Source organism: Prionailurus bengalensis, chromosome B2 (genome assembly GCF_016509475.1).
Source record: "Prionailurus bengalensis isolate Pbe53 chromosome B2, Fcat_Pben_1.1_paternal_pri, whole genome shotgun sequence".
Classification (NCBI taxonomy): domain Eukaryota; kingdom Metazoa; phylum Chordata; class Mammalia; order Carnivora; family Felidae; genus Prionailurus; species Prionailurus bengalensis.
In genome coordinates, this window is record NC_057349.1 from 152,082,176 (window position 1) to 152,225,138 (window position 142,963).

Sequence of the window (142,963 nt, forward strand, 5' to 3'; positions counted from 1 at the left end):
AAACTGCTTTCAAACTGTAAGCTGCTCACTGCTGGTAGGTATGTAGGGGCATGGTTGTGAGTCTGGATTTTTTTAGGAACAGTCACAAACCTATGCTTTCTTTTATTTTTTTTTTAATTTTTTTATGTTTATTTATTTTTGAGAGAGAGAGAGACAGACAGAGCATGAACAGGGGAGGGGCAGAGAGAGGGAAGGAGACACAGAATCCGAAGTAGGCTCCAGGCTCCAGGCTCCGAGCTGTCAGCACAGAGCCCGATGCGGGGCTCGAACCCACAGACCTCGAGATCATGACCTGAGCCGAAGTCGGATGCTCAACCGACTGAGCCACCCAGGCACCCCTGCTTTCTTTTAATGGTAGTTGGAACTGTTCCTATTTACATTAGTAGGTGCATTAAGGCAAGAAATACAGTTGTTTTTAGGTTGTTAGGGGCCCAGTAGGAGTGAGTTAGGAATGAGCCACCGCCACCACCTTCACTTCTCGGTGGTTGGAACTAAGTCACAGGACACCACTGAACCGACCATAGTCAAGGCAAATGGGAAAACCATGATGGGCTTATGGAAGTCACTGTTCACAGCTGGGGCTACAGGCGGATTTATTTGCCCAAAGCACATGGCAGTGAGAAGGCCACTTCAGTCACTCACTCATGCGTTCATCCACTCACCCGTCTTGGAGGCTGGAGGTGCAAAGGAAAGTTAGGTCTTCTCTCTGCCGCTACATGCAGTATACAATGAGTAGAGAAGGCTTTTATTTTCAGAAAGAGTTTGTATAGGATTACTTTGCCTTCCTTAAATGTTTGATGGAATTCACCAGTGAGGCTACGTGGGTCTGGAGTTTTCTTTGTTGGAAGGTTTTTACTTAGAAATTCAACTTAACAAATAAATGTATGGTTTTATTTTTTTTTTAATATTTTTTTCTTATGTTTATTTATTTCTGAGACAGAGAGAGACAGAGCATGAGTGGGGGAGGGGCAGAAAGAGAGGGAGACACAGAATCAGAAGCAGGCTCCAGGCTCTGAGCTGTCAGCACAGAGCTCGATGCGGGGCTCGAACTCACACACCGTGAGATCATGACCTGAGCTGAAGTCGGTGGCTCAACCAACTGAGCCACCCAGGCGCCCCATAAATGTATGGTTTAATGAATATAGGCTTACTCAGATTTTCTATTTCTTCTCAGGTTTGGTAGTTTTTATGGCTCAAGAAATTAAAAAACAATTTTTTTTTAATGTTTGTTTATTTTTGAGAGACAGAGACAGAGCACGAGTGGGGACGGAGCAGCGAGAGAGGGAGACATGGAATCTGAAGCAGGCTCCGGGCCCTGAGCTGTCAGCACAGAGCCCAACTCGGGGCTCGGACTCATAAACTGTGAAATCATGACCTGAGCCGGAGCTGACTCTTTACTGCTTAACCGACAGAGCCACCTAGGAGCCCCAGGCTCAAGGGATTATTTTCCTCTTACCTGAAGCTGTTCAAATAGTCTTCTTTTAACCTTTCGGTCTAAGTAAACTCTGTGGTTCCATCTTCCATCATTAATATGGGTGATCTCTGTCTTCTTTTTTTGTTGTGATCAATATAGCTACAGGTTTATCAGTTTCATTGCTCTCATCAAAGAACCAGTCTTGTTTCACTGAGCACCTTTGCTGATCAAGGCTAGATCTAGCCCAAGCCACTGGGCTTGCCTTCCTTCGGGAATCTCCACCCTCCACTTCCTGTTTCTACTCCCTGAAAATAATCATTTCATATATTTTGTCTAGATTTCTAGTTGTTTAAAGTGGAAGGACAAGTTCTGTAGGAATTATTCCTTCATGGGCAGAAGCTGAAACAGGATACTTTCGGGGGCAAGTAACAGAAAATCCTAATTCAACACACTTAACTATAAGGAAGAGACACCATCAAATAGAATTCGGAGGTGGTCTTTGTGTGAGTTAATCTTTGGCTTAACCGCATCATCCAGGCACAAGGCACTCTCCATGTTTCTGCTCCACTGGCTTTGGATTGACTTCAAATGTTGCTTAACTCCCTCCCATGACTGCATGATGGCTGCAGGGGCCCAGAAGTCACAAGCAGACATAACAATGACCAGAGGAAGAGGCTCATTTTCTTTCTGTGTGACACTTTGTAACAGCCATAAAACACTTCAGTAATATTCAAGGTGGACTAACCATGTAGAAGTCAGTGTATTGTTATGGTTATGGCTTTTTTTCTTTCCCAGTTTTTGGATGGTGAACTATTGCTCAAATGAAACCACATCAACCCATGTGGTTGTGTTCAAAGAAATTCAGTTCAGCATTCAAATAAAATTAAAACTAACTCCAAATACATTTCAAAGGCTGTTTGTTACCAAGAGAAACCCGCCCTGATCCCACCCTTCCCAAGCTCATTTCATGCTCCATGTTTCTTCTGTTTCTCAGTGGATGTGAAGGCTTTCCCTTCACCATTATACTCTCCCTTAACTCCCTTCTCCCTACTTTCAACCTAGTTTTTCTTTCTTCTTTTCTTTCCTTCCCTATTTTTCTCTTTTATGTAAATCTGCCATCCTGTTTTTAGGTTCTCCTCACAATTCATGTCTGATGTGCACGATAGGGCATAGGAAACATCTATGTATGGTGTCAAGCAGGAGGTGGGGAAAGGACCTGAATAATCACATGTAACTTTTTTGCTTCTGTTATGCTGATTTCCATGTACAACTTTTCTTCTAGTGTCCTGGGAAAGGGGCCTGCAAAAGAATCTCTGGCTTCTCCCTTCCTTCACTATTGTGCACTGGAGTTGTAAAAAAAATTTTAAAGCCTCTAGAATTTAGACAGATTTGAGTTTGAGTAACAATTGTGCCACTTACTACCACTTGTACTAGTTACTTAACAACTCTTTAAAACTTAAATTTTTTTTCTTTTACCAAAGTAATACAGTTACAGATTTTAAAATTCAAGTAGTATTTCCAGATTTGTAACAAAAAATAGCAATCACCTACATCAAGCATTCCCACTTTCAATTCCTCCCTCTAACTTAACTCTTCGCTATTGTTTTTTAAAATTTACTCTCATATTTCTTTTTTAATGTTTACTTTTGAGAGAGAGAAAGAGAGAACGAGCAGGGGAGGGGCAGAGAGAGAGAGAGGGAGATACAGAATCCGAAGCAGGCTCCAGGCTCTGAGTTGTCAGCACAGAACCCAACGCGGGGCACAAAGTGTGAGATCCCGACCCGAGCTGAAGCCAGAGGCTTAATGGACTGAGCCACCCAGGCGACCCCTCCCCCCACCCCCGGGCCTTTTTTTAATGTTTACTCTCCTATTTCTTATGAAAGAGTCTCTAATGCTATGTCTGTCTTATTCCCTTGCACGTATTGTCTATGGACTTCCCAGCTTTAGCAGATGAAGATTTAACTCTTCCACCGGACTTTCCACATGCATTTATGAACACGTATAAGATTGCCTCCCATTTTTTAAAAAAAATTATAGCATCCTTTTGTATTAAATTACCATTCTGTATTTATTTTTTTTAATGTTTATTTTTGAAAGAGGGGGAGAGAGACAGAGTGTGAGCGGGGGAGGGGCAGAGGGGGAGAGAGACACAGAATCGGAAGCAGGCTCCAGGCTCCAAGCTGTCAGCACAGAGCCCGATGCAGGCATCGAACTCACAAACTAGGAGATCATGACCTGAGCTGAAATCAAGAGTTGGTGCTTAACTGACTGAGCCACTCGGGCGCCCCTCAATTTTTTTTTTTAACAGATGTAATTTAAGGAATGTTTTCCATTCAAATAGAATTTTCTTAAAAAAATTTTTTTTAAGATTTGTTATTTTTGGGAGACAGAGACAGAGTGTGAGCAGGGGAAGGGCAAAGAGAGAGAAAGAGAGAGAGAGAGACAGAATCTAAAATAGACTCCAGGTTCTGAGCTGTCAGCACAGAGCCCGACATGGGGCTCAAACCCACAAGCCATGAGAACATGACCTGAGCTGAAGTCAGACGCTTAACCAACTGAGCCACATAGGTGCCCCGTGTATTTGCCTTACTAAAGCTAGGTAATTATTCACAGCTGAGGCATATGCGGTGATTACATTTTATTTTTTGTGCAGTTTTTTGTCTTTACTGGATTCAACAATTGCCTAATATATTTGCTTGACGTTTCTGTGTACCCCTTACTTATCATCACCAAACTCCAAAGATCTTCCTTTAAAGTATTCAGACACATCAGGTGTTCATGGGTGTCACTGTCCTGGATGAGGACGGTATCTCTGGGAGGCACCTGCCCTAGTTTAAATGGTCTCTGTCTAGGACTTACTTTCCTCCTCTGTCTTCACTTGGATTCCCTGCTACCCAGGTCCTAAATATCCCTCTTTCCTGACTACTTAATTTTGGAGAGTATCCCTCTGCAGGTTTCTGAATGGATTTGGTAGATCATATTTTTGAGCTGCGTATCTCAATATATCTTTATTCTCCTCTCACGCTTAACTAATATTTTGATTGAGAGTAGAATTTAGTGTTAGAATTATTTTCTTCAGAATTTTAAAGTTAAGTCTCCACTGAATTTCAGCTTCCTGGGGTTCAATTGAGAATTTCCATGCCCTTCTGATTTCCAATCCTTTAAATGTGACCTTTTTCTTTTTTCCTATGGAAACTTTTTTTTTTTTTTAGGAAGGGGCAAGTCTGAATATTTATTACCCTTTTTAAAAATATGATTATTTACATAACTTGGTTTTTAATAATTGGCTCTCCTGAGTCAGTACAAGCCAGCTCCAGCACACCACTGCCCCTAAGCCTCTAGGAGGCCTTAGGATTGTACTGTCCACCAGGAGACAGCCTGACTACATTTTCTTATGGAACAAGCAGGGAAAGAATCTTTAGGCAGAATGCCACCAAGGTTCACTTAAATTCAGTTATCTCCTGGTCTCTCTTCTTCCTGATCTGCATGGAGGCTCAGAAGTAGAAGGATTTGCTCAAAGGAACGGAAAAGAACAAAAAGAACCAGGAAAGACTTCAATGCGAAAGGAACAGAGCCAAAGCTCTGGAGGGGGACAGGTCAGGGAAGAGCTGAGGTTGAAAGCCTCTGGCCCTTGGTTCTCAAGAAAGGCAGACTTGGGGGGGGGGAGATGCCTTTTATTGGTCTAACCAGCATAACTAGTAGTAGGTTTGGGCAGAGCTCCCCTATCTGTCCTGGCCCCCATCTTTCCTGGGTGTTCCTGACTCACCCCAGGGGAGGAGAGTGTTGGGCAGGGGTGGCAGGCAGAGCCAGGATCGAAAAGGGGATCAGGGTGAAGTAGAAAGCACGGGGTTACCAGATCACTCAAATAAAAAGCCCATCAGGGCAGAAGAGAGGATGTTTCCCCAAACAGGCCCCTCTGCCCTTGCCAGGAGTGGAAGGGGGCAGGAAGCTTTCACTAGAGGTTTCCTACTGTGCCCTTTGTGCTATCAGCATCTCCCGGATGTGTTCCTCAGCTTCCTTCACACTCTGCTCCAGGTAGGATTTTTTGTTCCAATTCTTTAATTTTTTCTTCTGCTATTTTCTGTTTCTCTGAGTTGATTGTGAATTACCTCCTTGGACTGAAGAATAAACATTCTTCCTACACCTTCATACATGTTAGTCTCATCTACCAAAGTCATAATCTCTGTATCTGTAAGATGTGCATGCTTTTTTGTCTGTTTAGCTGTTCAATCGTATGTCTGCAACTTCACCTTCTGTTGAAGGTCAATAACTTTGGCTTGAAGCTCTGTGAAGGCCCTCTTCAATTCCAGATCCACGGGAGTGGCCATCTTGGTTCACTCAGTGTGCCTCTCCTTATGGAAACTTTTAAAGATCTTTTCTTTATCGCTGGTGTCCTGAAATTTCATGATGTACCTTAGTGTGGATCATTTTAGATTTGTTGTGCTGGGCATTTGGCAATCCTTTTCAATATAAGAACGTGTCTTTTGCATCTGGGAAGTTTTCTTGAATTATTTCTTGAGTATTTCCTCCTCTTCATTTTCTCTCTTTCTTGTAATTCCTATTTTTCACATGTCAAACTTTAATCTTCTAATTTTCTTATGTTTTGTCTTTCTCCATATTTTTCTCTTTGTTCCAATATCTGTGAGATACCATCAGATTTATCTTCTAACTTTAAACACTTTTTAAATTTAGGGTGCCTGAGTGGCTCAGTCGGTTGAGCGTCCGACTTCCGCTCAGGTCATGATCTCATGGCTCCTAGTTCGAACGCTGTGTCGGGCTCTGTGCTGACAGCTCAGAGCCTGGAGCCTGCTTCTGATTCTGTGTCTCCCTCTCTCTCTGCCCCTAACCCACTCGCATTGTCTCTGTCTCTCTCAAAAATAAATAAACATTAAAAAAAATTTTAAACACTTTTTAAATTTATCATGGCTTTTATAATTTTCAAGAGCTCTTATTTTTGGAATGTTCTTTTACATATTCCCTCTCTGTTTCTCTCATGGATAATCTTCAGAGATTGCAAAGAACAATGTTTTTTTACAGTATTTTTCTTCTTTCTTCTAGTTTTTTGTTTTTTCCTTTTCTTCTGTCTTCCTCACATGTCTGTCAATCCTCGGTCACAGGTGTCTATTTTGGAGGGAGGCAGACATGCTTATCGGAAGCTCTGTGGGATAGATGAAGACCGCCAAGTGGTGGGACTCACCTAAGGCAGTTTGAGGAGCTTTGGCTGGCCTGTCACCCTCCGCCTCCACCGTCTGGGTCCCCACAGGCTGCAGCTGGTGTCTCTGCTTGCCCCTTGCTCCTTCCGAACTCCTTTTGTTTCCTAGGTTTTCTTTTTCTGACCTTCCTCTTCTGAGATTCCACTTCCTTCCAGGCTCAAGTCACACTTTATCTTCTTGCTGCCTTCTTCATCCGCATGTTATAAACTTGACACTATGTTTCACTTGTTTCCCAATATTTAATGTATGTTCATTTGTCTTCCCAACCGCAACGTGTGTCCCTTAAGATGAGAGACCACTTCACATCCTTCTTGGTGTGGCACCCAACCAGTAGTAGCTGCTAAGCACTGTTGATTTTACCGAAAGAAATTTTTAAAGTCAGGCAGAAAGGAAAGCCTTGTATGCCGGGTGCAGAGATTCCTTCTCAGATGTAATACATACATGTGGTGTCGCTGCAGTTTGGTAATGCTTTCTGAGCGCTTGATCTGTCAAGTGCTTTGCAAGAGACTCTGAAGAGAGCAGCATTTGATCATTTTACTTCAGCGGAAGCCTCTCGTTCCCTGGGGTTCACAGCAGCACTACCAGATATGTTGTGTGTACAGACAGGTTTTGAGATGCGGCCTAAATAATTAGGTATTACTACCAATTTAACTTCCTCCGTAATTTACCTAAAAATAAATTAGATTGGTTTAAAGGCTAATCTGCTATCACACTTGGCCAGTGAAACATTCTTTTGGTTGTAGAGAAAAGGGTGGCATTGCAGCTAGAGGAACGGACATTGGGTATAGTCTGGACTGCCTGATATCTGAGCTTTAAGGGAGCATGTCCTGACTGTGAACTTGACTGATCTTAAAGCGGTTTTCAAAATAAGGTGGATATGGTGGCTTACAAGCAGAGTCCAAACTCCTTAACATGAGATGGAGACGCTGCATGACCAGGTGATCCTGTTCACCATCCAGTTTTATCTGCCACCACTCTCTCATGTATAGGTTACAGTCCGTGAAATTCCTCTAAAACGTCCTGCTTCTGCACCTGTCCTTGCTTCTCCCCAGAAACCTCACTCCATTCAGACCAGAAAACCTGCCCAGCAAATAAATTCGGCTTCAAGGGTAATTATGATCATCATCATCACAGACAGCAATACCAACAAGTGGCTAAAATGTACGTACTTACCAAGGGCTGAGTGCTCTGCCATATTCTTTGTTTTTTGGTTTGTTTTTGCTTTTTAAAATTTATTTATTTTGAGAGAGCGAGAGCAGCAGAGAGGCAGAGAGAGAGGGAGAGAGAATCTCAAGAACTGTGACACCAAGACCTGAGCAGAAACCAAGGTTTGGTCGCTTAACCTCCTGAGCCGCCAGGCGCCCCTCTGCTATATTCCTCGTAAGCACTGCCTGGGAAGTACCATTACCGTCCCAACTAAAGAGTCGAGGAAGCTGTGCCCAGGATCACGCACCCGATTCCGTATTCCCCACTCCCACTCCCCATACCTCACGCGTAAATGGGCACATTCAGAGTTGGTTAACACAGGTTTGCCCCGGTTTCCCAAAGTTTGTCACCCCACTTGGTCAGCGCGTTTCCGCTAACTCAAAGAAATCCGAAGAGGACTTCCGCTTGCATGAAAAAAGCCACCGGGGCACCAGTGCAGGTCTTTCCTAAAAGCGAAGTGGTGTACTCTTCGCTTTGCACCGTTTGGACTTAGAAAAGGTTTCAGAGAGCGCTCTGCTTTCCGACGGAGCGGCAACCTCCAAGAGCCTTTCGGGACAGCCGGGCTTCAGGCAAGCCTGACCTTCTCCCGAGCCGGCCGCGGCGGTCACCTGGGTCCCCGAAAAACTGGCGCCAGGGGCTCCGGGTAGCGTCGGCCCCCACAGGCCAGCAGGGCGAACGAGCCCAGGCGGCCAGCCTCAATCCACCCGCGGCCCGCAGCGCAGCACCGGCAGAAAGAAGAGGAAAGAGGCGGCGCCCCGCCGACGCCCACGGGAGGCGCAGGAACCCTGTGACCCCGACCGAGGAAGCAACGCGCGGTTTCCAAGGACACGGGCGTGGCGCCTGCGCAGCTCGCTTCCCCGGAGCCGGGAGAACCGGCCGGGCAGGCCCCGCCTCCCGTGCAGGGAGGTTCCCGCGAGCGGAAGCGCTTGGGGCGGAAGCGGAAGTGCGCAGACGGCTGCTGCTGGGCCGAGGGCGGTGCGGGCGCGTCTCTGGCTGTGCTGGCGTATCTCTAGGTAGGGCCGCGTCTGCGGGGCCAGCGCCGTCCCGACCGCTCCCCGCCTGCCGGGCTCGGCTCGCTGCGCTCGCGTTTCTGCGCCGTTGCGGCTGCCCCGGCCGTGAACCCCGTCGCGGGTCCCTGGGCCCGGGTCCGAGCCCTCCGCGGCCTTGCCCGCCCTCAGCCCCGCCGCCCCGCTCCGGGTACCTGGGAATCGCCGCCCACCGCCTTTCCCCTCCTGGGCCTCTCCGTCCCTGTCACCTCATTCCCTGACCTTCCGTCCCCCCCCCCCCTTCCCCCGGCTGCGACCTTCGCTTCCTCCTCTTTGGTGTCATCCTGACCCGACCCTCAAGAGACGTGTGCCAATTCCGGGTCCTGACCTGACGGTCCCCTCAAGAGACGTGTGCCAATGCCGGCTCCGCTCTTCTCGGCTACCCGGCCGCACGACTGTGTGATCGCCCCCAGAGAGGCGTCCTTTGATGTCTGCACTCGCGTCTCAAAACTTGTGTGCCTTTCCCCCCCCCCCAGGCATGTCTGGGCTGTCCTCAGCCGGGGCTCCAGCCCCTTGCAAGTGCTAAGTCCTTGCAGAAAGGAAGATGAAAAGACGGCAGACCAGTGTATGGATAGCCGAGAGGACGACTTGTCTACGGTGGCCAAGCAGGGGCAGGAAAGTGTCTTTGCAGGAGCGGGGATTTGAGCTGAGGTTTAAAGAAGTAGGGTTAGATAATAGAAGTAGAAGATAATAGCCTAGCGATGGGGAATGGCAGGAAGTTACAGAGAATTTGGGGCGAGGAAGTGAAGTGATCAGATGTCATTATTAAGAGTTAGCCTGGCAGGTGTAGGATGATGGCGTGGGGTGATGGTACATCATGACAAGAGGGCTTTTGCGGTTGTGCAGGAGAGAAGCTTTGAAACCTAAACCCGGAAATGGTAGTGGAGAGAACTTGGAGGTGAGTTGGATGCGAAAGGCACGAGGTGTTGGTATTTCTAATGACTTGTAGGTTTTTGGCTTGACGTTTGAGATGATTCAGAGAGTGAGAAATGGCTTGGGGAGCAAGTCTGGAGCATCAGGCTGCTGACTGCTCACCTCCCAAGCGTATTAAGTTGTTTGGCCTGGAGCTGTATTTCACGGTTCCTCTAGTCACCTCGCCCTTTATTTTTGTCCTTGGTCTCTGTCATTTGTGAGTCATGGCCTCACGTCTGCATGTGCTCAGTGACCTGCCCGTGTTTGGGCCTTGCTCGTAGGAGCTAGCCTCTCTGCACCGGCACAGCCTTCACACATTGTCTGTGTTCGGATTTCCTCGTCACCCTGTCTCCTGCCATCCCTGAGCTCTGCGAAGTGGTTCTCGCCGACCGTGTGGTCACGCTGGTCTCAGAGCTGCACTTGTCCTTCCTCACCAGCTGTGCTCAGGAAAAGCGCTGACAGCATCCCAGCTGTGCCAGACCCCTCACTGCCCATGTCTGTACGCACACTGTCTCTGAACCACCTTCCCTCTTACCTACCTTGTATAATTTCTAAACCCCTAATCTCTCCGACACGTGGCGCCCTCTCCTCTGGTCACTTCTGGCCCGCTGTTTTCTTGCCTGCAAACTGAGAAGACAAGGAGGTGGCATCTGAGGTCCTACCCCATCCCTGAGCCTTAACCTGGGTGCCGTTTATGGGGTAGATTTACTGTGAAGCTAATGAAGACCAGGTTTCAGGGTCCCTCACTTTCATGAGCCCCTTCCAAGACACTGGGAAAGACCTCAGTGGTCTTGTGTTTATAATTTTGTAGTTTTTATTTTAAAAAAAAATTTTTTTTCAACGTTTTTTATTTATTTTTGGGACAGAGCGAGACAGAGCATGAACGGGGAAGGGGCAGAGAGAGAGGGAGACACAGAATCGGAAACAGGCTCCGGGCTCTGGGCCATCAGCCCAGAGCCCGACGCGGGGCTCGCACCCACGGACCGCGAGATCGTGACCTGGCTGAAGTCGGACGCTTAACCGACTGCGCCACCCAGGCGCCCCAATTTTGTAGTTTTTAAAAAGAAGGACCCCAACCGTGTAGGCTTCAGGCCCTGCACAACTTGGATCCCTGTGAAACTGGCCATTTGTCACATCCTGCTGTCTTGCTGTTTGCATTCTTGTCCTTCAGACTTTCCCCTTCATGTGTGTGCTAATCATCGGGGCTTGGAGACAGAACAGGAGTGAATGGAGCCCAGTTCCTGCTGGAACCCTCAGCCGGGGAGGGCATGCATTTGGCAGAACCTTTGCAGCGATGCCTGTATTGATTTCACTGCTGCGTTGCCACCTTTTTCAAGAAAAGGTTAATGGTGAGAAGGAAAGTCTGTTTAATTGAGGTCATAAAAGCAGTTCTTATCTCTGGAAGAAGCTACAGCAATACATGGAAAATCCTTCAGGGGAATTATTACATCCTTTCAGTAGTTTGAAAGTGAGGTAACCCTTATGCTGTAAGTTAGTTTCATAAGGCTTCATAATAAGTATGAATCACTTTTTATTTTGATTCGCTTTTACATATGTTTCTTTGTAAAGTGCCATTGGTAAGATCTTCACAGACTAAAAACGTGTTGTTTAAGGCTTAAATTTCTTACATAAAATAAGATATTTTTAAAGCATTTTGTAGCAGTAGGTTAAAATCTACCAAATTGAGAGGTAAATCATTATTTAATTTGTACAAAAAAGGGAATCGATGATCTACAAAGAGATTAAATGTTTTGTCTCCGGTCAGACATTGCCAACCAAAAACCCAGCTCCTGAGCATCCTTACAAGAAGGAACCCACTGCTTTTGCTGTAGAACATTTGCTATAACGTGGACCAAACCAGTAGGTCCTTCAGTATGCCTCTCTAGCTGTAGAGTCCTGCCGGGACGCGTGAGGTTCCATGAAGCTGTGCAGCTGAACTACTGTTCCCATTAGCGCTGTAGCCCAGAGTGTTGCGTTATTGTAAAGTCATTTATATTCAAACCATCGCCACCCAGGACAAGAGGAAGGTAATTCTCTTTGAAACAGTGGAGTTTTCTGGATAGGTTAATTCTGGGTTTTTTCCCAGTAAACACTAAGATCTCCCATTTCACGGTGGCAGTCTTTGTAAAATATAACATTTCCCTGCTTTGTTAATAGAATGCATTGGATGTAGTATACACTTTCTTTAATGATCTCAAACACTTTAAACATAATTTGTTAGTTGTGATGTAAACACTGTTAGAACTTGTTGAGGCACGGGAAGCTATTCCACTGTTACTTGTAAGGAGTTTTTGTGTCTCTCGGGTTTTTTTAGTTTTTCTGTTCTTCTGCTTTCTCCTTGTCAGCCCTCAGCAGTTCCTGCTGCCGTTGGTGTACATATGCCTGCTTCAGATGCCCTTTCCATATTTTTCTCTTCTGTGGACATGGAAGCTTCTTGTTAGAACTAAAGAAATAGTCTGTAGATATAAATAAGAGCTTGAAGAAGTCTCTTACGAATAAATTGTTTTAGCCTAAACTCATGAGTTTATATTGATTCTTACCCTGAATTCTGAATAAATGAAGCATAAATTTGTGCATGCATACGTGCGTCTTCACCTGTGTTCAGCGACAGTGATTTTCACATTATGTGTCATTGTCCTTTAAGGGGTTAGGTAGAGCTGCAGTGGGTTAGGGAAAGGCCCAGTGTTCTGGTTGCTCCTTCAGTCCTGATTATTCTGTTAATGCCCTTATGACTGGGAGAACCTTCGGGAAGGAGAGCTCTCTGGCTGAGGACACCCACAGGGTAATTCCCAGCACTGGAGCCGGCAGCAACCAGACCACTCCGATGTGACAGTTAGGTGGGGGTGTGGCTTAGTAAAAGGTGCATAGGCTTTGGAGGCCGATGGGTTCAAATCTCACCTCTCCTATTGTCTGTGGCCTCCGGCAGGTGCCCTGATGTGGCACACACACTGCCGCCCAGCACCAGCTCTTTTTCCTTCCTGGCTGGTACAGCATGCCTGTCGCAAGTCTGAAAAACGGATCATGGGCCCGTGGGACTAGAGATGTCTGCTGCGGGGCTTTTAGAGTAAGTGTGCAATATGGTGCATTGTGACACACGTGTGCACACTGCCAGGCTTTCTTCTCTGATGGACCCTGAGCCTTTCACTCCCTCTCTCAGGGCTCATATCTTAGTGACTTTGCCTTGCCTGCTGCTGTGTCCACAGCCGCTAGCACAGGGCCTGGAGTACAGTAAACACTAGATGGACATTTATGGAGCAAATACGGGAACTTAGAACTCTTGCCTTTGGTACGTGTGTGGGGGCCAAAAGAGAGTCTCTTCCTCTGTTGTCTTGCAATGGGAGTTAGGACTCTGCACCCCACCAGTGTCAGGGTTCTTCCAGAGTCGGTGTCTGGATGTTGGGCAGCGAGAGCAACCAGTGCCTCCCAGAGCCCCGTCGTTTATCTCCAGTCTTGCCTGTCTCCATCCTTTCTCCACCGCGTCAGGTGAGTGTTTCTAAAATGTTCTTGTTTAGGAGCCTTGACCAGTACCTGGTCTCCCTTGGGAAGAAGTGCAGGTGCCTGTGTGTCCTTTGGGAGCCCTGTGCTATCTGGCCCTGTCTGCAGCATCATCGCCTCACTCTTCCTCCTTTAAATCAGAGTTCTGGCCACACAGAGGTTGTTTTTTGTTTTGTTTTTTTCCATTTTCCATGTTCGAGGAACACATAAGTAGCGTTGCAGGTAAAACTGCCGAATAGAACACATGTCTTAAGCACCTTAGAAACACCCATTTACTGATTAAAAAAAAAAGATATCTTACAAACTTTAAAACATTTTCACTCCTTATTTCTCCTGTGCCTCCCGCCTGCCTGCTGTCTCATCTCCATCTGGCGCACCCGTCTTTCCTGCCTTTCGTCAAGGCTCACTTCTAGTGCCCTGGCTCAGGACAGCCATTATGGATCCTTGATCTGGGATGGGTCCTCCTGCTGAGTATTCCCCAGCTCTGTGCCATTTCTCTGGCCTGTAGCTATGCTCAAGTGACTGTTGTTGGTTGAATGTTTTCCTGATGAAGCATAACCCTCTGGAGGGCAGGGCCCCTGTGTCTTGTTGGTAGAGAGGGTCTGCCGTAGTCGGTGACCTAAGGTGCTTGCTGAAGGAGTAAACCAGATGTATGTTCGGACAAGATCCCTTGGTATTGTTGAGGAGAACTGAGTGCTAATGAGTGGCAGCTACAAAAGATATCTTGTCGAAAAAAGGACCAGTATGTGCTTTTACTTGACTCAGCAGTTTCATATCCAAGATTTGTCCCAAGGAAGTGCTCAGAGATGGGCTCAAAGATTTATATACACAGAAGGGATTCGCTTTCTTATCTCTGGCGTTGTGCATCCATTAAAAGTAACACTGCAGGAGAAGTTTAACACAATGATTTGGAAATCTATTCATGATCAATTAAGACAAAAAAGATTACAGAAAAGTATCGCTATTTTTAAAAACAGTGAGTAATAATAAAAAAGGCTAGAAATATGTACTGTAAAATTGTTGTAGTCATTGTCTTTGGAAGATGAGATTATGAGTAGTCTTTTTTTTCCTCCCCCTTTGTGCTATCTCTGACTTTTCTGCAAAGGACATGACTACTTGTTAAATTAGGAACATTTTTGTGAATACATTTCCGATAGTGAAAAGTAAACCAACTTGTAAAAATCATAAATACAGTAAAACCTCAGTAAAACTTATAAAGCTTTGTTTTAAATTTTGAGATAACTTAAGAATTTTGACGGGTTCTGTGATGATTTTACTAACTTGAGGCGATGATGGTATGCTTTATGAATAAATTTGTAATACAAGTGAAATTGCGTCACAGTATATGAGGCAGGTCTTATACACCTCATTTGGCAGATAAGAAAAATGAAGCTTATAGAATAAAGTAACTTGCTCAGTATTTTACTGCTGTTGAGTGGAAGTTAGAATCTGAATTCACTAGAGCCTTCCCTTTTATTGACAGTATTATACTGCCTAGCGGTCTGTCACTTCTCCCTAGGGCACTGCTTGGGGGGGACTGACCTATTGAGCTAGCAGCTGCTGAGTGCCTACATCAGCCATGCGCCAGTCTTCTGGATCTTGGCACCAGTGGTCATGGCCTGACTGTGTCCTGGAGGGCCCCCCAGGACACCCTGCATGTATGATGTATGTACGGTGTACATCAGAATAGCTATAGGCTTTCCATTTCTCATGTGAAGAGCTTCATAGAGATGTGGTGCGGGAGCAAAAATGTTCTGACACTTGCTGAAACAGTGCGGAAGGTTTTACTCAAGGTTATGGCAATGGGGGTGTTCCACTAAGGGAGAGAGATGGGGCTCAGCTTTGAACACGGCAAAGATGCCTGGGGATTTGTAGCCTGCCAGCAGTAAGAACCAAGGGGATGACGCGTTTGATCGGATCTTGAGGGTGATTGATCATCTACTGAGGGCAGGGATCTTCTCCAGACAGACTCAGCAGGACTCTTGCTGAGACTGGTCTCAGCCAGGACGCACGCAGATGCCCAAGGTTGAGGCCTTGTTGAGAGGAGGGCCCAGAGGAGTCTGACGGAAATCTGCCGCGGTAGGGCATCTTTTCGGTCGTTAATGAGTCCTGGGTGGAGGGGCTCCGAAGCATGGCCACCAGCGCGGTGGCGGCCGCCTGCAGCTTGCTTGTTCACCTGGTTTGTGCATTCATGAATATTCAGTAAACACTGAGCTAACCCTGTCCTGTGTGCTGCTGTGGCATAGGTATTCATGTCACGGAGTTTTCAGTCCTCTTTCTTGCCTTGCTGTGCTGAAGGGGGTCCCTGTCGGTTTCCCTTTGTAGGTGAGGTTGGTGGGGAGCCAGGGAAAGAAGCCCCACATCCAGCGACAAGGTGACTTTCCTGAGGCGCAGGCCCAGCCAGCATGTGACCGGGGAAGGAAACACCTGACTTGGAAATGAAGCAAAGAAAAAGGACCGTGTGTTTTGTCCCCATCGTGCGGGCCGTTATTTAACAGATTCGCCCAAGATTGTTTAGTTTTCTAACCCGATGTGCCTCTCTGACTTTGCCACTTACTCTTGATTAGAGCCCGGATGCTGATGCTCCATGTGTCAATTTATAGGTTTTTGTCTTGTACAGATACAAATTATTTCTGTCTGATAAACGTAAACCCCAAAGTTTTGATTTCATTGCTTTGTAGGTCTTCAGCTGAATTTGTCTCCGGCTGAAAATAGCTCATTTCAGTGAACTCCAGCTCTTTGGTGCCCTCTGAACCAGCGTCCCCTGTACAGACTTCCTCGTTAACTTGCATGCCCATTGGAAAAGTATGCTCTGACATTGTTGCATGCTGGTGCTTTAGGGTGGCCAGAGCTGCTGCTACCGATTGTCCTTCTGCAAACACTGATCTCTGGGTAGGAGGTGTCCCTCCCGCCCCCCCGTCTGTGGGTTGTCCACGAGTCCATTTGTCCCTGTGTCCAGAGGGACTCGGCCCCTTCTGTCAGTGGCGGTATAGAGATGTGTCCGTGCTGAGGCACTCACTGCACCTTTCATTTCTCTAAGTGTTCATCGTCGAAGGTCGTGAATAAAGAGACTTCGGGATTTCTCTTTCATCTTCTGCGTCCTCACTTCCCGGTAACCAGTATGTTGGGACGGGTCCAGCTGTATAGAGGGACGCCGTTCCTAGGAGGAGGCCCCTTCCCGTGTGACACGCTCTGTACTTGTGCGCCTGCTTCTCCTTCATCAACTTCCTGCCTTGAGGCTTTGTTTCCCAAATCAGTGTCAGCTCCTTGAGGGCAGGGTCTCTGCTTCCTACTCTTTATTTGCCTGCAAACGGAGTCCATAAACTTCAATGCCTTTTCATTCATTTATTCGCAAGTACTTACTGGGCGCCTGGCATGTCGGACACAGTGCTGGGTGTTGGGGATGTGACACAGTGACATCATCTGCCCTGAGGAGGCCTGCATTAATGGAAGTGATTCCCAGATTGTACTTTGGGCAAGAAACTCCTCTAATGGGACATCTGTTTTCTTTCTGAACGATATCTAGATAATGAAAATTGTGTATATGTAGGTATATGTACATGTATATTTATAGTCACCTTTAAAACCACCTTTAAAGAATGAAAACCTCAGTACAGTTGGCCCCTTCGCACAGTCAAAAATCTGCAAATAAACTTCTGACCCCCACCCAAGAACTTACCTCCTAATAGTGTGTTGACGGAGCTGTACTGGTAACACTCAACTAACACAGTTTGTGTGCCATTTGTATTGTCTACCGTATTCTTAGAGTAAACTAGAGAAAAGAAAACGTTATTAAGAAAATCCTAAGGAAAAGATAATACTGTACTATATATATATGTGTGTATGTATATATAAAATCCACGTACAAGTGGACCCATGCAGTTCAAACTTGTGTTCAAGGGTCAGCCGTACATGCTCTTCGCAGCAAAAGGCTTCACCAAAAAAAAGGAAACCTACAGTTATTTAAAACGGTAGTGTCCACAGAATTTATTTTCTTAGCCGTTTCATTTCATGTGAACTTAGGCGTCTCATTGAGGGGCGGGTGGCGTGAGCCTCAGAGCTGGAAGGACCGGAAGACGTCGTCCAGAGTCACCAGTCCCAGGTCTTCGCCTGCCCGGGGTTTTCTTTGTAAATACTGTAGAAGAGCACGTCGTAGCGGAACGTTCCTGAGGTAATTTGCGATTCAGAATGTGAGAAATTGGCAGTGCGAAAGAGGAAAAACCCGTACATGTTTAATTACAATGGTGAGCTTTTCACTGCTGGGTGGGAAAGGACGAAAACATTTGAATAAAATCAAAGCAGAGGCTGAGCCTGACTTCTCCCAAAATAAAGAGGAGAGTGTTTGGAGCAGCTCAGTGTTGTCACTTGCAGTTTTAGTAGAAAAATGCTTGAAACAAAAATCCCTTTTTATCGGTGAGGGAAGGCAGCCAACCCGAATGTGGCGGAGCCGCCGCACAAATGGGAGCCCACGTCTGTGTGGGAGCGGGCACTGATCTCTTTTGCTCCAGCTTGATCTCCACGTGCGTCTTGAGCGAGCCGGTGGCCGACCGGGGGGTCCCACCGGCGCCGGTGGGCTGGATGGGAGGGGATCCTCCTGCGCCGGCGGTGGGCCCTGTCGGATGCTGGGCACCCCCCAGGGAACCTGGTGGAAGCGGGGGAGTCTCAGGTCATCGTACAGACAGAGTCGGAATCCGGAAGACCGCCTTCAGTAAAGCGCGCAAGTCTGCTGTTTTCAAAGCTGGGCACCGAATAATGGCCTGCAGTGTATGCGCTCTAAGCATCGTTTCTTTAATCCATCCTGACCACCCTTATGTGTGTTCCTTGGTTCTCTTTCCAAACCTGGGCCAGACTGCTGTGTTGGGACACCAGGAGAAAAACCATCTGTCCTCAGAAACACAGCGGAACCTTCGTAAACAGAGGGTCCGCACCCAGAGGCCCAAACCGTAGAACTTCCTTGTAGCTGAAATAACCGTGAAGTCCAGCTTGGGCTTCAGACACTCCTACCTCGGTCATGTTCCCGAGGTAAATGCTATGAGGGTTCTTTCCGCAGTGGATTGGGGGGTATATTCAGTAACTTAATGGGCAAGATTTTCTAAGTTTCAACCTAAATGTGTGAGATTTATATCCACTCCATGTTTATATATTTTCAATATTCGTGGCCATTAAACAGATACGCAACTTCGGATCCTCCTAGGGGCCAGTGTCCATTAACAGGTAATAAATTCTTAAAAGACAGTCCTGTGTGAGGGTACCTTTTCTCAACATAGTGGTTTATTTGCGGTTTCTTCACTTGTAAAGTAGAGCTTATAGTGTTTTGCCTGTCAGAGATGTTTTAAAGACTGGAGATTTTGTGTGTTGAGTGCCCAGTGCCGTCTAGTAGGAGGCGAGCGCGCCGTGAGGCTGGACGTCACCGATGTGTGTTGGCAGCTGATGGCTGCCGCCCTCAGTCCCAAGCCTGGAGAGGCGTTGTTTGTCCTCCCATAGCTATTTGTGTAATAAGGACTTTTTGTTTGTTCTGTCAGTGGACGTGAAGCCATGATGAGTCTTAAAAGAAAACCAAAGTGAAAATTATAGGCCGTTAAGATCAAAGGTGTCATCATGGAATTTTTTCTGACCGGTGACAGATGTTATTACCTACTTGAAGAATGTCATGGGGCGCCTGGGTGGCTTCAGCGTCCGACTTCAGCTCAGGTCATGATCTCACGGTTCGTGAGTTTGAGCCCCACGTCAGACTCTGTGCTGATAGCTCCGAGCCCGGAGCCGGCTTTGGATTCTGTGTCTCCCTCTTTCTCTCTGGCCTGCCTCTGCTTGTGCTCTGTCTCCATAAATGAATAAACTTAAAAAAATAAAAAAGAATGTCATATGTTACATCCTTTATTATACATAGGACACCTTGCTTTTTATACAAAGTACTCTGCTTAGGATTTTGCCAGATTTTCAGTTTGAAGTCTTTTTACTACTTTGTCAGTGTTTGCATTTTTTTTTAAGTTTATATATTTATTTTGAGAGAGAGCGAGTGAGTGACCGTGGGGGTGGGGCAGAGAGAGAGGGAAAGGGTGAGTCCCAAGTAGGCTCCATGCTGTCGGTGCAGTGCCCAGTGTGGGGCTCAATCCCACAAACTGTGAGATCATGACCTAAGCCAAAATCAAGAGTCATATGCTTAACTGACTTGAGGCACCCAGGTGCCCCTGTTTTTGCATTTTAGAGTAGGCAGTTTTCCACTGAAAGCCAGTCACCAACTCAGATGTTACATTTGACAGGGTGAAGTTTTATGTGTTTTTCTTTTTGATGCCTTTATTCAGGTATACTTGATAAATAGTAAACCACTTACAGTTTACAGTTTGACGAGGGTTAGCCTGTGTTTACCCGTGAAACTATCACCACAATTAAGGTAGTGAGCATATCCGTCACTCCAAGAGTTTCCATTATGTAAATCCCTCCCTCCCAGCTGCCCTACCCCAGACCACCACCGCCTGCTCTCTGGTGCCACAGATCAGCCCCACTCTCGGTGAAGTAGAATTTCATACAAATGGGTCACATGGTGTGTATTCCCGTTTGGTCTACGTTCTTTCACTCAGCAAGATGGTTTTGAGAAGCATCCGTGTTACGTGCATCTGTCTGTGTTTTGGGCTTTCAAAATTAACTTCTGCTTGAGTTCCTAGATGGGAAATGATGACTTTTTGAAAACTGTTACCCTTCATTAATAGTTTTAATACAAATCTTAGAGGACTGCTGCGCTGTGTTGTCCTTATGAAGGCCGACTCTGGTGACTCATGCTTAGGTTAAGGTTCCTCTTTGTCTTCAGTGAAAACTCTTTAGGCTTCTAACCGGTATGCCATGTTACATACCTTGTTAGTGCCTAGAGTGTTTTGAAAATAGAGTGCGAATATTAAGCATTGTCTTCTGTTTATTTACTTTAAAAGGTATCCTATGTCTAGTGATAATGTCATAATAACTCATTTATTTTCCTTTCCAGATCCTTTCCAGGAGGTCAGTTATGGGTGTGAGAGGTTTGCAGGGATTCGTGGGCAGTACCTGCCCACATATATGTACAGTAGTGAATTTCAAAGAACTGGCGGAACACCACCGAAGCAAGCATCCTGGATGTACTCCTACCATTGTGGTTGATGCCATGTGTTGTCTCAGATACTGGTACACTCCTGAATCTTGGATCTGCGGTGGCCAGTGGCGGGAATACTTCTCTGCTTTGCGGGACTTTGTTAAGACTTTTACAGCTGTTGGCATCAGGTTGATATTCTTCTTTGATGGCACGGTGGAGCAGGATAAGAGAGATGAGTGGGTGAAACGAAGACTAAAGAACAACAGGGAGATCTCCAGGATTTTCCATTATATCAAGTCACATAAGGAGCAGCCTGGCAGAAACATGTTCTTCATCCCCTCAGGGCTGGCCATATTTACACGATTTGCTTTGAAGAGCCTGGGTCAGGAAACTCTGTGTTCGTTGCAAGAGGCCGACTATGAGGTGGCATCTTATGGCCTCCAGAATAACTGTCTTGGTATTCTTGGAGAAGACACGGACTACTTAATCTATGATACCTGTCCCTACTTTTCAATTAGTGAGCTCTGTCTGGACAGTCTCGATACTGTCATGCTCTGTAGAGAGAAGCTCTGTGAGAGTCTAGATATCAGCCTGGCAGACCTTCCTCTTCTGGCCTGCCTGCTTGGCAACGATATTATTCCAGAAGGCATGTTTGAAAGCTTTCGGTACAAGTGCTTGTCTTCCTATACCTCTGTAAAGGAGAACTTTGACAAAAAAGGGAACATCATCTTAGCTGTAGCAGACCATATATCTAAAGTTCTTCGCTTGCATCAAGGTGAAAAAAAGCTAGAAGAGATGTTACCTTTGGGACCAAACAAAGCTCTTTTTTATAAGGGTGTGGCATCATATCTTTTGCCAGGACAGAAATCTCCATGGTTTTTCCAAAAACCTAAGGGTTTAATAACTTTGGACAAGGAGGTGGGATCCATGAGTTCAGCCCCTGAATCCAAGCAAGAAGTTCCCATGTGTACCGACCCCGAATCCAAGCAAGGAGTTCCCCTGTGTACAGACCCTGATTCCAAGCAAGGAATTCCCATGTGTACCGACGCTGAATCCAAACAAGGAGTTCCCATGTGTACAGATCCTGAATCCAAGCAAGGAGTTCCCATGTGGACAAATCCTGAATCCAAGCAAGGAGTTCCTGTGTGTACAGATCCTGAGTCCCAACAAGGAGTTCCTGTTTCTACAGACCCTGATTCCAAGCAAGCAGTTCCCGTGTGTATAGATCCTGGCACCAAGGAAGGATTCTTCCTGTGTACACATCCTGAATCCAAGCAAGGAGTTCCCATGTGTACACATCCTGAATTCAAGCAAGGAGATCCTGTGTGTCCACACCCTGAATCCACGCAAGGAGATCCTGTGTGTACATACCCTGAATCCAAGCAAGGAGTTCCCATGTATGCATACTCTGAATACAGGCAAGGAGTTCCCATGTGTACACACACTGAATTCAAGCAAAAATCACCTCTGGGTGCAGACCCTGAATTTAAGCTAGAAGCACCTATATGTACAAACCCTGGAATTAAACAAGAAGACCTTGTGAATATGGAGCCTGAAATCAAACAACAAGGAACCATGGTTTCAGACCCTGAAATCTTAAAGGTATGTAGATGTGCCCACCCAAATCTGACATGTCATGATTGAAAGTATATCCATTAATGGATTTGTCATGAATCTTTATTGACTGCTTGCAGCGGTTAGGGCACTGTGGGGGACACAGAACAGGGCAATGTAGTTAGGAAGTATGACATAATGCATATGGAAACTCACATTATAAAGTATGCTGGATATTGTTACATTCCTGTTCTAGAAGAGAGCTCTAGAAATTTGAAGGAGAGGTCACTGTGGGTTAAGTACAGAGAGAAGTTACTGAAGAGGTAGAGTGGAACCAGACCTTCATGAGAGCCGATATTTGTTCTGAATAAGCAGATCTTTGTTGCTTTGGGGCACGTGGTAGAACAGTAGGCTGGAGGACAGGGTCTGAGGGGAGCCATGGGGAGAGAGGTTGGAAAGGGTAGAATGTAACCAGATTGGGAAGATTATTACCTGCCCCACTAGGAGTTTGGACTTAATTCTGAAAGTGACATAGAGCCCTTCAGAGGTTTTACGGAGGACTGCTATTGATTAACCACGTGTTACGTGTGAGGCCAGGGGGGTTACACGTGTTGTGTCTTACCCACAAACCTTCCGTTGTTCCTGACAAAGTGTCACCATCTTCCATTCCAGGTGCGCAAGTTACAAACCTAGCAATTACCACTCCTGGTAACTGTTCTCTCCCTGTCTTGTTACTTGTACCTAGTCAGTTAGTCTCATCACCCTAGCATATGTGGTCTCTGGCCTGAATTACTCAGGAATGGCTGACAACTCTTCCGTGTAGACTTTTGCCCCTTCTAGTCCATTGGCCATGCTGCATGCAGAAATGAAGCCTTATTCTGTAACTCTTAGGGTAGAAACAGTAGCCTTAAGCAGGCCACGGCCTGCCATCACCTCACCACCGCCACTTCTCTAGCCTGGTCAGTCCCTTGTCTGTCATGGCCCGGCATGTGCTCCTCTGCCTCTTGGGAACCTCCCCTGCCCCTTTGCTGCTTCATGGCTACTAGTCTTCTGTCCCATCTGGGCGGTCACTCACTCAGAGAAGCCCTGACCAGCCACCCACCTGCGGTAGCGCATGCCTCACTGGAGTGTCATGCTCGGGACGGTGCCGCGAGGGCAGGGTCTCGTTTGTTTCTCCCACTGCTGAGCCCCTTGTGCCCGCCACACTGTGTCTCACTGAATCTTGAAGGCAGTATTCCTTTTCTCTCGTACCTTTAGGGCCTTTCCCTTAGTGGCTCCTTCCCTCCGTCCTGTACAACTACATGGGTTCTCCTGTCTTGAGAAGTCCTTCACCTCTTCCTCCATTACATACATTGTAGCAGATAAGTTCCTTTAGTAACATAAAAAATTACGGTAAAAAGTAGAAGGCAATATGTACTTTAAGAGAATTACAGGTGAAAAAGTATTAGGGAGTTAAAATTATCCTACCTGGAAGCATCCTTAAAAGGTGCTTCATGGAAGGAAAAGAACGTGGGTTAGAAATTGGAGGGAGGGCAGAATCTGCACCCCAGGTGGAAGTGTGCTTGGACAGTAGAGAAGGAGAGGTACGCATGGGGAAAGGCCTGCTCTCAACACAGACTTGGACACCATCCGAGCAGACTCCACTCGAAGTGAGGGAAGTGGACAGAGAAATCCTAAATCTAATTCTGCTTGTTTATTTGGTTTGGTTTTATCATGAGGCTGGATGTGAGAATGCTAGTTTAATACGGACCACGCAGAGATGATTCTCCACTGACGTATCTTTGTACGGCTGTTTGTAGTTACTGGAGGCTGTGCCTCACATCGCCGGCCTTAATTGTCACGCAGCTCTCGGTAGACACGCTTGCCTCCCTCCTCACATGAGAACATGTTGCGAAAGGGCTAAATGACATTGCCTGCAGTCACACAGCCAGTACTTGGCAGACCCTAGCTTTGAACTCAAGCCTCTAACTGCAAGTTTGACCCTTTACAAGATCACATCTGTGCTCCGTCTCGCATGGGGAGAGGCGGGTTGGTCGTGGTCAGTAGTCTAGAAGTGCGAGCTCGGAAGAATTGGTCAGCTCCTGCTCAGGCCTGGCTTCAGAGAGAGAACTTGGAGCCACCGTAGCAGTTTGCCTGAAGGACAGGACAGGGAAAGGCACGCGGGCAAAGGACGGCAGTGCAGAAGTGGAGCCTGCAGGGTACCTCAGTGCCTAGAGGAGGGCAAGGTCTGCCTTTCAGCCCGCCCGGGACTCGTGTCGAGTACGAGGCGGCATCACCCTGGGCTCTCTGCCTTTCCCGTCTTGACCCGGCCCCTGCTGGTTCCCGACCCACGCTCATTTCCCAGTTGTGTATGGCCTGAAGCACCCTTAGGCAAGGGAAGGTGGGTTCTAGTTGGGAGCAGAAGACAGGGTGCCACTTGAGGTGAACCGTCACGGGAGAGGGGCTTGTGAGGTGGGGGGTGGGGAGGCCCAGAAGGGGTGCATTTCCGGGAGCCCAAGTGAGGCTGGGGAAGGCTTGACTATGCCTGAGGAACAATGGAGCTGTTCCACTGTGACCGCATGGCAGTGGTCTCTAGCGGGTGTGTTGGTGGACTGGAAAGAGGACGCCGGGGCCTTGAATGTTAGGGTGAAGGTTTGTGGTAGCCATTCAGACGCTCTGGGGAGGGCAGTGGCCGGACCTTCTTCTAAGAACACAGGCTGTGGGTGCTGTGGAGGGTGGACTGGAGAGGGGAGGAATGGGCCGAAGTCAGTCGCACGTTTTCATAGTAATGCCTGTCATCGGGCAGACAACACGCTGTGTGCTAAGTCTGCTGGTGATTGGGAGGCTGGAGGTGGAGGAGGAATGAGACGATTTCGAGCCCAGATGCCCCGAGGAGGGAAAACAGAGACGCCAGCTTGATGTCATGAGCTTGAGGGACGGTTGCTCCATTTCCGAGAGCCTAAAAACACTGGCATGTGATACGGGGGTGTTGATCTTTTCTCTTTAGAGGTTACGGTTTTGTTTTCAAGGAGAAACCAGTCATATCTGAATTTTGAACAGATTGCTAGAGCACATCACGTCCAGGCAGAGAGCTACCTGGTGTACAACATCATGAGCAGCGGGGAGATCGAATGCAGCAACACCTTGGAGGACGCGCTGGACCAGGCTCTGCCCAGCCAGGCTTTCGTCTACCGCCCCGTGCGCCAGCGCGTTTACTCCCTCCTGCTGGGGGGCGGCGAAGGTGAGTGGGGCGGTCCGCTTAGCAGCAGTGCTCTCTGGAGTTGGAGTCTGAGAAACGGGCCAAATGAGGTGGAATGCATTCTTTCAGGACGCGGATACGATTGGAAAGGGGTTTGTTTGTCTTTAAAATCTGTCCTTGAGAATACCAGTCACATCTGTACGGCATTAAGGGAAAACGCCAGGGGGCATCTCTCTCTAGTTAGTAAACGGTTGATCAGTACTCATTAAAAGAAGAGTGCATCGTTGTTATAAAATCTTATGTTTTATCTATTTATATTTAATTTATTAATTCATAATTTATAATAATAATTCATATAATAATAATCTATTTATATTTAGTTTTGTATTTTTCTTCCTTAGAAGGTTTGGTGGTTTTTAAAAATGTGAAAACCCTTTTCTCCTGCAGGAGTGTGGGGTATGTTTATTATTAGAAGACAGTGCCTACTTACTCCCCCGTCAAAATGTGATTTTCATAAAATAATTTCATAAAATCTAGTACATCATATTTTAAAGTACAAACAAAATTTTCCTTTAGAGTAGTTGTCGTGTCCTATCAATATTTTCATGGTGCTGTAACAACAATTGTGTAGGGGGAGGACTGTCAGTGACCAGAACAGAAAACCTGGGGGCCTTCAACGCCAGGTATAAAATTAATTAGACCCTATCGCTCTCTTTTCGGAGCAGTTTGGGGGGGCATCATGAGTGGAGAAGAACACTTCATAGTAGAGACTAGGGACACGTGACACATGGGTCACCTCCTGCGTAAGGCCCTGCTCCCCCGAGACAGGCCTCCTGGGACACTGCTGTCTGACTCGAGAGTGCTTTGATGAGAAACGGGGCCTCTCACACTGTGACCAAGACTGGAGATAGAAGCAGCAGGGTCCTAATAAAAGCGTGTCTTTGGTTCTTCTGCCTAAACTCCCATTATTTCCAAACATACCAATACAGTATTGGTGTTAGTATTATTCTGTTATTCCGGAAAGTAAACATTTACCTGACCTAAAGGTGGTGACAGAATTGTCAGATTAAAATGCTGTAATCATTCTTTTCTTTGGTGGGAGATGGAGTGGCAGAGTTCTTTGAATCCAGTTTTATTAGATTCCTGGCACTGCCCAGGACATACTGCCTTTTCCCATGTGTGCTGTCAGGCTTCAGAGGCTTATGGGTCCTAAGAAAGACACAAGAAAGATGCTTATGCTAATTTAAAACAGAAACAAAAGAACCTAACGGGATAAACTTAGGGACCAGGTATTGTTTAAGTAATTTTTTCTGTTTCTTTTCTTATGTGATTCTCTCTCCATATTCACTCTTCACATGAGTGATTTCACATTGATTCCCATGATAAAAAAAAATATCTTAACCATGAAAGAATTTTTACATTACAGAACATTTCAGTTCCAGTATATAAAGTTTACTAAAATTTCAGACTTTGTTAGTGTGATTTATTTGCAGCCATATTGATGACTTTATTACATAACCAGAATAACAGGAAAAATTTCTGTGAAGATAGGAACTCGTCCTCACAATTGATCTTTACTTTTTTCCTTTTCAACTTTGTGGCTTTCTACATGAAGTTAAGATCATTAGGACGTTATGTGGATGGAACTAAGAGGGTATTATGCGAAATTAGAGAAAGACAAATGTCCTGTGACTTCACTCATATGAGGACTTTAAGACACAGAACAGATGAACGCAAGGGAAGGGAAGCAAAAATAAGATAGAAACAGGGAGGGGACAAAACAGAAGAGACTGTTAAATATGGAGAACAAACTGAGGGTTGCTGGACGGGTGAGGATGGCCTAAATGGGTAAGGGTTTAAGGAATCTACTCCTGGAATCATTGTTGCACCATATGCAAACTAACCTGGATGTAAATTTTTAAAATAAATAAATTACTAAAAAAAAGGTTATTAGGACGTGAACATACAGGGTTGCTACCGCCAGTTTACTTCCGGTGATGAGAATGGAGCGTGTTCTGTGTCGTTGGCTTAGCTGTTATCCCACGTGTGTTGGAAACCACGTCTGTTCTGCAGCTGCTGCTCCAGGAGTATCAGTGGTGTTAACAGGGCTGTTCTCCCAGTTTTCTTTTGACTTGTGCTTAGTTCTTGAGAGAAGAGTGTTGGAATCTGCAGATGTTACTGTGGATGTTTTTATTTATTCCCTCAGTTCTGTTAGTTTTTGCTTCAGATATCTTTTTTAACTTTTTAAAAGTTTTATTTTTTATTTACTATTTGAAGGAGAGAGTGCACGTGTGCACACGAGCAGGGCACGGTGGGGGCAGAAAGAGAGAGAGAGAGAGAGAGAGAGAGAATGAGAATCCCAAGCAGGCTCTGTGCTGTCAGCGTGGAGCCCAACCCGGGGCTCTGTCTCATGGCTGTGAGATCATGACCTGAGCCAAAATCAAGAGGCAGGTGTTTGACCAACTGGGCCACCCAGGCGCCCCTGCTCCAGATATTTTTGAACTTCTGTTGTTAGGTGCGTATACGTCGAGGATTGTTATGTTTAGTGGTGAATTGACCCTTTTAACATTATGGGATTTCCCTTAAAAAAAATCTGGTAATACTCCTTGTCTTAAAGTTGGCTTTGCCTGATACTGCTGTATACACCTTTAAGTTACCACAGTTTGCCTTCAGATAGTACGATACTGCATTGTGTGTGATGTGGAAACCTCATAGCAGTGAACTTTAATTCTCCCCATCATTTTCGCTGTTATTGTTTTATGTCTTCTGTACATCTTTAAACTTTTTGTAGGGCATAGACTTTCATGTACCCTTACCCCAATTCCCCCCCCAAAGATGACTGTAGTAAAGTATATGTTAATTCATTAGTATGTTTTGTTTTGTTTTTTTTTTTTTAGAGAGCATGAGTAGAGGAGGGGCAGAGGGGGAGAGAGAGCGAGAGTGAGCGAGAGCGAGAGAGGCTCTAAAGCAAACTCCACACTCAGCACAGAGCCTGCCGCAGGGCTCAATCCCATGACCCTGGCATCATGACCTGAGCTGAAACCAAGAGTTGGACGCTCAACCAACTGAGTCACCCGGGTGCCCCACGTTAATACAATTTTTATCACTTTTACCATTTTTTTACATTCACTCATTTGTTTGTATGTGTGTATAGTTTTATGCAGTTCTGTTCTGTCGAGATACAGAATTGGTCCATCTTCACAGAGGAACTCTCTCATGCCATCACTTTGTACCCTGCCCTCTGGCTCTGTCCCCTGTTGGCCGCTTGTCTGTCCTCTGTCTCTGCATTTTGGTTTTTTTGAGAGTGTCACAGGAATGGTTGGTCATGTCAAGAATATTACCTATAATGTATAATCTTTTGAGATTATGCATAGGTTTTAAATCTCATAATATGTGATTCTTATTTTTACTTTAAACCAGGGGGTGGCAAAGTTTTTTGCGAAGGGCCTGATGACGGTAAATACTTTGGGCTTTGAGGGCCCTTGTAGTCTCTGTCACACAGCCCTGCTGCTGTCACGCACACGTGACAGGGTGGAGCTCCGCGAGTTAGCTGTGTTTCAGTAACGTTTAATCTCCTTATCTGATGCCACAGAGTTTGAATTTTATATTATCTTCCTGTGCCACAGAATATACTTTGTTTGATAATTTTCTGGTCATTTGAAGTAATGTGAAAAGATTTTAAGCTTTCGAACTGTATAAAAACAAGCCAGATTTGGCCCATCAGCTGTAATTTTCCAACCATTATCTTCAATAGTAAGTTGCTTTTGAGAGGAGTTTTCAAATGAGAAGTCTTATGTCTACCATTTCTGGTGTAGATCCAAATTTCCTTTAGTATCATCTTTCTTCCTTTAGAGAACTTGGCTTTTACATTTCTTATCATGCTCATTTCAATTTCCTGATTTTTTTCCCTGAAAATATCTATATTTCAGGAGTGTAATTTTGCTGTACATAGAATTTTAGGCATTTTTGTTGTTCAGCACTGTAAAGACGTTATGTTGTCTCTGGCTTGTGTTGGCTGTCATGTGGTGACCGTGGCCCTTCTTACTGTGGTTCCCCATCTGTAATGAGTGTTTTTCTCTCTGGCCGTTTGTAAGATTTTCTCTTGAGCACTGGTTTCAGCAGTTTGTTTAACTGAGCTTTGGAGTGGTACCCTCAGTGTTTATTCTGCTTGGGGTTCTCACGCTTCTTGGAGCAGTGAGTTTATATTTCCTATCAAATTTGAAACAAAGTGAGCATTACATCAACAAACATTGTTCTCTGTCTCCGTTGCTTTCACCTCTCACACCGGGCCTCCAGCTTACGTGCGTGATTTATGGCTCATGTGCTCCTTGCATACCAAGGAGCACTTGCTTTTTAAGCCTCTTACCTCTGCTTTGATTTGGGTATCTCCTGTTGGCTTGGTTTTCAAGTTCTGTGAGCCTTTCTTCTGTAACATCTAATCTGCTATAACCCATCCAGTGAAATCTTTATTTCAGTTATTGTGTTTTTCAGCTGCTGTTAAAAAAATCTTCCATTTCTTTTTTTTTTTTTTTTTCCTGTCTTCACGTTTGCCTTTAAAACCTTAAATTTATTCATAGGAGCTGTTTCCAAGTCCTTGTCCACTAACTAACTCCCATCAGCCCCATCATTTGTGGTCCTGGGTCTGTTTACTGAGTTTCCTCCTTGTAAGAGGGCCACAGGGTTCTGCTTATTCTCATGTATTTCTGCTTTTCTCATATCCATTGTGTTTAGATTGTAAGCTAGAAGATTTTGGATCACTGAAGGGTATTGTCTTGTGGTCCGTCAGGCAGTTAATTTACCTGATCCTTTAAATTTTACGCTTTATTAGGATGGGTCTGTGGGAACTTCACTCTAGAGCTGGAGTGGCCCGGCTCCTGACTGTTGGCCTTCCTGGGCTGTCACCTGAGTGCTAGGTGCCTGATGAAGTAAGTCTCTGCACATTGGCTGGTAGGACTCTGATGTCACGGAGCTCTGTGCAGGCTCTGGTGGTTGCTCAGTGGGGCTGGTCAGTAGTTGTCTTGTCCAGCCTCCCTGAGTTTTGCTCTAAACACAGAGCTCAGTTCTCAACGAGGACCTCCGTGCAGAGTTTGGGAGCCCCTTTCTGCATAGGGCCAAGTCTTTGCTGTTCTGTGTTGCGTTCCCAGCTGTCCTAGCAGTCTTGATCTACCGGCTCTGTCTCCTCATCTCAGAGACTTTCTTGCTCTGCTCGGGCTCTCCCTCCCGAGGCCGCAGTCTGCACAGGCCTCTGTCCAACTCGAGAATGCAGTGGCTTCAGAAATTTGTCCAGGGGCGTCTGGGTGGTGCAGTCAGTTAAGCGTCCGACTCTTGATTTCGGCTCAGGTCATGATCTCGTTTGTGGGTTCGAGCCCCACGTAGGGCTGTACTCTGATGATGCGGAGCCTACTTGGGACTCTCTCTCCCCTTCTCTCTGCCCCTCCCCTGCTTTCGTGAGCACACAAAATAAATGAATATTTTTCTCTCTCAAAATAAATAAATAAACTAAAAAAAAAAGAAATTTGTCCAGATATAGAGGTGTCGGTGGGAACACTGGCCAAGCAGCTCTGCCCCCTCCTTGGCCACCTCCCACCCTGCTCTAGTATCGGGGGCGCTGATGAAGTCAGCGCCAGTGTGATGCCAGTGTGATTCTAGTTCCTTTTTTGGTGCCTCTCTTTTCTCTGCAAAGTTTTAATGATAGCTTCTTTATCCTTTATGTTTACAAATTTTTCTCCTCTCTGTTATCTCTGTTTCTGTTGTTAGAACTGCTAAGAAATGGATGTTCTACTTCCTAGGATGATATTCTGTGTTTCTTAATCTTCTAATTCCTGGTTTGTTTTTCCTACACTGTGGAAACATTTCACCACTTCATTGTCAACATATGGAAAAGTTTCCGTCTCTACTTCCTTTCTCCATCAAGGCCTGGTGCCCCAGTGAGTCCTCCGCCTGTCTGCTCTCTGCAGACACTGTCTGTCCGCCAGCTCCTCCCTGGCGGTGAGCTTTCTGCTGGGACCCCACGTCGATGGCCCATGTCCCTCCCGGCCTTCCTCCCCCAGCCCCTGCTCTCTGCCGACCCCCATATGTGGGAGGTCCTCACACTGCGTTTGGCCCCTTTACACCCAAGTGGTCCCATCTACTTGCATTGCTCTAGAAACTATCCATGTTGACAGATACAACTTTTACTTTTTTCTAGCTCAGGCCATTCTGATCAATTCTGTTTGTTCCTTATGCCCTTAAAAACTACCTCCCCCAAATTCCTCCCTTATTCCTTTATCAAAAAAGGACCGTGTATGTTTGTTCTGATCTCGTCACAGTTTGTTTATGGGCTTGTTTGTCTGATGTCCCTTGTCCCCGTTTGCTGTCAGCTGAGCTAGCAGAGACTGTTCAGGTGGCATTTTACTGTGCCCTGCAGATTCTTGATATAAATTCGGTGATTCGTGATCTCATTTTTGAGTATATGTTTAAAATATGACCATTTCAGGAGTATTTCCACTTAGCAAAGCTTTCCTTAGAAGAGGACTGTAACGGTGGAATTTCGGACACAGGAGAAAGAGTGATGGGCTTTCAAGTCCCACAGGCGAGCAGCCTTCTCTGAGTCCAGTCTGACTGGCAGGTGGGAGCCACTTGACTGAAGTGAGATTTAGAACCAAAGGCGCCTCTCACCCCACAGGTGTAGACCCTGAGCCTTAAACTCACGCAGCCGCCGAAACCGGAGGCCTGAGCCAAAAAGCGCGGGCACTGGACTGACAGGCGGGCGCTTCAGAGTCCCCAGTTTTGGGTACAGCTCGGATGGCTGGTCTGTTGGGTACTCCACCTCCTCTGATTATATTGGGGTGCTTGGCTGGCAGCTCTCCTCCGTGTATTCTGTCTGGCCAACTGTGTGCTGTTTAGACGGCCAGGTGGTGTCATGGCCCCAGACCGGCTGCCGTCATTCCCGCCTCCTCCCATCCTGCCTTCATGCCCGTTCTCACTTTACTTCAGGTTCTGTCTGTCTCCTAATGAAAAGCTTAGCTTACATCACTGTGAAGCCTTCTACATTTTAGGAAATGGAAAAAACTCAGGAAGGTGCCGAAGCAAAGGCAAAGTGTGTCCTCCTTTACCGCTCCGCCGACGGAGAGGCCGGCCAGAGCCGTGCACGCAGGCAGCCGTCTGCAGTTGGGGGGGGGTCACACTCTTCCCTTGCCATTCTGCCCTCCTTCTCCCCCAGCACCCTTCTAGGGACCCCCACACAGCTGGAGGAGGCTGGTGCTCTCCTGATGGGGCAGCCAGCCCCGTGGGTAAATAGTCACTGTCCAGGCCACCGGCTCATTAAAATCCTAGATACGTGTACACAAGAGAGTATGTTTGGGGAACTTTTTTAACTTTTTCAGGACTAAGGCCACATATAAGCGTAGATCAAACCAGCAGTATAAAAATATTACAGAACCCTAAGGACAGATCTCTTTCTTTAAAAGCCGGAGGGATGTTATCAAACTTGGAAGTCCCAGTAATTGAGAGGTTGTGATCAACATTGCTTCTCCTCACTGTCTCGCCCCTTGCCCGCCGCTGCCCCAGCGCACGCCTGCGGAGGAGCGGTGGGCATAAGCGAGGCAGAGTTTTCCTGGGGAGGGGCTGCCAGTGTGGACACTTCCACAACTTTGCTCCGAGAAGAGGTGTCTTCGTTACGTACAGAAGATCGTACGCGGTGGAGCCGTGTGTCCGTCCTTTGGGAGTAGCAGAAGACCGAGTTTGATTAGGTCTTTTTTTCCTTTTTCCATATAAAATGTTACAGCTTCAAGGGAGTTAAACTAGCAGAGAACTTTTCTCCAGTTCTTCACTCCTTTGCACGCGCAGCCTGGCAAGTCGAAAGTCTGAGAAATCAGCCTTTTCTTTTAGGAATTACCAAACTTAATTTCCTCTTCTCTTTTTCTTGATTTTTAGGCATTTAAGAAGATTATCTCATTTCTATTCAGACACACCGAATTGTTGCCCATGTTTCTGCTGTAGTTGCAAAGTGCATGCCAGATTAACACCTCTGAAATTTTGTTTTTCCTGTTAAACAGAGTTTTATTTTTTTAATTTTTAACATTTTTAATTGAAGTGTAGTTGACATACAATATTCATTTTAGGTGTACAACACAGTGATTCGACATTTATATAAATTAAAAAACGCTCAGCATGATAAGTATGGTTACCATCTGTCACCATACAAGCTTATTCCCACATTATTGACTACATGACCTACGCTGTACTTTCGTCTTCGTGCCTTATTTATCTTGTAACTGGAAGTCTTCTCCTTAATCCCCTTCCGCTGTTTCATCCAGCCTTCCCACCCCCCACCTCGTCTCTGGCAACCTCCGCTTTCTCGGTATTTATGAGTCTCTTTTCTGTTTGTACATCTGTTTTGGTTTTTTTTAGATTCCACGTACCAGTGGAAATTATATGGTACTTGTCTTTCTCCATCTGGCTTGTTTCACTTAGCATAAGACCCTCTACACCCATCTTTGTTGTTGCAGCATTTCATTCTTTTTTATGGCTGGCTGATAATTCCTCTGTGTTTGCGTGTGTACCTTTATCCATTGGTCTATCGGTGGACAACTTGGGCTGCTTCCGTATCTTGGCTATTGTAAATAACGCTGCCACAAACATAGAGTTGCACGTATCTTTTCAAATGAGTGTTTTCTTTTTATCAGGGTAAATACCCAGAAATGAAATCACTGTATCACGTGGTATTTCTATTTTTAGTTTTGTGAGGAGCCTCCATACTGTTTTCCGTAGCGGTGGCAGCAGTTTCCACTTCCACCGACAGTGAGTAAGGGTTCCCTTTTCTCCACGTGCTCCCCAACGCTCGTTGTTTTTGTCTTTTTGATTCTAGCCATTCTGACAAGTGTGAGGTGGCATCTCATTGTGGTCTTGATTTGTGTTTCCCTGATGATGGGTGACACTGAGCGTCTTTTCATGTGTCTGTTGGCCATCTTTGGAAAGATGTCTGTTGGACGTCTTTGGAAAATATCTGTTCTGGACCTCTCTCCCATTTCTTAATCAGATTGTTTGATTCTTTAGTGTTGAGTTGTAGGAGTTCTTTATATACTCTGTATACTAACCCCATATTGGATATGTTGTTCGTAAATATCTTCTTCCATTCAGTAGGTTGCCTTTTGGTTTTGTTGATGGTTTCCTTCACTGTGCAGAAGTTTTTTAATTTGATGAAGTCCCAATAGTTTATTTTTGCCTTTGTTGCCCTTGCCTCAAGAGACAGATCCAAAACAGTATCGCTCGCACCAATGTCCAAGAGTTTATTGCCTCTGTTTTCTTCAAGGAGTTTTATAGAAAAATCTCTGAAATTATGTGGCACCCCAGATAACAGGCTAACCCCTAGGATTTTTCAGCAGTATCTGTTTCTTTTAAGAGGATCTCAGGTAACACTTTACATCTAGCTCTGGGTTTTGGAAGGATTGCGGAGTTTAACCGCGTCTGTGAGAGGGATAATTTGAATAAAAGTGAAAATGCTGCCATCTGAATATTTAGGTTTGGAAAAGTCATTAACCAGACTATAAAACTTAATTCTTGTAAATGTTGACATTTTCTAGCTACCGTGCGCTGCCCTTGTGGCCTCTCATGATAGAGGAAGGAAGTGAGGACGCACCTTGGGTGTCCCTGTTGCCCAGCAGCTCACGCGGGGAGGGGCAGAACCCACAAAGTGATTTAATGCTCCTTTACTTGCCCTGCACCTCAGAAAAATACTCATGTTAATATCTCTGTCACTTCCTGTATCCTGGCCCACAGCTTCAGATAAAAGTTCATTTAGGGAGTGAAAGTTCAGATCAGCAGGGCGGCTTTAACTTTAATCCTCTGGCTAGCTAATTTGTTATGTGATAGAAATTGTGGGTTTTCATATTCAAGCCTCTGTGTGGTCAGTAGCTGACAGGTACTGCGTTTTCAGCAGCGTGGTTCACTCTTGTTCCGTGACTGTATTGTGTGGTCAGTGAAACTCATTGGGTTTAAGTCAATCACCTTAAAAGCAAAAGCTTTTGTTCTTTTGTTAATTAAGAGAAACTTTGTTAAGGGTTAATGTGGACTTAACCCTACTGGCCTAAATCGTGGAGAAAAGAAGGAATTTGCTGTCTGTGCTGATGAGAATTCTGGAGAAGAGGGGGAAGCCGGGGTCTCTGCTGGTCTTTGGCCCAGTGCATGCCTTGCACAGAAGCAGGGTGTATGGATCCTATTGAGCTGGTCTCACTGGGCTGGGCAGCTCTTCCTGGATGGTAGCTGAGTAAGTGACTGCTGTGTGGCATTTCTCTTGGAATATGTGTCCAAAAACTGACTTCTCTAGGTCTTAACAGGAGAGGAAATAAAAGAAAATGTACCTGGTGTTGTTTAATAAAGGATACCAGTGCCTATCATGAAACTGCTTTCTTCTCATGTTATGTGGAATTAAAACTCTGAGAAGTCAACCCCAAACCCTTATATTTAGAGATTTGGAGCAGTTGTAGGTGAAAGACGACATAAAATGTGGTTTTGTAAATGTTTCAGTCTTGCCAAGGAGACAGTCGGCAGACTAGGCGCGTGACGGTGGTTGAGTGTCCTCATCCAGCGAGACGCCGAAAGCCGGTGAGGTTTGTCTTGGGTGTGAGAGAATGCTCTCCTTTTGGAAATAGTGGCTTAGAACACCATGCGCTCAGCTGACTGTTTTTTAGGGTGGTGAATACCTTGGCCAAGAGGATTACGTAGAAAGTGGGTTGGGTGTTTTTGTTTGTTTTTTTAGCAGCCGTAAGAATACTATTCAGAGTTCCTTTTTTTCTTTTTCTTTTTGTATGTGTGGGATTTAGGCTAAGTCGAATGTGTTCATTAAAGTTAGTAAGCATCTGCCCTGGGACCATGACGGCGACTCTCTCCTGGTACCAGGAGCTCGGTCGGGTGGGCAGTGAGGGGAGAAAGCAGGCACGTGCAGTGTCGGCCAGAGAGCTGTGGTGGGGAAGCACACAGGTCTTGAGTGGAGGAAGGGGCGAGGGGAGGGGTGTGGACCACATCCACATGTGGAGATGAGAAAGGGCATGGTGGGGTGGAGGGTGGGAGGTGCTGTAGCGGGGGAGCAGGATGCGAGCCAGAGCTGGGGTCCTCAGGGGCCCAGCCGAGCAGCACACAACCCCCTGCACCGGTGAGCCAGAGACCTAGGGGTGCTGCAGGCCCGCTGTGTGCAGATCTAGGTGAGGACGCCAGGGCACACGGCGTGCGGTGGGGCGGGGGCTGCGGGGCTCTACGTGCTCCCAGGTCTACATTCTTATGCTGGCACCTTGGGCTTTATTGTGCGATTTCCATTTAGGGTGTGCAGCCTGGTCTAACTTTCATTGTAAAAAAGCAAAAGCCAAAAAGCCTGCATTTACATGGACAGTGGCTTGGATGGGGTGAGTCTGAAGACAGTCTAAGCAGGGCTGGGCCGTGTGGGGAAGGAAACCAGACCTCAAAGGGTCAGGGGGTGGTCAAGAGGGCCCTGGGGATGGGGAGGCAGGCGTGGAGGCAGGAGGTTTGGGTGCTGAAGAGACAGCAGCCCGGAGACCCCAAGCTAGGCGAGTGTGTGCAGTAAGAGAGCCACCTTCCACCTTTGCTTACGGAGTAAGGTAGAACAGAAGACAAACGGAATTTTTTTCTAATTTCTTTTTCAAACGTTTATTTATTTTTGAGAGAGGTAGATGTGAGCAGGGGAAGGGGCAGGGAGAGAGGGAGACACAGAATCTGAAGCAGGCTCCAGGCTCCGAGCTGTCAGCACAGAGTCTGAGTGTGGTTCGAATTTGCAAAGGTCGAGATCATGACCTGAGCCAAAATCAGACGCTTAACTGACTGAGCCCCCCACGTGCCCCATAAACTGAATTTTTAATAGCAGTTAATAATCCAGCATACAGAAATGCCTGCTTTATTTTTTACTTTATTTATTTATTGAGAGAGAGAGAGAGTGAGCAAGCGAGCACACACGTGAACAGGGGAGGGGGGAGAGATAGAGAGAGAGAATCTTAAGCAGGCTCCACTGTCAGCGCAGAGCCCCACATGGGTCTGGATCCCATGACCCTGGGATCGTGACCTGAGCCAAAATCAAGAGTCGCATTCTAAACCAACTGAGCCACCCAGGCGTCCCAGAAATGCCTTCATTCTATATTATTCCTAGCAGCTTTTTGAATTGTCTAATGTTATAGTAGTCTTGATAGTTGCATTAAATAGTAGATTGAAGACCAGAAAGGACTGTCCTCCCAGTTTTCACTAAATGCTATGTGGAGCAGTGTGAGGGCCCAAAACGAAGGACATTATAGGAACCATCTAGGTGGTTACCTCTGCCCTCCATCATTGCTTACTTACCCAAGTTATCCTGCCGGCTCTCCCACCCCAGAGGTTCTTGTTCTTGTTGAAATGGGATCGGAGGGTAGGGAACTAATTGTTGGATGCCTGAGGTCCCTCTCAGTGACCTTGGATGTAAGGACTCCCTGTACTCACCAGCTTGAAATCGGTCCCCAGGGGAGCTGGGTCTGTCTCACTGTTAGCCTGGTGACGCGTGTCGGTACTCATGCGTATCTATTGATCCGGCTGTCTCTACTCAGATGGCGCCAGCACCTGCCCCACTGTCAAGGAGTGGTTTGTGTACTCTGGGAACCCACTGAGGCACCCGGACCTCGTCAGGCCTCTGCAGATGAACATTCCAGGTACAGACAGCTTTGGTTTCAATAAATCAAATTTGTTCACCGTTTGATACAAATCCAGTAATGGATCCATTGTGGAAACATATTTTTCTAGAACTGCGCTTAAGCCAATTTTCATTTTAACCCTGGGCCCAAGAGGAGTGTATCTGTCTAACAACATTCAAACATAGCAGAGGAAAGGGCGTTCGACAGCTGGGAACAGTCTGAGCCAGTCTGCTGCCTGACTGCCTCACCCCACCTGTGCTCTGTTCAAGGCCCACACTAGGGGAGAGCGAGCCACTCCGAGAGGAGCATGGCTGCGGGTCTGAGCCCATTGCTGCCAGATCCCCAGGCCTCGTGCCTGGTCATCGCTCAGTAAATGTCCACCAAATTCACAGGGTTGGGTTCTTGATATTCTGATTAAATTAACTCTTGTCTCCTCCCTACCCCTGGAAGTGTGTTTTGATGAACTGAAAAGGGAAGAGAAAGGGAAGTTATTTCAGCTGGAAAAGTAGATTTTCCTTCCACGAGCATTATCTTAAAACCCTTAATGGGAGGGAAGGAAAAACAAAGTCACCTAGAAATTAGCTGAAGTCCTTTCTTCCTGTGAGTTCTTGGTACCTACACAAGAGCACGGATTTATGACTCACGTGGTGTTCTACACAGAGGCAGGTCCAAGGGGGAGGGGGGTGGGGGTTTATTTTTAGTGTCCCTTGTCATTGTTTCAGAGAACAAATATTTTCTAAAATTTTGATAATCCGTTTTTGTATGCATTAAATTCTCTCATGCCACTATTATTTTTAATCACATGGGCCTCTAGTTTACCAAATAAGGATGTGAGCACTGCAAAGTATTTTTCTTCTAAATAGAATTGTACTGGGGGAGAAGGTGAGGAAAGTTATTATAGAGAATATTTCCTTATTCTCTCAGTCAGTGATAGACGCACACCTAAAAAGGTACTTATCAAAAAAACAAATGAAGATGAATTGACATTTGTGTTTACAGCAAGAAATATTTTGAAAGGATAACCAAAATAATTTTTCAGAAATGTTTTATTTTTTCCATCTTAGTGTGTCTTTCCAAAAATAATATGAAAAGGGATTATTATAGTTTTCTAAATGGTTTGAGTTAAAGAGAATGTTTGGCTATTCGTCATTATATTATGAGTTAGTTTTAAAGGCCACCCCCTAAAATGTTTTAATAAACTCTGGAAGTCATAAAATTATCACAGAGACTCCTTCTGGGGCTTATGCAAAAAGTCTCCTTGGCATGACTGGCCCCACAAGGTTCTGCCTGTGATGCAGACCCACGCAGGGCAGCGTGCCGGGCTCTGCTCTAGGAAGAGCTCGTGCAGAGGGCCGGGTCTGAAAGGCTCCTTTGTCCCCCATTGCCAGTGACCTGGATGTGGTCCTGAGCTTCCGTTGCTGATAATGTACATGAGTCGCTCTGCTTGTTTATGCTTGTGTTAATGATACAAAAATGACAAAATTTTAAATTTATTTTTTGAGTGAGAGAGCATGTGCAAGTGGGGGGGGGGGGAGAGAGAGAGAGAGAGAGAGAGAGAGAGAGAGAGAACAAGCGGGGGAGGGGCAGAGGAGGGGAGAGGGGGGAGAGAATCCCAAGCAGGCTCCACTGTCAGCCCGGAACCCGCTGCTGGGCTCCATCCCATGACCCTGGGATCGTGATCTGAGCTGAAATCGAGTCGGACACTTAACCGACTGAGCCACCCAGGCGTTCCCCTCCCCCGCCCCCCGCCGCCGCTTTTTTAACAAGATTTTTTTTTTAACATTAAATACTTTTCTGTATCCATGAGGAAACATGCCAAATGGTTTTTAAACTAAAATGGAGGAACAGACTGTCCATGCTTCTGTGACAGGCGTTTTTTCGAGGCTGAGACTACATGTGGTTAAAAACCATGGAATCCTCTGACCGGTGCTTTCCTTACACCTACATCAGAAGACTTGACACCTGTAGGTGCCTCTCCTGTGGGTGTGACATGCCCCTGAGGTCTGATCAGAGCCCTTGTTCCCAAGTGAGGCCAGTAGTGCTGTCGGTGGAAGGAGTGTCACCTCAGGACACACGTCTGATTTTTCTTGTTCTCCTGAGACAGCTTCAATCAGGTTGATTCCATAAATGTTACATTTTCAGTGAATCTCCTGGTAGAGAGACCAGAGTGTTTTTCTCTTAAAGGCTTTCTTCTAACAGCACATTTGATTTAGCTTGCTTTCTTAAATAGTAGAAATAAAACAGAAATCATATTTTTCAACAAAATGGAAAGGAAACAGGGGAGCAGAAAAATTGCAGAGGTTACCTAAAAAGGAGAAAGAATTAAAATTGACCAGTCAGGGAGCAGAAAAGTAAATGTCATCACTGGCATATTTTATTCAGGTTGCTCACTGATCTTCCTGTGTTCCCCTGTGTGTGCAGGTTGTAGACAGATGTCCCCCGTGTGTGTGTGTACAGGTTGTAGACCGATGTCCCCTGTGTGTGTATGTAGGTTTTAGACAGTCAGATGTCCCGTGTGTGTGTGTGTGTGTGTGTGTGTGTGCGCGTGTGTGTGTGTGCAGGTTGTAGACAGTCAGATGTATGTGCGAGTGCCTAATCTGTGTTACAGGGATCACGTGTTGCTACGTGTTACAGCTCTCATTTATCTCACCACATATCGTGAGACATGCTGTTTCCAATGATGCAAGAAGGGTGTACCTTGAAATCTAGCTTCCTTTCCCCAGACACAGCTCTTGAAGAGTCTGGGGACATGCAACCCGCTTTCTTTCTTCTTCCTCACTTACCAGTGTTCCGCATTTCGTGGACTGAGTCTTGGAGCAAACAACAGGCAGGCATTAGAAATAGCATTTTTATCTCCAGAATTGGAGATTTTTTTTCTTTAGACAAAGTAGTAGTGATTTTCTCCCCCCCTCATTGTCATTTTTCAGTCCCCAGAAGCGTACCCTTATTTTAGAAACCTGGGACAGCTGATTATAGACTTCTAATTGGCAATTTGTCTACCTGCAGTTTTTTTCAAGTGTTGTTCAAGAATCAGTAAATAAACTTAGTATTTCTGGCTATATAAGGACATTTTACTCACCAAAATCTTTCAGGTCCTCTTAGATGACTTTTACAAAGTGAAATGACATGAAATGGTACATTTCTTGAAAGAAGGGCTGTGTTTAACTCATGTCTCATTTGCTGGGAAGTGGTAGTGAAGCTTTCTGATTTCAGCCTCTCTTCTATATACTGTTGATGCTTTTCATCTTGACACCTGATGGGTGCAGATCAAGAAAGTTGTCAAATGTTGGCAGCTTCTATGGGTGGTGAGTAGAAATCCCCAGCTGCCATCGGGTGCACACCAGGTGAGGAGGTGATGACAGGACGGCCCACTTCTGGAACTGCCTACCTGAGATCTTGGATCAAGAGAAATGGGTTTGGGGGGCCGTGGTGGTTCAAGTCAGTGAGGTGTCTTGATACAAGCGTGGGTCATGATCTCGCATTTGTGGGATTGAGCCTCGTGCTGGGCTTCTTGGGATTCTCTCTCTCCCTCACTCTGCTCCTCCCCCGCTGTGTGCACATGCTTTTCTCTCCCTAAATAAATAAATAAATAAATAAATAAATAAACATTTTTTAAAAAGAGAGAAATGGGTTTAAAACCTCAGTTGTGGTTTTCTTTCCATTTGTAAAAACAGTTTGAAGATTTGTCGGATAATGTGTTACAAATACACATTTGAGTCATAAGCCAACAGTTGAATTTCACACTGCTTTTTATAGCCACATTCACTGTATTTTGAGTGCATTAGGTAGATGTGGTATAACAGTGTCGTTTCGCAAGTGTGAAATTAGACATTTCATCCATGTACGTTTAGAGCTGAATATGTTATTAATGCATTCTACTCTGTTTATAGCTGAATGAATTTTTTTTCCTCATTATAAATAGGCTCTTGAAGTTTACCCAGCCATAGTGAAGATTCAGTTCACATATAAGTCCTCAGGGATTTTAATTTTGTTTTATTTTGGCCAGGAATGCTCTATTAAACAAATATCCATGTAAATCAAACTCATGAACTAATAAATAATAAAGTCTTCCCAGGTAAACATGAGACATAAGATGTATTTAACTTTGAGAACCCTCATCAGTCACATCCTGACAGTGGGCACAAATCAGATGGGTGTGTGGTTTTTATCACCCTAGTGATGGGCAAGGGAGATAGCCATAAGATAAGTCTTAAGACACAGCTATTGAAGTACATATTTCCATATAAAAAGTGTACACAATGGCCATGGCTTAGAGTCTCAAGAGTGTCTTTACTCAGTCGTGTTCACTGCTGTAAAAACACAAACAGAACCATTGCTCTATTGCTTTGTTACTCAAGAGGTGCAGCCAGCAGCCCTTTGCCAGCAGTGGGTCGTCCAGGTATCTCTCGAGAAGGTCTTCACCCTTGCCATTCACAGAAGTGACTTCCTTCCCTAGCCCTCTGCCCCACCTCTGTGGACTCGGGTCCCCTGGAGGGCTCCTAGGCTTTCCTGACCATCTGTTCACACAAAATCTTTTACCAAGTTACATAAACAGGTTTTTGAAGCTGATGTGTTTTAGATGTGACGCTAGTTGATGACCTAAAGATAAGATTGATTTTTTAGGTCTGTGGCTCTTTGAAACATCTCAGCTGCCCATGGAGCTCTGGGGGAAGTATAGGGGCCACCCTTGATCTTTTCTGGCACAATCTTGTCTGTCCCCAGGAGTGAGGGTGTGTGTGTGTGTGTGTGTGTGTGTGTGTGTGTGTGTGTAGCTGTGGTGGAAAGAGAGGAGCTCTGAGCTGATCAGAATTGAAAATTCTGATCAAAATAGGTTTCGTGGGGTTTTTTTTAATAATTTTTTTAAGTTTATTTACTTTGAGAGAGAGCATGTGTACATGAGTGGGGGGAAGGGCAAAGAAAGAGGGAGAGAGAGAATCCCAACCAGGCTCCAAGCCATCAGCATGGTATCTGACATGAGGCTCGATCCCATGAACCATGAGATCATGACCTGAGCTGAAAGCAAGAGTTGGACACTTAACCAACTGAGCCACCCAAGTGCCCCCAAATTAGGTTTCTTTTAATTTTGGTTTTCATTTTATTTATTTCAGAGAGGGAGCACACAAGTTGGGGGGAGGGAGAGAGAGAATCCCAAACATGCCCCTTGCTCAGCACAGAGCCCAACGCAGGGCTCAATCCCACAACCCTGGGATCATGACCTGAACCGAAATCAAGAGTCAGGTGCTCAACCCGCTGAGCCACTTGGGCGCACCTTAAACTGAAATTACTAACAGTATCTTTTGTGTTAGGTAGGCCCAACCTCTTGGGTTATCATACCAAGGTTAAAAACCACTTTGACTAGAATCCGTTTACTAGTAGAAGAGAACTAATGTAAATGATCCTTCAAAGAAATTCACCCTTTATGGCTTAAGATGATGAAATGTATCAACTGAGGAGTAAATCTGTGGATAGTACTTAGGAAGAGAACCAACCTTATAATTACAGCTGTTACATGGGGTCATCAGAGGGTCCCCTTACAGCCCAGCGAGTACTGCTTGTGGCATGAAATGATGACAGCTCCAGAATATGCGGTCTTGTATTAAAGACAAAGACCCTCACGTTCTGGAGAAGGCTGTGGTGGTGTCTTACCTCCTACATTAACATGCAGATGGGTGTTCAGTGCCTATTTCTTGACTGAATAATTGATTGAATTTAGGATTAAAATTCTCTAATTTCTGAGGACATGATTTTTCAAACTGGTAGTTTTCTATAATCTATTTTATCATTAGACCTCAAGAACCAATTTAATTATTGGCAAGTTATTCTTGTTTATGTAATTGATTTTTTAGCTTTTTTTTTTTAAGTTATTTTGTCTGTGTAAATTATTTCTTAGCTGTTTCGTGGTATTCAATCTTTGCCTGCACCAGAATCACCTGGAGAGCATGTTACAACAGATTGCTGCCCCCTGCCCCGTGGAATTAGATTTAGGAGGCCTAGGGCAGGGCCCCAAGAATTGGTAATTTAAAAAATATACATATTTATTTTTTGAGAGAGAGAGAGAGAGAGAGAGAGAGAGAGAGAGGCAGGCAGGCGGGAGGGGCAGAGAGAGGAGGAGACCCAGAATCCGAAGCAGGCTCCAGGCTCCAAGCTGCCAGCACAGAGCCCAGCGTGGGGCTCGAGCTCACGAACCGTGAGATCATGACCTGAGCCGAAGTCGGACACTTAACCGACTGAGCCCCCCAGGCACCCCAAGAATTGGCAGTTTTAACAAATTCCCAGATGACGCTAAGGGTGGGAGTAACTGCCATCAGCATGTCCCACTGTTCAGAACATCTCATGTTCATTACTGCCACAATACTTGGCTCTAAATATATCTCATGAAGCTCATTCTTCCTGTATTAAACTCTTATGTGTAAGCAAATGAAACACAAGTAAAATCTTTCATTGTCCATCCCCTTGCACTGTAATGGGGACTTGGCCTCTTAGCTGGGTGGGTAAATGCTTTACATGCACTGAAAAAAGGACCAGAAGCTATGTTTTAAAATATGGCTATATCTGAGTGACAGGGTTGTCGATGGTTTTTATTTTTATTTTATTTTATTTATGCTATTTTTTCTTAAGTTTTTTACAATGCATGACTTGGGAAGGGTAGAGTCAGAAAAAATGTTTTTCAACTACTTTAGTATATTTGAAATAACTGATCATGGGATATTCATCCCTTACCTTAGATCAGGGCTTGGCAAACTTTTTCTGCAAAGAGTTAGAGGTAAATATTTTAGACCTTGGGGGCAATGTGGTCTCTGTGCTGCTACCCAGCTCTGCATTCAGACTGCGCAGGGAGCCACAGGCAGCACAAGAATGAATGAGTGTGGTACTGTTTCCATTAAATTTTATTTAGGGACATTGAAATTGGCACTTCATGTAATTTTCTCACATTGAGAAATATTTTTCTTTTGATTTTTTTCGGTCATTTAAACCCCCGAGAACCATTCTTAGTTTATGGGCCTACAGAAACAGGATGAAGTGCATTTGGCCCATGGGCTACGGTTTGCTGTCACTGCAAGGTGATTATTTCCCTGAAAAGCGTGTTTCTGGGAAGTCATGACTGACCATTGTGATCACCTTGGAGTAGTATCTCTGTCTTATTAACTAGTGCGGGAGATTGGGTCTGGGGTTTTTTTTGCCAGTTATCTTTAGTATTTTCAGTCTTGAAAGAGAAAAATGATTTTTTTTTCTCCCCAGAATAATGATAAATGTTTTTGGATAGAGGAAACACTTCAGCCATTTCAGAAATGCAAGTGACTTTGCTCGGTTGTTTCACTTTTGATGGTGGGAGATACACAACTGAGAATGTTAAATAATACTGTGAGCAATATAAGGAAAAAAGAGCTTCCTTTTTGAGTCATTTAATTCTGATGCCATTTGGTTACTGGGTTTTAGACCCCAGCTGTCCTGGCTTTTCAGGCATGACCCTACAGAAATGCCCAGCAGCTGCCCGTACAGGGACCTGGCTCGGCCCGGAATCTGTAGCTCTGTCTGCCAGCACCAGCGAGGCCTCTGTCCTTCCTGCAGACTCACACTGTCATTTGTTGTGGTTTAAGGAAACGAGTAATGGCTGTCTCTTTGTTTTATTTTACTTTAATAATTTAAATGTATATGTAAAACAGAAATGAAACACTAAAAATTATGTTAGGAATTTCTGCTTACTAGTTTTAGGGACATGCTTTGGAAAGCATGGGGTCCCCAGATGCCCTGCACCCAAGCCTGCAGGTTGTTCAGTGCACACTCCAGGTACTCTCATAGCTGGTGGAGCGGGCTTTCTGCGTGCAGGACCCAGGAAAACGTGGTTTTTACATTTATATCTGTCTCTACAGCGGGTTCTTTTTACGCTCAAGTTTGGAAACTGCTGGTTAGGGGAATAAGAGAACACGCTAACAGGGTCAGTTGGTGGCCTTCCCAGCAGCGTTTCATGTGGCTGTGTTGTTTCTCACACCCTGAGACAGGGCCTTTGACACATACTCTGAAAAGCACTCCTCACAATGCAGGATGCAGCGCAGGTAGGAAAAAAGCCCTCATTTCCCTCAAAACACAGCCTTTAAGAAAAGAAGAATGTTCTCAATGAAGTACATATGTGTTGGCCTTTTAGGGTTTGTTTCTTTTAACCAGGTAGGTCTGTCCATGTTTACTTTCTAGCTCTTTAAGCCCTAAAGCCCAAGGATGTCAGGAAGAGAGGAGGTTTGCGTCTTTTATTCTTTTATTGTATTTCTACAAGAAGCATGTGATAACTTGGTGGTGCAAAGGATAATGATAAGTGGAGTTTGTGCTTTTACCTAGGGGGAACCCCTAACTTGAAATTACTGTGGCTGAACCAAGACGCAGGGATACAAGCCCGGCGCTTGGACGCGCTGCTAGGCTGCTTCGACCTCTCCTCCTCAAGAGAAGAGCTGCAGGCGGTGGAGAATCCCTTCAAAGCGCTGTGCTGCCTCCTGACCTACCTCTTCGTGCAGGTAACCTGAGCTCCTCACCCTGGGTGCTGCAGTGGCTCCTCACTCCTGCCCTTGCCTTGTGGGAGGGTGGTGGCCTGGGGTGTGGCTACGGACTCTTTCCCGTGCCATTTTCCAGCATCTACCCCGTGAGCACTAGCCCCCCGCGGTTCTCTAACTAAAACACGGGTTCCGTGTTGGCACACACGTCAGAGGCCTGTCTGCTGTCGGACCTGGAGGCTTGCAATGCACGTAAGTTTAGTGGAGGCTGGGGAGACCTCGCAGGTGAGGGAACCTGCTTTCACTTTGCTTATGCTTTCCAAGCATTTTGACTCATGTGGTCCCTCCCCTGTGGCCGTCACTGTCTGCGAGGTGGCTCGCGTCCTGGGGTCCAGGGTTGTGGTGAGAAGGCCCAGGGCTTCTAGCAGCTTACTTCCACTGTCCAAGTTGCAGTCGCTCACTCGTCTCCAGATGTTTACTAAGCACTTCCCTGTGCCAGTCTGGGACGAGGTATGGTTACTCCCTGGGGTTACTGGGGCATTGCACTGTGGGACAGTGAAATGTGTTTTGTAGAAGGGCCCAATAAAGTGTCCACTAGGATCACTGTCGCCACAGTGTGTGTCCTCCTTGCCCAGATAAACCCGGGGTTGGAGGCCTCGAGTTAGGGTGCAGTGCTAGGTCTTGATTGGTGTTCCTCAACAAGTTGGACAGTTTGTTTCTTTAGTTTTACACTTAATGTGCGAGAATTATAAAGGCGCATGAAGGTATTTGCCTGTTTAAAAAAATTTTTTTTAAGGTTTATTTTTGAGACAAAGAGACATACAGCACAAGCGGAAGAGGAGCAGAGAGCAAGGGAGAGACAGAATCCAAAGCAGCTCCAGGCTCCTGAGCTGTCAGCACAGAGCCCGACACGGGGCTTGATCTCACAGACTGCAAGATCATGACCTGAACCGAAGTCGGGTGCTTCACGACTGAGCCACCCATGTGCCCCAGTGTTTGCCTTTTTAATAGTTGCCCAAGTGCAGGGTAATGTTTAGACACCTCAGTGAAGGAAGGACCGGATCACTCCCTCTCCCACTTCCCTTCCTTGTCTGTATTATTTTTAAATGACTTTTGTCTCACTTTTGTCACAGCAACAATAAAAAAAGGCCTTTGCAATCACTTCTCTATTTCTTTAGCCCACTTAGACCTCCCGTATTCTCAACCCCTTTGAGCCATCTTACCTTCTACTCTGGGCTCCGATGTGACAGATCTTGGGTCTCTTTCTTTGGCATAACCATCAGATTTTTACTTGGCTGGAGTAGAAAGTTACATGACTATTTCTCAAACCTGAATTCACTTTATGAATTATTGATTATCATTAAGAAACGTATTCTTGGGGCGCCTAGGTGGCTCAGTCGGTTGAGCGTCCGACTTCGGCTCAGGTCATGATCTCACAGTTCATGAGTTCGACCCCGTGTCAGGCTCTGTGCTGACGGCTTGGAGCCTGGAGCCTGCTTTGCATTCTGTGTCTCCTTCTCTCTCTGCTCCTTCCCTGCCTCACACGTTGTCTCTCTCTCAAAAATAAATAAAGATTAAAAAAATTAAAAAAAAAAAAAAAAACCTTCCTCTTATCGTGGAATTACATTTCAAGGGCACGTTACACTGATTTTTCTTTTTCTTTTCTAAATTTTTCTTTTGTCTCTGCCAGTCTATAGCTAGTTCTGCATTTTGCATTTTGTAAAAATGTGGTATGGCTAAATAACTCACAGAGATTTTATTGCTTCATTACTGGGTTCACATGTACCAGTGTAAACTTTAGTTTTTGCATTACTGGTTTTTTTAAAGCTTTTTTTTTTAATGTGTATTTATTCATTTTGAGAGAAAGAGTGTGGGGATGACAAGCAGAGACAGAAGAAGAGAGGGAATCCCAAGCGGCTCTGCACTGTCAGTGCAGAACCCAACATGGGACTTGATCTCACAAACTGTGAGATCGTGACCTTGAGCCAAAATCAAAGAGTCGGACCCTCAACCGACTGAGCCACCCAGGCACCCTGCATTACTGTTTTGAGTAGGAAGTTCCGTTATTTGTACCAGACTTAGAAATATAAATGGCAGAAGATAGATTTTTAAGTGTAAAACTGCTTTTCTTTTGATAGTATTTATTACATACACATGCATTATCAGCTCACATTTTTGGCTGCAAGGGGGCCATAGTGGGGACTGGGAATGGTGGATAACCAAGAGCTATAGCTTCGCATCCAGAAACATTCGTGTGTTTTCTTCCTAATAACCGTGTGCATATGGACAGTAACTTGTGGGACACACAGTTTGAATGACTTTTTCAGCACAAGAGACGGGCTGTTGGACCCATTGACGGTCACTCATACAGCTCTGTGCTTGTCACTTGTGCAGGTGACTGTCAGTTATGAAAATCCATTTCCAGCAGAAAAAAGTCCAAATCACACAACAGTAGCTCTACATCTCATATATTTATATAAACCTGAAGCAAATAAGCATCAGGAGGAAAATTTCCACTTTTATCTTTCTGGTGATACTAATAATTACCTTTAAATAAGAATACTTCTAGTGGGAGTCAGCGCGAGGTAGACATGTTGGCCTGACTTAAAGGGCACATTTAAATGAGGACTTTTTAAAACTGAAAAACAATGAATCAACACATCAGTGGCATCTCTGAGATGAAGGTACTAAAATGTATTCACAGGTTCATTATTTTCTTAGGTTTCATAAGGCTAAAAATATAAATTTATAAAAATACTGTATTTTTATACGGTCAAGCTTAAGTTAAATGTTTTGATGTACGGTGGGTGGTAGAGAACCTATGGAGAAGCTAAGTGGTCTCATAACCTCCAAGTTAGCAACAACACTTCCTATTAAAAGTTTATCTGAGAAAATTCCCTGGAAGAGTAAGTTTACATCAGAGCAAGTGTACGTATTTTTTATAATTTATAGTAGAGCCAATGTTTTATAATAATAATGTCTGTTACGTGAAATTCTAAAAAAAACTTCGGTGTTACTAAGAATTTGGCACTCTCTGCTGTGGTTTAAGATTGGTTAACTACGAAGATGGTGGCAGAATATGAAATTAGCTAAGCGTGAAAACCGTGACATATGAGATAGTTATTCTTTTCTCATAAGTAGGCATTTTACTCAAAACTTGCTAATGGCAAGAAGTAGAATTACATGCGAACAAACCCAGTCTAAACAGAAGAGAGGTGGGCGCTTATGGAATAGAAAAACGGTGTGTTCTTTGCTTGGTCTGGCTTCTGTAGATTGGAGCCTTTCTTCTTGGTCATGAGTACCACACATCTGTAGACTTTTGTGTTTTTCCTGAAATCATTATAGCTGTCATTTATACAAAGGCAACAACTTCTTCAGAATAAAAATGGAACAGGGCAGGGTAGTGACAGGGTTGCCGCCTTGCGTGGGGCAGAGGTGACGGATGCCAGAAGTATTTGCTTCTCCAGGAGAGCAGGGGGGAGCAGGAGTCCCCAGGGAACAGTCGTTCTGGTTTATGATGGGGTCATTTTTATTGGGAGTAAACATATTAGCCATTTTTATCATTGAGAAAGAATCGAAATTCTTATCCATGAGTTTGTGGTTGTTTCCCTGATTTTTTCCCCTTCAAGCGTTTACTTGCCACAGAATGCATTCCCTTCCAGAAAGAAGGTCTTGTGTTCCTACGATGGCAGTGAGAACGCTGAGCAAGGCTTCGTGTAGTGCTTTTGTCTGGCTGGCAGAATTTGGTGGCTGAGCTGGCAAAGTCACTGCCCGTAACCCTGAGAGGAGATGGTGTCCAAGAGTAGCCTGCTGTCGTCATTCCCATCATTCACTTGAGATCCAGAATTTCCACATCCACTCTTTCTCCACACCCCTGCCCCCCTGTTTTCACTCACACTTTGGTTAGCCCCGATTCCACGCAAGACTGGAGGGGCTCAGATGTGGGGGTTGGGGTTTCCGTCAGACTGGGATCTGAGTACACAGGTTTCACCGGGGCTGGCAGGGGCGGAAGTTTATCCCAGCCTTGATCTCGCCGGCTCACACTACAGACCCCTGAACTGCCAGCCCTGGGAATTGGTGCCCAAAACAATCACCTGTGTTGCTCTAAGAGTCCAGCTTGGTTGTGGCTCATGCCCCTCCTGGGCGTCCCAGAGATTTCTGCCTTGCTAGAGAGTGACCAGGCCTGGTCCATCTTGGCCCTGGACGTCATGGAGAGCTTTACACCAGGACTGTGGACTCCTGCTCACCTCTGCCTCTTCTGCTGCCCTGTGCAAGTGCCTGCATTTAGCCATTGAGCCCATGGCAGGGTCAGGTTTTTCCCAGAGCTGATGCTGGTTCTCTTTCTCTGTCCCTTTCAGGTGGACACGCTTTGCCTGGAGGATCTGCATGCTTTCATTGCTCAGGCCTTGTGCCTCCAAGGAAAACCAACTGTGCAGCTCGTAGACTTACAGGTACTGCATGACTGACTGATCGTCACAGTTCTGAAGACACCCTGCCTCACCACCCCTTTGTTCTGTTTAGTTTTGGTTGGTGTTTCACAGAAAAGATAAAAAGGCATATTTAGCCAAGATGTTTTCCTGGTGCAGTGGTGTGGTTCGTCTGTCCACAGCGGAGCCCTGAGTCCTGCTGGGTTAGTGAACTTAAAGCAGATCTCTGTACAAATGGCGTCCCGCATTTCTTGGAAGTGGCCATCCAGACCTGTGTCACAGCTGGGTCATGTGCTCACAAGTGCTGCCTCTTTCCAGTGCTGAGAAATTGACAGTTCTTAATCCTGTCTCAGTGTTGTAGTAATATGAAGACAGCAGTCTGATCCCTTATAAGTCTTGCTAACTTTAGGAGAACAGGATGCCTTTTTCTGGTATTAGTGACTTTGGTGCATACACACCTTGTCTCCCATACTTGGTGTCTGCTCTCTGGGGCTGGGCTACATCCCACCTGCCTTGTGTCCTCTCCCGGTGCCTTGCTTGTGAAGTGTTTAGTAAACAGTGTTGGTCACTGGAGGTTATTCAGACGCTGCCATTCACGAGTGTTTACTCCTTTAATTTCACGAACTAGTCCGTTTGCAGCTAACCCCGGCTACTCTCCTTTGTGGCCACACCCTCTTACATCTGATGGTTATTTCTTAGAAGAAGCCCCAAGGTCAGGCCAGTTGTTTGTGGAAACTTAAGACTGTGCTTTGTAAATGCCATTGGATAATGATAATGAGTTTTATCCATAGTTTCTAGTTAATTGAATTAGTTTTCACTTGTCTTTCTAGTGAAAAAAAAAAAGCCTGATAAATTTCATTTATAAACAGTATTTAATCTAATCTCAGAACTCTTATGTACTAGGTTTACTTCATAAACTAATTCTCATGGTGGTCCAATTAAATGAACAGGGCCGGGTTTTTTCTTTTGTATTTTCACTTTTACATCCATCATATTCAAGAAAGTTCATTTTAAAAGTGGACTTTTTTTCCTCCTTTGGCCAGACGCCATTTTAAATAATGGGTTTGGGGTTATTAGTAGGTTAGTGCTAATTCTTTTTTTATTGAGGTATCATCGACATTATAGAAGTTTCAGGTGCTCAACATGATGATTGAATATTTGTGTATATTGTGGAATGATCGCCACAGTAAGTTTGGCTAGTATCTGTCACCACACATAGTTACAGAACATTTTTCTAGTGATAAGAACTTTCACGGTTTCCTCTCTTAGCAGCTCTCAGATCTGCGGCACAGCAGTATTAACTATGTACATCCTATGGCTTATTTATGTTACCACTGGAAGTCTTACCTTTTGGCCCCCTTCACCTATTTTGGTCACCCCAGGGTCACAGATATGAGTGAAATCATATGGTATTTGTCTTTCTCTGACTTACTGCACTTGGCATGGTGCCCTCAGGGTCCATCCATGTTACCACAAATGGCAAGATTTCTTTTTTTTTCCCTTTATGGTTGAATAATACAGTATTGCATTGTGTATATATACCATGTCTCTCTTTTTTTTAATCTGTTCATCAGTTGATAGACACTTAGGTTGTTTCCATATCTTGGCTGTTGTGAGTGAGAATGCTGTAGTGAACGTGGGGTGCACATATCTCTTCAAGATAGTGACTTGACTTCCTTCAGATATTTCCACAGAAGTTGGATCGCTGGGTTGTGTGGTAGCTCTATTTTTAACTTCTGGAGGAACCTCCACACTGTTTTTGACAGTGGCTGCACCAGTTTGTGTTCCCACCAGCAGTGCACAAGGGCTCCCGTTTCTCTACATGCTCGCCGACACTCATCTTTTGTCTTTTTGATGATGGCACTTCCAAACCAGTGTGGCAAATTAATTGACCATACATGCTTGGATTTACTTTTGAGCTTTCTATTCTGTTCCATTGATTGTTGTGTCTGTTTTCATGCTGATGCCATACTGTTTTGTTTCACGATAGCTTTGTGATATAGTTGGAAATCAGGGAGCGTGATGCCTTCGGCTTTGTTGTTTCTCAAGATTGCTTTGGCTATTTGTGGTTCCATACACATTTTAGGATTGTTTGCTATATTTCTGTGAAAAATGCCACTGGAATGTTTTTGAGGTTGCACTGAATCTGTAGATTGCTTTGGATAATATGGGCATTTTAACAACACTTGTTTTCCCATCCACGAGCAGGGGTGGTCTTTCCTATTCTTTGTGCCGTCTGCAGTTTCTTTCGTCAGTGTGTTACAGCTCTCAGAGTACAGGTCTTTCACCTTCCTGGTTAAATTTATACCCAAGTATTTCATTCTTTTTGGTGCAGTTATAAATGGGACTATTCTCTTAATTTCTCTTGCTGCTATTTCATTCTTAGTATATAGAAATGCAACATATTTTGTGTATTGATATTGTGTCCTACAGCCTTATTAATTCATGTATTAGTTCCAACCATTTGTTGGTAGAGTTTTAAGGGTTTTCTCCCTGTAGTATCATGTCATCTGAAAATAGTGACAGTTTTACTTCTTCCTCCTAGCTTGGATGTCTTATTTCTTTTCCTTGCTCGATTGCTCTGGCTGGGACTTCCAGTACTGTGTTGAATAAAGGTGGTGAGAGTGTACATCTTTTTGTTGTTCCTGATCTTAGAGGAAAAGCTCTCAGCTTTTCACCATTAAGCATGATGTTAGCTCTTCGCGTTGAGTATGAACACCTGATCGCTGTTCCTCCTTTTGGCAAAACACAATTTTAAAAAGTGGATTTTCAGTTATTAGTAGGTTCATACAGTTCTTAATACCAAATTGGGGCCTTCCTCCCAGACTGCTGTCCTGCTACCACTGGCCTGTCTGTTCCTTGACCCTCATCTGCTTTCCTCTCCCCTCCCAGTGAAACTAAACAGGCAGGCAGAAAGAGAAAGGAACTTGGAGGTCATGCTCTCTCCTGCCTTGTTACGTGGATGGGGAAACTGAGGCAGTGTGGGCAGCAGAGTGAGCTGGAGTCTGGGGTCATGCTGATAAGGGTAGGTTTGGGTTCTATCACTAACCAGCCGTGGGAACTCTAACGAGTTCTTATGAACATTCCACAGAATACAATTCCTCTCTTGTGAACTGGAGGGGATGTCTTAACGCCGGCACCATGTGGGACGTTCTTTGACTTTGTCCACATCAAGTGCATCATCCTACACTTACCTTGTCATTGGCGGAGCCAAAGTGGAATCGGCTCTTGACAACCAACCGGTGGTCTTTTCTGAAAGAAAGGCGCTATCACCGGGAGGGAGGGACCGGAGGGAATGTGCGCCTTAGAGTTAGAGTGACTCCAGCAGGAGCTCACCTTGCTGTGCCCTCTCTCTCTGGCTCAGCACTTACTCTGCACTCAAGATTTGTGGCCTGTCCAGTCAGACCAGGTACCTTCCCCGTTGTCAGAGCTTCTCCAGCAAAAATGGGATCTGTGCCAGCTGTTATTGGCGTCGGTTCCCTGTTAGGACCGTAACCGGGTGGTGTGTATTCTCCTCACGCGAAGGGCCGCTCCCAGGGGCCACTAGAGCCCCTGTGGGAAGTGTCCCAAGGAGGATGGAGGTTTTTAACCAGCGGTGGGGACTGAAAACAGATGCAGTTTCAGTGGCCTACCTTCTCATCAGCCCAGGGTCGTTCCCTCTTGGCTGTCTCGGTTGATTGGGTTGGTTGTGAGGGTGGGCAGGGCAGGCCCCCCCAGGGCCTCACTCCGCTCCCACTGCCGAGGAGCGCCTTGTCTGGGTGGTCCAAATGTCTGTCTTCACCATGAACAGTGGACCCACGTGGCTGCAGGGCTGGGCATCCCTGCTCGCTGGTACTCATGGGCAATTTAAAAAGTGCCCTGTTAGGTTTGCACCCAGCAATATTTCTCTTGTCCCAACAGCTTGACTCTAGCTTTAAGGTGGTATATGGCTTTACATATTTATTAAAAATCCAGGGAGGTAGATTATATATGTGAAGGTTATATCCCATATTATACATACATTCATTTACAGACGCAGAAGTCTGCGATCTATGACAAGGAGTCATCTGCAACAGTTACATAAAAAAAAGAAAAAGAAAGGGCTGCAGTGTTACTTCTAGTGAAGAAAAACGCAAAGACAGCTTGCCTTCCTCACGCACAAAGGGCAGTCACACAGCTAACAGGAGACGCTGTCCTCGGTGCTGAGAACACATGCAGGAGCTGGGCTTCCCAGCTGTAGCTGCGTCCTTTCTGAAAGCTGGCTGTGTGCTTGCTGCTCTTCCTGTCCGTGTTGATGACTGTGCATGCATGTGTTCACCTTACCGTTCTAGAGGACATGGTCGTCGTTGTACTTTGAATAGCTCAGGGGGGCCTTTGGCGCTTGGCTCGTACAGCCCATGTGAGAGCACACACAAAGGTGGGGTATGTATGGGATTAAGTTGGGATCTCTGCATACTTAGGAGGGAAAGTCAGCGAAGCAATGGACTGAATTACACAGTGATCAGATAACTTGTGAGGCCCCACTTTAAGGAGCTGTAGGTGGGGGGGCGGGTTGTTGGGGTTTTGCATCTGTGCAATTGAAGACGAGGTTGCCAAGGTAGAGGAGATAGTCGCGTGTCTTGAGGTATCCTGCAGACACTTCTGTCGATGCCTCGCCACCCTTGCCTGGCTCTGATAGCTCGGCCCCTGGCGTGTGACGGGGAGTTCTGGGCCTCCGGGAGCCCTGGTTCCTGATCCATCCTGTGCACACTGGCTTCTGATGTGGGCATGCATGTACTTGTCCAGAAATGTAGAAGGGCTAGAAGTAGCTATCTCACTCATTCTGTGGTATTTTGTCAGACACGGGTGCCTGCCCAGAGCATTTTGTGAAGTCCTCTAGAGAAGATGGGGTGTCCCCCTGCCACTGCTGAGCCAGGTAGAATGCAGCAAGCAGACGTGGTGCCTGCTCTCAGAAGCCTTCTGCTCTCCCCTTCCCAGAGCACAGTGGTGCTTTTCAGTTACCTCTTGCTGCTCTGTTGGGGAAGAGCCAACAGGATGCTTAGGACATTCCAGATGCCTCTCTGGTGTACCAGGGACCTGGGGAGCACTGTCTGAGTGCCCCAGCGGCTTCTTCAGAGCTTACAGGAGGCGGCAGCCACCTTTTCTGCTCATCACCACTCATCAGAAAGTGCCCAGTCATCTTTGATTGGGGAATAAAAGGAAAGAAATACGAATAAATGGAAGGAAAGACCTGTTATAAAATCCGAGCCATACCACATCAGAAGCAGCGCACTTCAGTGCCGCTGTAAGACTTTTCAAGACTTAGTGGATGCACGGCCCTTGGGGCACACGCGCCTCGGTGGTGTCACCGTGAGCCGTACCGACACCAGCAGCACCATGCACGTGCAGGGAGCATGGTTTGGCCCACAGTGGACAGGGAGTCTCATACGGGTGAGCTGTGTGCACAGCCCTGCAGTGAAGGTCAGCTAACGTCCATGCAGCATTAGCTTCTGGTTGGACTGGCCTCCACATGCCTCAGGCAAAGCCTGACTGTATTACGGTCCTCTTTACCCTGGCGCTCGGCGACCCGGCCCTGTTCATTCCGGGCACTCGGCGGGCAACTTGAGTGACAGCATTACTGAACGTGCCACTCTCGGTGAGGTTCCATCATCGTGTTTATCACACATAACACTCTTCACGCCTTTCCTGCGGGCGTCTCTGTTATGTGAGGCAAAACAGCCACCTTTGAACTCTTAAGACTCTAATAGTCTTTGAGTCTTCACGAACTCCTTGTGTAGTATGTAGGTTTTAAACTTCCATAGTTTAATAATTTATGTTGTAATATTGCAGAAATAATCTGGAAGAGTACTTAAAATGGGTCAGCCCCGGGGCGCCTGGGTGGCGCAATCGGTTAAGCGTCCGACTTCAGCCAGGTCACGATCTCGCGGTCCGTGAGTTCGAGCCCCGCGTCGGGCTCTGGGCTGATGGCTCGGAGCCTGGAGCCTGTTTCCGATTCTGTGTCTCCCTCTCTCTCTGTCCCTCTCCCATTCATGCTCTGTCTCTCTCTGTCCCAAAAATAAATAAAAAACGTTGAAAAAAAAATTAAAAAAAAAAAATGGGTCAGCCTTACTGTTCACTGCAAGTGTGGGCACTGCCCTTCGCCCTGAGGCTTCTCCACCTGGGCCTGGAGCCCGCCCCTCGCCCTCCCTGGGGGCTGCTGTGCAGATGGGCCCCGCTCCCTGTCTTTGCTTCCGCTTCATCCTCCGTCTTTAACTTGGTTTCTCTGACTGGCTCTGTCCTTTGGTGGATAAAGCAAAAAGCTTCTGCAGTAAACATTCGCAGCCAGTCACTTGCCTGCCTCGTTCTTCAGAGGACGCCGCAGGATGGGGCTGCATGTTTGCTGGTCTTCTCTGCCCCCTGTCCTCCAGCCCTGCAGGAGCATCATGCCTCCGTTGCACAAGGGCACTGAAGCAAAGGTTAGGAAGCGCTCTGCTGACACCGGGTCTCGTGCTGCCTTCTCTCTGCTTTTGAGCCTGTGGCGCACCTTTTATTTATTTTTGTTAGGTAGTACCTTTCACGTTCTAGACATCTTCCATTAGATACGTTCGCTGAGCCTCACTCTGGAGCACCAGTGTTGGTAGCTTGGGAGTAGAGCGAGGGCGGGCTGTTGTGGTGGGGACCTCGGTGGGGAGGCTGCGTGTCCCGAGTGGGATCTTCACGATGTCCTTCCTCTGCTAGACAAAGGCCTCCTTGGAGGGAGGGTCAGTGCTTTCCCTCCCATTCGCTTTCCAGTGCCTGGTACCCTGCTGCTATGGCCAGAGCCAGTTTGACTCCACAGACTGCTTGTGCAGGTGCAGCCCTTGTGAGGAAGCCCCCTCTGCAAAGCCCCTCTGCTTCTGACATGTCTCCACGAGGTTCCCAGCAGGACTGAAGAGATGGCTGTGGCTGGGGTCTGCCCTGGGGCCCGGGGGGCCGGCAGGGCAGAGCGGGAGGTGCAGGAGGCCCTTCCTCCTCCCAGCTATTCTCTTCGGGCAACTGCCGACATAGAATTTTACCACTGTGTTTGCTGTGGCTCGTGGTGGGAGGACCAGAGCCCTGGAAGCCACGTGTGGGCATGGGCGGCTGTGCAGTGGTTTCAGTCAGTTGGCTCCTGGCTTGAAAAGCAGAGTGAGGACCGTACAGCTCACAGCATGAAAGCGGGGAAGGAGGAGAGGGTGGGGCAAAAGTGGCAGAGAAGGAGGGTGCAGGAGAGAGGCCCATCCCATTTCTGCCTCATCCACTGGGAAGGCAAACCCCACATGGTTTCCTATCCCACAGCTCCCACCTGGTGCCCTGCTCGTGTGGAATTGAATGCATATATTCCTTTTTGTGAAACTGCTCACGCTTTTCAGACATTTGGATTTTCTGAGACCAAAATGTGATACGCCAAAGCTTATGGGAGACTTCCATCATGGTTACGTCTGAACATAGAGATAGGGATTCACATCGAACTTCAGAACTTGCCAAGAGTCGCAGGCAGAAGAGACGTCTGCACTCAGCTCCTGGACTTCTAGACTGTGTTCTTGCTGTATCAGGTCTATGTCATTCATTCTTGGATTTTTAAAACTATTGTATTTGGTACTTTCCTTTGACAGTATTTTATAATTATCTTGCATCTGAGAGATGTGTTTCTGCAGCTAAATTGTATGGTCCCAAGGGCAGGGACTGTATCTCATTCTTGTTTATAATCCTCCGGCATCTGGCATAAAACAGTGCCCAGTGAATGCTTGGCGAAGTGCCTCATAGCAGCGATGAATGATTTCTATGGAGCGGATCCACAACATGCAGTTTTATCTGTTTCCTGTGCTTTAACGTGGGGTCCGTATCACCTTGCTAGAGCACTGTTGGACGTTTAGCTGCTAGAGTAGAAATAAAGAAACAAGGCATTTTGATGTTTCTGTGGGCAATTTTCTGGTTCTGCGTTGGATCTGGGACTTCACCCTTTGATCATGTTCCTCGTTCTCAAATAATCTCCATCTGAAAAGAGGTTGCCAGCAGTGTTATAAATGACAGCAAGTGCTAGACCACGAACCCACAGAGGAAAGAATCACCAATCAGGACCAATCAAATCATCAAGACAAGGGCCTTGATGTCTCCATTCGGGAAACGTAGGCCTCCTGGGAGAACCTAGGTCAGAGCTCTTAGCAGAGCTGGGAGCAAGAGCAGGGCGGGCCAGGGCTTGGGGGAAACACGTGCACTCACCCACCCATCAGGGCCGCAGAGGGCCTCACCATGGAGTTCCTGAAGATGTTCTATTGCCACTGTTGGATGGAGCGACTTGTAACAGGCTTGGCATTTTTTGCTAAAACTGCATGCCTAGAAGTGGAATGTTTGATGAATCAAAGGATCTGTTTCTCTCGAAGGACCAGGAAATTCCTTGCTTTGGTGATGGGGATGATCCATCTCTGGGAGGAATATTTGTAACGTAAATCAGTTAAGGAAAAATAAGTAAAATATAGGTTCAGTGAGGTGCCACCATTTGGTGAGACGTCAGATGCCCAGATTTTTAAGCTAAAATGAAGCCTCTCTGCAACTAACTGTTAGGAAGTGGCACTAAATTGCTTTTACTGGGAAAGAGTGTCTTACCGGCTGAAGGTAAAACAGACTTACGGGATGAGACCCGCGGTCTGATGGGTGCGGTGTGGGTGGTGGGAACTGGTTGTGTTCTCACAGGAAGGGGCCGCCGTCCTTGGGGGGGCTGAGGAGCCGCCACTCGCCAGGTTTCTTACCAGAGTCTCCACTTGCCTTACAGTAGAGGGTGTTTGCGGACTTGGAAAGGGAAGGTTAGGTGATGTCTGCCTGGTCATGACCTGTGCACCGAGTGACAGGTGGTACAGGGTGTGGGGGACAGAGGTGCACACACCTGCCCGCCTGTGCCCCTGACGGCCCGCACCTGTCAGGAAGCCCATTGTTCTCCTGACGGGAGTGCGGGTGCCAGGGTGAAGCTCTGAGAGCCGGGGTGCTCGGGGCCTCCACACAGAGCACCTCGGCCTGGAGCCACAGCCATAGAGCTTGCTGAAAAGTAAACGACCAGGGTAAGGAGCGTCCTTGAATTGCAGGCTTTGGAAAAAAACATTTTGCACACACGGGAAACTCACTGACAACTCATTGAACCGAGTCTGTAAAATGGACAGTATTCATGGGCCTCTCCTCTTGGGATGTGGTTTCCGTGGACACGTGTCAGAGCACAGAGCTCACGGGGTCGCTCGGCGTCCTCCGACCACGGGTGGGTGCACAGCTCTGACGGAAGAGCACGCTGCCTCAGCTGTCTTCTCACCTCAGAAGAGTATCGAAAAACTGCTCTATAAGCCACTTTGAAGTTTGGGAGAAGACTCAAAGAAGGGTCATGTCTCATGACGTGCGGAAATTAGGTGAAATTCAGATCTCAGCGTCTAAGGTTAAGTTCACACCGCGACAGCAGAGTTGAGAGCTATGACAGAGACCGTAAGGCCCACAGCACCAGAAATACTGATCTCTGGCCCTTGGTAGACTTACCTGCTGGCCCCTGGCTTAAACCAGCAGGCAAGTCTGCAGGCTCTTCAGGGAGCAGAAAGGTCACTGGACAGTGTGTTTCCTAAGGACAGAGTCCGTCCCACTGGTCATTGTGCTGGGCCTGGCGTACATTCCTCAGGAACAGGAAAAATTAGAGCATTTTGGGGGGAAATTAGGAGGGCTTCGTAAACATCACACAGTTAATTTTTATATCATTCCTTTGAGGGAAATAACGTCCTTGTTATGTTGGTAGGGAAATGAAGACAAAGATTGGTGTCTTGGCTGAGGTCCCTTGAAGGGTCTGGTGAGGGTGCACGTTCTGTGCTCCGGAGTCCAGCCTGCCCATGACGAAGCCTGGATTTGGGGTCCAGGGGGTGGGTCCGGGACGGTGGCTGGTTCTTGTTGGATCCTCTGTGTTGCTCGATGCCGTACAATGTCTGATGCTCAGTAAGCTTCAATACTGAAGATGATGTTGTCTGCTGGAGCCAGATGAACGGGACCTTGGTGGTGGTGCAGGCAGGCTCTCCTGTCAGGCTCTCGTCACAGAGTGATTTGCCCAAGGTCAGGGCACCAGTGTGTGTCACAGCCACGTTAAGAAGTCAGGGCTGCGAGGTGCACCAGACATCATCATTGCTTCCCACCATCTCCCCGAACAGCCTCTAAAGTGAAGAGCAAACATGGCGTGTGTAACAGCAAGTGTAGAAATCTTCATTACAAGATCTTGAGTCAGTATTGCCCTGCTGGCGAACCGTCACTTTCCAAATCAAACACTTCAAATTCTAGTGATAAAATCAAAATGCTTCAAGGAGATCACATTTTTAAAGCACATCAGAATAAAATCTATGAAATGGTGCTTTACTGATTAAACTACTAAAACAGCCAGAGAAATACAGGATAGTGTAAATGTATATTAAAAGAGATATTTAGAAAAAATGCTTTTACTGTTAGGCGCTCAAAAAGTTGGTGAATGAATGAATGAATGAATAGTAGAAATAGAACCTATTGGGAGCGCCTAGGTGTCTCAGTGGGTTAGGTGTCCGACTCTTGATTTCAGCTAAGGTCATGATCTCATGGTTTGTGGGATCAAGTCCCGTGTCAGGCTCAGCGCTGACAGCACAGAGCTTTCTTGGAGTTCTCTCTCCCTCCTGTCCCCTGCTTGCACTTGCTCTCTCAGAATGGGAAAAAAAAAAAAAAAGAAGAAAGAAAGAATCTGTTGAAACTTTTAGTAGGCTTTTAAAGTTGATATGTAAGCACAGAAGATGACTCCCCAGATGGGTTAAATTAAATATGTCAAAGAAAACGTCTCCTGCTCTCGTGACGCTGGCGAGCTACAAGCACTGGGGCTGCGGGCCGCTGCCTGGCCCTGGTGCTACCCTGGTGCCTTTCCTGTGCTTCCGTCCCTAGAACTAAGGGGAGCTGTTTCTCTCTGTCCGGAGAGCCCGAAGGAAAGCAGATGTCCTCAGTGCCCACAGCCACCCTTCCAGGTTGTTCCGGAGGAGAGCTGGTGGCCGCCCATAGTTTAGTGAGGACAGGTTGGGCTGGCTCGGGACAGCAGGTGGGACACCTCATGGAAGTTCTCAGGGGAGATCTCTGCTGCCCGGATCTCCAGCACATAAGGGTCCAGGATGATCCAGATGCCCCACAGCTGACTTGCCTTTTCGGAAGAGAGACACGAGTCAGAATAGAGGTGTAGAGCAAGGCAGGCCACACCCGGGCCACCGCCTCCGAGCTCAGTGAAGCTGCTTGCTACACAGCCTCGCCTGTCCTGCCATGTGGCGTCTGTGGATGCTGGCAGGCCACAACAGCAAAATTGAGCAGCCTCAGCATGGAGCCTGGGAGCCGGCCATACGTCCGCACAGACACTCAGGCTGGCGGTACCCGGAAGAAGCTCCTGTCTGTTCTGGGTGCCATTCACACCTGCAGAGAAGCTGTTTGCAGATTGGGGCCTCAGCCCCTCTCGATTTGTCCTCTGCTGTCCTGCACTTCTCACTGTGAACCCTCCCTGGGACTTTGAATCTGGCCTCTGGCCTCCCCTCTGTTCGCTGCTTGCATCTGGGCAGAGATGAAGGACTGGTGCTTAGAGCTTTCACGCTGGGCCCTGGCCTGGCCTTTCAGGCATCCACAGTCTGATTCTGTGTCCCCAGTCCCATCCAAAGCCCCCCACCCCTCCCCTGCCCTGGAGGCAGGCCCTGCCCAGACCCCGGCCTCACTGCCTCCTGCATACACCTGCTGCAGAGGGGCCCCTTCCTCTGCTGGGTACCCACACATGGCGGTTGCTGATATGCTCCGTGACGCCTCGCCAGTGATGCCACATCTGCTTCAGGGCCTGTCCCCTTCCTCTCTCAGCGAGTAACCCTCTCTCCTGCTCAAGGATACCTGTCCCCTCTCCTGGGGTTTCCCTGGGCCACGGCTCTTCAGGACTGGACACTCGGCCTCATTCACCCCTGTGTCTTCCCTTGTACCCGCACTTTCTGGCAATTTAGCAGGTACTCAGCTAGTTTTGTTTAAATGGATTGAAATACATCCTCAGTTACTTGGGGTGGAAACTGAGTCCTCTGTGACTTTTATGGGATCTCTGTGCCTTGTCAGCACTCTGATGTTGATTTGCTTAATACTGTCATCAGTATTGTGTGCTTATGTTCGCGCCGGATGCTAGCAGACGCATTCTGTCCTTGTGAGTAAGAATATTCACGGGCGCCCGGGGGGCCCAGTTGGTTGAGTGTCCCGACTCTTGGCTTCAGCTGAGGTCATGATCTCAGGGTGGTGCAGTCAGGTCCCACGTGGGGCTCCGCCCTCACCTGGAGCCTTTAAGACTCTCCCTCTGTGCCAACTCTGCTTGCACGTGGGCGCTTTCCCTCTCTTTAATTAAAAAAAAAAAATTAAAAATAAGGAATCTTCAAATAAAATTTTTTTCTATAGAAGAAACAAATCTCAGGATGGAATTTTCATTTTAGCTTTCTGTTTCAAACCCCATTCCACGGATTGGCAGAAATGTACCCTGGCTTGAGGGGGGTAGGTGTCCCTGAGATGTCCTTGTCCCTCTCTCTATGCCTGTGGTCCCTGTGCTGCTCCCACACTGCCAGCCCATAGAACGTGGGTACCCCATGTAGCATGTCTCCCCTGGGCTTCAGCGGACCCACGGGTGGTGGCAGGGCCGGTGCCCTCTTCTTCCTGTCTCTGTGCCATTGCTCCAACATTTCACGCCTGTGGCAGATCAGAGCCTCTAAAGTTCTCCCAGGAGCTAGACATTGGAAAGTAAGAAGCCAGAACTTCATGACTTGTAGCCTCATTGCTCCTGTGTATTGGTTATAGGATGTCTTTGGTGACCACGATCCAGGCAGTAAGGGGGAAATGGTGGAATCACGGCTAACAGTTTAAATATTATCTCACTCTGTTTCTTGTAAAGGTTAGCCTTTTGTCATTCTCTTAAACTTTTCTGTGATTGTACATTCGTGAGTAGAGCTGTAGACCTCGTGGCGGTCGTGGGTCTGACGGCGGAGGTGGCAGTTTGGGTCTGACGGCGAAGGTGGGCGTGTGGCCATGATGTGCGAGGATGTAGGAGGGCAGAGAGGTGGAGGTTTCACCGAGCCCGTCTTTGGTGCCATAGGATGGTGTGGGATCTCCTGCGTGCTCAGCCACTCGGCCTAGAGAGGGTCCCGGGTAGGGGGATGGCCAGTGGTATGCTGGCCCACAGCAGCAGGCGCACACATACTGTGCCGCTCCCTCCGTGGTGTCCTCAGGCACCCCGAGGTCTTCAGGTCGACATGCCTTACACCCAGCTCTGCTTTCTCTTCTTTGCCCTGTTCTTTCGTCTTTCGTCTTTCCTGTAAGCCATCCAAAGAATACATAGAAATTGTTTTGTTTGTTTGTTGTGCGTGGTCATCCATTCTGGACCTTAAGAGCGTGTCAGGAGGGCTGCAGAGGAGAATGGTTGGTGCCCTGCCAGCTGGCACCTCGAGGCTCCCGTCCTGCTGACACTCGCTGCTGGGACAGTGTGCTGACCCAGCCAGGCAGAGAGTGTTCTCTCCACATGCTGCTCCCAGGGTGCCGCCGCCAGCCAGTCCCTGGGGCTCCGGGCTCCCGTGTCCTGCTCTTCTGGGCAAGTGTCCACCCATGCTCCAAGGGCATCTCTTGCACAGCACGCTCCTGCCTGGATTAAAGATGTGACACGAAGTGGCATTGGGTGGGAAGGGTGTGGGAGAAATGGCTCTCTTGTGTGGCTTCTCAAGACAGGCCGTGGAAGGGCCAGCCCTGCTGTTGTCACTGGCCCGGCACTGCCCCTCCCCTGCCCCTGTGCCTTAGGAGAAAGGGGAGCCCATTTGTATTTCCCTGCAAGGCGGCCTTGATGGATCTTCATGTATTTTCATGTAAGGTTTTGAATAAAAACAACAAGAAAATTTTAATTTTCTTATTGAAATATAACTGATATACAATGTTATATTAGTTTCAAGTATATAGTAAACGGCTATTTCTAAATGTTTATTTATTTTTGAGAGAGAGAGAGCATGAGCAGGGGAGGAGCAGAGAAAGGGGAAGACAGAGAATTTGAAGCAGGCTCCAAGCTAAGAGCAGAGAGCCGGACACGGGGCTCAAACTCAAAAACCATGAGATCATAACCTGAGCCGAAGTTGGACGCTTAACCAACCGAGCCACCCAGGCACCCCACTCAACAGCTATTTTTTTTTTTAATGTTTATTTATTTTTGAGAGAGAGAATGAGAGAGAGAGACCCAGAGTGTGAGCAGGAGAGGGGCAAAGAGAGAGGGAGACAGAGAATCTGAAGCAGGCTCCAGGCTCTGAGCTGTCAGCACAGAGCCTGACACGGGGCTCAAACCCACGAACCTTGAGATCGTGACCTGAGCTGAAGTGGGACACCGCCGACTGAGCCACCCAGGTACCCTTCCAATTTTTCTTTTTAAACATGTTTCTATGAAAGGAGGCTCGTGAGTTATCTGGCTGGCTCAGTTGGTAGAGCATCCGACTCTTGATCTCGGGGCTGTGAGTTCAAGCCCTACGTTAGGTGTAGAGGTTATTTACAAAAAAAATTTTTTTAACACTTTATTTTAGTTTTGAGAGACAGAGTGCAAGCAGGGGAGGGGCAGAGAGAAAGGGAGACACAGAATCAGAAGCAGGCTCCAGGCTCCGAGCTGTCTGCACAGAGCCCGATGTGGGGCTTGAACCCGTGAACTGCAAGATCATGACCTGAGCCGAAGTCGGACGCCCGCCGACCGAGCCACCCAGGCGCCCCTCAACAGCTATTTTTAAATTACCTGCTATGTGCAAGGTGAGGGGCCTTGCTGATAGGACGGCCCCACACACTCGCCTAATGCGTTTAACCTGAGAATGGTGTTCTCAGAGGCTCGCGTGTTTATCAGGCACATCTGGCCATGTCGTTCCTGCACTTACAAATAAATGGCTTTTCCAGGGCCTACCAACTATCCTGACTCCGGAGGGTGGAGTAACAGCGGGATGTGAACAAAGTCCAGACCAGCATCCTCCGCTGGTCCTGCCCCTGCCTATCGAGTCTCAGGCAGTACCCTTGGGGGTTACTTTGTACCGTTGTGCCTCACTGCAGGCAGGGGACCCTAAAGGTGAGCGGGAACTTCAGGCAGAACCTCTAAAATCTAATCAGCCTTTCAGACCAGAGGAGCTCCCAGGTTTGTTTTTGGTGTTTGGTTTGTTAGTGTTCTCACCCCGTGTGGGTTTCCAGTTGCTCACGGGACAATCCCGCTGGTGAAGCACTGTCTGAAACTGAGTTTAGGTTGGCTCGGGGGCTGCAGCTGGCCAAGAATGGTAGTTTTGTTCCATAGGATCATCGTTTTACATAACTGCCAATAAGCCCTAGTTAATGAGCCTTCCTTGGCATGTGAACCCACGCCACACCGTTGACTGTTTACTGTTAAATATTTCCTGTGAAGCTTTGGGACATCAGAACTGGTTTCTCCAGTTTCTGGGTCCCCACCAAATGCCCCATCACCTGGGCAGGAAACGTGCAGGGCTTAGCTTTTCCTCGTGTTTATTCCAAAGCACCTTAAACCCTATTTCTAAAACACGGGCCGCTCATCTTTATTGATTTTATTTATCTGTAAGGCCATACCTTTTAGCCACATGGAGCTGGTCCGTGCTTACTGGTGACTGAGCCTGGGCCAGGCCCAGCCTCCTGCCCTGACTTGGGCTCCCAGGGCCCTCAGCGCCAGTTGTTTGGGGAAGAAGAACGATGGCTCTGGGGTCCCTCTGGTGGGAAGGTGGCCTCAGAGTTTCGGGTGTCAATCCTGCAGCCTGTGAACACGGTCTGCCCTCCTCTTACCCCAGTTAGTGTAAGTCCGGGGCTTCCTCTGCTCACCGAGGAACCGGGGAGTTGTTGGTGGTCAGCAGGCTTCCCCCGTCTCTTCACTCTGTTTCCCATGTAACTTCAGCCAGTTTGGGACAGTCCTCTCCCTGAATAGACTTGTGGAGGAGAGGGGGCGGGTGTAGATTGTCTTCCAGCCCTCACGTTATAATCAGAAAAGGAAAATCACAAGGCAAATGTGGCTGAGAAATGCTTTTTATTTTTAAGTTTGTTTTATTTATCTTGAGACAGCACACGAGCTGAGGCGGGGCAGAGAGAGGGAGGAGAGAGTGAGAAGCCAGGCAGCTCCACACTGTCAGTGCAGAGCCCGGCAAGGGGCTCAGTCCCTCGGACCGTGAGACCATGCATGACCTGAGCCGAACGCCAAGAGTTGGCCGCTCAACCGACTGAGCCCCAGGCGCCCCTGGCTGAGAAATACCTTAACATGTTCTGGGAAGTAGAACTTTCACAACCTGACGCTTACAACGGTACCTTCTGCTTCCCAGATGTGGAGGCACAGGAGAGCCCCACCGGTGTGCCAGCTGATCCCGACACTAACGCAGTGCTAGCAAGCAGTTGTACGTGGCAGTGGCTCAACCTGGGTGAGCCAGCTGCGGGTCTGAGGCCCCGGCACCAGCCCTGCCTGTGCTGTCTGTCCCCTGGTCTCCCTGGGTTTTCCACGCTTGCTTGCTTCGAGCAGGAGGAAGAAAGCCATGTTTAGGAAACTGAATTAATGGCCGTACAGCTTCTTGAATTAAAAGTGTCCCTAAAGTGCCGGTGATGTCACCGCCCATCCTGTGACCCCAGGGCAGTGTCACGGCTTGAGACCAAAGTCCCGCATTAGTTGTCTCACCTGCTTTGACGTGGTTACGGGCTCACTTCTCTTACAGAAGTCATTTGTAGGCTGTGAGATGGGGCACAGCATGTCCAGTGCAGCTCAGTGAGCCTAGAGGAAGTGCAGTGAACGGTGGGCCCTCGGGGGCTCTGTTTCAGCTGCCCACTCCGCCCACACGAAGAACATGTCCTTGGTGCTGCCCTGTGCTCACCGGTGCCCAGGACCTGGCAAGTCCCGACTGTACCCGACAGGGTCGCCGGGGATGGTGTTTGATGCTGAGGCTTTGTTTTCACTTAAAAAAGTGACTGAGCATGAACATTGTCTTTTACGGTTATTTTCCAAGAGCAGACTTTACAGTCCTGAGTGACGCGCACGGTTGGTTGGGTGTTTACAAGATAAACTCTGCGGATCGCATCACTTGACCTTCCATCACTCGCGCCTTGCTGTAGCACATGACGACTTCGTATTTCTGGCAGTGGGGGAAAACTGCATTTGAAGGGCTTTTGGAGGACCTCAGTAGGTCGGGTTTGGGTGTAAATCTGTCTTCATTCCGTTGCACTTTGGTTCTTCAAGGACCTACACGTTTGCAGCGCACGTGGCACTCATCAGTACCGATGATGCGCTGGGACCAGGTGAGACCACGGAAACCCACACGAGGTATGTGACTCGCTCGCAGTTGCTCAGCTGGGACGGGGACGCCCAGCCTGGCTCTTCTTGTGGCAGCCTTGGCACTTGGGCCGCTCCTGAGCTGCGGTTAAAGTGAGCGTGTGGAGCCTGTCCACTGTGCGACCATGGCTGTGACCCGTGTTCCGGCCTGGAGTTTGCTAGTTCAGCACCCCGCTGAACGAGGACTCACAGAGGAGTGCTCACGGTGTGCACACGTGTGGACAGCAGGGCCTCCTAGAGCGGAAGCTGGCACAGCACAGCTCTTAGGGCCGTGTGCTATCCTCAGCGGCACACGGCCGGGCACACCGTGCCTGCCTGTGCTACAGAGAGAGGCCCCCGGCTTGTGCAGAGTCACGACCTGCCCCGTGTCACGTGGCACATGTACAGGAAGGCAGCGGTTGTATCCTTGTACACAAGCATCATGTTATGAACTGGAGCCGATGTACTTCCTAACAGAGACGCTCTGCCTGCCATTTGTAGGGTCTTAATAGAGAAGTAAATCTCATATGTCATGTTGATACTTAAGCAGCAAGTTCACTCTTTCAGTAGAAACTGAATGCTGGCCCAGTGCCAGACCTGTACTGGGGGCGCAGGGCCAGGAAGGTGGTCGTCCCGGGAGGGTGGCTCAGCGGGAGTGCCGCCATGGTGACCTCCTCCTGGGGCGCGGGGGCAGGGAGGGCATTCCTGTCCCCCCAGCTCCTCCAGGCATCTACCCCTGCACTGGGATTTGATGAGTCAGAGGTGAGAATAGAGTAAGGACAGGAGGGCCTCAGAAGGGAACAAAGAAATTCGTTGGGTTCATTGAGCAGCTTAGAGCCTCTAGAGGTGGTCACAGCTGGGACTCCCCTGGCTGTTGAGGAATCCAGGGGGCTTCGGACAGCAGAGTGACATGAAGCCCAGCCCTTCATGGGGGGACCACGTGTGCCAGTGCAAGCGGGGCCTAGAGTGGGGACAGAGTGGGTTCAGCGAGGGGCCTGGCGTGGTGGAACTGAAGGTCGAGGTGAAGAGAAAAGTGGTGCAAAGTGTGCAGGAGGCAGGAGGAGCCTGGCGTGGGATCCTGTTTTCCTGGATCAGCTGTCCGAGGCGGGAGGTGAAGAGCTCCGTTTGGGGAGGGTCACATGTGAGATGTATGTCTGCACAGCGGGACTTACAAGTCTGGAGCTTGGGGAGAGTTGGCGTTGGAGGTGGACTTGGGAAGCATGAGCGCATGCGGGTTTATCAACACAGGGAGAAGAAAGAGGTGTGGCCTGAGGACGTCCGCCGGGGGTCTTGAGAGCAAGCACCCTCATTAGGGATGGCAGAAAGAGCGTGGCAGAAGACGGGCACCTAGTAGGCCGGGCGCCCGTGTGTGGGTGCGGTCAGGAGAAAGGATGAGGAAATGAACGTTGGACTTAGACCTGGAACAGCTTCTGGAGAGCAGTGGGGTGGAGGCCGGTGGGGGGTGAGGGTGCTGAGACAGGTGAGGGTGAGACCCCCTCCCCTCCATAGGGCCTGGAGGGGGGAGCGTGGAGAGGGAGAGGATCGGGGGCCAGGTCAAGGGTGACTGAGTGCAGGCACAGGGGCGTGGGCACCCTAAAAAGGAGAAGGAAGTTTCCTGCTTCAGTACAGCCTGTTGTGTGAGCCACTCGTGAGTGGCTCATATGGTGTTTCCTGACCCCGCGTGTCCAAGAGAGAGCGTGGCCCATTCTTGGTAGCCCGGAAGCCCTGAGAAAGCTGGGATCAAAAGGGAAATGATTATGTTTGAGAAACAAAACTATCAACACATCCAGCCCTTTAACACTGTGACCTTATGCCCAGTTTAATGTGCTTTTCTTGGTTTAGACTTTATTTTTAGTGTTTGATAATTAAATGGGTAATAGAGGCTCCAAAACTGCCCGTGTCTTTTGGTGGAATTTCCTCTGTTAACACACTTTGCAAACCCTCCAGCAAAGATTACGTCAATCTAAGGAAAGCAATTGCTGGTCCCAGGGTTACGGCCGTCTATTTCAAGTACTCACCTGCCACGGTGTGTGTTTATTTTTGTCAGACCCTGAATTGTTGTTGTACGTATGGTATAATTTTGAGGATTCTTTAAATGGGAGTCTACGAACTGGAACAGGAAAAAAATACATCTTTATTTTCACCAACTTGTAACTGAAATTCATCATTTCCCTTATGTAGTCAACAAATCCTAATAATAATGGCAGCACCTGTGGCTTTGTCACCAGGAGAAATCACAGAGGATCCCACGTTACGTTACAGTTGGAGAAATTCATACATGTTATCTCCTGTCCTCATTTTCTCAAAATTATGGTTATTACGGCCACTGTTTTCTTGTTATCTTTTAAGGTACATATGGAGAAGTTACTGTAAATTACTGCATTGTAAATTTATGTTATTTTGAAAACTATACTGTAACTAATTCTTTTATAAACCTATGTATTTTATTGTATATATTTAATGTTATTCTGAGAAAGAACCCATAGGTTTCACCAGGTTGCCAACAGTATTTTTGGTACGAAAACATCGAGAACCCAGCTGTGGAGACCAAGTGTGTGGGAGATACATCCTGAGGGTGTCTGGGTGGGTTTTCCTGTTGAAGACAAATAGAAAAGCTAACAAAATATTTTTAAAAATAATAAATCAAAGTATCAGATGGCTAAAAGGGCCATAACGAATTACTGAGTCGCGACTGTAGGAAACAGAAGTCCAGGAAGGTCAGCCCAGCATTTGGGAACCACTTTTGCTCCAGAGTATTTGCCTGGTGAGAAAGGAGAAAATATAATTTGCCACCGTCAGGAGTAGACGAGGTATCGCCACAGACCTGCCGAGAGCAGAAGGGTTAAGGGAATGCTTCGGGCAGCTTTACACGTACACAAATGCAGCAGCTTAGATGTAATAGACCAGATACCCCTAAAACACACATGACTGCAGTCTACTCATTACTAACAGATAGTTTAGACGGCCACATAACTGTTAAGGAAACTGCATTCACAGTTTTCAAAACTCTCTCCAAAATACATCTATAACCTAGTTGGTTTCACCGGGTCATTTATCAGTGTTCAAAGAATTAATGCCACTTCTACCCATTACCTTCCAGAAAATACAAGGAGATGGAATACTTCCCAACAAGACCAATATTACCCTGATACCAAACCCAGATAAATGAATTACAAAAAGGGAATACGTCAGACCGATGTCCCTTGTGAACATAGACACAGAAATCCTTAACGAAATGTTAGCAGATCAAATCAAGCAATGTGTAAAAAGAAGCACACGGACCAAGTGGGATTGTTTATTGCAGGGATGAATGGCTGATTCAGAATTCAAAAATCTGTCTCTGCAATTCTCTAAAATGCTAATGAAGAAAAATCACATGACCACGTCAGGTATTCAGAAGAATAGGCATAGAGGGGACCTTCTTCACCTCAATAGAGAATATCTACAAAATCCCCTGCAGCTGGTATCATGCATACCATGGAAGGACTGCATGTGTCCCCCTGCGGTGGTGAATAAGGCCAGGAGGTCTGCTCACATCGCCCCTCTGGAGCTCAGGGCTGGCACTTGTGGCCTGTGCACCGAGGCTGGGAAAGGAAGTAAATGACATGCAGATCACTGAGTGAGAAAAAACTATCCCACTTTGCACATGACAAGATTCTCTACATAGAGAATCCCAAGGAATCTACCAAAAAACTCCTAGAGCTGGTGAGAGTTCAGCAAGACCTCAGGCTGAAGATCAACATAAAAGAGTCTGTGTGCTGAGAATTATAAAATGCTGGTGGAAGAAGTCAAAGGAAATCCAGGTTCGTGGAGAGAGACATACCATGCTCATGGACTGCAAAGCTCTGCACAGTGGAGAGCTCAGTTCTCCAAATTGATGGACTGTTTCCAGCAAAATCCCAGCAAAGGTGTTTTTGTTGTTATTAATATGACAAGATTATTTTCAAATTTATATGGAAGAGCAAAGAAACTAAAATATAGCCAAAACCATTTTGAAAAAGAACAAAGCGGGAGGAATATAGCTTGTTAACATAGCTTGTTATGTAACCACACTGATCGAGACAGCGTGGATGGGCTGAAGGATGGACACGTGGGTCAGTGGAACCGAGCAGAGAACCAAGAAGCAGAACCACAAAGGTACTGCCAGCAGATTTGGGCAAAGTGCAAAGGTCTTGTCGACAACACGTGGTGCTGGAGCATTTGGACAACCACAGACAGTGGAGTCGTGACCTTAACCTTACTGTTCATTCGTGGAAAGTTGAACTCAAGTGGAGCACTGAGCTAAGTGCGAAGTATAGCACTATAAAACTTTCAGGGAAACAGGAAACCTTCGGGATCTAGGGCTCGGTAGAGAGTTCTTAGGTTTCACATCAGAAGCATGATCCACAAAAGAAAATTAATGAATTGCACATCATCAGAATTAAAAACTTTTATTCTGTAAAAATGAGGAGACACCAAGCTACTGACTGGGAGAAAAATATTTGCCAACATGTCTGACAAAGGTCTTGTAAGTAGGAAATTAAAGGAGTTTCAAAACTTAGCAGTCAAAAACAAACAGCCCACTTAGAAAGCAGACAAAAGACACAAATAGACATTTCACTAAAAAAGATATTTGGGTGTGAAATATCAAGCAGTTAAAAGTCTTTCAACATCTTTGAAGCCACAGTGAGGGGCCACTGCATATATATCAGAGCAGCCAAAACTACGCACGGTGAAGGTGGCAAAGGCTGGCAAGCATGGGGGTGCTTGGAGGCCAGCTGCACAGTGAGGGGAGCGCTGGGAAAAGTTCGTCGGTTCTCTAAAAAGCTAAGCGTGCACTTACCGCGTGCCTCAGCGGTTCCCCTCCTGGGCACTGGTCCCACAGAAAGGAAGACTTCTGCTCACACGGAACCTGGATGTGAGCATTCACAGCAGCTGCGTGTGTGGCAGCGAGAGCTGGAAACGAGAAATGTCTTTAAATAGGCGAGCGCTCAAACCCCTGGCCCATCCACACTGTGGGGTGGGACCAGCCGTAAAAGGGAGGGCCTCACACACACAACAGCGTGAGCGGAACTCAGTGCGTCGTGCTGAGCGAGGAAGCCAGCCCCGCACAGCCACACTCTTGGAACGAGACAGGGAAACGGAGAGTGGGGCAGGGCCCCGCCGAGGCTGTGCGCGAAGGGGGTCTTTGTGGTGCTGGAGCAGCTGTGTCATGGCGGTGGTGGTGGCACAGGTTGCTCCTGTGATGGAAACTGCGTAGCACACACGCGCACACATGTACGCGCGTGTGGAGGGGCCCATCTCCTGGTCTTGATGCTGCACCATGGAGTGTAGAACGTTAGCACTACGGGGAACGGGGTGCGTCCATGGGACTCTCCATGCAACCCTTGCAGCTTCCTGTGAATCTGTCAGCACGGCAAAATAAAAGTCCCAAAGTAGCCACGCGCTGCCTACAGACACACACCTGGGGTGGAGGAACACCAAGAGTCTGGGAAATAAGGACAGAAGTGAGCCACGTTCTCGCCTTGAGAAACTGGTGTGGCCATGTTGCAGGAAGTGGACTTCAGGCGGGGATCGCCGGAGACGAGGGCTGTGTCCTGATGACGTCACAACTGGCTGACAGCGAAAATTAGCGTGAGCAGCTTCAACGGTATTTCCAACGAAGAGTGGCAGACTTGAGAAGAGAGCTCAGCAAACCGTGGCCCTGTGGGCTGGATCCAGCCCATAGCCTGTTTTTGTACCATCCTGCGAGCTAAGAATGGTTTTTACGGGTTTTTTTTAATGTTTATTATTTGAGAAAGAAACAGAGAGCAAGCAGGGAAGGGGCAGAGAGAGAGGGAGGGAGACAGAATCCGAAGCAGGCTCCAGGCTCTGAGCTGCCAGCACAGAGCCCGACGCAGGGCTCGAGCCCACAAGCCGTGAGATCACGACCTGAGCCGAAGTCGGACGCTTAACCGACTGAGCCCACCAGGCGCCCCGGTTTTTACATTTTTTTTTTTAATTTTTTTTTTCAACGTTTATTTATTTTTGGGACAGAGAGAGGCAGAGCATGAACGGGGGAGGGGCAGAGAGAGAGGGAGACACAGAATTGGAAACAGGCTCCAGGCTCTGAGCCATCAGCCCAGAGCCCGATGTGGGGCTCGAACTCACGGACTGTGAGATCGTGACCTGGCTGAAGTCGGACGCTTAACCGACTACGCCACCCAGGCGCCCCAGCGGTTTTTACATTTTTAAAGTGTTGTGTCTAAAAAAGAATGTTCAACAGAGACCGCACAGGGCCAGCAAAGCCTGGCATCTTTACTGTCTTGACTCTTCACAGAAAAAGTTGATTGATTGAGCCCTGCTGTAACACATCCCTCTCCAGAGCTGATGGAGCGAGCAGAGGGAGAGTCACTAAGGGTCAGAGCACGAGAACACAGTGCACACACTTGACCTCCTCAGCATATAGATGTGCACCCCAGCGTTGCAGGACAGAGTGGACATGGGGACCGCTGGCATCGACCGTGTGGTGGTCCTAGTGCCAGCCAGTCTCAGACCGTGGAGGCTGTCAGTCTGCTTTCTGACCACAGCAGAAGTGAGCTGGAAACCAACAGTAACACAAAAATTGAAACTCCCAATTATTTGCAAATTAAATAGCATAGCGCTGACTAACTCATGGGTGGAAGTAGAACTCACAGTAGATATGAAATAATCTGAATGACAGTGAAAATGGTAATATTGAAGTTTGCACATGAAGCTAAAAGCTGTTCTTAGCCGGAAATATACAGCATCGAATGAATATGTTGGGAAAGAAGGAAGGCTGAGAGCCCGTGGTGTGAGTTGACGTCTCTGTAAATTAGAAATGAGCAGGGGTGCCTGGCGGGCTCAGTTGGTTGAGTGTCTGGCTGTTGATTTCAGTTCAGGTCATGATCTCCCGGTTTGTGGGATCGGGCCTCTCATTGGGCTCTGCGCTGACTGCTTGGGATTCTCTCTCTCCCTCTCTCTCTCTCTCTCAAAATAAATAAATGTTAAAAAAAGAGAAATGAGCAGATCAAACCCAAAGAGTGTGACAGGAAGATCAGAAGAGCAACTATCAATAGGAAATCATAGGAAAGGAGAAAGCATAAACGGCCCATTGGAGCGGCATCCTTGCAGGTCATGTGGGCACTAAGGAGATAATGAGAGGGTATTATGAACAGCATTACACCAATGAATTTGGAAGGTTAGGTAAAATGAACGTACTCCTCAAAAAATAGTCTATTTAGTAAGACTGAAACAGGAAGAAATAGAGAATCCAAATGGTTCTAAATCGGTTGAAGACATTGACCCTGAATCAGGAAACCACAAATCCCGATGGCTCCTAGCAAACATCCCTAATACCTAAGGAGGAAGCAGCATTGCTAGTCCAACTTCTCTTAATCCAGCAAAACCTTGGTACCAGAGACAAAAACAAATGAAAATTATAGGCCACTCTCTTTCATGAAATTAAATTCAAGACTTCCAGATAAAATACTAGCAAATTAAATCTGGCAATATGTAAAACTGATACAGAGTTGATTTAACATTTGAAACCAGTATGATTCGCTGTAGCACAATAAATAAGAAAAAGCATATGGTTTTGTTAATGGATGCAGTAACAGTATGTGATTCAATTCAGTACCTGTTCATGATAAAACCCTCAGTCCACTAGGGTTAGAAGGGCACTTCCTTAATCGAGTCAAGATTAAAATCCACGGCAGAAATCACACTTAATGGTTAAATATTGAAAGATTTTCCTCTCTAGTGGACGTGAGTGTGGGGTACCTTCCTTCACCATGTCTGTCGAATCGGAAGCCATGGCCAGAAAAGTCAGAAGAAAGAAATACAAGGTGTAGGGTTTGGAAGAAATAAATAAAACTTGTCATCATTGACAGATGACATGATTACGTGAATGGAAAATCACATCTACAGAACCATCATTAGAAGTAATAGGCGGATTTTACAGGTGCTAGATTCAAAGCATATACAACGCAACTGTACTCTGTAAAACAATACCAGGTAAAAATAACACCCCAGTTTTATGTTTATACTGACCTCAAAGAAAAAACAAGGATAGGAAAAAACAAAAGTTGTATAAAATCTCTACATGGACAGGCACAAAACATTTCTGAAAAAACCTAGCTTCAAGAAGACTCACCATTTAAAGGTGTCTGTGGTCCCCAAAGTCATGTTAGAATCTGTGCGTTTCCTGCACAAAGTCCGTGCAGTGGCACACGGGAGGGCAGTGAGGACAGCCTTCACGCTCACAGCATGAGACAGCTTCACAAGCGGTGTCACCATAAGCCAGAACCTATGCTGCCTGATTCATTTCTGTAAATTCACAAGCAAGTAAAACCAGTGACAACTTGAGAGGCTGGTGGGTGCTTACCATTTGGGGGCAGTAGGGGTGACAGGGAGGCCACCAGGGCTTCCTTATGCTGGCAGCATGTGCTTTGTCGCCTAGGTGTTGGTTACATGGTTTGTGAAAATCCAGCTGGCACACGTAGGATCTGTGCTTTGGGGCTGGCATAGCTCATGTATAATTGGGATGTATGATCAAGTACACAAGGGATGAGCACAAGACATGAACAAGAATTGATTCCATTACAGAAAAATCTGCCCAATTAGAGAATTTCTCCCGGCGCCTGGAGAAAATACGTAACATCTGTGTTAGGCACGTTGCCCATTGGTCTGCCATTGAGTAGGCGCTGTGGTCTGAGCATTGGGGTGAGGCCCACAGTGCTGGGGCCAGGGTGAGGAAGCTGAGGAATGCTCACAGTCTGCAAGGTCGAGGCAGAGAAGAGGGGGTGTTTTAGACCGAAGTGGTCCCGTGGCACACTGTCCAGTTGGGAGGGCTTAGCTGCATGTGGCCCTGAGCACTCGAAGTGGGGACAGTGCATCTGAGAAGCTGACCGAGTTTGGTTTGTGGTTCATTTAAATTCAAATATCACACATGGCTCCTGGTGGCCAGCTCTGGTGGTGCAGTTCTATAGATGGACAGCTACAGCGTGTGCATAGATGAGGAGGTGCAAGGGCTTGATGCACTGAACACGCAGTGATGATGGAGGGTTCCTGAAGGGCAGTGAGGTAGGTCGTGTGTCGGGGAATGGCCGGCCAGCACAGGCCTCAGCTGGAGAAGCCTGTAGAGCAGGGAACGAGGACCCCCACCTTGAATTAATCAGCGTCCCCGCAGCCCCACAAACCTCTTCTGTGGTGGCTCGTTTTAGGACAACTTAAAAAGCAGTGCTATACAACAAATACATTTTCTTTTTTTAAAACATTTATTTATTATGAGAGAGCGTATGTGTGCACACGTAAGCCAGGGGGAGGAAGAGGAGGAGAGAGAGAATTCGACTCCACGCTCAGCAGTGAGCCCAACGCAAAGCTCCGTATTACAACTGTGAGATCATGACCTGAGCTGAAGTCAAGAGTTGGATGCTTAACTGACTGAGCCACCCAGGCGCCCCAACAAATACACTTTCCTTAAACCTTAGATTAACTCTAGGGTAATCACAGTTGGTGATAACTTTCTTAAAATGATGATCTTAAAATGATCGATAACTGAAGTGAACCCTTAAAAAGGAGTTAAAATGTCTTTGATTTATTTTGTGGTTGATTTTGGTTTTATGAACTCTATTAGAGATGCAGTGACATTTAAAATAGCCACCATTGGGGGCGCCTCGGTGGCTCAGTCAGTTGAGTGGCCGACTTCAGCTCAGGTCATGATCTCGCAGTTTGTGGTTTTGAGCCCTGTGTCGGGCTCTGTGCGGACAGCTTGGAGCCTGCAGCTTGCTTCGGATTCTGTGTCTCCTTCTCTTTCTCTCTCTCTGCCCCTTCCCCACTCATGCTCTGTCTCTCTCTCTCTCTTTAAATTTGAATAAACTTGGGGCACCTGCATGGCTTAGTCTGTTAAGCATCCGACTTTGGCTCAGGTCATGATCTCGCAGTTCGTGGGTTCGAGCCCCGCGTTGGGCTCTGTGCTGACAGCTCAGAGCCTGGAGCCTGCTGCGGATTCTGTGTCTCCCTCTCTCTCTGCCCCTCCCCCACTCACGCTTTCTCTCTCTCTCTCAAAAATAAATAAAACATTAAAAAAAAAAAATTTAGGGGCGCCTGGGTGGCGCAGTCGGTTAAGCGTCCGACTTCAGCCAGGTCACGATCTCACGGTCCGTGAGTTCGAGCCCCGCGTCAGGCTCTGGGCTGATGGCTCAGAGCCTGGAGCCTGTTTCCGATTCTGTGTCTCCCTCTCTCTCTGCCCCTCCCCCGTTCATGCTCTATCTCTCTCTGTCCCCAAAATAAATAAATGTTGAAAAAAAAAATAAAAAAAAAAAAATTTAAATAGCCACTGTCGAATTGGAGCAGCCTAGGTCAACCAGACACCTACAGATTTAGTGGAGCTAACCTTGACCAAACCATGTGGACATGTGCTTAGGTGTCAGTTCACCTGTGTGCGTTCAGCACAAGCCAAGAATGCCAGAACCGTGAGCGGCGGCAAGCTCTCACCGAACGCAAGAGCCCGCCTGTAGCACAGCCACAGCCAAGCACAGTGAGCGTGTGTGATGTCAGGGTAGATCTGGCAACGAAAAGAGAAATTTAGATTCGTATGACCTTAGTTTGTGAAAAGTTACTCACCAGCCCTGTGCGATAATACCTATAATTGGAACAACTGAGTGTGATTTTTTAAGAATGCGGTGAATTCATCGGTATCTCAAATGATGCTCTCTTGGCTTCTCTTCCTTTGCCTTCGCTTTTAAAGAAACTCAGAGGCGAGTACCCCTGAAGGAGACGACCTTGCAGGGTTTCCTGGTGAACCGCAGCTCTGACACGTGAAGGAGCCGTTCCGAGTCGTAGCCCGGTGGGCGATGTATGCACAGGCCCGGGCAGATGCCTGAGGTGTGCACGGTGGGTGTGCGAGTGAGCACGCACACTCACGGGTGCCGCTCCCTGTCACGTCCCCTGAGCAGCAGAGTGAGCGCACGGCGCTGAGGGGCAGCGTCCGCTTCCCCACACGCGTGACCCCTTCTTTACGTTCTCCGTGTGCCCCCACAGCTTGACTACATCGACGCCCGAGCCGTGCAGCTTGGCTCCCTGCTGGTCCGCGGCCTTACCACTTTGGTCTTGGTCAACAGCGCGTGCGGCTTCCCCTGGAGGATGAGTGACTTCATGCCCTGGAACGTGTTTGACGGGAAGCTCTTCCATCAGAAGTACCTGCAGTCGGAGAAGGGGTGCACCGTGGAGGCTCTGGTGGAACAAAACGTGAGTCCGTGGTGGTCTCCCATTCAGAAATAACGAACAGGCTTGGTCAGGTCTCAGAGGCGTCATCAGGCTCAGAGTCCTTGGCCAGACGTCCGTTCTGTCTGTCCCAGCGGCCACCTCAGTGAGGAAGGCACACACGCGTCCCGGAAACGTCCCACTGGAGGGGGCTCGCATTCCCACCTGGGATCTTACACCGTTAGCACAGATGCCGCTTACCTTGTGCAAACCACTGCTCTTCTGACCCAGAAAGCCAGAAGCGCGGGATGGGAGGCCTGAGGCCTCAGGGCCAGCGTACGTCCTAGCTTCCCCTGAAATGCCACCGTGGGGCTTGAGTCCCCCAGACTCCCGCCGAGGGAGAGTGCGGAGCACCCCGCCCAGTCCAGCACAGCCCGTTTTCAAGTGCTTTCTCTCCTTTGCCCTTTTTGAGTGAAGAAGGAAGGTTTGTCCAGAGGTGACCAACCTGATGTGTATCACCTGAAAATGTTCCCTGAAGGCTGTGGTTTAGTCAGGGACATGGGCTGCTGTCCTGCTACATGAGTGCAAGTGCTCCGTGGTTCCTGGGAGGTCTCCACACGAGGCCCCTGCCAGGCTCACGTGGAGTGTGCATGGATAGCCGCACGTGTGCGTGAGAGCGCGGGGTCCCAGGAGGACTCCCCAGCTGTGAGGATGACGAACGCTGAGCTTCGCATCAGATAGGAAACGTTTGCAGAGGTGCTCCCACCTCCGTCCCTCACGCGAACAAAACCAGGGCACCCTAGGGGTTCAGGGGTTCAGGACTGAGAAGCAGTCTGGAAATGTTATGTGCAGCAGCGGTGGGGGAGCAGGGAAGGGCATTGCTCAGATCTGACTTGTCACCGTGTGTGGAACTGATGCAGGAGCAGAGCAGAGCCGACTGCAGCCACCACCCGTGAGCCCCCAGTCGTGGCCCCATGTCTGATGTGGTCGCACACCAGGTGATCGCACTTGTGGTTTAAAACAAGTCGGGGCAGATGGGGCCGCGTGTCAGCAGTAAATGAGGCAGCACGGAGGGGTGAGTCTGCCCGAGAGCGGTCACCAGTCAGGTGACGGGCCCAGGTTTGTTAGGACCACCCGGTGGCGGCCCAGATTCACCACAGAGCTCGACCTTTTGGCAGTGACCATCGAACCCGTCAGACCAGAGGGGGTGTAGCGCTACCTCAGGAGAGTGTCGGTTTTCTGAGAAGCTCTCGTTAAGTTTCAGCCGTGAAGGGAGTACTCGCCCAGTGTTCTCGGACACCGTGGTCACTGTTGTTGTTTCCAGAGGGCACGCACGGGCCTGACGCTGCTCACGCTGTCTGCTCTGTCCGCAGAGGTCCCGGCTGACCAAGTTCCACGCGCTGAAGTCGGTCGTGTGCAAGGCCTGCGTGAGGGAGAACCGGCGCATCGTCAGCAGGCAGCACTGGCACTCCCCCCAGCCAGGTGGGCACCGGGCCAGGCCGCGCCGTGCAGCCTGCCACCCGCTGGCTGCTGAGATCGGGAGAAAGCGCACACTTAACGCCACAGGGTGCCACCCAGCCTTTTAAATCCTGGTCCCTTGAGGAAAGGCATCTCAGATGCGTTCTGCGTATCCCGTGACCGAGAGCTCCACTGTGGGCCCGTACTCTCTCCTCTCCTCTCCTCGGCTCCCTGCAGCCAGACGCTGCTTGCGTGGCATTTGCCTGACCAAAGTTGTTTCTCTTCCCAGTAAAAGTATGTTAGGAACATTCAGCATATAAAGAAAACAGATTTTAAAAAGGAAGCGTAAATAACGTGTATTCCGTCCCCTAAAGATAGCAGATGTTGGCAGATGATTTTTTGCAGTATTTTTCTGTGCTTCTACCGCATTGTGATGATCTTCTGTGTGGCTGTGCGTCCTCTGTGTGTCCAGACCCCTCGCACCCGGTTCGCCGCTGTGCCTGGTGGGAGAGCTCTGAAGTGGCTTCCGTTTTATGTACGTGATTTTCTTCAAACAAAGCAGCAGAGCGTACAAATTATGGAACGAAATGCAATCGAATTTTAGATAAATCTTGCCAGCTTGTCTTCTAAAAGCCTTTTATCACTTTATACCTTCACCAGCAGTGATGAAGAGTTTGTTTCGTGGCCCCTTGTCAGCATTGGCCGGGTGTTGGTTTTTTTTTAAACTAACTTCATAGATTAAACAGTGTATCTCACTGACTGGATGATTCTTTAGCACTGAAGTTGACGTCTTCTAGATTAGCTGCTCGACGAGTTTTTATTACTTCACGTCCTCCGTTGGTGAGGGTCTGTGCCTGTGCCTCTAGCAGCCCCATTGCTTTCTTTGGTGGAATCTGAGAACTCACCCCTGTTCCGACCCAGCAGACTGTCTTCAGGGCCTCTGCTTGGTGTCTGCCTTGCTGGTCTCACTCAGAGAGGCTTTATGTCGTGAGGTCCGTAAGCCCCCGTTGGGTGCTGTGTGTGGGACCCCGCGGCCCACAGGAGAGCCTGGGGGGTAGGAGCGGGGCCTCCAGCAAGTGAGGAGGGCACTTCCTCCCCCGAGTCCTGGGAGCGACAGACTCCCGCCTTGTCCTGTCCTTTTGTCTCCGTTTGGCCTCCTCCTGCCAACTGTGGATAGGCAGGATTTGACCCCAAAGCGAGAGCTTGTTCCTTGCAAAATACACGTGTGGCATTCTGCCTCTGTCGCCTGTGCCCGAACCGGTCTGCGTCCTGTCCTGCACGCACAGTGCCTGGGTTCCCGAGCGGTGGCCGGAGGCTGCAGATGGCAGAACGCAGGCTGCTTGAAGTTGGCAGGAGACTCTGAGTCAGACTTTCTCATGAAGAAGGTGTCAGAGCTTAGGAATTTATGAGAGGAAAACGCCAGAGCAGTTGAGTGCGTGGAGGACTGGGAGGGGCACGCACACCTTGGTCTGGTTCTCGGGGTCCCAGGCCCCCTGCTTACCCAGAACCCAAGTGCTGGGGGTCCAGAAGCTGTGCTGGCAGCCTGCAGAGCTCAGCCCCCAGGCCTGGGAGGCAGGGGCCCTGCTTGGTTGGAGCCCTGACAAGGCACCCCTGCTCTGCCTCGGCGCCTGCCGGTCTGCTCCTCTGTCACCTGCACGGGGTCTCCCGGGGAATGTGTTTAAATGTGGACGTCCGACTCCCACCCCCCTCGGCCCAGCTGTGGCCCCTCAGTCTGCATTTCTCACGGGCTTTCCCTGTGATTTAAGGGTACCAGAAGTTTGGGAACTACAGACCTGGTGCCACCCTGCTGCCCTCGTAGACAAAATGTGTCATTTGGGGTTAGGCATGTGGTGGCCTCCTAACGTGCTGATCACGTGTCCCTACAGGCAGGTGGGGGAGGCAGGGATCCGGCTCCCACAGGACGAGCTCCGGGTACAGCCGGGCAGGCCAAGGACAGCACTGGAGGGATCAGGGTCCAGGTAAGAGGCCGGCGGCCATGGGCTGCTCGCGATGGTGCTGTTTCAGCTTCGTGCTTCTGCTGAAGGCTGGCCACCCGACGTCTGTTTGGGCGTCGGTTGGTGTTTCCAGGTAAACAGGTCATTATACTGATGATGTCTGATTTCATTGCTGAGTGAAGTAGAGACCAGTAATTTCCAAGCTCGGCGCTAGTCGGTCTCTGCTCCTTGCCACTTTGTTTCTTCTCTGTCAATTCGTTTCATCTGTTTGAGACCCAATTTTTTTTTTTAAGTTAGTCAAAGAAAGGTTCTTGTAAAGGTTTCATGCACAGGGATCCTTCTGATGAAAAAATAGCACAGAAAGTAGCATTTTACCAGTAGCAGCATTTTGATATTTTCTGTGATCTGGCTTGTATACAGAAGAGCCTTTTGGGTGATCCAGGAAATAAAATGAATCCTTTACTTCTTGGGTGTGTAATACAGATGTCTGATTTTGTGCGTAAAACTGAATTTAATATGTAGTAGTTTACGTTTTAAATACAAAGAAAACCTCATCAGTATTTAAACTCAAAATTCCTTACAGTTTTGAAAACCTAACTGTACAGATCTTATATTAGCTAAGGTTTACAATTTTATCCTTGCAAATACAAACATGCCTTTAATTTAATTTAGTTTTTTGCAAACTCTAAAATGTGTAGACATTTCACACATTACTCACATTGTCCCCCTAGAGCACAGCCAGTCCGTGTCATTAAGCAAAGCCGCCTTTCTCGGTTTGTCTATGTGGGCGTCCACGGTGTCTGCTCACTTGGGATGTTGCTGAGGGGAATGCGAGCCTCGTTCTGGCAGAAACATCAAGGGTCTGCCGTACGGTTCAGCGCTGACCGGAGTTCATGGTGACTGGTTTTGAAATGCCCACCCTTGGGGACAGAGGGCAGGCAGCTCTGTCAGATTCGTAGCTGTTTCAGGTGGCCCTTTTAGCTGGCGAGCCTGCACAGTCCACCTGGCCGGTCCTGTCCACCGTCGCCTGCAGCTTCTGGATGGCTGGCCAAATGCGTGTAGCGGTGTCCCGCCCTGCCCCCGCCTCGTCCAGCGTAGGCACACGGTGCCTCCACCTAAACCACCTGAGGGTTGGTGCTGGTGCAGCACGACTGGGATTAAGCCAAATTCCTTCTTTCCGTTGTTTCAAGTGTATTTGAGATTGCTTTTAATTTAGAAGGTAGTGCAGTTTATTGAGCTGAACCACAAAGAGAGAACCCAGAAGACGAAGGAGGGTTTGTAAACTTACCTAAAGTCAGACTCTGACACCCGGAGCTGTGGGCTCGCGTCTGCGAAGGTGGCACTCCAGGTGCCCTCTGTTGGACCCGTTGTGTGTGCACGACGTCAGCGCTTACTCAGCCTGTCGAGCTGAGCTGCCCTAAGGGTGCATACATGCAGCAGGTGGCCCCCCCCCAGCCTGGAGGCTCCACAGTGTGTGGCCTTGCCCCGTCGGGCTGTCTGCCTCTCCTTGGGGCTCCTAACTCGTTAAGAACGACACGTCTTCCAGCAGCCAGGCGGAGCTGGACAAATGCACATGGAGTGTGCATCTCCCCCGTCTTCACTGGGGTCCGAGAAAACCCCTCTGAGAGGTGGTGTTTAAGCAGAGACCCGGTGAGAGGGAGCAGCCACCAGACGCCTACGGGAGGGGTGTGCGCAGAAGGCGGGGCCGTCGGGACCCTGTGTGGCTGGAAGGGGAGCAGGAGGCAGGCAGCAGAGGAGCTGACCTTTCAGAGCCTCACGACACTGGTCAGAGCCCTGGAAGTTCACTTCAGATGAGATGCTCCATGTGTCCGTTCTGGAGAGATGTTCCCTTAGTCACCAGACCGCCACCCACAGATCTCAGAGCCTGTGGACCTTCAGTACAAAGCTGGTGACGAACCTCTTCTGTAATGCTAGCAGGGTGTGTGACCTGTAGGCCCCCATCCTGTGTTTGAAATACGTGTGTGATGGGCTTGGAGCGGAGAGCGGGTCCAGCCCTGTCTGTCTGCGTATCCTGTCCCACGTATGTTTAAGTAGCAGGACTCTGGGTCCCTGTCACCCTTAAAGCTACGGTGCTGTCAAGCTCGCAAGGCCCTGGCCCCTCCAGGTGAGGATCAGAGTGCACCCACCGAGCTCAGGCAAGCAGGATGAGGGCAGGCGTGCTGCACGCCTTCCAGGCAGACCGGCGTGACGGGGTGTACGTGGTCCTCCCGGAGTTCCTCTGAGCAGATGACAGAGGCTCCCCGGCAGCCGCTCTCCCCGACATCACTGCTCCCCACGTATGGCCTGGTGTGGGAAATGGAAACCTTCCTCTTAATCCCCTTTGGCTTAGGCTTGTCTCCTTTTCTTCCTGCTGGTGTCGCAAGTCAGGAAAGATGAGATAGTACGAAGTCAGGGAGAGGAGGGCTGCAAGGGAAGCCCGGGCACGGTAGAGGGGAGGAGGTGACGAGTTCTGCGGGGAGGTGAGCACAGTCACCTGGGGTGGGACAGACGACCACCACGTGCGCATTTCCGCTTCCAGGCCGCCCGCTCACGTGCTACATGCCCTCAGTCACGGCCTGGCAGCCTTGGTGTCCTCCTGGCCCTGAGCCCTGTGGTTCCGCCGGGGAGTAGCGACACCCGAGTGATGATGGTGGCGCCGCTCTCAGACATGCCATCGAGGACGTGCCTCACCTTGGCCCAAGCCTGGTGCCCTTGAATTCGAGCTTTTCGGAAAAAGAGAAGGCTCTGCAGGATTTCTTAATAACTCATCTCATCTTTCCCCGAGGAGGCCTGCTGCAGTGGGTTCTCACAGGCAAGCACAGCCTCAGATCCTGGACTCAGCACTCGCCCGTGGACCTGACCCTAGCAGGTCGCAGGGCCTCTAGGTCTGTCTGCCGTGAAGGCACACAGAAAGCTTCGGGTGTGATTCCCCCACCCACAGGACCAGCCCGGATTTCCGGGAACATTGGGAACTCTCGGGGATGTTTGTCAGGCTGGGTGCTAGACCACGGAGAATCAAGGAAACGCTGATGGCCTCAACGGCCCAAGCCTGCAGCTGCTTCAGAAGCGCCCTGGTTTGAACCCAATCCCTCCTCAGGGGACGGGACCGCGGTGGTAACATAAGAGTCCGGGAGTGGTGGTGCCTGAGGGTTTGGGGCTGAAAAATGTGCCCGGGAGACCTCGGTCAAAGGCAAACGAGGTGGCTTGCGTTAGGGTCAGATGTCAGAATTTGGGGATGGGGATGCGGGCCTCCAGAGCACAGTCCCTGGCAGTGGACGCAGCAGCACGTGCAGATTTGCCGAGCGGGACATCGTGTGTCAGCTGCACTCAAATTAAAAGCAAAAAGAATGTGGGCGTGGGGGCGTGAGGAATTGAAAGGCTCCTGCAGGACAGTGGTTAAGCACGGACACCGTTTCATTTGCATTTTGCCTCACGTGGAAAAATGTTCACAAAAATTTTGTTGGTGGTACTAGTATGTTTTCCAATTTCAGATGTGTCTGCATAAAATACATGTTCACACGCGTATGTCACGCCTTTTATTTGTTAGGACTGGAGCATTGTTTGAGGTCACGTCATCCCCTTGTTCAGCTTTAGTTGCTGTAAAAGAATTACATCGTCTTTACTTGGCCCCCACACATTTTGCTGGGTTTTATCTATCCTCGAACTCCTATTTTAGCATTTTTTAGAGGTATCTAAGTAGTCTAAGTAGAAAGTTGTCAGTACTGCCTGGACAGAGTTAATGGGAAAAATTCTTTGTTTTAAGTGAAAAACTAAAAACGCCTCGGAATGAACATATTGAGTTACTGAGACAGTTGGGAAGTTTCCGGGGCCGGTGCCTGCCTGGCCCGATGGAGGAGCGGGGAGCCTGCCCACTCTGCCGGGCAGGGAGACTCAGACACAGAGCTGCAGGGCCCTTCAGCGGCACCAGCCTCCCTGTGAAGCATTTGCTTCCAGACCTGTGAAGTGCAGTGGGGAACATCAAAGCCGCTAAAGTGAGAACATTTGAACATCTTCCTTTCTGTTGGTGAGAAATGTGTTAAATTCCACAGTCAGTAGCAAAGCACATTTGCCTGTGATTTCTTGAGCTTCTCACTTATCGGTGGTAAGGTGGTAATTCTGTAGGCGGCCTGGGCTGTTGTAAAACCACCTCTGGTCATCTGTGATAACAAGGTGGGGCCTGGAAACCTCATTCTGGCCTTGCTGTGACCTTCTCCTGCCACCCAGCCCTCTGCCAGAGCCCCTGCCAGCCTCACACTCCTGGGAGGGACAAAGGCCGCCCTCAGTGGGAGAGGCATGGGCGTCATCAGTCAAGCAGAAGCATGGAAAGCTTTGTAGGAAAAGTGTCATTTTCTGAATGTGAAAACAACCACCTTTTTTGATGGCAGGCTGGCTGTCTTCTGGTTCTCGCCTGCCACTCCCTGTATAGCGGGGGACAAAAAGTGGCCGGCTGCACTGGGAAGGGAACCTCCGCACTCAGCTGTAGGGCCACACGTTGCTTTTTCCGTCCTTGGCAAAGTGTCCTCCGTGAGCCATCTGCTTACGAAGTTCCTTTCCCAATATCATTGGCAGCAGAGGCCGTCTAGATTCAGTGCAGGTGGTTGGACACTGCTCCGTCTAACAGCAGAACCGCCTCTTAATTAATTGCTTCCTACTCTAATGGAAAGTGTGTGGAACAAACTTTTAATCACAGTGGCAACATCAGAGAAGAGAGTAATAAGTTATGTCCTCCAAGTACAACTCAGCATGTTTTTATGCATACTTAGAAATGTGCGGTTTTCGCAGTTTGAATTTAGAGAAATGTAATTAACTTAGTTTTGGTTTGCATGTCTGTTTGGTGCAGGAAATAGACAGTATGAGCCTGACCATTGGAGAAGATACTCCTCTTCCGGGTAAGTGCACCTCTTACAGCCTCAGATAAATCCATCTTATCAAAGATGGAAGTCAAGTATCTGCCTTTGTAACCTAAATCTTTCATATCAGTTGCTAAACTTTAAAATAATTTAGACGTTAAATTCTGACGTGGGGCTAAGTGAACACGGTTTTCAGATAGATGAGTTTGCTTCTAGAAAGAGTGTGGACAGAAAGAGACCCCAAGTCTGGACTTAGAGTCCTGGGGATACGCCCTTCTTGAACGTGAGGCGCTCAGAACAGCATAACAGTTGTGTCCTTGGGGAGAAACAGTCTGAGGTCTAGGCCTAGCTTTTCATGAAAAGGAAAAAACATCCTTTTCAGTGACTTCTCCCTTGTATCATACAAAAAAGCTCTCTGTTGACTTATTTTCAGAGGTTGTGCCTGAGTCCGTGGCCCCAAACACTTGTTAACAACCATAAGTTCTTCATCTGTGTCTGTGGGGAACGGTCGGTTTTTCTTTTCTTTAATGAGTTGGAATCTTACTGTGTCTTGCTTTTTTTAACTTAACAGCAGATTGTAACGATTGGAGACATGATGCCCTGTGGTTGTAGAATATTCCAAGAATTGCTTTCTAATTATAAATACAGAGAAAGAAGTCACAACCTCCTTCTCGCCTTCCTGGCGGGAGACCCTGCTCTGCGTGGAGGGCCCAGCCCTGCCTGGGAAGCATAACAGTGTGTGGCCCGTGGGTCTGTTCCGGTAGTGGCGTCCTTTCCATTTTACTTTTGCCGGGCCCCAGCTCAGAGTTCTGACAGCAGTTGTGTGGGGCAGGCCTGGGTCCATCAGACAGGAGGCCTGGGGGGGGGGGGGTGGGAGGAGGTAGTAGTTGAGTGTCAGCAGCCTACTTTATGACGCCACTAATGAATGGTTCATTTGTTGCTCTGGTCTGAACATTGAAGGGGTTTTGTTTTTAAAAAATCATCCTAGACACATCCAAGTTTCATGGGAGAATTTTCAGGTAATTCAAGAATTGAAATTGTAAGGCCAAAATTGTACTGAGCTCAACCCCTGGGGTATTGACAATGGAAAGAAATCTAGATTAGAGGTTAGGAGACAAAGGCCGTCCTGCACCACACGCCGTGGCTCTGGAGGTTCCCAGAAACTCTCAGAAATGTGCGTGCGTGTTGCCCAGAGGACACGTCCAGCTGCTGCTGTCTGGAAAAACCAAAGAAGCCCTGAGCATAGTCACAGTCCGGTCTGTATATTGCGCTGGATGAATTCCCCCAACAGCTCAAGTATGCAGAGCTCCTGGCTTTGTCTTGCCTGAAAATCCCAGCTATCATTTACCAAAACAGGGATAGAGTCTCCAGATATTTTTATGTTTGAAGCATCCTCACCACTTCCTGCAATTCCTTATGAAGGACATTTCCATATCTAATTACTTTTCATGCAAGTCTTGTAGGACCTACAACCTAATTTCCCATCTTTACAAATAAATTTTTTTCATTCTACTTCTGGTGTTTCCTATCTAAGTATTAATATTCTTTCATTTCTGCTCATTGGAGACCACTGCTGCTTCTAGAAGTTTCACTTCTTTGCTGCTATTTTTATAACTTTGAGATAAATTCTCATCCCTTAGACTGAAAGAGTAGACCTCCATGAAAATTATTTCCCCCTTTTATAATATCTGAATTCTAACTTGAGAATAAAATATTTGAGGTCCGTTAGCAAGCTTAAGTAAGCCATTGAGTTTGTATAATCTTTCTTGGGTTTGAAAAGCCAGTACAGTAAGTGTCTGTGATCTTGTTATTGTTCCGGAGGTTAATTACCTCTGTAGCCTAGTCTTTTGACAAAATGTCCATATATCAATTTAAAGGTGAAAATAAAACAATATATCACTCATAAGTAAATATAGTTTCAGGGATGCCTGGCCAGCTCGGTTGGGCGTCCGACTTCAGCTCAGATCATGATCTCATGGTCAGTGAGATCAAGCCCCACATCGGGCTCTGTGCTGACGGCTCAGAGCCTAGGGCCTGCTTCCGATTCTGTGTCTCCCTCTCTCTCTCTTCCTCCCCGACTTGTGCTCTCTCAAAAATGAATAAATGTTAAAAAAATTTTTTTAATAATACAATAAATATATTTCACATTTCTTTCATTATTTGGACATTTCACCATCCAATATGTTGGGATCTTGGTGAAGGAAAGGATGTTGAATTTTGTCAAATGCTATTTCTGTATCAATTGAGATGACCATATAATTTTTTTATTCTTCATTTCTCAATGTGGTGTATCATGTTGATTGTTCTGCATATGTTGAACATTTCTTGCGTCCAAGGGATAAATATCACTGATCAAGGTATATGATCCTTTAAATATGCTGTTGAATTTGGTTTGCTGGTATTTTGTTGAGGATTTCTGCATCCTTGTTTATCAGGGCTATTGGCCTATAGTTTTCTTATAGTGTCCTTGTCTGGTTTTGATATCAGGGTATCATGGCTTCGTAAAATGAGTTTGGAAGTTTTCCTTCTCTTTCAGTTTTTTGGAAGAGTTTGAGAAAAATTGACATTAATTCTTCTTTCAATGTTTGGTAGAATTCACCGGGAAAGCCTGGTCCTGGACTTTCCTTTGTTGGGAGCTTTTTAATTACTGATTCAGTCTCCTTTCTCGCTGATTAGTCTGTTCAGATTATCTGTCTGATCATGATTCAGTCTTTATAGGTTGTATGTTTCTAGGACTTGATTTGTTTCTTCCAGGTTGTCTAGCTGTTGGCATATAATTGTTCATAGTAGTCACATCTGTAGTATCAGTTGTCATTTCTCCTTGAGTGATCTTTTTCTCTTGTCAGTCTAGCTAAAGGTTTGTCAGTTTTGTTTATCTTTTCAAAAAACCAATTTAGTTATATTTATCTTTTTCATTGTCTTTCTTGTCCCATTTATTATTTTTCTTTTAATCTTTGTTCTTTCTGCTGTCTTTGGGCTTAGTATTTTTTTTTCTAGTTTCTTGAGGTGTAAAGTCAGGTTGTTGAATTGAGGTGTTTCTTTTTTCTAATGTAGTAGGCATTCATTACTATAAATATCCCTCTCAGAACTGCTTTGGTTGCATCCTATTAGTTTTGTTTCCCACTAGTTTTTGTATGTTGGATTTCTGTTTTTGTTTGTCTCAAGATACCTTTTGATTTCTTCTTGACCTACCTGTTGGTTGTTCAAGAATGTGTTGTTTAATTTCCACAGATCTGTGAATTTTCCAGTTTTCCTCCTCTTATTGGTTTCTAGTTTCACACCATTGTGATCAGAAAATATACTTAATATAATTTCGATCTTGTTAAGTTTTTAAGACTTGTTTCATGGCCTAATCTATGATCTATCCTGAGGAATATTCTGTGTGTGCTTGAGAATAGTGTGTATTCTTCTGTCTTGTAGATGTCTGTCAGGGTCATCTGGTCTAAAGTGTCGTTCAAGTCCAATGTTTCTTTATTGATTTGCTGTTTAGGTGACATACTCACTGTTGAAAGTGGGATATTAGAGTCCCCTCTTGTTATTATATTGCTATCTATTTTTCCCTTCAGTTGTGTTAATATTTTCTTCATATGTTTGCAAAATGTATCATCCTTTCATGGTAAAAGCTCTCAACAAAGTAGGTATAGAAGGAACGTACCTCAACTTAATAAAGGCCAACCAACCCATAGCTAGCATCATATTCAATAGTGACATCTTTCTCTAAGATCAGGAATAAGAGCAGGATGTCCACTCTCACCACTTCTCTGCAGCATAGTACTAAAAATTCTAGCCAGAGCAATTAGGCAAGAAAAAGAAATAAAGGAAGTAAGATCTGCTTGATGACATGATTGCATATGTAGAACACCCTAAAGACTTCATCCAAAAACTGTTAGAACTTTGAATGAATCCAGTAAAGTTGCAGGACACAAGATCAATATAACATTTCTATATGCTAACAATAGATTATTCAAAAGGGAAATTAAGAAAATCTAATAACGGTGGCATCAAAAAGAATGAAATACTTAGAAATAAATTTAACCAAGGAGGTGAAAGATCTGTATAATATAAAGTACAAAACACTGATGAAAAAAATTGAAGACACAAATAAATGCAAAGATATCTTGGGTTCATGGATCAGAAGAATTAATATTGTTAAAATGTCTACACTACCCAAAACAATCCACAGGTTCAGTGTAATCCCTATTAAAATTTCAATGGCAGTTTCCCAAAAATAAAACAATCCTAAAATTTGTATGGAACCACAAAATACCCCAGATACCTAAAGCAATCTTGAGAAAGAATAACCAAGCTAGAGGTGTCACATTTCTTGATGTCAAACTATATTACAAAGCCAAACTAATCAAAATAGTGTGGTATTTACATAAAAATAGGCTCAGAGCTCAATGGAACAGAATAGAGAGCCTCACATGTATGGTCAACTAATCTTCAAAGTGGCTCCGAGAACACACAATGGAAAAAGGACAGTGTCTTTAATAATTTATATTAGGAAAACTGAATATCCACATGTGTAAGAATGAAATTAGAGCCTTACCTTACATAAAAATGGATTAAAGACTTAAACATAAGATCTAAAATTGGAAAACTCCCGGAAGAAAATATAGGGAATAACCTCCTTGACATTGGTCTTGTAAATATTTTGGATATGACACCAAAGCACAGAAAACAAAAGCAAAATAAACAAGTGGTACTGCATCAAACTAAAAAGCTCCTGCACAGCAAAGGAAACATTGTGATCAAAGTGAAGAGGCAACCTATAGAATGGGAGAAAATATTTGTGAACCATATATCTGATAAGAGGTTAACATCTAAATATATAAAGAACTATTATAACTCAAGAGTAAAAACAAAACCAAAAACAAGCCCCCCCCCCAAAAAAAAACCCAGATAACCCAATTGAAAAAGGGACAAAGGAAATGAATAGACATTTCTCCAAAGAAGACATACAGGTGGCCAACAGGTACATGAAAAGATGCTCAACATTTCTAATCATCAGGGAAATGCAAATCAAAACCACAGTGAGCTATTACCTCATACCTGTTAGAATGGCCATCATCAAAAAGACAAGAGACAAGTGTTGGTGAGGATGTGGAGAAAAAGAAACACTTGTGCACCATTGATGGAATGTCAAAAATTGATACAGCCACTGCGGAACACAGTATGGCAGTTGCTCAAAAATTAAAAATGGAGGGGCACCTGGTGGCTCAGCCAATTAAGTGTCCAACTCGATTTCAGTTCAAGTCATGATCTCACAGTCTGTGAGTTCGAGCCCTGCGTTGGGCTCCATGCTGACAGCACAGAGCTTTCTTGGGATTCTCTATCTTTCACTCTGTTCCGGCCCTGATCACACTTGCGCGCGCTCTCTCTCTTTCTCTGTCTCAAAATAAAGAAACAAATAAATAACTGACACCATGGGGGACGCCTGGGTGACTCAATGGGTTAAGCATCTGACTTCAGCTTAGGTCATGATCTCATGGTTTGTGAGTTTGAGCCCCACATCAGGCTCTGTGCTGACAGGTCAGAGCCTGGAGCCTGTTTCAGATTCTGTCTCCTTCTCTGTCTGCTGCTCTCCACTCAGGCTCTGTCTTTCTCTCTCAAATAAAGATTAAAAAAAAATAACCAACACCATAGAAATAAAAAGAATTATAAGAGAATCCTACAAAAAATCACATCCCAACAAATTGGACAACCCAGAAGAAATGGATAAATTCCTAGAAACATAGAGTCTTCCACATTGAATCAGGAAGAAATAGAAAATCTGAACAGACCAATTACTAGTAATGAGATTGGTAATCAAATAACTTCCATTAAGCAATAGTCCAGGACCAGATGAATTCTACCAGTCACTTTTTTAAAGTATATTTACTTATTTTGGGAGAGAGAGAGAGCATGTGTGTGAGGGAGAGGAGCATAGAGAGAGGAGGAGAGAGAGAATCCCAAGCAGGCTCCACACTGTCAGTTCAGAGCCCAACACAGGACTTGAACTCACAAACTGTGAGATTATGACCTAAGCCGAAATCAAGAGTCAGACACTTAACTGACCAAGCCACCTAGGTATCCCTCTATCAGTCATTTAACGAGGAGTTAATACATATTCTTCTCAAACTATTCAAAATAGAAGAGAGAGAAAAGCTTCCAGATACATTCTGTGAGTCCAGCATTGCCCTTATATAGAAACCAAAAATATTATAATAGGAGAAAATCATAGTCCAGTATCCCTGATGAACATAGATGCAAAAATTCTCAACAAGATAGTAGCAAACTGAATTCAACAATATATTAAAGGATCATTCACTCCAATCTAGTGAGATTTATTCTGGGGATGGAAGGATGGTTCAATATCTGCAAACCAGTAAACACAATGCACAACATTAACAAAATAAAAAACAAAAATTACATGATCTTCTCACTAGGTGCAGAAAAAGCATTTGACAAAATTCAGCATCTGTTCATGATAAAAACTCAACAAAGTGGGTTTAGAGGGAACATCAACATAATAAAGGTCATATGTGACAAACCCATTGCTAACATCATACTCAGTGGTGAAAGAGCTTTTCTGCTAAGATCAAGAACAAGACAAGGATGTACACACTTGCAACTTTTATTCAACAAAGTACTGGAAGTCCTAGCCACAGCAATCAGACAACAAAAAGAAATAAAAGGCATCCACTTTGATAAGGAAGAAGTAAAACTGCCATTATTTGCAAATCACGTATTATACACACAGAACCCCAAAGACTCCACCAAAAAACTATTAGAACTAACAAATGCAGTAAGTTGCAGGATACAAAATTAATACACAAAATTCTGTTGCATTTCTATACACTAATAATGAAATAGAAATTAAAAAAAAAATTCCATTTACAATTGCACCAAAAAGAATAAAATATCTAGGAATAAATGGTTTTAATGAAGGGGATGAAAGACCTATACTCTGAAAACTATAAAACATTGATGAAAGAAATTGAAGAAGATACAATGGATCAAGTGTACAATGTACATGTACAATGTACAAATGTACAATGTACAAAAGATACAGTGTACAAAAACAAATGGAACAATACATCATGCTCAGGGATTGGAAGAATTAATATTGTTAAAATGTCCATACTATCCAAAGCAGTCCACAGATTCAGTGCAATCCCTATCAAAATACCAATAGCATTTTTTACATATTTAGCATGAATAGTACTAAAATTTATATGGAACCACAAAAGACCCTGGATAGCCAAAGCAATCCTGAGAAAGAACAGTGTTGGGTTTCACAATCCCAGATTTCCAGATATACTACAAAGCTATAATCAGAACAGTATGGTACTGACACATATGTGTCAAATATGTGTATGTGACAAACAGACATGGATCAGTGGATCAAAATAGCCCAAATGCACACTTACATGGTCAGTTAAGCTATGACAAAAGAGGCAAAAATGTACAATGGGAATAAGTCTCTTCCATAAATGGTGTTGGGAAAACTGGACAGCCACTTGCAAGAGAATGAAACTGGACTGCTGTCTTACACCACACACAAAAATAAACTGAAAATAGATTAAAGACACCAGTGTGAGACCTGAAACCATAAACCTTGTAGAAGAAAACCAAGACAGTAATAGATAGGTCTCCTCAGGCAAGGGAAATAAAAGCAAAAATAAACAATTGGGACTACACCAAAATAAAAAGTTTTTTATACAGTGAAGGAAGCCATCAACAAAACAAAAGACAACCTACCGAGTAGAAGATATTTGCAAATGATATATCTGATAAAGTGTTAATATCCAAAATATATAAAGAACTTCTATAACTCAACACCAAAAAAACAAATAATAAAATTTAGAAATGGGCAGAGGACTTGAACAGACATTTTCCCAAAGACATGCAGATGGCCAGCAGACACATGAAAAGATGCTCAACATCACTAATCATCTGGAAAATGCAGTCAGAACCATAATGAGGTATCACCTTACTACCTCTGTTAGAATGGGTAAAATCAAAGGAAATAATGTGTTGACAAAGATGGATTCAAAAGAACCCTTGTGCACCATTGGTGGGAATGTAAATTGGTGCAACCACTGTGGAAAATACTATAGAGGTTCCTCAAAGAAATTAGAAATATCATATGATCCAGTAATTCTATTACTGGCTATTTACCCAAAGAAAACAAAACACTGTTTGAAAAAGATATATGCATCCCCTTGTTCATTGCAGTATTTACAATAGCTAAATTATGGAAGCAACCCAAGCGTCCCTCTATAGATGATTGGATAAAGAAGATATAGTACATATACACAATGGAATATTACTCAGCCATAAAAAATGAGTTCTTTCCATTTGCAACAACATGGATGGACCTATAGGGTATTATGGTAACTGAAATTAAGTCACACAGAAAAAGACAAATAGCGTAAGATCTCACTCATAAGTGAAATCTAAAAGACAAACGAACAACAAGAAAAAAAAAACAGAAACAGACCCATAAGCAAAGAACAAACTGGTGGTTGCCAGAAGGGCAAGGGATAGGGGGATGAGCAAAGTGGGTGAAGGGGAGTGGACGTTACAGACTGCCAGTTATGGCATGAATAAGTCACGGGATGAAAGGCACAGTAACGGGAATATAGTCAGTGGTATTGTAATAGTGTATGTGGTGACAGATGGAAGCAACATTTGTAGTATAATATATAAACTTGTCAAATTACTATGTTGTACACCTGAAACTAATGTGTTGTTGTGTGTCAACTATAGTTCAAAAAAAGTTTCAATACACCAGGAAGATAAAACAATTACAAATGTTTGCTTACCAAATTACAGACGCTCGAAATGTATGAAACAAAAATTGACAGAATTGAAAGAAATAATTCAATAATAATAGAGACTTTAATACTCCACTTTTAATAATAGAACAGCAGACAGAAAGTAAGGGAGGAAATAAAGGTATTAGACGACATGATAAACCAACTGGACCTAACTGACATCTGGAACACTCTTCAGGTTAGGCCTTATATTAGCCACAAAGCATGTCTCTTTGATACACAGTGAGAGGAAGTTAGAAATCAACAACAGAAGGAAAACTGGAAAATTCATAAAATTGAAAATTAAACAGCATACTACTAAACAACCAATGGGTCATAGAAGAAATCACAAGGAAAAGCAGAAAATACTTAGACGCAAATGAAAATGAAAACACAAAATACTAAACTCATGGGGTTCACCAAGAGCAGTGCTTGGAGAGAAATGTGTAGCTATGAACACCTACATTTTAAAAGGAAAAAGGATCTCAAATCAGTAGACTGTATTTCATCTTGAGGAACTATAAAAAGAAAAAGCAAACTAAACCCAAGGCTGCCAAAAGGAAAGAAATAATAAAGATTAAAGTGGAGATATACAAAATGCAGAATAGAAAAACAATAGAGAAAAATCAGTGAAATCTAGAATTGATTCTTTAAAAAGGTAGGGAAATTGAGAAATCTTTAGATGAAAACGGAAGATAGAAATAAAATCAGAAATGGAAGTGAGGACACTGCAACTGACATGACAAAGATAAAAATGATTTTAAGAGCATGGTATGAAAAATTATATGCCAGTCTAGGAAAAATGGGCACATTCCTTAAAACTTAATAAATCACCTAAACGGACTGAAGAAAAAATAGAAAATCTCAATAGACTTTAATAAGTAACACGATTGAATTAGTAATTAGAAATCTCCAACAAAGAAAAGTCCTGGACCGGATTGCTTCTCTGTGAGTTCTACCAAGCATTTAAAAAAGAATTGACACCAATCCTTCTCAAACTGTCCAAAAAAAAATTTTTTTAAAGACCAAATACTTAGTGAGACCAAAATTTCCCTGATACCTAAGCCAGATAAGAACTTTACAAGAAAAGAAAATTATAAACCAATATAGTTTGTGAATATAAATGCAAAAATCTTCAACAAAATATTAATAAGTTGAATCTGATAGAATATTAAAAAGATTATTCACAGTGACCAAGTGGGATTTATTCCAGGAATGAAAGGGTTATTCAATATAAAATAGGTGTAATATACCACATTATTAAAATGAAGACGGCAGTCACATTCGATGCATTCAAAAAGACATTTGACAAAATCCAACATCCTTTCATAATAAAAACCCTCATAGGTGCCTGGATGGCTCAGTTGGTTGAGCATCTGACTTCAGTTCAGCTCATGATCTCATGGTTCATGAGTTCAAGCCCCACATCAGGCTTTGCACTGACAGCACAGGTCCTGCTTCGGATTCTCTGCCCCTCTCCCTGTTTCTCTACCCCTCCCCCATGTGCACACTCTCTCTTTCTCAAAAATAAACATTTAAAAATTTTTTAATTAAAATAAAGTTGATAAATATCAAAAACTCTCAGAAGACTAGGAATAGAGGTAAAATACCTCACCATGATAAAAGGTATTTATGAAAAACCCATAGTTAATATCATATTCAATGGTGGAAGGTGAGAAGCTTCCCCCTTAAGGTCAGGAACAAGGTGCCCACTTTCACCACTACTGTTCAGCCTTGTACTGGCATTCTAGCTAGAGCAGTTAGATAAGAAAAAAATAAAAGCATCCAAAATGAAAAGGAAGATGTAAAGCTGTCTCTAGCCATACATGTCATGAACTTATGTATAGAAGATCCAAACATTCCACAGGAAAGCTACCAAAGCTAATAAATTCACCAAAGCTGCAGAATTTAATAAGTCAACAGACAAAAATCCATTGTGTTTCTAACACCAGCAGTGAGTAATCAGGAAAGGAAATTAAGAAAGCAGTTTATTTATTCATTCATTCAAAGTATTTAATAGTGTGGGAAAATTGGATATCCCATGCAAAAGAATGAAATTAGACCCCTTACCTCACACCATATACCAAAATTAACTCAAACTGGGTCGAAGACCTAGACTCAAGGGCTGTAATATAAAACTCTATTTTTTTATAATGTTTATTAATTTGGAGAGAGAGAGCACCAGGGAGGGGCAGAGAGAGGGAGAGAGAGAAACCCCCAAGTCTCTGTACTGTCAGGAGCAGAGCCCAGTGTGGGGCTGATCCTATAAACCGTGAGATCATGACCTAAGCCACCCAGGTGCCCCTAAAACTCTTTAAATAAAGCATTGAGAAAATTTTCATGGGATTGGCTTTGGCAAGGACCTCACGGGTATGACACCAAAAGCATAGGCAACAAAAGAAAAAATAAATTAGATTTTATCAGAATTTAAAAATTCGGTACAATAAAAAATAATATTAAAAAAGTGAGGGGTGCCTGGGTGGTTCAGTCAGTTGGGCATCCAACTTCAGCTCAGGTTATGATCTCACAGTCCGTGAGTTCAAGCCCCATGTCGGGCTCTGCTGACAGCTCGGAGCCTGGAGCCTGCTTCAGATTCTGTGTCTCCCCCTCTCTCTGCCCCTCCCCTGCTCACACTCGGTCTCTATCAAAAAATGAATAAAAGTTAAAAAAAAAAAAAAAAGTAAAGGGGCACCCGGGTGGCTCAGTTGGTTGAGCGACCAACTTCGGCTCAGGTCATGACCTCATAGTTCATGGGTTCAAGCCCCGCGTTGGGCTCTGTGCTGGCAGCTTGGAGCCTGGAACCTGCTTCAGATTCTGTGTCTCTCCCTCTCTTTCTGTCTGTCTCTCTCTCTCTCTCTCAAAAATAAATACTAAAGAAGTGAAAAGACAATGTACTGAAAGAGAAAATGCTATGTTTCTGATAAGGGATTAATATCCAAAATATGTATATGTATAAAACCTCCATAACTTGACAACGAAAAGGTAACAGGGCTTGAATAGATTTTTCTTTTTTAAAAAGAAAATTTATTTTCTGAGAGAGAGCACATGTGAGCAGGGGAACGGCAGAGAGCAAGGGACAGAGGATCCCAAGCAGGCTGTGTACTGACAGCAGCAAGCCGCTGTGGGGCTTGAACCCCCAAACCGTGACACCGTGACCTGAGCTGAAGTCACATGCTTAACCAACTGAGCCACCCAGGTGTGAATAGACTTTTCTGTGAAGAAGATGTGTAAATGGCCAGGAAGCTCATCAAAGGATGCTCTGCATCGTTTGTCACAGGAAATACAAGTCAAAACTGCAAGGTACCGCTTCACACCTACTAGGATGATACTACTACTACTAAACAGAAAATACTAAGTATTGACAAGCATGTGGAGAAACCTGACCCCCATGCGCTGCTGGAGGGAATGTGAAATGGTGCAGCCATGATGTTCATAACATCATTATCCACATCAGTCAACAGATGGGAACAACCCCAGTGTCCATCGGCAGAGAAGTGGCTCCTTACTTGGCAGCTCTGCGGACAGGCTGCACCCCCGAGAAGTCGGTGGGGCAAGTCCTAGGAGCAGCCTCAGGCTTGGCTCCTGTCCCCACGGCCCAGCCTCTGGACACCTGGACTCCAGGAGAGCCCCCGCGTGGAGTGCGATGGGGAATGCCACGGAAGGCAGCCCAAGCCAGCAGCCTTCCTGTCTCCAACACACCCGGCCAGCCGCCTCGCAGATGGCAGTGAGAAGCTGGTCAGCGTCTTTCAGATCTGGAACCTTCTTCCAATGATTTCTCTCGTGATGTCCTTCCTTCCATTCTCTCTGCTCTCTGTTACTTGTCTCAGAGGTTAGACACTATATTCCAGCCCTGTAATTGTCCTGTATTTTCTCTCCTTGTATCTTGGTCTTTTGCTCTGCTTTGTGGGAGATTACATTACATTTGTCTCCCATTCTTTCTGATCTTTAATTGTGCTGTTTGTAAATTCTGAGAGCTCGGAATGTCTCTTTTTCATAGCATATTCTTCTGTTTCGTGGCTGCAACGTTTCTTTTGCATCTGAGTAAATTACACCAATAGTTGTGTTTTATTTTGTTTTTTCCTTCTTCCTTCATAGAATCTTCTTCTGTTTCTCTTTCTATATGTTTCTTTTGGTCTTTGTTTTTATTTTAGAATAAAAAAAATTTTTTTTAATGTTTATTTATTTTTGAGAGAGACAGAGACAGAGCGCAAGCTGGGGAGGGGCAAGAGAAAGGGAGACAGAGAATCTGAAGCAGGCTCCAGGCTCCAGGCTCTGAGCTGTCAGCACAGGGCCCGATATGGGGCTGGAACCAATGGACCAGGATATCGTGACCTGAGCCGAAGCTGGACGCTCAACCAACTGAACCACCCAGGCGCTCCTACTTTAGATTTTTGTTCTCACATGGCTGGTAATTCTTCAGGGCAGATTGTGTTGCAGAGTCAGGCATTGTAAAAGTGATGGGAAGCCAGTACCCCAGGTGAGGCTTTCAGCCACGGGATCCTTGGGGGGGTCCTGATGCTGAAATTCTTGACTCTTACCTCAGGTCATAGGAAGAGCCTTCCTGCTCTTCCTGGAGACACCAAGGGAATGACGTAATTACAAAAATCTGAGGAAGTCCTGGGGGACCATTTGTAACTGGGGTGAGGGGAAACAGTAGAGAAGGGCCCTAGAATGATCCTCAGGTCCCTGACTTGCATTGAGTTCAGATTTCAGTGCTATTAACTTGGGTAGGAAATACAAGGGAAGGAGAGTGAGTGTAGACAAGCTTTAACTTTTGGGTCCATTGTGATTGCGGTGTCCCTGCTGGCTGTGGTTGACTTTGGAGCAGAGAAGACCGGTTCAGTTTCTGCTCTGTGGCCTGCTGTGTGTATGGCCTTGGACGGCACACCTGGCCTCTCCACTCCTCGCTTCCTAGTGAGGGTGATGTCACCCCTGCCCCCAGGATTCAGTGGGAGGGTGCATATGCTCACATGCATCTTGCAATGTGCAAACCCGCAGTGAGCATGTCCTCTGTTGCATCCGCAGCGGTGAGCTCCTGTCGGAGGAGGCATCCGGGGGGTGACCGGAGAGGGATTCGGCAGGGCCAGCATTACTCAGCACATCATAGAGACCCAGGCATTACATTTGTCTCCCAAGTCCTGGGCACCAGCACCTGCAGACCTGTGGGAAAGTGGGGGAGGCCTATGCAAGTGCCTCTCTAGGGGTCTGGAAAGACCAAGTAACACGGTGCCCTGGGACCTGGGGGGGACGGCATTTCAGAAGAGTGGTGGGCAGTTTCCAGTGTTGTAGAGGTAGGAATGATCTCCAGAATACGGAGGGTGCCAGCACTGAGGGCTACATGGGTCAGCACTCAGGAAGCACTCAATAGGTGACATCAGGACTAAGTATCTGGTTGAAACGGTGACCTTTGGTATTAACAATTAGGAAGTCAACAGTGATGGCCACCATTCTCCATTCAGTAAGGGTGTGCCCTCAACTCATTCTGGAATCGGGCAGGACATGCTTACGTGAAACATTGTCTCCTCTCCCAGACCCAGGGATACACCACAGACACGCACACCCCCGTGGATATGCCGCACACACGCACAGACACGCACACCCCGGTGCATACGCCCCGCACACGCGCAGACGCACACCCCGGTGCATAAGCCCCACACATGTGCAGACACGCACACCCTGGTGCATACGCTGTGCACACGCACAGACACGCACACCCCAGTGGATATGCCACACACGTGTGGACATGCGCACCCCAGTGGATATCCCGTGCATACATGCAGGCACGCAACCCCAGTGCATGTGCTGTGCACACGTGCAAACATGCACACCCCGGTGCATACGCCCCACACACATGCAGACATGCACACTCCAGTGGATACACCACACACATGTGCAGACACGCATACCCCGGTGCATATGCCCCACACACGTGCGGACACACACACCCCAGTGGATATGCCGTGCACACGCGCAGACACAGACACCCCGGTGCACACGCTGTGCACACGCGCAGACACGCTCACTCCAGTGGATACACCACACGCGTGTAGACATGCATACCCCGGTGCACATGCCCCACACGTGCGGACACACACACCCCAGTGGATATGCCGTGCACACACGCAGACATGCACACCCGCTGGCTCCGGCCAGGCCTGCCAGTTGTGGTCCCTGGGCACCTCCTCCCTGTGGCCAGCTTGCAGGATGCACTCATCAGGGAAGCTCATGCAGTCACTTGTGTTGCAGGTGGTCCAACTGACGCCCACCAGCTGGAAGAGGACAGACCCGCTCGCAGGTGAAGAAGGAATCATTGTAAACGTAGACACTGAGCATAAAGCCAGTACAGTACATCTTGCTTACCTACAGCCAAGACCTAGAACGAGATTGCTGTATTTCACCCATTATGGGCACACAGTACAGACATGTTGAGTGAGGTGACCTGAACGTGGTATGTGTTTTTAACTCCACTCTACTGTGCCGTTTACGTGGCACCAGGCAGCCAGGCGGAGCTGAGGGCGTGTGAAGAACTGCCTGCTGCCTCCCAGAAGCTTTGCTGTGGCTCCACCCCAAGTGTGGAGATTCCCCGTAGTCTCTGACAGCTTGTAAATGTACAGACCTTCGTGGGGAGAACGGAGAAACGATGAACGCCTGTGTCATCGAGGCCCTGCTCTGCGTGAATCTGCACAGCATGGGCCACAGTATCTCCCAAGACCGGGAAGCCAACCCAGAAAGGACCGCGTAGCTTCGGGCAGCCGCCCTTGAGTCCCTTGTGCTTGGGTTACACGTGCAGTCGCAAGTTTCTTCCTGAGTGGTTGGCCCGGGCCTGGGATGTGCAGGCCCTTGTGAAAGTTCACTGTGGTCCTCCCGGCACAGCTGAGGTCTCTGTGGTCACTTCAAGAGTGCTCAGTTGGTGAGTGGGAAAGACTGTTTTGTGGTTACCATTGTGTTCCAGGGAATATGGCCGGACCACCCTCGTGTGAAGGACACATCTGAGAACAGGCAGCACAGGGAGCCCAGCGGCTCCCACGGGACTGGGACATGGGGCCCCGTCTCACGTGCTTGGTTCAGCAGCGGTAGGGATGGTGTGGTTGGTTGGGCTCATCCGCTCTCCTTTGTGTTGTGACGCTGATCTGTAATACGCATTTCGCTCTACCAGTTACCAGTGGTTAGTCTGCTGTTACAACAAGTGAAGACCCACTTCTTTGTCCCGGTTCTCATTTGGCCCTGTTGTCGAAGTTCTATAGCTGGAAAGGCCTTGGGCACCGGACGTAGTCTGGCCAGGTCTCCTATGGGCTCTGTACCGCCCCCTTCTCAAATGTAAGTCTGTACACCTGTGAGAGGAAAAAGAAAGTGGTGATTCCTGAGTCAATCTATTAATTGTTATTCTCATGTTGTTTAAATATGTGCAGACATGCATCAGGGTCCTTAATGCTCAGAGCTCTTTCTTAATGCAGCTTTCATTCCAACACGTCATTTAAATAAACTGAGACTAGATTCTGAGTCAAGTAGCGTTGTTACCACAGTCCCCCAGCCGCTCCCCGGGGGGCCGGCCAGAGCCCTCATCTCTGGAGCTGCCGTGCTAGTGTCCACGGGAGGCATAGACGCCAGCGGAAGGCAGAGGCAGGGGACTGAGGTTGCCCATGACGGGAACCCTGTGAGTGCGCCCCTTCGTTGAACGGGCAGGGGTGCCTGGTGTGGCTGAGCCCACAGTGGCGTCTGGTGCGCTCGCCTGCACACGGGACTAGGTTTCAAGAGGGACGTCTGCCATATCCGTGAATTTTTGCCACAAGAATGACTTTGTGTGTTGTGTAGTTGAAAATAAAGGGAAAGAAATAATCATGGCCGGTGACCACTTTGGTATCTCCGGTAAAGTGGGTTTTTATTTCTAAAGTACTGACCAGTTGGATTTAATGAGTTCAGCACCCAGAGGATTGGACACGTTCACTTTTTTCCCATCCTTTGAACTTTGTGTTTAAAATTTCGAGCTGTTTCAGGCATTGCCACAACTTAGGATGAAAAATAAGTTGGTAGCGGCGGCATCTTCTGACTGTCACAAAAAGGAAAAAAAACCCTGGGGCTCCTGGGTGGCTCAGTCGATGGAGCGTCCGACTTCAGCTCAGGTCACGATCTCACAGTCTGTAAGTTCGAGCCCCGCGTCGAGCTCTGTGCTGACAGCTCAGAGCCTGGAGCCTGCTTCCGATTCCGTGTCTCCCTCTCTCTCTGCCTCTCCCCTGCTCATGCTCTGTCTCTCTCTGTCAAAAATAAACATTAAAAAAGTTTTTTTTAATAAAAAGTTTTTTTAAAAATGCAAAAAAGCCCCTTTGCTTGGAGAGCTGCAGCTCCGTGTGGGGAGAGGGGACCCTGGCTTGTTCCCCTCCTAGAGGCCAGGGACCCTGGTGTTTGTAATCCCTTCTCGTTTGATGCCAAGTGGACCATCCTGGGGCCTGAAGCCCGTCCATACCAGCAGCCTCCGTTACTCTACTGAAAGCTGACACGTGCCTCTTCCTCGTCGGCTTCCTGCCCCCAGTTGTCCAGGGGCTCTTGGTAGAGCTTCAGGAAGGGCCCCAGCACTGGGGGCCAGCTTCTGCAATTTGACCCTGGGGTGCGGTGGTGCGGTGATGAGAGCCGCCAGCGACTGACAGACCTCGCAGTTTGAGCCAAGTGCGCAGGGAGGTCCTACATCGTCAGAGAACTGCGCCTCCACATCCCTTTCCGTCTCTGGCCACGGCTGAGGCCTTGTAGCCTGTGCCCCTGTTGTCCCCTCTCGAGGCCAGGGGTCTAGGCACATCACATCCCCCACCTGCAGACAGCCCTTACTCACAAGCTCTTTGTGGTTCTGAGAGAGAAGATTGCACGGGGAAAGCCAGTGCAGGCATCCGATTTCTCTCATTATGGCCAGCTCTGCCAAGTGTTAGATGAAAAGTAGAAAGTTAACTGTAACCTGTATTTGACCAGCCACCTGAACTAAAAAAGCCAAGGAGCAGCCATTCAAAAACAGATCAACTTCACTTGATTGTGGTTTCCCCAGAAGCCTCTTTCAAAGGCCTGGGGAGGCCGAGGTCAGGAGACCCCATGGGACACCTAATGAGTCATGGCGATCCCTCATGGTGCCAGCAGCCAGGCTGGGTGGGCCTGGTATTTCCCCAGGAGACCGAAGCTGAGGGCAAGTGTGACCCAGCCCCGCGGGCCCTCCAAGGGCATGTTGGCCCATTAAGGCACATACGTCCATATATCCTTAATCTTCAGATGGCATGTCCTTCTTAGGTGCCATTGAATTGATAGTTTTCAGTCAAACTGAACAGTCATCCAGGGAAGGAACGTCTTCCAGGAAGGTTTGGTCGACAACAGGTTTTCTCACAGGCTGCCTGTGCACTTTGTCTTTTCATCCCATTTTGTAGGAGACACGTTTTACCAGGTGCAGAACTGGCTGAGCTCTGTTCTTTTTTTTTTTTTTTTTAATTTTTATCTTTATTTTTGAGACAGAGACAGAGCATGAGCGGGGGAGGGGCGGAGAGAGAGGGAGACACAGAATCCGAAGCAGCTCCAGGCTCCGAGCTGTCAGCACAGAGCCCGACGCGGGGCCCAAACTCCCAAACTGCGAGATCATGACCTGAGCCGAACTCGGACGCTCAACCGACTGAGCCACCCAGGCACCCCATGCCGAGCTCTGTTCTTGATGGTCTCTCAGCCTCTGGGCATGTCAGCCCACCGTGGTCCGTTTAGCCTTCAACCTGTGAGTTCCTGTAAGATGGTGTGAGACACATGCTCCCTTGTCGTGGGTCCTGTGGCTTTCAACTACGGCAAAGTCTGTTAGAGGAAGCCACCGATCTGTTTACTGAATGCTTCAAGCCACAGCCTTTAATGTACGATCCAAACAAAATGAAAGCCTGTCCCATGTGAGGGGACAGTAGGAGAGTAGGAGCCGCAGAAATAAGCTTGGAGCCCTCTTGAGCTGGTTCCGTGCTCGTGTCCCGGACAGCAGAGCAGGGCACCGGCCACTGTGTGATTGGGGACATGCAAGTCCGCTGGGAAGGGGGAAGCGGCCCCAAAGAAGCTGTTCCCAGGAGACAGATTTGTGGCAGCCGAGTGGTGACCAGAAAGAGTGGCGCCAGTTGGGGTTACAGTTTTATTTTGTTCTGAAAAGGTTTTCCAAAGAGTCAAGACCCTGTTATCCTCAGAAACCTTTATCCTTCGCTCTTTTTTTGCACATTTCCTTCCAACAGTTTGACCTTTCTGAGTCTGGACGCTGACTTGAGAGAGCTTACCTCGGCTCCAGAGATGCAGCCGGCCGACTGTGAGGCCCGGCAGCAGGTAGGGGTGAGCTTGGGCCCGGATCCCGAGCTCGTGGGTGTGGACGTCACAGCAGTGACTCCTTGTTTGGGTCCTGAAGGGTTTCCCCTCTCAGAGAAACACGGATCATTATACCACAAACCTCAGTCATGTGGATGGTGACAGGTGTGTAGGGCAGAAGTTAGATGGTTGTGGAAACTGGCTTTTTATCCAGAACCCACATTATTCAGCAGTTCACTCTTTCTGGCTTTAGTACCGAGGACGCCCTTTTTACTGTATTGAAAATTTTAAATGACAGAAGTTTTAAATATGTATTTATTTAAAAATAACAGTGCACCGATTATATGCCAACATTTTTGTATCTCCTCCCCGCCCCAGGAAAAAGCTGGAGGAATGCCTTGTTTTACACTTTGGCAAATGGGTTTAATGTCTGGTTTTATTACAGGCAGAGCCTCAGGCCTCTGCAGTCATCTGTGGTCACGTATCGTTTTGGCTAAAGTACAGTTGAAGACCCCTCCTCACAGGCCTTCAGATGAAAGGGGAGGAGGCCCTTCGGCCCTTCCCAGAGGTTTCTAGATGCTCTCCTTGCACGCACCTCTCGACTCAGCAGGCACAGGAAGGGTCTCAAAGCGCATCGGATGTGGGCGGCTGCCTGCTTGCTGCTTGCCGTCCGTCCGTCGGTCTGTCTTGCTCTCTGAATGGATTTTTCTCTGCACAGTTTTGTGACATGCTTCGGTCACTGGGACAGTGCTGGTTATACAGATGAGCCATGCAGGTCTTGTAAATGCTCCTCACGGGAGATCAGAGATGTTTTTGCTAAACCACGCCAGTTTCATCAGCGGACCTTCAGTATTGAGAAGCCCCAGACCTTCTGTGGCTCATACAAGTATTCCAAGTTCTAATTCTTGCTTGAAATCTTGGATCTCATCACTGGCAACAAAGCTGTCCAGTGTTTTCCTTGAAGTGACAACGTCAGACCCCCTGGAAAGGGGACGAGGGGCAGAGACTTGGGCAGGGTGGTTAGCTGTGGTTCATGCTTTTTAAAAAGGCATCAGAAAAACACAGCAGAAAGCTAGTGCCTGTTGAGTCTAGACAACCAGCACAGAGACGTCCCAGGCATTTTGTGTATGTTTGCAATATTTTGTAATAAAAATTTACAAAGTAGTGAATAGGCCTGGAAACGCTGCAGCCCTAAGGCCTGTCCTACTCCCAGGGGAAGGGGACACAGGCAGGCACCTTTTACACTCTGAGGTGGAGGCCGAAACGCCTGATCTCAGGAACACCTTAGGGAACCAGAAGGAAGGAGGGGAGTGGGCAGAGGTGACCAGGAGCTTCAGGACAGAGGAGGGCGGGGTCCCCACGTTTGCCGACAACTCTATGGCTGCGTTCCTGACGTGGCGTTTGCGCTAGGGACTGCAGTGGCCGGGCCCGGGGTGGCTGTACCCGATCCTGCCACCCAGAGCGTGCTGGGAGGCACCCCACACCCACCTCAATGGCAGGGCGGGATGTGTTCGGCCCTAACTGAACAGAGAGAAGGTAGCCTGTGCTGTGACCTGGCAGGTGGACGGCGCTCATGGGAGCCTGTCTGTGTGGAGTGCAGCACTCCAGGAAGAACCCAAGCAGGGGGCAGTGTCCGCAGAGGCTCCTGGGTCCTGCTCCCAGAGCCCCTGATGCCCAGAGAGACTGGGTTTGACTGTGCGTTACTGGAGTTTGGAAGAGGCTGTCATGGCGACAGGAGGGGCCAAGTTGGAAGTGAAGAGGCTAGTGGTCGTCACGAACATGGTCCCGTGGGTTCCTGACCTCGCTCAGAAACCTGGCGCATGTGCTGGAAAGACAGGGCCCTTTGGAGACACCTGCCTGTGAGAGCCTGGGGTAGGGAAGACAGGTGTCTGCACGCACCCATGCATGGCCCCGCATCTGCTAGGTCATTCCAGATCTTGTCTACTTAGAACACAATGTTTGGAGTTGTGACATCAACTGGCAATTTGGATTTGAGTCTGCAAGGCGTCTGGGAGTCTCCTCTCCGTGCAGACTGCCTCTGGCGGAGAGCCCCCTTCTGCAGGATGTGGTTGGAGTGGCCCAGAGCCCCAGCTTCTGAGTGAGTGAGAAAGCACCAGAATGGAGCACAAGGAGGGGAGAGAGCAGACACCAAGTAGCAACAGGAAGGGGCCTTTGCGGTAAAAGAGAAATAAAAAATAAAATGAACTTTAATTTTTTCCAAAAAGGTAGCCATCCGGTGATGTTTCCTTTACTTCTTTTTTTCTCTTCGTCCACTGCACAAACTCAGACCTTTGATGCACTGTGGAAAGGGTCAAGTTAAATACCTAAAATATGAGGGATTCGGGGGCAGGTGATTCAAAACCGTAGCCAGCTTCAGACATTTATGCAGATAAAAAAAATTCATCGTTAAAGCGGCAGATCAGCTCTGATGCCCTCCCCCCGGTCCAGCGGTTTCTGCCCTGTTCACCGCACATTCTGACCCATCCCCTTGGGAGCACTCACCCCCGGGCAGGGTTGTTTGGCAGCTGTGCGGCTGGAAGGTGGTTAGAGAGTGAAGGTGGGTACCGAGAGCCTGGAGCCCAGACGGGTGATGGAGCCGCGGCCGCCCCCTGGGGTTCAGGTGCCGCCAGCCCAGGGGCCGGCACCCAGGACCAGCCTGTGTGACCACTACAGGTCACTGAGGGATGCTTGCAGCCGTCTGGACAAGGGGCCCACGCTGTGCCCCTGCCGTGCGCTCAGCCTCAGCCTGGGACCACGTGTGCACACGCGTGTGCGGGCCAGACCCGCAGTAGGTGTGTGGGCTTAGCCTTTCAGAGTTCAGGGACACACTCCAGCACCTGGTGCAGTGAGCCGGGCACCCTCCTGGCTCACGGAGACGTCTTCTCGCCCCGTGAACTGCTGCCCTTGAGCATTCTTTGTAAATCACTTTTACTAGGAATTGATACCAGTAAACTGGCCATTTTTCCCCAAAGTCTAATCACTGTTGGAAAGAAACCAATAAAAAAAGAACAAGAATATGCTTTTAAATTCAGGTGTTACTAAATGTCATGTAGCTTAACGAAATCGGTGGGGCTTTGAGATCTGGAAGTCTGCTCGAGGCCCCTGGTTGCCTAACCCCGTTTTGAGTTCACTTGCACTCCTTTTGTCTCTGTCTCTGTCTCCCCAGGGACCATAGATTGCCTTGTCCTTACCTAAAATAAACTTTTGTTTCCTAGCCAGTTGCCCCCCAGGCCCTCCAGCGGCTGCCATTTCTCTTACCTCTGGTCTAAGCAGAGTTTACGTCTGCCAGGTGCCCAGGGGTGGCCTGGAGGAGCTGGGGTGCAGGCTGGCCCTTGCTGTCCAAGTGAACCCCTCACATATGTAGCCCAGCATTGAGCAGGGGCAGGTGTCCTCAGGTGCCTGCCCTGTCACTGTGGGGCACCAGGCCCCCACACACCAGTGTTGGTGTGAGTGGGCCTGTCCGGGCCCAGAGGCCTGTGCAGACCCCGTCATGGTGCAGGTCCTGGCCCTGAGGCCTGTGCAGACCCCTTCTGCAGTGCAGGCCACGGGCCCACCACAGGCAGTTGACAGAGCAACGTGGATCTGCCTCCTGCCACTTGGCCAGCCAGACCTAAGAGGTCATCCCCTTCCTCTGTGGCCCAGCTAATAGCCTTGATGCTCTTGGGGCCCACAGAAATATGTCCAGGATCCATGATTGCCTTTGAAATCCTCTTGGGCCCTGAAGCTTAACCCTTCCTATGACCACTTGTGCATCTCGGTTTGGTTCAGGCAGAGGTGGACAGGAGGCCAAGGCCATGGCACTTTGTGTCCCCAGGGTCCCTCCCCTTCAGCCTGTGAGTGGAAGATATAGGGTGGGGTGCTCTGGCCCCCGGGGATCCTGTGCAACTCACCCTACAGCCGCACCCCCGGACTGCTTGGCGTGCTCGGCTCTGCCTGTACCCGCTGGCATTTGCTCAGGAAAAGGGAGCTAACTTTAAAGCTAGCTGAGAAAACACACAATTGCGGAATTAATCGTGTGCCAAGTACCCATGAGACGTTCCAAAGCCTGATACGGGTTACGGATGGAAAGGCAGCCTCCTGGGACTGCTCGCCGTAGAGCATGAAGGGAGTCGGTCGGACACAGACCCCGCTGCTCTGCAGGTGATTTCCGCCCCCCACCCCCCGCCCCGTCCCACGGCACCTGAGGATGGCACCACCCCACAGCTCAGGCTCTCCCCCTCCCTGGCACATCCCTGCACATCCTGGTCATTTGGAAAGAGCACGAATGACAGTCCACTGAAACTGTAGTGTGACTTTGGGAGGACAGTGAGCTGCAGGCCACACAACAGCCCATCAGAAGCAGGCCTCGCCAGGAGCCCTCCACCCCACCTCCACCCCTACCCCACCCCTAAACGGGGCCGGGAGGCGTGCGTCCCAACTGCCAGAATGGCCTGTCTTCATTTAGTCTCCCAATGGAAAACATGTTCGTGAAAACCGTCGGCAAAAGGCATCCAGGAAGAACGTTTCACAGGAAAGAGATAAATGCACCAACCCGCGTACCTGTGTCTCAGGCGCCAGCCGTCACATGAATGCATCTGAAACGAAGTGAAGCCCACTGGGAGTCACATCTGCTTTCCGTAAACTTCCCGAAGCCGCGAAACCTCTCTAGATGCCAGCCGTCTTCCCGTCAGTGTCATTATTCATTCATTTGTCTACAGAAAGCTGTCTCTTTCAACTCAACCTGAAGCTTGGTTTTTAAAACAGAACAGTCCTCAGCAGACGCAGGGTGACATCTTCTCTGGGGCTCCCGGGGCCCCATTCAGTCACCTGTTCCTTCACATGTATTGAGCAACGACTGTGGGCCTGGTGCCGGGGCTGCAGGGCAGGAGACGGTGCCCCTTCCTGGGGTCCCCAGCCAGCCGGAGAAAGCCAGGGGCATGCCGCAGCATGTGGCCGGGTCAGGAGGGCGTCCCACAGGTAGGACTCTGGGGAGTTGTGGCTCATCACGGGGATGCGGCCGTACTCTCGGGCTGTGCATTTGTTACGAAACCAAAGAAAAGCTATGTTGTTGCTCTGAAACGAAACAGAGGCTCACTACGTTCTTTTTGGGTCTTATGTGAATTATGTCGAGGACGTTTATTCAGTCAGTATTTACTGAGCACGGAATGCATGCCAGGCACTCGATTCACCACACATCTATAGTGGTGTTTGATTTTGTTGTTACTGAAGATTCTAAAGTCCGAGCGACAGATGAAGGCTCGTGAGAGAAAAGTGTTCTGAGTTTTAAACAGCAGAAAGACTGTTAAATAATATCCTGACATTTCCCACCTTCAGGAAGTTGTTCCGTGGCCAGCCATCAGGATGCCTGAAAGCCGCGCCCTCTGCGCCTCAGGGAAGAGCAGCAGCCTGGCTCCACAGCCCCGCTGGAGGCTCTGGTCCCCGGACAGGCCAGCCCACATCCGTCCACACTGTCACCCAGGTGACCTGGATGTCCAGTCCCTGGCAGCCTCTGAGATGAGCCGGTTCTGGTCCTCCCCGCTGCATCCGGCTTCCCTAAGGCCTCCCAGGGGGTGGTGCCGCAGGGGGAGGGTGCTGGCATTTGGGACACTCGGCTGTTAAGTGACAGAGAGGCTCTCCGAAGGCCACCTCCACGTCCCTCCGCGCCACGAGCCCACCCTGCCAGGCCCTGAAGACAGGGACCAGTAGAGAAGAGTAAACAGATAAGGTGCTGTCCACACGTACCTTGGAACCCTTGCTCTTCCTGTAGAATCTTAGAAGACCCATCAGCCCGGGACATAGTTGACTGCAAACGAAACACTTGGGTGTGACAATCCAGTTCTGTGGGCTTGGTTCTCAGAGTGTATGTGGACAAAAGCTGTGTTCTATGTCTCCCTGTCCTGCCCTGGTGGTTCCAGAGTGCAGTCCACACTGTGTCACTCTGCAGGGCCACGCTAAGTAATGAAGTGACCGTTGGTACCCAAGGAGATAAGCAGGGTACAAGGTGTCTCCGAGGGCTCAGGCCAGAGGGGATGGGCTTCCTGGGCCCGCTGTCCTCCACGCAGTGCTGCACCTTCCAGGTTCCCTGCAGACCACAGAGCACCAAGTCCTCCAGGCGCAGTAGAGAGCTGGTCCCTGCCAACACCACCCCAGAGGGCAGAAGACACCCCCAGAGAGCCCCTGCCTGCTGTCCTGCCCACTGACAGTGGAAATGTTTGTGGCGTGGCAAGGCCCCAGGGACACAGGGTGTCCCAGCCCACTTACCGCTGTGGAACTGGATGCCACAGTCTTTGGCTTATCCATAAAATTTACTCAGCCACACGCATTTCCTCAGACGCTTGCCGATCAGCGGAGACACGAGGCCTGTCCCTTTGAACGTTCCTCTGTGGTCCGGCTTAGCCGGGAGTGATGTGAACTTGGACATCTTAACCCAAGTGACCTCAGAGAAGACACCCAGAGGGACCCAACCCAGATGCCCTCCACTGCTCCATGCTGGGCGATCCGGAGGAGCAAAGAGGAGGCCCTCTGCTCTCTCGGCACATCGCAGGCACCTGGCAGGTGTCGGGGGTGCCACCGAAGGAAGCCAGACTTTGTTTTTAAACAAATTGAGTTCGTCTCTCCTGATTTGTTATGGAAAGGACACCTATTGAGACCACTTCCTGGTCACTTTCCAGCTGGCACGGATTTCCACAGTGTCTCACCCAGAGGCAATTTGGGAGGCGTCTCCGGGGGGCTCCCAGCAGGGCCACTTAGGACTGGGACACTGCAGCCCAAGCAGAATCTCCTGAGGACGTTCCTCGGGAGGAACAGGCCCTGGAGAGCCGTGTCCATGCTGATACTGAGCACCAGTGAGCAGTGAGTTTTGAGACCTGCGGAATTGGACCCCGGCAGCACAGACAGGCCAGGAAGAGAGCTGTGATGGGGGCAGGTGGACGCTGACCCATGCATACTCACTCCGGGTGGAGACATGCTCCCAGCCTGCAGCCCCTGGTTCAGCAGACCGTCTGCAGGAGAAAGTGTGCCCGGCTCTCCTGGAGGTGGCACAGCCCCAGGGCGGGGCTCTCCTCCCGGGCCTGGCCACACACAGCCAGCCCCGCCCGTGCCCAGTGACCGTGAGGCCCCAGCCCACGCACCTACTCTGCCCAGGCTGCTTGGCCGGCCTCGGGAAGCCCAGGACGTCTCCAGGATCTGCAGTCGCACTGCTGGCGACGGGACGAGCACAGCCTGGTCTGTTGGCCATGGTGGAGCCTGACATTTAAACCTCACTTCAAGGGGGCAGACGAGGTGCGGAGACGGTTAAATGAGGAGCCTACAGGAGACAGATCACTGGCCGACACCAGCCGGCCGTGGCCTTGAGTCCGAGAGTCCCATTTCACCCCTCACCCCACTCTCTGCCCGTCCCCCGCCCCCGAGAATGCTCCCGACATCTCATTTCTTGTGTAAAAGCCACAGAAGCTGAGGCAGGACAGCAACGGGCTGTTAGGGCCCTCAAGGAGCGTCTGTGTCCCTGGCAGCCCCACCTGGTTGGGTGGAGCCTGCTCTGCGCGGGGTGTCGCTAAGGCCCCGCAACCCCGCCACCTCCGGAGGACAGTGCAGCGCCAGCGAGAGGCAGAGGGGACACGGCTCCCAAGCGCCCTGCCCACCCTCCATCTGTGCCCGTGTCAGGGCTTACGGAGCATATGCTGCCTGTTGCTCACTGACCATCTGCTCTCGAGCTGATGAAGTGTCCCCGTTACTGTGGCAACAGAGTCCTTGACTGGCGGTGGCACCACAAACATTCCCTGCTCAGGTTTCTCTTTTATCTGTGCTCCGGAATGGGGCTGGGGGAGGGGGAGGGGAGGGGCGGAGCTGGGGGGGGCAGGTTCCTCCACAGCTTCCTTTCTCCTGCTTTCCTGCCCCACCCCCCACCCCCACCCCCACCCCCGGCACTCCCCCGACCCCACCGCGGGCCTGGCCCCTCCCACCCTGTGAGCAGGCGCGTTGGGAGTTCCACTGACAACTCTGGGGGCTGGGGGACAGAGCTGCCAGTAGAGCCCTGTGAGGACCCTGACCCTGGGCCCAGCCCCTCCCTGGGGGGTACTTCTGGCTTGGGTCCCCAAAGCGTGAGGGAAGCATCAGACACCTGCCGAGGGTGTCGTCTAGGGCAAGACAGAACCTCTGCTGAGTCCTGGGGATTGAGTGCCACAAAGTCAGATTCCATTTCTCCCATTAGTTCTCAGTCTGGTAGCCAGCGTCCGTAGGGAGAGCCACCTCCCCGCTCAGTCAGGGCTGTGACTCTGGGGCTGCCTTCTCTTCGGGTCAAGATTGGCGTGTATGTCTGGGGGTGCCGCCTGCCAGACACAAACAGATGCCATTGCGAGTGGAGGCTGTGCCGGGCTCTGGAGCCCTTGCAGGCCAAGGACTGCCTCATGTTTTATTGTGAGAGAGAGTGTCAGTCTCCTCTCAGCAGAAAGAGCACCAGGCCGTCCTGCGATGTTCCGAGATGGCGACACCATCTGGGCAGCCTATAGAACTGGAACCAGGCGGGAGGGTCTGCTCTGGGGCTTTTCTGGGGCCTCCTTAGCACTTCATGAGGCCAGACCCTATGTGGCAGCAGGGGGGTGACATACGATACCTGTGATGTCAAGTGCATTTCCACGGATGTGATTTCCAGTGTTCCTACCGGATCGTGTGAGATAAGGAGAAGCCACCTCTTAGAACACAGTGAGCCCATCTCAGAGAAAACTCGCCGTGCCCAACCCAAGCCTTTCCCAAAACGCACTGGCCAGGCTGCCGTTGCTCTCTCTGCTGGTGGACGGCGTGAACCCCCAGGATTTCAAGAAACTATCTTTAAGGGTTCGTTTGTGCTAATACAGAAAGTGACCTGCCCTCAGTCACAGGGGTTGGTGTCACTGCTGTGGTCTTGGTGCCCCAGGGTGGTCATTTTTTCAGCATGGCGTCTCTCGAGTTCTGCAGCGGCCCTCATCCCTCCACACAGCCACAGGCCCAGCCAGGGTTAACTGTCTTCAACCTTAACTGGAGTCCCTCCCCCCAACCCCCCTTCAAAACTCCAATCACATCAACTTCTCCAAGACCCCATTGATGTGCACGTCTGTTTCCGTGTGTGTGTGTGCATGTGTGTGCACGTGTATCCGTGTGTGCATGTGTGTCAGCGTGCGGGTGCGTGTGCACGTGTGTATCCACGGGGATGTCCGTGTGCACGTGTGTATCCGTGTGCACGTGTGTGTCAGCGTGCAGGTGCGTGTGCGGTGCCCTCCTGGTGCTTGTCCAGCAGGCAGCCCCTCCTTGTCCTGTAGGATTCTAAGCTCCATAAAGCAGGCACTTTGTTGCTTCTTAAATTACATTTTCCTGTCATTCATTATTGCGGTTTATGAGCATGATGTTTTTTAAATAGAATTAAAGTCTGGCCTCCAAACAACTTCCAAATTAACCAACAGACATGTGCTAGGCACCAAACGGGTGCAAGACAAGAGCAAATCAAACTTGGAATTTTACCAAAAGTAAAACCCCTACTATTACACTGTATTATCTCAGATTAAAATATAAATTTCTCCCTAAGTATCATTTATCTCCTGGTTTCCAACAGATGTACATAAAAGACCCATATCCAGGTTCCTTGTGTAGAGTAGAGAACGCCAAATTCTGGCTGTGTCACTTCCGTGTCTGTTCCAACAGTATTCAGGCTGTTCCAAACATAGAAATCTTCCATTGTTTTATTATTGAAGTATGACTGGCATTCATGTCATATTTGTTTCGGGTCTACAACATACTGACTCAGCTTCCAGGGGTTTTTTAGTGAAACAAGCACAACTTTGACACCAAAGAAATCAGTACATAGAAAACCATCGACTAATCGAATGTACAAATAGCAATGTGAAAATCCTAAATAATTAGCCAACATAATCTAGCAGTGTTAAAAGGATTATACACTGTGACCAAGTATTTTTTTCAGTGTAGCAGGAACAGCTCAGTATCAGATCCATTGATACAAATCCCCATTTAATAGAACAATAGGGACAAATAATATGATTATCTCCATAGATGCTGCTGAAACATTGGATGGATTCAATATTCATTCCCTTTTTAAAATGCTCCTGATGAAATAGGAATCAATGACTACTTCTCTAATATCATCAGTGATGTGTCCCTGGGGACGTTCCCACCCACTTCAGTGTATTGAAGCCTCGAACACCGACAACCCACATGCACTTTGACGTGGTGTTGGTAACACAGGCCCACACGACGTAGTCATGAGTAAGAAAGCAGAAGTACAAAGATAGACAGTTACTTACAGGTTATTTCATTATACATCTGGAACCCCTAGAGAAGCACCTGAAAAAAAAAATGCACAGAAATAGAATTTGGCACGTTGTTTAAAAGCAGAAATGAGAACCCCTAGGAAATATCCTAGAAGGAAAGACTGCATTTATCAAGAAACGACCCAATACCGACAAGTGTGGGGAGGAAATACGGATGCTTCATAGCAAGAAAATTGGGCAGTGCCTCTGGGGGGGCCGGACAGATGGGCGGCAGGCACACACTTGACCGACACTGGGTCATGAGGGTGCCTGTCTTTGCAAAGCTAATCTGCACAAAGCATGCAATCCCAACTAAAATGTTAGCTCTTAAGCATCCAGACAAGCTCGGGGCGCCTGAGGGGCTCATCGTTATGCCCGACTTTGGCTCAGCTCATGATCTCACAGTTTGTGAGCTCGAGTCCCACATCGGGTGAGCTCCACTTCTCTGTCTCACTCTCTCCCCCTTTCTCTCTCTGCCCCTCATGGGATTTTCTCTCTCTCTCTCTCTCTCTCTCTGCCCCTCACTCTTGCACCCTTTTTCTCTCTCTCAAAAAAAAATATCTAGACAAGCTAAATATAAATTGATATGAAAGTAGAAACAAGAGGGGCGCCTGGGGAGCTCAACTGGTTGAGCATCTAGACTCTTGATTTCGGCTCAAGTCATGATCTCACGGTTTGTGAGTTCGAGCGCTACAGTGGGCTCTGCACTAGCAGCATGGAGCCTGCTTGGGATTCTCTCTCTCTCTCTCTCTCTCTCTCTCTCCTCTCTCTCCCTCTCTCTGCTCCCCCCCCCGCTCTCTCTCTCTCTCTCTCTCTCTCAAAATAAATAAACTTTTCTAAAAAGCACGTTGTTTGAATCAAACATTGGTTTAAGAAAAAAAGAATAGGTAAGACAACCCTAAAAGAAACAAATGTCATCTCAGATGTTAAAACATATCATGAAATTATATTTGAAAGTCTACCCTACTGGCAAATGAATAAGTACAAAGTGTAGACATAGACCCAAAATACATGCAAATTATATGATAAAAGCATTTAAGTCGTTGGGGAAACAATTTTCCTATAATGATGTTAAGATAAATGGGCAGACATTTAGGAAACAGGCTGCTTTTTTATCATGCGATTGATTCTAGACAGGTCGAAGATTTAAATACAATTGAGAAGAAACAAAAGAAACATGGGAGAATCCGTTTAATGTACCGAAACATGGGAGGCCTAAAGATAACACAAAACCCAGAAATTGTGATAATATGTTAATAATATTAATAAATGTGACTACATGAGAACAAAAAAATTCTTCATGGAATAAAACGCTACCATTAGCCAATCAAAAGAACAATAAGCTGGAAAAAATATTTGAACTTGTATCAGAAACAAAGAGTAATTTCCCTAATATTCTAATCGATGAGAAAAGACTAATAAGGAAAGAGAGGTACAGGGTATGTTCAGAGAGCTCACGTGGGGTGATGCCCGATGCTACTCAACGCTGGCCAGCAGCCACGTCACCTGTCGCTCAGGCGGGTGGGTTCCGCCGTGCTTTTGGTGGCGGCATAAAATCCATCCCTTCTCAAGGGAAGAAGACTTGGACACGCCCACCAAAATTACAAATGCACGTGATATGTGTACTAGTAACTCCATTCCGTGGATTTATGCCACAGACAGGGCCACACACATGTAGAATGGCACGTGTGTGCTTGTTCATGATCATGTTTCCATAAACGCTGGCAAGTAGCAGTTCCACCAACAGAAGGCTAGTTCTAGAACCTCCCTGCACGCACACATGCTACCATGCACACGGCCCTCGCCCGGGACTCATGTCCTGATGTTCACTGTTCTTCATTCATTCCTTTGCAGAGGCTATTGCTCATTAAGTAACAGGCATGTGCCAACCCCGCCGAACAGAAAAACACCATACACTCCCTCTGGACCTTGGAGCTCGGCACAGTGGCCATCAAGCACCCTCACTCTAAGCTTCTGACCCCCATGCACACCGTTGTTCCTATTAGGACCCAGGGATGAAGGTTGCAGCTGGGCTGGCCAGGGGCAAAGGACAGGCTTGGGGCAAGTGTGACCTCCAGAATCCCCTGTGGCTTTCTGAGCTCCGAGCTGTGGGGAGTATGTCCTGTCCTGGTCACAGACCATCCTACAGGGACACCTGGCCTTTTGCTGTAATGCCTTCAGGGTACTTACCACCTGGGTGAATGCCACCACCAAGAGAGAGCAACTTCCTGAACGTGGCTGCCACTAGGTTCCACACCAGCTCCACCCAGCAGTGGGAGGAGGGCGCCTCTGTGCCTGCCTGGCATGAGCGGACAAATGTGGAAGGGCTGTCCTGTTGTCAGAAGTGGAGTGGAGCCCACACCGGCTTCCCTGCCCACCAGGGCCACGGAGCCCACCAGCTAGGGCCCCCCGGGCAATGACCACGCTCTGCACGAGCTTGCAAGCATGTGGCCCATCCTGAGCGGCTCCTGCAGAACCTTCTTGCTTCCACTCAGAACATGAGTGTTTTACGTCCCTTTGTCATATTTACAGAGTACAAGGGACAGAAACACCCTTAGTACGTTTGCTGGTAATTTGTTCAAAGCTGTCATGCTCTCCATGCATGGCAGCGGGGTTCAGACTCCACTAAGGGTCGGGGCAGGGTAGCATGTGTGCGTGTGTGCATGAGCGTGTGCATGAGCATGTGTGCGTGCATGAGCTTGTGCGTGTGTGTGAGCGTGAGCGTGTTCACGCGTGTGTGCCTTGCATGTATGTGAGCATGTGCGTGTGTGCATGTGTGTGAGCATGTGCGTGAGCATGCATGTGTGCATGCACCTGTTCGTGTGTGAGGCGGTGTGTGAAGCCAAGGCATCCGACCCCGCGCGGAGCGTGGTGCTGGGCCTTTGAACCGGAGCGGCGGCAGCCCATCTGCCCCTTTCTGGAAATGCAGTCCAGTCACCCGGAAGGCATCAGTGGGTCGTGTGGGTGAATTCCCTTGGGGAAGACGCAGACGTTAGATCTTCACGGTCTCCGCCGTAGGCGAACTCAGCGTGGACACAGTTGGAGGGCGGCACAACTAGGACGCGGTTTACAGTCGGGCTCTCTGGTTCCGACAGCCGGCCTGATGTGGTGTTGGCTGTGCCGCTGCCACGTCCCCGCCGGGACTCGGTCACATCCCCGTCACATGCAGGCCCCAGCGAGCGTGCACACAGCAGGGCAGATATTCCCATGCTTTGCCTCGGGCACAGAACCAGAGCCTGCCTCTGGGGACCGGGTTGGCGGGTGGCCCTCTCTTCCCCCTCTCCCAGCCTGCCCTTCTCCCCCCTCCCCGGGGCTGGCACACAATTCTCACTGTGTCCTCCCCCCGGGTCTGAGAACTCCTGGCTTCACAAGGTGGTGGGTGAACGAAAGTATCAGAGCCTTGGTAATTTCAGAATTCCACAACGTGCAGAAAACCACAATCTCCAAAATGAGCCACGTTTACTTGTTTATCCCAAGTGCCTTGTCTCATTGGGGAATCGCACAGTGTCCTGATTTAAAGACAAACCCCGGTTCTGGAAGCCTCCACACACGGTTAGGAGTTCCATCCTGGCGTCAGGCAGGTGGGTGGGCACAGACGCCCCTCCCTGGCAACACCCAACTGCCCGGCCCGACTGTACGTTTGCCCCCAGGGGTAGATGTTCTGTTTGGGCCACGTGATCACGATTACAACCATTTTTAATTTCTGGGCTCAGTGAAGCAGGTGCTTCTCAATAAGTGTGTTTGGTAAACATGGAGGACCCACCCTGTGACGAGAGCGTTGAGTGTGCTCGTGGGGACGAGGAATGTGACGGGCGTCCCGGCTGGCTGTGGATGGAGAGCAGCCCAGGCCTCTGGCCCCAGACTTTGCAGCCCCAAGGCCGACTCCATGTGCTTCATGGGATAACCTGGGATCCCATGACCTGACCTGGCCACCCTTCATCTCCCTCCCAGCACACACACGTGCACACACACACGTGTGTGTCACACAGCCTGCGTGAACGCACACACTCGCAGACACTCGCCCACGTGCCCACAGCTGGAAGCAGCTTCCTGGGAGCGTGGCTTCCCACTGCTCTCAACCCGCTTCCCTCACGCGGCTCCTCCTCTGAGCCCGTGGCTGAGGGGTGTCGCCTGCGTGTCCTCCCCACTTTGCTGCCAGAACCCTTCCTCACCGGTTGGCCCCCACACCTAGAGGCTCCGTCCGTCACCCTCTGTCACCATCCGAGCACGGACCGACCGGGTAGCCCGGGCCATCCAGCCACTGATGCCCTTGTGTTCTACGTGCCCCCAAGTGCGCACGCCCATGTCGCTCACCCCAAAAAGCCCCAGGCTCCCAGCCTGTATCTGCATCTGGTTGCCAGGAGGGGACTTGCTTGTGGAGAGTCACGGGCCACCAGCGAGGGAAGGCCTGGTTGCCTCTGCCGGATGCCCCTGGCTGTGCCCCTGTCCGGGTAGGAGCCCGGATAGCGGCCTGTGGGGAGGCAGCAGCTTCTCACACACGGACGTGGAAGTGGGTCCAGTCCCTGCACAAGACTGGAGACCCACAGGGCAGGGCCTTGACCCCAGCTCGCCTGCCCAGAGCATGCCGCTGGCCAATGCACTATGACCCTATGCCGCGTGGCGGAGACCAGCACCTGCTTCTTTCTTCTGACCCTGTTCCCTGCCCAGCTCTTCACACGGGCGAGACAGGTCCCCATAAAGTGGGGATTTTGAATGAGTGGCGTGTGTGGATGGCAGAGGGTGATGACGAGCATGTGAGTAAATGCAGTACGTGTCACACGCTGAGTGCAGAGAAGCTGGGAGCGAGGACCGTGAAGGAAGAGACTTCTGGAAGAGGGAAGGACAGAAGCAATCGGGAGGGTCGGCAAGCAGACCCCCGGGCTCCTGCCGTGGGGTTGAGGCCGGTGCACAGTGGCCCTGGCATGCCTCCTGAAGGGGGCTGTGTGACACGGCCTGGCTGCACAGGGACAGGTGGCCTCTCCACCTCGGGGACGCCAGGTGAGGTGGCTGGCCCTGAGCGCAGGAGTCGCAGCCCGGTGGCACCGCCATCGCTGATGTGGTTTTGAAACGCGGCGGCTCCTGAGCCTCGTCTGCCTGCCCTGTAGCTCAGAAGACCGGAAGAGTGGGTCCCGACAGCCAGGGGCCGAGTCCTCCCCGGTGGAGCACCCACCTGCCACGTCCTCTCGCCCCCGGCCTGTGTCTGTTCTTGGTGCCGGGCCAGTGAGCCACCTGGGGACACCTCTCAGGGAGGCTGGGTCCCCGTCACGGCGCTTCCTTGTGGCTCGCTCGGGCCCCTGGGGCTGAGCCCCCGCTTCTGGGCTGTAGTCTCATTTCCGTCCCCCCCCCCCCCCCCCCCGCCGCTTCTCTGAGCTGTTGTTTCCCGCCAGGGCCCTGGCAAGGGAGGAGGCTGACGCGGCTCCATCGGAATAAGCACAGGCGTCACAACATGGAAGGCGGAGGACCGCCCTGCTTGGTGATGGTGGTGTGCAGACTGGCTGTGACCTTCAGCAGTTAGCTTCCCCTCTCTGGGCCTCAGTTTCTTCAGTTCCTCGAAGAGCGAACCAACCGACTAGCGGATCATGTAAGAACCTCCAGGCCCCGCCTGGCGCAGACGGCGCTGAGCAAATGCAGCTCAAAGCCCTGAGGCTTAGGAAGGCTTGGTGTGCCTGGGAATCACATGCCAGCGGCTATTCCTGCTTTTCTCAGCGAAGCTGCCACCGCCCGCATGTGGCTGATCTGCACTGAAGACAGGTGCAGAGCCCCTCTGAGGACAGCGTCCGCTCCAGGGGTGCAGAACCAGCTGGGGGCCCAGGGGGCCAACATGTGTCTGCCTCCGACGCTGCTCGCAAAGGCAGCCGGAGATCCGCAGCTACTGTGTTCATGTTAGAAGCACAAGCACCGTATTTCACGAAAGGGTCTTTGATGAGCTACTGTGCCCTTGGGATGACTTCCTGATGTGCCCCATTGACAGGAGACATTCAGTGGCGTTCCAGACCCGGGAATTGTGGCAATCTCCTTCATTATGCTGAGAACATGTAATTCGTCAGTTGAACAAATTTAGCACTATTTTGGGAACCTGTTGCCACAACAATTGAAAGGCTGCGATGTCTAGGCCACAAACCTGTGTGTGTGTGTGTGTGTGCCTATGTGTGTGCATGTGTGTGTGCCTGTGTGTGTGTGTGCACGCCTGTGTGTGCTTGTGTGTGTGTACGTGTGTGTGCCTCTGTGTGTGTGCCCGTGAGTGTGCCTGTGGGATGTGTGCCTATGTGTGCCTGTGTGTGCCCCTGTGTGTGTGCATGTGCCTATGTGTATGTGTGCCTGTGTGTGCGCCTGTGGGTGTGTGTGTGCATGTGCCTGTGTGTGACCGTGTGTGCCTGTACATGTGTACTAGCTCTCCCTCTCAACAACCGTTGCCCGTGCAAAGTGTCCATTTAGAGCTCCCACAAGCAGGCACAGGGGAGCTGCCCAGCCGGCTGCTGCCCCCACCACCTCCCCTCCTCTCCTCTCCCCTCAGCCCAGGCAGAGCGGAAACTTTTGGGGTCACTCTAATCCCTCCCTCCACTGCAGGAGTCCCTGTGACTTTGAGAGACACGAGGTCTCCGCCCTCTTCCGAGAGGGGGAGGGAGGACCGTGGGTCTGGGAGGAAGCAAAGAAGGTACGGAGCCCTGCATGTGGCCGGTGCCCCTGTGTGGCCACCACCGCCCGGCTCTGCTTGTCCTGAGCAGAAGACAGAGCAGGGCAGGGCCAGGCACCCCTCCTCGCCTCCAGCCAGGGGCTCTGGTGTCTTTCACGGGATAGTGTCGTCACTGCCCTCCTGCGGGTCCTCCGGGCGCCAGGGATCTCTCCTTCCCTGTCTTCTAAACGAGGACCCAACAAGGCTCTGGAAAGCAGATTCGCCTAAACCTGGGGGAGGAGCAGGTGTCTGGCCTTGGGCAGTTCGCTCAGGCTCAGCCACAGCCGTGCTGGCTGGAGGCAGAGACGCAGAGCTGAAGGTGAAAGCCACCGGCCCGAGACCCCGCCTGCCCCAGCCGCTTGCTTTCTTCCCACAAGACTCGGTTGGTGTCTTTTCCTTGGAATGGAGATATTATTTGTCATCCAGACTTGGGGTCAAGTGCTTCACGGATGACTTAATTCAGCCCCCCTTTGGCCACATTTCCTTGAGCGCTTTTAAAAGGGGTAAATAAAACAGGATCCTGTGGGTGGATATCAGAGTTCCTGCACAGAACCACAGATGCTGGGCTCTGCCCCGGGTTCAGGACCAGGTGGGCCTGGGAACTTGCATTGCTAACAAGTTCTGAAAAGCTGCTGTTGCTGTGTCCCAGGAACCCACTTCAGAGCCCCAGACTACATTAAAGGCACCTGGGGCACCTCAGCCCAGTTTAAGCCCAAGGGGCAGGAAGGCACTGGTTGCCAAGTAGACCTATACTGCCCAGCCTGCATTTGTGAAGGTGCGACCTGGAGGCCCGGTGCAGGAGGCTGGGCTCCTGCTGATGCCAGCCCCCTGAGCCACAGACGTGTGGGCAACACGGCTGAACATCTCAGGGGCCCTGCCCTTCCTACTGTCTGCCCCCTGGTCCCCATACCACCCCTCCCTCGGGAACCTGTTCTGGGCTCCGAGGATGGGAGTCGGGACCCCTGACCACCCTGCTGGGCCTCTGGGAGAAACAAGCTGTCCTCATGGCTCTCAGCTGCTGGTGGGGAACTGGAGGAGACAGGACCGGCCGAGCAATTTCCAGATTACCACCGGAAGCACAGTCATGGACTTTCTTCCAGTCTCCCCAGCCTCCCCTGGGCACCAGGACCTAAATACCTCACAGACCCAGAGCCCAAGAGCAGCCTTGAAGTTGACAGAGGGCAGTGCCCTGGCCGAAGAGGACCTTACACTCACTTCCGTGGGCCTCGGGCACAAGGACGTTTCCTTTGTCCCCAGCCCTTTAGGCCGGGGGTGTCTCTAGAGCTTATGCCCACTCCTCCCTGAGGCTTCCCCTGCAGGAAGCTTCTCTCGCTGGGCAGGCAGCCGCAGCTGCGGACTCCGGCTTGGGCGCCCATCAGCTGGAGACATTTTAGCGCTAGGGGACCCGTATGACCCTCGCAGGCAGGTGGGGATGTGTGATAAAGAAAAGCAAGCCCCCTTGCTGGCTCCTGTTTTTGGACATCGCGTGTCCCTCCGGCCCCGCTGGCGGCTCTAACTCTGATTCTGGGAGTCCTCGACAGGCCCCACATCGACATCCCAAATCAGCGTCCAGACTGAGACTCCAGCATGAGCTGGCTGAGCCGCCCACCCTGGGCACAGCCGGCAATCAGAGCCCACAGCCCAGTGGCCGCTAGGAGCAGGGAGAGAGGGAGCCCCTGCCTCTCGGTCTGAATAAAGCGATTCGAAGGCAGTCGAGGGCTGCAAGCTACAGACGCAGCTGCCGCAGGAGACGTGCCTCACATTTTCTCGGCTTCGTTTGGCCTCATGTGTTCGGGCAGCAGAGGTGTGTGCGGCTGCTAATGGCTTCACACTTGGCCTTCCCACCTTGGAGAGCAGCGCTAGGGGCTATGCAAGCAGGGGTGTCAGGGCACTGCCCCCAGCTTTGGGTCCCTCCCGGGGCTTTGAAGTGGCCAGGCCTGCACCTCTGTCAGCAGGATGTCAGCCACACGTGGGGCCTCTTCAAAGGGAAAGAAGCTTTGTTGTTTTGGGAATCATAGGACTGCATAAACTCAGAGGAAGGGGGAAGGGTTGGCAGCTGGTCCTGGGGCCTGGCCCGCCTGACCCCCAGTTCTGTGTGAGTGTGTGGGAAGGGGGGCACTTCCTGCAGAGTCTCTGTGAGTCCGGGGGTCCACCAGGCCCAGCCCTCAGTGTCCCTCACACCCCGTAAAGGGCCAGCCCACCTGTGAGCCCACCACAGAAATGTCTGCACGGTTCTAGTACTTTGTTTCACCTCCTCCCAGGCCTGGGACAGGTGGACAGTGGCTGCACCGTGGGCAGCATGCTGTCTAGGTTTCAAACCTTCTGCTTGGCCATCCTTCCTGCTGGTCTCTGTCTCCCTCTCTCTCTGCCCCTCCCCAACTCATGCTCTGTCTCTCTCTGTCTCTCAAAAACAAATAAATGTAAAGATTGCGGAAGGAGCTGACAGAGGTGTTGGCTCAGAGGAGGCTCGTGTACAACCCTGGGACTCAAGGCTGGGGGTCCACGAGCTCTGTGAGGGCTCCCCAAAATATGTGACACTTGGAAAAAACATCATATGCTCCAAAGTATGAAGTTACAAAGTCAAATTAATATTCAAATATTTATAAACATATCATACTTAGGAGCTCAAATCAACTCCATTCTCACATCATGTTAATTATATTTAACACAGGTTACTGGTTCAGTTCAGTTCAGTTCACCACATTTGCTAGGTTGTGGGCAGAGGTCCCGAGGTGAGAGGGCCGGGGGCTGGTCCTGCCACTGGGCCACCCCACATGGCCCAGGTGGCCCGAACAGCGGACTCAGGTGGGGCTGCAGGTACCTGTATGCCTCCCCTCGGGGGCCCTCCCCTCCACGTGTTGAACCTCTGCTCGGGCACCACTCTCTTGGGCAAGCCTGCGGCCCCACGCCTGGGACCATCCCTCTCCCCAGAGCGCTGGTCTCAGGCATTACGTGTACACCCATATGTGGGTTGTTTCATCAGCAATTAAGTAATTGCCCCTCACAGTAAGCCACATGTGGGCCAGTACATGGCTTTGTTCAGTGTTACACCCAGTACCCAATATGCTACCTGGCCTATAGTAGGTGCTCAGTACATGCTGATTACATTACATTAATGACGTTAATTGTGTCCCCTGCTCTCTCTGTCCGGCTTTTTTTTCTCTGACCAACGTACACCTATTGGTCTTTTCACCATCCCATGAACGTAAAATGTTGTCTAGCGTTTGATTCCTTTCTTTTGCCTGGAATGATCTCCTTCCCCTCCTTGGTCAATCTAAGTCCTACCTGTGTCACAAGGAATGCTTTAAGCTGTTAAGACTCCTAGAATAATGGTGGCTTCAGCAGACTTTCTCATGGAACCAGAAGTCTTGAGGTGGGAGCCCAGGGCCGGGTCTGTATTCACTGATACCAGGGCACTGGGTGAGCATCTCTGGGATTCTCCTCTCTCCTCACAGTGACAACATGGCTGCAGCAGCCCCAAGTATCAAATGCTCAAAGCACCCGAAGTCAGAAAAAAGGGAGTGGGTATGAAAATGTCCAGCTAGTAGGAGTTAGCAAAGAAGAATCGTGTCAGGGGAGTAGCTGCTCTGTCCAGCCACCAGAGACCCCAGAGTCTCTGTTCTTGACCAACAGAGTTGCAGGGTCTGTGTGGACCCATCCAAGGAGAAGGAAACAGTGGGGATGGGAAGCAGCAAGCCAGTTTTGTGGGTAGCAAAGCTGAGACGGAAGAAGAGAACCGAGGGCCACTTTCACTACTTGGCTAAAGCAAGCCGAGTGGGACGTGGAAACTGAACCACATGTGAGCAGCTGAACCTCAAACAGACGGGGAGAGTGGCCTCACTCCCTGTTCCTGAACAGTCCAGAGGCTCCACCGGAGCAATAGACTAGACTGAGCAACCTCCTGTGTCAGAGGCCCCCGTGCTTGCCTGCTCCCTCTCCCCTTTCAGGAAAGTCACCAAAAGTACTTTTGGTTATGGCGTGACGTACGTGTGGTAGAGGCATGGTATTACATGCATGTGCCTGTGTCACTGCCACTGAGACACAGATACGGTTTTAGCACCCCAGAATGCTTGCTACATTTTTTTTACTGAAATAGGGAAATGCAAATGAGCAGAGAAACCTAAGGAATTTTAAGTGACCCGTATGTCCAATTGATGAAGTTTTAGGGTGATGGTGGGGAGGTCCGGAGCCAATGGCCAAGAAAGAATGCTTGAGACATCTTTGGTGCAAAAAGATGATTTTATTAAGGCACAGGGACAGGACCTGTGGGCAGGAAGAGCTGGGGTTGTGATGGGTAACTGATTATAAACCCTCAGGTTGGCAGGGGGTCAGGGATAGAGTAAGTCTCTAAGGAATTTTGGAAGCAAGTTTCCAGGACCTTGAGGGGCTAGCTGTTATTAGAAAAACGTCATTTATTACCGCTTCATAAAACCTCAGCCATGAGGTGGCGCAGTCGGTTAGGCGTCCGACTTCAGCCAGGTCATGATCTCGCGGTCCGTGAGTTCGAGCCCCGCGTCAGGCTCTGGGCTGATGGCTCAGAGCCTGGAGCCTGTTTCAGATTCTGTGTCTCCCTCTCTCTCTGCCCCTCCCCCGTTCATGCTCTGTCTCTCTCTGTCCCAAAAATAAATAAACGTTGAAAAAAAAAATTTTAAAAACAAAACAAAACAAAACAAAAAAAACCTCAGCCATGAGACCCTTCAGAGGTACGTCAGGGGCCATAAGTCTGGAGTATGATTGCCTGCATGTATCATGGGGGAGTTGAGATAAAGGAAGTTTCCAAAGGAATTTTTATATGTTAAAGGAGACTTACAGAATCCTTGAGGTTGGGATAATGTTAAGCTAAGACTCCCTTTTGCCCCCAGCAAAGTGTCATCATGCAGGCAGCTGAGCTCCTAGAGGAAGGTCACACTGCCCATTTCAAGGACTTGTCACTGGGCTGTAGGCAGTGAGGGAATTTAATTTTTCATTCACTTTTGTTTCCCACATCAAATGGCCAGCACTTAAACCCCTTTCGATCTTGATGAGGGTGATATTAGGGCTTCAGGAAACGGAGTCTGTAGGTTTCTGGGGACTAGGATGTGGATGAGATTGCCTCTTTCTTGCAGTTACCAAGTTCTCCGTAAACTGAAGAGACCCCTGTCCTGCATGACTGTGATCTCCATCAGTCAACCACATGTTTTCTTTCCTTTCCCCTGCTCTCGGGCAGCCAGGAGAGTCCGAGGAACGTCACCCACATCCCACCTGAGGGGGTGGGTGCTCTTAGCCCATCCTCTGCCCTCAGCTTGCCCCTCACTCCCTCGTCACGAGACCAGTACAATCTGTTTGGAGCCCAAATGGCGCCACCCCACACGGGACCCGGTACAGAAAGCCCCGTCACCTGCTCTGCTTCTGCGGGTGTGTGGCTCCCCAAAGCCCCCACCCACCTGTGGGCAACACACAAAGACGTGCTCACGCTCACATGCACGGCAGACTGCACACACACACACCCTTCCCTGGAGGAGGCGGAATCGGTGACTCCGTGAGGCTGGTCGCCAGTGCTAAAAACAGAGACAGCAGCGCCTCCACACCAGTCTGTGCCTTCGATCCCACCTCAGCCCCTCAGCTGCCTCTCTCCACAGCATCCGCAGCCGGCCTCTGTGGGCCTCCCCACAGCCCTCACCGGTCACCACCGCCTAGCCCAAGTATTGATCTTCCTGATGTATGTTTTATGGGTCAAATAAGTAACACAAGAAAATGCTAGTAGGCTTTGCAATAGCAACAGACGTTTGTTGAGCACCTGCTGAATGCAAAATTCCAGTGCCGCAGGAGCAGGGTTGGGTGAGGGGTGGTGAAGATACAGGCCCCCTGAGGACTCAGGGCCCACGCTGCCCCCACAGACAGGCCAGCAATGTCACCCAGGCCCAGGTCAGGCTGTGTGTGTGTGTGTGTGTGTGTGTGTGTGACCAGCATAGGGTCCACACAGACTCCCCCCACACCGCACGGCCCACGCACAGAAGGTTGGTGCGGAGCCTGGAGCCCAGCACATGTCCTTCCGCATAGCAGCTGTGGAACCAGTGGGCCTCCAGCCCCCACTGCTCAGCAAAGCGGGGCTGAACCTCAGTGTCCTGCCTTCCCTTCAACTGGCAGGCGGCCATCTGTCCTGGAAACTTCTAGGTGTGGTCCCGCCTGGAGGCAGGGGGCTGGATCAAATGAGCTTTTGAGGTTCCTTCCCTCACAAATCCCTAAAGTCTATTCAGTGGAGCCCATGAAAGGTTGAAAATCAAAGCCTTACAGAGTCAGATTTCCACATAAAACAAGCGTGAATATAAAAGTGTCAAATGGAAGATTTGGCCTTCACTCCCCGCCTGCTCCCTGCTAACACCCCTGCGCTGTGCTCCAGAGGGCTGGCTCCCTGTTCGCACTTCTGTAAACTGGAGAGTTCAATGGAATGGGGCCATCAACACTTGGCTGAGAAGTGGGGGCTTCACCTCCTTCTGCCCCTCCCCCAGCCACAAGTGACCCTGAAGAGTGTCCGAGATCAAAGGAAGCAGGCCCCCCTCCCTGTCTCCGCTCAGACCCACAACCACCCCCAGAGGACGGGAACTCACACCTGCTTGGGCTGGAGCCCAAGTTGTGGATGACCGAGTTGGCCCGAGGCGTCACCTGGAAAGATGGCTGAGCTGGGGCTTTCGGAGCGTGGCCACCTCCAGGGGTAACAGCGAAGGGGGCCTTCCGGCATTGCAGAAGCTGCTGCTGGGATCCACACTGCAGCCCAGCTCACAGGGCCTTGAGGCCTCCCAGCCTGCTCTCCGCAAACTGACCCGAGGCCTTCCCTCCTCTGCAGCTTCCCCCAGCGCCCCTCCCCAGCCAGGAGGATTGCTGCCAGCCGGCCGGGGAGGCCTCAGCCACGCTGACACGTAAAACTTAACCTAGCAGCTGCGGGCAGGTCACACAGACCCCCGCAGACAACCCATTTTCCTGGACCTGTATCAGTGGCTCGACCGTAACTGGAGCAAGTAAACTGGCCTCTCGCACGTGTAGCTGTGGCCCCTTATGTATTAGAAAGGAGACATTCACCCCAAAGATTCTCTAGAATGGTGCCTGTGGCTGGTGGAGCCTCACCCGGCGGGGGAGGGGGGAGGGGTGGGGGGTGATTGCTGTGCTACCATACCTTGCACACACTTGGCGCTCAATAAATGTTTGTTGCATAAATGATTTGATATTGAGATAACGATTCCTGTGGTTTGGGTCTGTCATGGAACAGTATTTACTGGAAACTCTTGAAATGATGTTTTATCAGTTGTTTCTGCTGATTTCAGTTACTGCTTAAGAGTAACGTCCCTCACGGTTCAGTCGTGTGTGGGAACCTCAGCCCCAGTGTTCAGGCTGCTTTCCCAGGGCATACCATTTCAGGAACAGCTTGATTTTTGTCCACGAGGAGTGGACACACGAGGAGTGCCACAACAATAGCTGACACGTGCCATAGTGGCAAAGCTTCTGGAAGAAACAACTTTCTACTCAAAATGTGCTGACATGACACAAGATTGCTTGTTTCTGAGTCTTTCTAAACCCTGACTCACGGCTACACATGGGCTCTGCCGCTCATCTTACTGGTTTGAGAGTCAAACCAGTTAGTCTGCTTTCAGACAACGGCTCCTACAGCAGCGGGTCCGGCAGGTGTGTACCTCAGGCCCTTCAGCAAACACCAGCACGCGCAGAACCCTGGCCTGCCCTCCCACTCCACTCCGACCGGAGGCGAGGGTGTGACCCCCACAGTGGGCCCGTCCCCAACAGGCACAATTCGAGAGGTACACTGAGGGCTCCGGCGGGGGGTGGGGGGGGGCTCCAGGTGCGTCCCAAAGCCCCAGTCCTGTGTCGAGGACGCAGAAGACTGGCCCGGCCGACACTTGTCCTCCCGTCTCCATCACCCGGCACAAAGTAGGTGCTCGATGAGCATTCGTTCGAGAAATGAATGGAAGAGTTAACGAGTCTGAACACGACTGCCTGGTCCCTTGACCGGTTCTGTCAGCAGAGGGATGGGCTGAGAGCGGGCCGTGGTCAGGTCACAGCCGTCCCTCTGCGTCGGCGCGAGACCCCTCACCCGGCAGCTGTCAGGCAGCGGTGGCCTTTGGTCCCTGTGCCCGGCCAGCCAGACTCACACAGGTGGACCCCTGTCCTGTTCCTGGCTCCCGGCAGTGTTGATCCCACTCCCGTCTGGAAGAACTTCGCCGTGAGCAGAAGCCTTGAACACAGCACTGCGTCCTCCGCTTTCTCCCTGTGCCCGCAGCACAAGAAGACCGGGCTCCTTGGGGACGCTGCGAGGGAGCCGCGGGAAGGACCGCACAGCAGAGACTGTCTGCCAGGAGGCAGGGCTGGGCGGCTGGAGTTGAGGGGGCAGTGAGGAGGCGTGGGGATGTATGGGTACCGATGGTACCCGTGCCCGGTTGCCAGTAGCCCCGTGGTCAGCTGGGCTTGTGGCCATTCTGAGGGGGGCCGCCTGGCGGGCCGGGTGCACTCGGCCGGTGTCTGCGGCGGGCCCTGTCACCTGGCTCGGGTTTCCGCCGCTCAAGCCTGCTGCCTCAGAGTGGCCTCCGCAAGTAACCCTCAGTTTAAAAAGGGGAGTGATCATTTCAACACCCTGTTCTGCAAATATTAGGAGATTGCATGGAAATGGGTGTAAAAGTCCTTCACCATTGTGAACCCTGACACAAATGCTAAGTGTTGTAATGAGACACAACTGAGTCACTGTGGGCTTCATACTAAATTACATGTGGGTTTTGCCCCAAATTCTTGCAATTCAAAGAAGTCCTCCACGTAGTTTTTCAAAAGGTGGTAGGGAAAAGACCTTGATCTGACAGTTTGAGAAAGCGGAAAGTAGATATTTGACTCTGGTGTTTTTTACTGTCATCTTTTAATTGCTTTGGCTTCTCTCTTTTGTGACCGTGTCTTCTCAAATGACCATGTCTGAGCAAACGCCGTGCTCTGGAGCTACGAGACAGTCGGGGCAGTTGGGGGGGGGGGGGCTTCCTCTCTTGTCTTCGCTAGGCAGCCAGGCCCACCCGACGGTGGTGCAGTGATCCTGGGGTGCCTAGAGTGAAGGCAGCCCCTCCCTCCCCAGCCGGAGCACGGGCCCCGGCTTCCTTTGTCATCTTAGGGACACTGCGGAGAGCTGCGCGGGCTCATCTTGCTGATGGATGACCAGTGCCTAGGACAGTGAAAAAGGAAAAGAACTGTGTCCTTTGGTCCCTCTCCCCACCCAGAAAGGTTCAAGGGAGGCTGCTGTGGCAACCAGACACAGTCTGGGATTTCTGGGAGACTTTCCAGCTCAGCCAGAAAGACAAGTCAGGGGTCTCAGATGTACCTCCCACCTGCTCTTCTGTCAGGCAGGGCCTCACCGATCATCCTCAGGCTCCAGCTCAGGTTTGGCCAAAGAAAGACAAATTGTGAGAGGTCAGCTGAGAGCCCGGCCCTGGGGGCCACCTGGGCTGGGGCTTGCCCCAGGTATGAAAAATGTGGCCCACATACTCCGTAAACTCGTGGTGGATGGAGGAGAAAGGTGTTCCTCTTTTTTTTTTTAAGTTTACTTATTTTGAGAAAGAGAGAGAGAGCGCGCGCAGGGGAGGGACAGAGAGAGGGAGGGAGAGAGAATCCTAAGCAGGCTCCACGCTGTCAGCACAGAGCCCAATGTGGGACTCAAACTCACGCTCACGAACCTGGAAATCACGACCTGAGCCTAGACCAAGAGCGGCACACTTAACCGACTGAGCCACCCAGGTGCCCCAGAAAGTGCTCTTATTCAACTCAGCCTAACGCTCCAGCCTTGAACATCCTGTACCTGCTGTAGCACCTGGCATGTCCAATTCCTCCATGAGCAGGTCCTCCCAGTCACTCTCGTTTGGCATTTTACTTCAATTATGTCATTTGTTCCTCATAGTAACTCCATGGAATGAGGGCATCAGTTAGGAATTGAGTTGAGCTGCCCGTGACCGAAAGGCTTAGCGATGGAGGCCCAACAAACGCCAGGGTCTGTCTTCCCTTCCACAAGAAGAAAGTCCACACAGTGGCCCCAGGCACCCGTCTCCTTTACAGTCCAGAGAGGAGGGTGGTTTCTCCTCCACGGCCTCTTGGAGACTACAACAGTGTCCTCCGGGTCCATGGGGAAATTCTAAGATCCTTATTCAGGAGACCTGGGCAGGGGTGTCTTGCAAACCCTTTCACAGGTGACTGGACAGAGTTTTGAGAAGCTGCCATTCAGCCCCAGATCGTATAGCTAACGAGTGGAGAGCCTGGGGTTCCAGGTCGGAATTCAAACCCAGGTCTGACCCAAAGCCTGTGCTCTGTCGTTGTCTGTAAGTGGATACACGCATATATACACTCTTGCACCCCAGTGCCCACGCACACGACTCTGAACAGCCACGAAGACCACCGTGCTCACTGTGTAGACTTGCTCGCTGTTGGGATGGAAAGCTGCTCTGTTTCCAGTCACTGCGTGCAGAGGAGCCCGGGAGTCCCCAAAGATCACCTCTTGTGCTTTAAAGAACCGCCGAAGGCCCGACTGAGAGAGCCCTGGGAGGTCTGTCTCCTGAGCTCTGCTTCGCCTACACGGTGGCTCTGATTGTCTTGAATTCTAACCCTCGAGACCAGGTGGGTGCTTTCCAGCCCGCGTCACATAACGCCTGCCTTGCTGGCTGTCTGAGGTGGCCACTCCTAGTCTAACCCCACAGCCGGCTTCGTGCCAAGTGGTCGTCCAGCCTGAGAGTACTCGCAGGGATAGGAAGGCTCTGGTAACTTCTGTGACACTACCCAAAGCATATTATGTCTCTCCCTTTCCCAGAACTCCGGGAAATATCTGGAGTGAAAAGCACGCCTTTCCACAAAGTCATTTTCAGAAGCAAAACTAACAGAAAATCCTACCTAACACACACCGCAAACATCGTGTGTGTGTACGTATGCAGACCCCGTGACTCCCACCTGCAAAGCCCTTCGCCACACCTGCTCTACTTCCTGGCCAGACCAGCAGGTGATACCTAGGGTTGCACCTGCTTCTCCTATCAGGTATCCAGTTTTTCTGAGACTCCATTCCGGATCCCGTCCTGTCCCAGAGCCCTGTCTTTGCTAGGCTAGATAGCTCCCATTGTCCCAAGCTTCGGGAGCACTTAATAGATCTTTTCAAACTTGATTAAAGCCATACTCCCCTTCTCTTCACTAGCAGCCTTGCCTGCCACAGTCAGTGCTCGTCTTTTTCCGGGAGTCACAAGTCACCTGCAGCTGCTGCCTCCCCAGCGATCCCCCAGCAGCAGCCGCCAGAGAGACGAGGACCAGGACCCTGGCCACCTCACTCAGCTCCCCGTCTCCCACCCTGTGCTCTGGCGTCTCACTGTTGAACGTGATGACATCCTTTTCGGTCTTAACGGGCTTTTTTACGTCTGATTTCCAGTGCCTCTTTCCTATAGGAGCAACCACAGTCCAGCATGAGCCATAGGTGCTCAGGAAGGGAGGGTTTAGCCTGAGGATGAATGGGTGTAACACTCCAGGATTCAGCTGAGGGAGAGGAAGACGCTCCCAGGCCATGAGCATTCCTGAATACTCCAGAACAGCACACAATAACGTGTTTAGCATAAAAGTTTTCTAAAGAATTTTTAAAACTATGAACCCCTTCACACGTTAAGTTTACACTTAAGATTTTTATCATGTGTTAAAATAGTTATAAAGAATATTGTTTCTGGTCTATGGTAAAAATTTACATTTAAAAATAAAACTGCTATATCACTCTTTTAAATTGATCCAATGGATTCTGAAGAAAACATTTGAAACCCCCAGAATTTCCTATTGCTTTTCTTTGTCCTTGAATTCATATTCTCAGTCTCTGCCTGACAGAATTTTACCCTGAAGTAACATACTTTTAGGGTTTACAACTTTATTTGTTTTACCAATCACCCCATCCTATTTTCCGTGATTTAAAAGGTATAAAATAAAAGTTGATGTTTAAGAATCTGCCTTCAGGGGGCGTTGGGGAGGGGATGAGAATATTTTGGAAACAGGTGGTAGTTGCCCAGCAGTGTGGACGTGCCAAATGCAGCTTCATTGTTCACTTTAAAAAGGTCACTATCATGCTACGTGCATTTCTCCTCAATAAAAACAAATTAATTTTAAAATTCCATTGTCACCGTAAGCCACTGATTCATAGATTGCTCATTTTTAAAAAAATTTGTTAAAGTTTATTCATTTTTGACAGAAAGAGCATGAGTGGGGGTGGGAGGGGCAAAGAGAGAGGGAGACACAGAATCTGAAGCAGCTCCAGCTTCTGAGCCGTCAGCACAGAGCCCGACGTCGGGCTTGAACCCATGAACTAGTGAGATCATGACCTGAGCCAGAGTCCAATGCTTAACCAACTGAGTCACCCAGGCGTCCCAAGAGGTTTCTCATCTTTTTTGACTTGGAAGGTGGTCTGGTGAAGCCTAAAGACCCCTTCTCAGAGTAATGTTTTTAAGTGCAGAAAATAAAATACATAGGATTAAAAAGGAAGCCAGGTGTGTTAGGGATATAGTTTTCAAAATAGTTTTAATTGTGATGTAGTAATAATACAAGTAATTCTTTATCACCACATTAACAAGATCTAGCTGTAAGTTCAATAACTACGGTAACTTTGAAGCAGAAGTACAAATAATGTTTCAAGTTATGTGATACAAAGCTCCTTCTGATTTCTCCTGGTGACAAAGTTAGAGACGCTAATACCAGTAACATTTGTTGTTTGCATATGTGATAAAAGGAAGCCCTAAATGTCACTTAGAGGTTGGTGACACAAAGACGTAATTTTTTTCACCTGAGTTCATGAACACACTAAGCTAAGAACCCCTACTCTAAGCATAAAAAATTGTATCTATCTAGGATTACACCAAAATAAAAAGCTTGTGTACAGTGAAGGAAATCATCAACAAAACAAAAAGGTAATCTACTGAACAGGAGAAGATATTTACAAATGACATATATGATAAGTGGTTAATATACAAAATACGTAAAGAACTTATACAACTCAACACCAAAAAAATAATCTGATTAAAAAGTTGGCAGAGGACCTGGATAGACATTTTTCCAAAGAAGACATCCAGATGGCCAACAGACACATGAAAAAATGCTCAACATCACTCATCATCAGGGAAATACAAATCAAAACCACACTGAGAGACCACCTCACACCTGCCAGAATGGCTAAAGTAAAAAAGGTAAGAAATAACAAATTTTAGTGAGGATGTGGAGAAAAAGGAACCCTGCTCGGTCGGCACTGTTGGTGGCAATGCAAACTGTGCAGCTGCTGTGGAAACCGTATGAAGTTTTCTCAAAACCTTAAAAATTGAATTACCATACAATCCAGTAATTTCACTTCCGAATATTTACCAAAAAAAACAAAAACACTAATTCTAAAAGATATATGAACCTCGTGTTTACTGTAGCATTCATTATTGACAGTAGCCAAGATTGGAAGCAGCCACGTGTCCATTGATAGAGGACTGGATAATGAAGATGTGGTAGATTGGGGCGCCTGGGGGGCTCAGGCGGTTGAGCGTCTGACTTCGGCTCAGGTCACGATCTCGCGGTTCGTGGGTTCGAGCCCCGCATCGGGCTCTGTGCTGATGACTCAGAGCCTGGAGCCTGCTTCACATTCTGTGTCTCCTCTCTCTGCCCCTTCCCTGCTCACACTCTGTCTCTCTCAAAAATAAATAAACATTTAAAAATTTTTTTAAGGAGATGTGGTATATATATACACAATGGAATGTTATTTGGTTATAAAAAAGAATGAAATCTTGCCATTCACAACAACATGGATGAGACTACAAGGCATCATATCAGCGAAATACGCCAGCCAGAGAAAGACAAATGCAGTGAGATTTCACGTGTGTGGAGTCTAAAAAACAAAACAAACCAACAAACAGATAAAAAACAGAAACAGATTCATAGAACAAACTAGTTGCCAGAGAGGAGGGGGGTGGGTGAAATCGGGGAAGGGGAACAGGAGGCACAAACTTCCGCTTATCCAACAAATGTCATGGGAATGAAAGTACGGCGTGTCGGGAGTACAGTCAGTCGTGTTGTGATAACACCGTATGGAGACCACACTTCACCGTGGTGGGTACGAGTGACACACAGACTTGCCGAGTCGCCATGTTGTAGACCTGAAACTAACACAACATTGTGTGCAAGCTGTACTTCAATTTAAATTTTTTTTTAACGTTTATTTATTTTTGAGACAGAGAGAGACAGAGCATGAGTGGGGGAGGGTCAGAGAGAGAGGGAGACACAGAATCCGAAGCAGGCTCCAGGCTCCGAGCTGTCAGCACAGAGCCCGACGCGGGGCTCGAACTCATGGACGCGAGATCGTGACCTGAGCCGAAGTCGGCCGCTTCACCGACTGAGCCACCCAGGCGCCCCTGTACTTCAATTTAAAAGAGTAATAAATTCACTCCACATAAAGCTATCATCACATTTGTTAGTACTACACAATTGATCAGAACAGCATAAATATGTTATAAATCTTGATAAATAAGTAATATGAAGGATAACTTATAAAATGCCTCTCTTAATAACATGGCTGAGGCTGGGGGTTTCCGACGCATTTCTCTTTGCATGACTAATAGTTCTAAAGTCACAGAGAGCTCAGCATCAGTTCTCTTCCCAGCTCTCGTTTTTAGGGATGTAATTTTTGAGGAAACCTTGTTTATATAAAGAGTGCTGCTATAGCAACAATACTCAATTATTTGAGCTTCTCCAGAGTTATATGTCAAACGTCATGTGATAACGTATCATCAAAAACTATTGGTGATGACCTGTTAACATCAAGTGGGACCTTCTCCGATTCTGATAAGAAAATAGGAGGTCAACCTTCCTTTGAAAGACTTGTATTTAGACATGAAACGCCCAAAGATGTAGCAGATGGCCACTTCTTCTACCTGCTATTCAATCACTTAAAGGCACCTAGGGTCCCCCCCCCCATGCCCTCAGGGGTGAGGAGGGGAGCCCTGGCATCCGTTTCGCTGGCACAGATGCTATAGAAGACACCAGGTGACCTCGTGGCCACAGTCTGGAGGCAGCTTGCCGAGCTCTAAGTTGGTATAGGGGTGGTTTCCCGAAGGTAACCCAGAGCCTGCTCCTCTCTCCATATCGATGGCTCTGGAAGGGCCTCTTCCCTGTGTTAAACATTTTTCTGCCTGAACTGGCTGAAGTACACGTGGTAGATATCTGCAATGGAACTGCGGAAAAAATCCTACGTTTGCCCCTCGTTGGGCCCACGATGCTCTTATCAGAGGTGATGTGCCACGGAAGGTACGAATGCTGCTCGTTAACAAATCCACCTCTGGGCCTCATCTTCTCTAACCTGTAAGATGAGATGCTCGGTGAATGCTCACTCCTGATGCTTCCGGGTGTGGGAGGGGCACATCCCACATCCACGGATATTGGGTTGGCCGCCCATGTGCTTGGATCCGTGGGAGCGCGCCACACGAGTGCCAGGCCAGGAAAGCACTGCGGGTTTCTGCTGAGCTCCCCCTCCCTCACCCCGTGAGAAGCATTTGCTTTGTCCCCGGATGGGATACCTCACAGCCGCAGCCGGAAGCGGAGCTGACCCACAGACTCCGAGAGAGAAATGAGCGCCTACCAACAAGCCCTGGGTGACCTGTCACACAGCTTTGCTGGTCAGCACCCCGAGGGCTGAGAACCGAGCAAGGACATAGGAAGCCCTTCCCATCACCTGCGCTGCGTCACATAGTAAGCCCTCGTGTCCTGTTTCGTGAAAGCCCCCCCCCCCCGGTTCCTGTCACGCAGCCACATGCTTACGGTTCTTCCTTCCTTCACCAGGGCCAGAACCGTATGTGGGATCTGACTGCAGGAGCTTCTCCTTCAGGTTCTCCACCTTTCGCCTCTCACCGGCCCTCGCACCCTGAGCATCAGACACACACACGGCCCGGGCAGCTCCTCAGACACCAAGCATGGAGGAGAGAACCCTAACCCACCTAACTGGGGCGGCGGGGGAGCTTCCCAGGAAGTGCCCGCCCCCACCCCGATGGGGTCGGGTCCCCTCGACAGCCCCTGTGAAGCCCTGTGTCACCATGTCTACCCTCCTCCATTCTGTCCCGAGTGTACGATGTCTCCTCCCCAGGGACCCTGTCACTAATTTTATTTATTTGTTTGCTTGCTGAGCTCTGCCACCGTCCAGCTGCTGAGGCTGCTCGGGCTGGATTCCCAGCCCGGCCTCCGTGAAACACTCTTAGGGAATCTCTTCCACACCAGAGAGCCCTGCCGCACTCTCCAGACCCCGCTGTGTGATTTAATCAACACACACTCCACATTCTGCCCCCCCCCCCCCCCCCCCCCCGTACCCAAGCTGCCCTCTCTCCTCTCAGGGAAGTGATTATATTGGCCGCCACGGCCTAGCTCACATTTGCCAGTCGACTTCTTCTAATTGATTTAGGAACACACAGCCTCTTCCCACTGTCTGGAAAGTGGACGAGTGCTTCTGTCTTTGGCAAACAGGCCTCGGCCACAAGGCAAGTATTTAGTGAGACTCGGCCTCTCACTCTGTCCTTCTAAATTTCCCCTGCAACTTCTCCAAGAATAAGGACTTGGAGGTTTGGAGCCAGTCGAGCTGCACAAACCCAAACGAGGCCCCGAAGCCCCCTGCACGTCCATCTCCTCACCCGCGACACGGGGCAGGCATGTGTCCCTTTCAGCGTGCCGGCGAGGGCTGGCTCAGACGCAGCCGTGAGGAGGACACTGTGTGCACTTCAGCAAACACACGTGCCCTCCCCTCCCTCCCTGTGTTTCTCTCTCCGCCTCCCACCACTCCCTAGGTGGCTGTCTCTGACTCTGTCTCTCTTTCTGTCTCTTCGTCCCTGTCTCTTACTCTCTCTTTCCACCTCTTTCTGTCTGTCTCTGTCTGTGTCTCTGTTTGTCTCTCTCCTGCCATCCACCTCTAACAGTCGTGTCTCAGCTACCCGCCCCCATGCTATGGTCTGGACATCCAGAAGACCACATGTAGGGTCCCCTGCAGGACTCACTGTTCTTCTTAAGTCACCCTAGTTCAAGGGCAGACTCCTTGAATTCTCCCTTGGTCCAAAAGGCAGGAGGCCCAGGGAGCTGATGGGAAGCTAAGGGGACCTTCAGCCTCTCTGCAGGAGCTGGACTGGGAAACAGACAGAGAGGGCTAGCTGCTGAGCACAGAACAGAAGCAAAAAGGCAACAGAGAGAACAGGCCACAAGAGAAAACAGCACAGGAACCAGGCACAAGGAGCTGCTTCTGGGGGGGTGCTGGGTCTCTGCCCACCCTCCTGAGGGTCACCTGACTGCCAGGGCTAAGGCCAGGACACCCTCCCTGGGACGACTGTCTTCCTCCCTTCCCTGAACCCTTATAATCCGAAGGCTGCCTCTTTCCCTGGTGATCTGAATGAGCCCCAGTGGTACAGGTGAGAGGTTCAGACCACCTCATGTGCTGAGGTTTTGTTTTCTCTTCACCCAGGCGTTCGAAGCTCCAGCCTCACACTGGTCTGCTGACACACTCTCCTCTGTGCGATCTTTGGCACCTGGAACAAGTCTCCTTCGAAGCAGCCGAACAAACCAGCTCGAGGAGAGAAGGCCAAAACTTGAAAAAAATGAGACGCCTTGGAAAAGAAGTCAGAGAGGCTCAACTCATATAAATAACTTGCCTTTTCTTCTCCACTCAAAGGCTGGTGCGCGGGGGGCGCCTAGGCGGCTTAGTCGTTAAGGATCCGACTTAGGCTCAGGTCATGATCTCACAGTTCGTGAGGTCTAGCCCCGTGTCGGGTGAGCACGAGCCCCAGGTGAGCCCTGCTTCTCTGTCTCTCTCTCTCTCTCTCTCTCCCCTCTCCCTTTCTCTGCTCCTTGCTCACTTGTACCCCCCCCCTCAAAAAACAAAAAAGGCTGGTGCTTGGGGACCTCAGGAATGTTTAGGTGAACAGCATTGTTTGGGTGAACCCTGCTGTCCAAGCACTTCCTCCTCACAGATCTCTAATCTGGAACAGAATTAGAGAAAACATCAAGATACCTCTCTGACCCCAACAGCAAAGGCAACATAATTATCCATATCCTTCAACACCACTCTGAACTTAAGGTCTTTCTTTCTAAGTAGAGAGTCCCCAAATACACATGCACCGCCGGGAATTTTGTTAATTTGTTAAGATGTGACATTGGTGGTTGCCTCTCACTGCCAGAGTAAATGCATAATCTTCAGACAGCATTCCCACCATCAGGAGGGGGGATAAAGACCCTCAGGGCCTTTCCAACATCAGGAGGTGGGCGGTGGCTAAGCACACACACTTTGACACCCCTTAGCTCTTTGTCCCTTGGTCAATAACCCAAAGAAATGATGGAAGGTCTCCTCCAGAAACACCCTGAATGCCTTTCTTGCTGCTGGCTGTCCCTGTGGCTCCTGACTTCCCACCCAGGCTGTCTTGCCTCTTGCCTTTTTGCAAAATTTCTCATGAATTTCTGGACCTCCTTATAGCCTTACAATATATCTTTGTGTAAATTGCCAGACTCTGTTTCTTGGCTCACAAACTAAAGAATGGAATCAAATCACTCTCCACCCTTCTTGCTCAGGGCATGCTGTTTATCAGCTCCATTTATAAGTAGAAACTTCCGAGAAGAACATCCTTGGCAGGTGCTGCTGGCCTTTGTTCATTTGCTGGTGCAGCCACTGCCCCACGTGAGTGGCGCCTCCTCCAAGCAGCCTGCGGCAAGGGTGTGCTTACACTTGTCTCTCAGGGCCCTGCTGTTTGAGGCCAACAATGGTCATGTGGTCAGGACTTTCACCTGGGCTGGTATGTGGACGCTTTGATATCACAGGTGAAGACTTGTCTGGGCTCTTCCTCTACCATACTCTCCACATCCCTGAAAGGGCATCAGCCCATCCAGAATTTTAGAAGACACCTGTAAAATTAAACCAACCTCTCTCTTTGAGAAGTTGGAAGATTAGAGAAGAAACTGCGGGGAGGGGTAGTTGAATATTTAACTGGGTTTGGTAGTGAAAAACCCTTTTCCACTAGAATGCATGAAAGATGCATCCAGCTCCCTTGAGATCCTCCTATGAGGTCCAGGGACCAGGACACAGCAAGGCAAGGTAGTCTGGGACCAAGGAACGCAACCTGTTTGTGTGTGTGTGCACATGCATGTGTGTGTTCATGTGTATGTGTGCGTGCGTGCACATGTGTGTGCTTGTGTGTGCGGTGTATGCATGTGCATACATGTGGGCGCATATGTGTTTGTGTGTTGTGTGCACGTGCGTGTGCACGTTCTCATATACACATATTCACACACATGGCCTGGAGCCATAGACAACAGTACAGCCCGCAAAAAAATAAATAATTCAATTACAAAACCACTGGGCGTTTTTATAGTTTTCTAGTAGAAAAAAAATCTCACAGGAAGAGAATAGGCGCTTAGGCTTGAGGCAGAAAGGGAGGACAGAGCCAGGGCCAGAGAGAAACATCTCAAATGTGAAATAGATCTGTGGCTTCAGCACACCTCCTAAACGTAGCATCCTTGCAATGGAAACCATGTGCCAGCTG

General features: G+C 48.7%; 1 protein-coding gene and 1 pseudogene across 15 annotated transcripts; one reads left to right on the forward strand and one right to left on the reverse strand.

Annotated features, from left to right (window-relative positions):
- Positions 1 to 4,037: 4,037 nt before the first annotated feature.
- LOC122490205 lies at positions 4,038 to 6,158 on the reverse strand (annotated as a pseudogene).
- Positions 6,159 to 8,226: 2,068 nt separating this feature from the next.
- FAM120B (family with sequence similarity 120B) lies at positions 8,227 to 103,673 on the forward strand. Of its 15 annotated transcripts, XM_043592807.1 has the most exons (12): positions 8,748 to 8,846; positions 20,263 to 21,948; positions 24,940 to 25,120; positions 37,639 to 37,740; positions 46,054 to 46,226; positions 50,561 to 50,653; positions 78,948 to 79,154; positions 80,483 to 80,591; positions 82,454 to 82,546; positions 87,363 to 87,411; positions 99,628 to 99,908; positions 102,420 to 103,673. In XM_043592807.1, exons 2-11 carry the CDS (start codon positions 20,284 to 20,286, stop codon positions 99,899 to 99,901), a joined length of 2,946 nt encoding a protein of 981 aa, XP_043448742.1. In that variant the 5' UTR covers positions 8,748 to 8,846; positions 20,263 to 20,283; the 3' UTR covers positions 99,902 to 99,908; positions 102,420 to 103,673. The 15 variants fall into 15 exon arrangements, 13 of the variants coding, with proteins under 13 accessions (XP_043448741.1, XP_043448742.1, XP_043448744.1 ...); XM_043592806.1 differs by lacking the exon at positions 102,420 to 103,673 and having other exon boundaries at positions 8,227 to 8,846; positions 99,628 to 100,241; XM_043592809.1 differs by lacking the exon at positions 99,628 to 99,908.
- Positions 103,674 to 142,963: the final 39,290 nt, after the last annotated feature.

Excerpts from the sequence above, each read along its gene's own strand:
- FAM120B (XM_043592806.1), top strand. The coding sequence starts at position 20,284 with ATGGGTGTGAGAGGTTTGCAGGGATTCGTGGGCAGTACCTGCCCACAT. Across the intron at positions 50,654-78,947 it reads TGCAGCTCGTAGACTTACAG|CTTGACTACATCGACGCCCG; the intron begins GTACTGCATGAC and ends GTGCCCCCACAG. Across the intron at positions 79,155-80,482 it reads AGGCTCTGGTGGAACAAAAC|AGGTCCCGGCTGACCAAGTT; the intron begins GTGAGTCCGTGG and ends CTCTGTCCGCAG.